The sequence below is a fragment of the Seriola dumerili genome, unplaced genomic scaffold (assembly GCF_002260705.1).
Source record: "Seriola dumerili isolate Sdu_G_001 unplaced genomic scaffold, Sdu_1.0 BDQW01000079.1, whole genome shotgun sequence".
NCBI classification, from domain to species: domain Eukaryota; kingdom Metazoa; phylum Chordata; class Actinopteri; order Carangiformes; family Carangidae; genus Seriola; species Seriola dumerili.
Genome location: NW_019174334.1, coordinates 1,203,964 through 1,348,142, shown reverse-complemented (window position 1 = coordinate 1,348,142; position 144,179 = coordinate 1,203,964). Strand labels below are relative to the sequence as shown.

General features: G+C 41.1%; 3 protein-coding genes across 5 annotated transcripts in view; 1 reads left to right on the top strand and 2 right to left on the bottom strand.

Annotated features, from left to right (window-relative positions):
- The first annotated feature begins 30,589 nt into the window (after positions 1-30,589).
- Positions 30,590-67,006, top strand: sulf1 (sulfatase 1). 3 transcript variants are annotated; one of them, XM_022744222.1, is made up of 20 exons: positions 30,590-30,767; positions 44,442-44,740; positions 45,115-45,354; positions 46,072-46,223; positions 48,795-48,964; positions 51,828-51,978; positions 52,103-52,278; positions 52,473-52,601; positions 53,217-53,273; positions 55,525-55,651; positions 57,890-58,103; positions 58,706-58,952; positions 59,058-59,154; positions 59,281-59,375; positions 59,524-59,595; positions 60,361-60,533; positions 60,719-60,861; positions 61,096-61,219; positions 62,891-62,924; positions 64,607-64,714. In XM_022744222.1, the coding sequence occupies exons 2-20, from the start codon at positions 44,566-44,568 to the stop codon at positions 64,638-64,640; spliced, it is 2,610 nt and encodes an 869-aa protein (XP_022599943.1). In that variant the 5' UTR covers positions 30,590-30,767; positions 44,442-44,565; the 3' UTR covers positions 64,641-64,714. The 3 variants fall into 3 exon arrangements, with proteins under 3 accessions (XP_022599943.1, XP_022599940.1, XP_022599942.1); XM_022744219.1 differs by lacking the exon at positions 62,891-62,924 and having other exon boundaries at positions 64,607-67,006; XM_022744221.1 differs by lacking the exons at positions 30,590-30,767; positions 62,891-62,924 and adding an exon at positions 31,176-31,210 and having other exon boundaries at positions 64,607-67,006.
- A 904-nt stretch (positions 67,007-67,910) lies between these two features.
- slco5a1 (solute carrier organic anion transporter family member 5A1) lies at positions 67,911-119,176 on the bottom strand. The gene is made up of 10 exons (XM_022744218.1): positions 119,135-119,176; positions 116,955-118,435; positions 98,287-98,419; positions 97,973-98,190; positions 92,432-92,596; positions 87,828-88,026; positions 84,783-84,942; positions 84,024-84,265; positions 83,781-83,845; positions 67,911-70,781 (listed from the first exon to the last, which is right to left on the bottom strand). The coding sequence occupies exons 2-10, from the start codon at positions 117,913-117,915 to the stop codon at positions 70,324-70,326; spliced, it is 2,601 nt and encodes an 866-aa protein (XP_022599939.1). The 5' UTR covers positions 117,916-118,435; positions 119,135-119,176; the 3' UTR covers positions 67,911-70,323.
- A 23,635-nt stretch (positions 119,177-142,811) lies between these two features.
- The window catches only part of prdm14 (PR/SET domain 14), a 4,501-nt gene continuing 3,133 nt past the window's right edge, over positions 142,812-144,179 (bottom strand). Inside the window, exons 7-8 of the mRNA XM_022744361.1 lie at positions 143,437-143,656; positions 142,812-142,981 (exon numbers count right to left, since the gene is read on the bottom strand). Of these exons, the coding sequence (XP_022600082.1) occupies positions 142,812-142,981; positions 143,437-143,656 (390 nt within the window). The remainder of the gene's footprint in view (positions 142,982-143,436; positions 143,657-144,179) is intronic.

The following is a 144,179-nucleotide window of genomic DNA, read 5'->3' as shown; positions in this document are numbered from 1 at the left end:
ACTGATCAGATTTATCAGGCTGACGATACCGCTATAAAACCATTTAACATTTAGATGATTAATGGTGACGGCCGAGCTCATGACTTAACACTCAGGTGATGTTATTTCCGTTACTTCCTCTTTGACTGTAATCCTTTGTTTGTTTTTTCGTTTTCTGTCTTGCACGCACACCCTCATACACAAAGGAAATTTATTTGCTGTGTAGGCCCCACATCATCATCATTTTGTGTTTCCTGAACAAAGTAGAATCAAGATACGTGTCTCAATTTTGCCGACTGAATATACCGTTAAAAACAAGATTTAACGAAACAATTTAATGATAATGGAGCTCACACAACCATTTTAATTTGGACAGATTTTAGAACACAGATGCATGTTTTCGTCTCCTCAGTTATGATGGGAAAAGTAAATCTGGCAGGGCATACTGTGCTGCGTTGTTGACCAGTGCCTTGCAACATCTTCTTTATATCAGTATGCTCCGCTCACCTTTGTTGGATATTTCAGGGAAATCCTGACATGGAGAGGCTTTCCTCCCTCGGCTCAACTTGGTTTTCTTTCCCACAGCTCTTAAGATATTTTGGCCATCAGTCCATCTCAGCAGGAGTGCACTGTATATACTGTCGCGTGGGTGAGCTGGTTTGCTTAGATTTGATTGGCACTAGAGGTTGCATTGCAGTCCCGTCTTCATAGCTCTGGTGCTGTACCAGGTTTGGTCTCCCTTAGATTCAGAATGTGATAAAGTGTGTTATCAAATGTTTGGCCTCAAATACCTTCAAGGCCTGTTGCACCTCAAATCTTTTGTGAATGCCTATTTCTTTTCTTTAACTTTGCAGAATATTTCATCTACTACTTTAGTGCAAGCAAGTTTTTTTTTTTTTCCCTCATTCTTTTGATGGACTTTTCACTAATGCTTAAATGTGTCTTTAAAACTGGTGACCTCACTCAACAGGTGCTGGGTCCAGCTTGGCATTTCTAATGTCTTAGGAATTGTTTCCTTGGCGGCCTGTAAATTAACTTCAGTTGTTCCAGCTGTAGTTTTTAGCTTGCTTTACATATTTTGCTCAGCTCCCTTAACCAATATTTACTTTGACCGTTAGATGTTCAGCAACAATTTCCCTTGTGAATAGTGTCTCCTTTTGCATCTATTTATATTCATTACACTCAGCTACGCTTTTACAACAGTATGAATGACAATCACTGTCATTACAGTATCTCAAGTCAAAGCCTTCACTTCCTCTCGCCCGCCCTCTTCTCCACCTCCCACCTTGTTCTCTGTTGCACCTTCCTTACAACCCAAGACTATAAAATGCTAATTTGCCAGTCAGTTGTCTTAGGGTTTTATTTTTGTTAGCTGAAGGCAGACCTGACTAGGCTGGGACAGTTAGAAATAGGTGAGGACCAGCTGCCCTCAGCTCACTGACTTTGTGAGAAAATGGTCATCACAGGACTCTCCTCAGGGCTTTACTGTTCTCTTGCCCCGTGTTCCCGTTGGGAATGAGGCACTGTGCCATTCAGACTCATATTCCAACAGAGCTTCGACTGCTCTGTCTGCCTTGAGGGAATTTATCCCAAAAGCTAGACGTCACCTGGCCATTCTGAAATACTCATTTGGATCAGACTCAATATAGCTCTGTGTTTTAAGGGTCAGACTTTTCTGCATCTTTCTTTATTGCTGTCTGCGCTAAAGGGCATTCTCGGGGGAAAAAAAGACCTCATTTAATAATGTGAGAAACATGCTTGACTTGAAGTTTTGAATACCTTGTTGAATAGCCAGGAATGTTTAAGTGAGTGTGCTTTTATTCTCTGTAAGGTTTGGGCATAAAGATGGATGGCATCCTGTTGGGTTGATTGACTCACTGATGTGTGGCACTTATATACCTTGTCCTAAATGTGTTGTTTGTTTTTTGCCAGTTCAGTATGCACTTGGATTGGATTTATGTCTGTCTGAGCAGTAGGTTAGAAGTTACCCTCAAGGGAATGTGCTAAAATAAACTGTTATGCCCCCATGGATCCTTGGGGAGTGCCTATAAACCCAAATTCCTCTCACAACTGAAATCCCCTTGTCTCTTGTAGTAAAAATGTGAATGGAAATTTTGCAGGACATTCACTGAGCATTCAAGGGTTGTTTTTGTTAGGTGTTGAGTCCATTACGTGTTGTGACAGATCTAGACTGTCTGCTAACGTTGAGGTTGTAGATGGTTATCATACGTATAGATGTTTGAAATCAATACAGAGTTATACTTTCACGTTAGTCCATTCACAATTACAAACTATGTCTTTAGCCCCATGAAACTTTCTAATTAGTCTAAGCTGGTAAAATGATTGAGGTGTCAGTGTGGAAAATACCTCAGAGTGCTTAATAACCTACAAAGCAGCCACAAGTTCACACAGCTGCTGTTTGTGCCATGGTGTATGGAGTTATATGACGTGAACGAGCATCATTTGTAAAATCTTCCAAACTTCTGAGCTTTACGCATGTTTAAGAGAGGAAGGCCAAACATCCAGGTGTAAGTGAATGTGTTTGTGTTATCAACTGCTGGCTGTGTTACTGGAGATAGTGGCTATGTGGAGCGGCTGAGACCTGCTGATAAGATCAGGGGATGCCTGGAGTTATTGGAGTCCCTCTTCCAAGGCTGTCATTTCCTCTTTAACGTGTCCCCATTTAAAGACGTAGTTGAATAACCTTTATTAGCCTGTTAGTTCTCAGCCGAGGCGTCCTTTGCTTCCATGTACTCTCTATTGCTTGTCTGTCTGAAGCTGTGCTGTGGAGACAGGTATTCTGATTCTGCAGTTTGCTGTAAGAAACAGAACAGTCGGCTTCTAATGTGCCTGTTCAGAGGATCCGAGAGTTGAAAGTTTCCCTTGTGATGTTTTGACTGTGATAAGTTTTCCTCCATTCTGACTTAAGATCTGAAAATGTGTTTTATAAATAATACATTTATTTAGGCATTTATCCATTATTTCATAGCTGACTGAATAGATATATTAAAGGTCCCTGGCTGGCGAGTAGGGTGGGTTTGAAGGAATTGATTTATGTTATGTTGTTTTAAACAAAGCATTGCAGTCTTCCTTTTTTTTTCTTCTAAATGTGCCCCTATGTTTACAGAATCTGCAAACAGAAAAATCCTGGAAATGTAGCCAGTCTTTGATGCAAAATGTCTGCTCCTCAGAATTTGATCCTATCAACACCCAATAAACTATGCTGAGGGTGTACACTTAGATAAGCACCAGCATATCATCCTGGTTTTCCTCAATGAACAGCTTTTTCTAACATTGAAATAGGTCCAGAACCTGAGTGCTGTTATAATTCATCAGCAAACTTTGTTTTTACAACTTTATATGAAGATCTCTGGCATTCATCTCCTGGATACAGATTCTTCCCAAAAGGCATATTTTCCTGTGTATGACGAAGAAAAGGAGTTGGACTGTGTTTTAAATTGTCATTGTCAGTAAATCCGAGGGGAGAAATAACTACGGTTAAGGGAGGGGTGTCTCTTACTTATACAATAGAGGCAAATCTGCTTTCCTTTCCTGTTTTTTAAAGCTACATTATGCCTTGGAGCCCACAGAGAAGCTCAATGCAGTAATATCTAGAGAAATTCTCTGGCAAATATGTTCCCTTTGTCTCTGTTCAGAGCATTCACTCTGCATCTGCGCTGCGTTTTTCTGTCAGTTATTATTCTGTTTAACTATTTTGTGTGTAAAATGGCAAAAATAAACATATGCATATCAAAAGTTTCCTGAGCACATTTGATTTAAAGTTTAATACGGCCTATTTTATCTGACATACAATCAATACTAAAGGTTTTCAATTTATAGTCATATGAAACAAACAGATTCTCACACTTGAGAAGAAATAAACAGAACTTCAAATGAAACTGTCAAGTTAATTTTATTTTTATTTTAACATTTAAAGTGTTTCAGCTTTTGTTTTCCACTTAATGAAACACTATGCATCCATAGGAAATCTCTCATTACTGAGTTTTTGAAGCTTAGGTTGATTGTGATTTTTATATGAAATCTTAATCAAAGTAAAATGTGTATATAAACTGATCTTCTTTCAACAAAAAGTGGTGCACAGGAGATGCCTGGCCTTTTCCAATGGTAGCACAGGCATCCCTGTTCCCCAACTATTAAGAATGACCCAGCCCAGTACCATGTGATCAATATGTTTTCCTTTCTTTCAAGTCAGTGATGGTCCTAAATGGGTCCTGCAGCCTTGGCCTGTCTGGCCTTTCTCCCAGCCACACTAATCAGGGACCCTTGTGTATGCTTGTCTGGCTCTTTCACAGCCAGCCTGGGAGCTCCCCTAATTTATGAGTCATTTCCTAAAGAAAACATGCCGCCTCAGCAAGTCCTGATATAAGGATACCTATAGGCGGGACAGTTTAAGTGAGGTTTGATTACTGAGAGGGTGGAGGGGTAGTTTGAAGAGATGGAAAGAGATGGAGTGATGTCTGACAGGAGAAAATAAGGATTTATGAAGCAACTATGACACCAGTCAACATCTGAATGGTGGCAGAAGTGAGAATAAAGGATTAAAGTAGTGCTGACCGATTAATCTTATTTTTATCGTCATCGCGATATGAACATGTGCAATAAACACATCGCAAAAGACTGACTGAAACGATGAATTAGAAAAAATAATTTTATTGACACGCCATGCATGCAGGGTTTTCAAAGTGCAGTGCCTGAGCCAAATGAACCGGAAAAAAATTACAGCATTTTGGTGTCGGGCTGCAGCATCGCACGCACACGCACGCACACGCACGCACACGCACGCACGCACACGCACGCACACGCACGCACACGCATGCACACGCACGCACACACACGCACACACAACAGACAGCACAGAAGCAGAGACCAGTGAGGAGTGAACTTTTTACCAGAGCTGACAACAACTACAGTCAAGGCTCTGTGAGTGTCATCACAACCTTTTTGAAAGAAAAAAAATAAAAGCAGTTGGCGTCCTCCATCACTCCACCTGTTAAACATGTAGAAAAGACACATTTTCAACTTCTCCATCCACTGCGGTTTGTTTTCCATGAGCGTAGCACGCTAGCGTTATGCTAATAGCGAACAAGCTAAAAGGAAAACTTTCCGTGTGTAGACTGCAGCTTCATTTGCCACAAACTTAAGTCAAATTTATAACTACAGCCTGAGACAACAAACAAACCCCCCTTTTTCAGCAGCATTAGTGACCTTTGTCTGTGTTCTCCGTTCAGCTTCGCTTAGCAAAACTGTGTATGCACACCTCAATATTTGTTTTTTTTTTTTTTTTTAACGCAAGTAGTATCGTCATCGCAAAACTGAGCAGTGTCATCTTTCCTCAAATCGTGCAGGCCTAGATTAAAGTAAGTCAGATGGAGAGAGAGAGAGAGAGAGAGAGATGAAAAGGGGAAGATGGGAAGTGATGCACAGCATAGCAAGGGTGGAAATCCAAAGGAAGCGGGATGTATGTCAGTTAAGTGCTTTATACCCTACGCACTAACAAATCTCAACTGGACATATTGCTTTCTTTAGTCTGTCTCTCATTTTGGTTTAACTACTGGTAATTTTAGGAGATCTTCAAAGTTGAATTACTTATAACACTACATGGAATACTGAACAACATTGGCATGGTCGTCCTCTACCTAAGGCAAAAATAGGGTCAGTATCAGAGGAAGCTATGAACTCTTATTACAGCACCTGTGTTTTGAAAAGTGTATTAGGTGGTCTTAAGGGCTCTGTGTTCATCAACACTGCTAACATTGCTATGGGATAAGGTAATCCTTTCATTGGATTACTAAAATGTATGGGCTAATTTTCTTTTTTACAGGGATCATATAGCTGTTGAAATACTGACAGTTCATAGCTGGAGCTCTGCATTCTAGCATTAAGGAAATCATAACCCCATTAATAGTGTTTCTGTTTCTGCAAACCTTGCAAATGTTGCAGTGTAAGAGATTGACACAGGAGAACCCTGGACAAGCAGGAGACCTCCAACATTGATGTGAGCAGGAAGGCTATTAACTTTATGTCAAAGAGAGCAATGTAACTCTTATTTTCCCTTCATGTGACAGGGTGACTCTGCACTTCAAGCCTGTCACTGTTTCTCATTGTCTGTCCAAATCCATGGCAGTCACATGAATTCGTGCCTCTTCACCCGCAGCCTTTTTGTATTCCAAAGGCTACAAAAATAATCATTTCAAATTGAAAACGCCAGCGTCTGTTGTTTTTTTACACAGGAATTATACATGGGATATTTGAGGCCGAGCCATATTAACAGTCAGCAGGGAGAGGGAAATATATTAACAGGTGTGTTCAATTTCCATCTCTTTTATTTATTTGTCAGATTATCATGGTTCTTTTGGTGCAGTCGGGTCCAAATAAATACAGGAACTGCCTGTAATGCCCCGCTGGGTTGTTCTGAATTTGGCCGATTTCTTGGTGGACTCCACCAAATGTTTGCTAGGTTTGTTTAATTTCTGGTTGGCTGGTTTGGGCTCATTATGAAAAGCCCCAGGGTTAAGATCAGCAGATTCTGATGAACTCCAGTTGTGATAAATTGTGGCCAGTTTCAAAGAGTCGACTCTTGTTAACATCACTTAATAATTCAGTTTTTGTGAGGCGGTATGACATAGAGATTATTTTTCAAATCTTCTGTCTGTCATGATTTTAGTTTTCAAGTTGTTCATAATCAGAGAATACAGTATGACTCACTTATTAAAACGTTATGTGCATGGGTAAGTTCACTCTCCTCGTGGTTTGCAGTTACTTGATTTAGCAGAGTTGTTCTAATTTCGCTGTGAACTTACTGGCGTATCACTCCGCAGTGTCAATAATGCAGAGTTCACAGCAGCAGGGATTGTACCATATAAATATTGTATCTTCAGTTTAATGTAGCCATTAATTTTCTTCGCTCGGATTTCTCCAAGCTTTGTGTTCACACAACGCTGTTTCAAATTTGCCTTTGTTTACAATTTGTGTAGATCAAATGACCACTACAACTTATCCACTTAAGGGACTAATCTAGCAAATGAGTCTTGGCAGGCAGTTGGTTTTGGAAAGCCTGTCAGGGGAATATTTATATGAGAGAAATCCATCTTTTGTTGCACATATGACTTGGTGATAATGGTCCGTAGTGCACAAAATTCATCCCCTGCCATCATCAAGGCAAATAGAGCTAAGTCACTGTGTCATCAGCTGTTTATGGACAGGCAGTGGATCCAGATGTTTCTGCAGGGCTTATTAAACAGTGAGCATATTGTCATAAAAGCAGTAAATTCTGAGAGCGGGATCTTTTCAAACGGCAGAGTGGAGTAGTTGAGAGAGGTGCTCCCATCATGCCACTTTGTTCTTCTGTTGCGGTCTTGTTTCAAACTTGGAATAACAGGTGTTTTTCATTGATGTTGTTCTTAACAGTCTTTTAGTTACCGCCTGTCTTCTACTGTCTCCTGCTGGGATTTACTGCCTGAGATTTGTGCCTTCTTAATCTCACCTCTCCACACCAAGGTACTTTAACTGCTTTTTCTTTTACATGGAATAACAGATATATCAATCAAAATAGGGAAAGAATTGAAAGTAAATCTGATTTAAGTGTTTATGTAAGTCAAATCTTGTCTTTTTTTTTATAACCAGATTCCATTACTCTGTAAACTGCACAAATAAGAAATTTTCTTGCATGCCTGTCATTGTTAATTCTGAGATGAACTAACAAGCCCTAGAAAACAGTCATTCATCAGAGCTGGCAGCAGCTGGTAAAGAAGCAAAAGAACAGATCCTTCCCCATCCCCCCCTGCACCTTTTCAGTCACGTCTGTGCCTATGATGTACTTTTTACTCCCAGGATTACCGTCAAGGCTGGCTCCCACTTTTAAAGGCTCAGTTGGAGAACCGCAGCAAAAGTGGTGTTAAAAGTTTGGAAGGCTGCATAAAGACAACAGCGTGTACTTTCTCATAAAGCAACGTGAAGCAGGACAGCCACAAAAGGCCTTCAAGGACATTGCTCCTGCCGTCTCAGAGGTCCACTCAACCCTCTAGAGAGTGAGCTTGCCTCAATTGGCTTCCCATATGGGAATTCTAAACAAAATCTTCTGGTAACAGATAAGGACTAAAGAACACGTTAGCATTTATCTGAAAACATCATTAAAACCTACTTTTTTTTTTTTTCAAAAAGTTACATTATACAGATTTTTTTCTGACACAGGATCTAATGTAGACAATCTCTTGTGCAGTTAAGTCGCTAATGTAGGCTTATATAGCGGCCTGTGTTTGAGGTTAGAGAACATGCAGGCAAGTGGGTCATTGAGTTTATCAAACCGGCACCTCCCATCACAGATGTTTCATTGAATGGCACATGACAGCTTCTGAACACCCCTGTTGCTCCCATAGCCACATATACTCTACTCTTTCTCTCTCTTCGACAAAAACATTAGTTGAAGTAGTTGTTAATGCTTTACTAGTATGTTTGTATACTGAAATTAACAATATTAAATGCTGAGAATGTTACCAATAAAGAATTCTAAATTTTGAATAATCATAGAAGAAAAGCTAAACTGGACCCTCTGGAAATGAAAGCTGCGTTAAGCGATTTTTACCCCAGAAAGATGCAAAGGATAAACTGCGAAAGGCATAAACCATTGACTTACTAAGTTGCAATCAGTGTAACACATTGACAACTATAGTTTTTCTGGCACACATGAGCAGAGCAGCATGAGCATCTCATTGGACACATGTTTCTGAATTGAAGTTCCATATTGATTCACCTTTGAGCTGTGCTCTCAGAAAGACGTCCAAGTACAAAAAAAAACAAAACAAATAGGAGACTATATATTTTGGAGAAGGCTAAGCAGCCAGAGATCATTTGTGTGCAGACTTATTATGGATGATGTAATGATCCAGTTTCCTCAATCTGATAACACTAATAGGTGCAGATTACAGTACAAAGCTGCAACTGGAGTTTTGTAAGTTAAAAATCTGAAAGGCAGGGAGCTTTGTGACATGGAAAAAATAAAGCATTCAGGAATTAAGAAGCTGAATTGTATGAGCCAACACAAAGATGTCCTCAAATGATATACATCTTGTCTAAAACATGCAAAAGAAATCCATAGTATGGATCCCAGCTGGTAAAGAGGACCATTTATTCAACGGCTGGACAACACAGACATTTATCAGAGGAAATGGTTGACATTTTTCAGAAATTTCCAGTTATGCGTAATTAATGACCAACAACCAGATAGTAATTCACACAGAGGAATCCCTGACAAGGAGGGAAAAAGCAAGTTTTGTTTTTATTAACAATACTGGCTTTCTTTATTTCCTTCCATTACTTTCACCGAGACACTTCCAAACCTAGGGGATGGTTTTCACATGGGTGGGAGGGAGGTAGCGCTGGTTTTTTGACATTTAGCCCCTTAGCTGAGGCCCATAGGCCTCTTCTTTTCAGCTGCTGGCAGAACAAGGTTGCTACTTGTCCTAAAATCTCAGCGCCATAAATCAATACACAATCTGGACTTGGAATCACTCTATAAACCAGCAACAGTTTTGATAAATATCCATATTAGAATTACCCGGGGCAAACCATCCTTGCTAGGTGTGCTATGTCAAACCTTTGCCTGTAAAGAACCAAGGCAACAACAAAAAAACTCACTAAAGTATAACAACACTATTTTGGTCTGACCTGCTGTAGTGTAGTCGCTGGGTGGTCATGCATCATTTGTTGTGGATGACTTTCAAAGAAGCAGATGGACGCCAAGTTTATTATTGATTTATTGCTTTTGACAAGCAGCGGTCCTTTGTGAGGAAAAATATGCCTTGTATTTATATTTTGGTGTTGTATGTGCTGGTGGTCCATATCCAACCGCCACTCAGAACTACAACCATGTAACTCCTTTAATTAGAATAATATGGAGGAACCTTCTTTGGAGCATATGATAAAATATAATATAGAGCATTAGAATTTTTGTTCGTGTAGCATTAGAGTTAGATTTGTCATTGGGATGTAGAGCATGAATATTTTAACACCTGGCCTTGCTGTGCCAAACCAGCTTTCATGTTACATTGTATCATAATGAGGGTAAAACATCTTATTGCAGAAAACATTCCCCTGTTATTAAATTCCACCCACGACCTCACTTTGGAGGTCTGAGGTTAGTGGTGTTGTTCTGGGATGGCACAGCATGGGTACAAGAATGGCAGCCATTGCTTGGGGTGTTCGTGTGTCGGTGTTCTGTCATAATGCTGTGATGATGGCTGGCGGCCCCATCGGGTACCACCAAAACCAAAATAGGAGGGGGAGGTTTTTATATTTTCTTGGGTGTTTCAAAATGTCATGTTTTGAACTCTGTTCTGTCTTTGTGCTGTTAAAATAATCTTGTATTGTGTAACAGTCAATGACAGACATGTTTACACTACCCTGTCCTTATTTAAACCCAATAAATGGCATTTGAATCCTCAAATGTGTGAAGTGAAATTCCCGTAGATGCTGTTACTTTTAACGCTTTATTCTAAAAGATTTACGCAGTCATTGCTGATAACACAAAATGCTTCTCACTGCATCACACACATTCTTTTAAACAGTGATGTCATATCTAGAACAGTGTGGGCCCCTGTGCTTCTAATGATGTGGTGGGAATAATGTCTCCTACAGCATCAATGCGGCGATAGGGAGTTTGATTAATGATCTGGAGGAGACACAACTAGCAGATGGTATGCTGATCTCATGTTTTTGGTGAGCTTGTTTGAGCGCAGCAGCTGTGAGGCCTGTGCTTATGGCGACGTGTGGAGCATGGGGCTGTCATTATTACAGGCACTTTATAAGGGAGATGGAGCCCAATCACTTCTGACTGCCTGGAGACAAGTCCATGGCTGTTGCTGGTGGGTTGTCTGCCTCATGTGGGCTGCTGATGGGTGGGCAGATTCTTGAGGAGAGCTCCATTGCTTAGACACAAGAGACCGACAGACAGCCGTGGCGCAAAGGGAAAATATGACGGTGATTTTTTTTTTAAAAGGAGCTATTTTAATGCATTTAGTGTGGTTGTGGCACATTGTGTCAGCTCTGTGTAATCGTTCCTATGTCTTCATATCAGAGGTATTCTCCGACATGCAGAGACACGGTGTATATTTTCTGTATATGATCTTTAAACAAGTGCTTATTGGCTTTGACATTTGCTGTAGGGAAGGGGCCTTTTTTAATGGAGACATGAAAGCCCTGTTTCTAAATGAGAGTCATTTCTATAAATTGATCTATCAGCGTGTGTTGTCTGACAGGACATGGGTCCCGAGGATGGCATCAGGAGCCATTATTGTTTTCTCAGATGGAAACCAGGCCTTCCTCTGGCCCTCTCCTGTGTGCAACACACTGATTAGGACTGCCACCACAGGGACCTAAGGCCGCCTTTTGAGCTTCTCATGGAACTTTCAGAAGGGAGCTGCTGCAGTGGAAATCAACAACAGGACTTCTGAAGAACATCAGCGAGGCAAAGTCAAACTCAGATTGTGTAATGGTTGTCAAATTGGAGGTGAAAGAACTGTAGCCAGTGGATAAGTCCTGATGTGGTTCATTAAAGATGAATCAACCACTGCCGAAATCTCATACATTACATGAATACAGTTAGACAATGTTTGGTTCTCATCCCCCATGGCTGTACAGGGGATAATATCTTGGCAAAATTTCCAGCAGATGCACTTCATTGTTACAGATCAAAGGGTCAGAAAACAACCATAGCAACATCATGCCTACTGTATTTCACATCTGGACCTTGGGATGTTAGTCATGTGTGGCTGTTTGTCATAATTTGGATGGTTCAGCCTTCATTACAAATTCCAGGAATACTATTGTGAAATGCAGTTAATGCGGTTAAAGGCAGATTATTTTTCATAAACCGGGGTTGTTTTACAAATCTAAGGATTTTCCTCCTGCACTTGTACTGACCTCAGAATTGTAACATGAATGGATGAGGTACTGTATTCATTGTACTGTTGGGAAATCTCAATCGTTGGAGTGTTTTACTGAAAAATTTACAGTGGTGTAGGTCGACATCCTTTTCGTATGAAATATGGATTGGGCCTCTTCAAATAGGAAATGAATTAGTGAGAGCCAAATCCTCTTAAATCCTCTTTGGGACCAAATCTCTCCATTATTTTAAAATTAAAACTGATTTTTCTTCATCAACTTATGTCTCCACTTAAAGAGGAATTTCTTTTCGCCAAGATGGCTTGGTTTGTTCAGTGAACTTTGACTGCTGTCCCCTCTAACCGGGTATGAATTGAAAGACTAACCTCACCATGTGAGTGAGAAGAAACTGAACAGATTGAAGGGTTGAAGGGTAGAATATGACAACAATCAGGTGATTTTATATAATATATGAACCCCTTTGGCTTCACAAAGTCTGTGCCAATGAATTCATTTGTCTCTGTCACTGGAGCTGGACAGATTGATGACATTACAGCCACAGCTCTGTGGTTTGTGCGGCTGGGTAGTTGTGTGCCAAAGAAATGGCAGATGTGAATTATCATTTTGAATAGCATCCCCTCTTTAAAAGGCAGTTTAAGTTCTTTTGAGCAACAGTGTAAGCTGATGTGTGTGTGTGTGTGTGTATATATATATATATATATATATATATGCACATCACTGTAAATAAGTGAAAGTGGTGTCTTGGCCAGACCCTGCTGTTCCTCCTCTCCTGAGCTCAGGTTGCAGCTCCCAGATGGTTCCTTAATCTGTAGGTCCCACTCAGGTCAGCTCCAGCAGAGCCAGGTAACACGAGCCAAACTCATAACCCCACCATCCTCCAAAATGCATCCATGAAGACCGAGACAGATGACTTTAATGTCTTCACTTCTTCTGAAAAGCGAGCCACATGGAGCCCTATGAGCTATGATGGAGGGCTAGCCTAACTGAAACCTATTATCTACAAGACCTGCTGCTGTGAGCTAAAATCCCTCTCACTGTGTGCTTTTGATGACGAAGCATCTAACTTGGACCTAGTGGAAAAGAGCTTGAACATGATAGTGGTCAAATTACCTAAGACGTCACCTCATGTGGTGTTAAAACACCTCATCATTTCCCACTCACTCCTAGCAACCTTTATAGCTCTGTCCTGTATAGCGTATTGGCATTTCACATAGTATAGGAGTTGCACCACTTTACAGAGCTGGACCAAACCGCACGGAAATGCTTGTCAAAGCCATGGTAAGAAATTACAGCACACTCCTGTGGGTTTGATCCCCAGCCAGATAAAGAACTGCTTGATGAGATTGGTTACCCCCCCCCCCAACCTTAGAAGAGAATAACCACAGCAGGTCCGGAGCCTCGACTGTGATAAAATGCCTCCCCGTTGGAGTTCTCCCATCTCCTCTTATATGTACAGTGTCTAATAATTTCCATGCGCCGATATCGACTTGACTTGACAGGGTTTGGGTGTGTTACAGCAGCCAAGTTACAGCTGGAAAGCTTTTCCAGGCCAACCTGAAGGGTGTGAATAAGCAGCTGACCCATAATTTCACATTCCAGCTTTAAGTGTTTTGAAATTAGCCCCTTAAATTGAGGGCTTTTGAATCTGTCTTTTGTTCCTTTGATCTCTTCTATCCTATGTCTTATGTACTGAACTATACTACTACTACTACTACTACTACTTCTTTGTGAAATATAGTATAATCTTTTTTTATCAGTTTGACCTTTGTTTGGTTTGGTAGTCATACAATTTTCTATTTTAAGGTGCAAGTTCCTCTGAAAGGTAAATAGAGCTTTATGGATGATTCTAGATGTAGAACAACTAGTATTTTTGCCACTTTACTGCAGTGTATGTACTTTCACAGTAGGCAAAAATAAATGGATCCTTTTCCTCTCTGCCTCCCTGTGGAGACTGTAAAACACCTCTTAAGATAAAATTTTACTGCATGGGGTAACTTCCACCAATACAGAAACCACTTATGCTGGTCGCTGGTTTCGGAACAGGGTCTAGTTGTTCACGAAACTTCAACAGCCTTAGACTTGTGCAGTCGCTTTTTGAGTACCTGCATTCTGTCCATTGTGTGCTGTCTTACAAAATGGAAAAAAAAAACCCAGTCATAAAGGCATTGTGAAGCATATTGAGCTTGATGTTTATAAGAAGGTGCAGACGTTTGTGCTTGTCAACATGTGTTTTCTTTTTTCCACTGACCCTCAAAGGATTCCAGTGATCTTAATGAAACCAATTTTCTTATAAAGACGCCTTTTAGCTTTGGCTCCTTGCATGAAGGCTGTAGGATTTTGGACTCAGTCGCTGTGAGGAGACCTGGCCTTTGAAGTAGCCTCTGGTTATTTTTCTGCTTGACAGATCAGAGCAACTGTGCAGGAATCAAAAGGGAAGTGCCCTGCTGCCCCAGGTAAATGGTAACTCAGGACTGAGCCGGGACATTTTGAAAGCTAATATGGCTACTGCTGAGTTAGGGCCATCTGGACAATTTGCCCTCCATCCAAATTCTCGAAAATGTGATGCTTAATAGAGTGAGATTATTTGCCGTACTTGTGAGCAGACTTATGCCAGAGGTGTGTCAAATGACTCATCAGAAAATACTGGTGCACGCCTCAGAAAGTGTGAAAGACGGACCTGAGTCTGAGACATGGATTGTTGCTGGTGAGGTGTTGACCAAGGCTATCCAGGCATGTCTGACCAATCTCCACTCCTATAGCAGGAATGCAGGGTGGGGGGAAAAAGTTCAGAAAATTCTTGAGACTCTAAAGATCCCACATAGCACCTGGTGGAGTTCATTTTCCCCATGAGAACAGTAGGTATTGAGGGATGAGACACGCTCAATTTAGCTAAGTGAGATGTGCTTCTTCACCAAACAATATCTATTGTCCCTTAACCAGGGCAATGAGTGGGATGAAGACATGGTTTCCACAGCACTTGCATTTCATTTTCCAATGCCCCCTGGAGGTTTCAAAAAAAGCTCTGGGGTTAAGAACAAAATCACTGAAAGCCGTTACACCACAACTGATGCCGAGTCAGGTCTGCTTCTCATTGGAAGGGATTTTGGGTGAGGGATGGGGCTTATCAGGAAAGCTCAGTGTTGCAAACAATCAATGCCACATTGGCCCTCGATCCCACCAAGATTATAGGTGACATGCAGACACACACACAAACTAAACATGGACTTAAATAAAAGAGGAACTGAATTGCCTAAAACTGAAAATAAAATGTCACATTGTCTTTTGCAACTGTAGACAAGTATTATTAGTGATCCTAATCATTTTATGTGTTGTGTAATCTGCCCCCTTGTGTGGCCCACATGTGGCTACATCTTCAGGAGGTTCTGGCAAGCTACTTGACCACAAACTGCATTATCTTTTAATTCATTTCAGCAGCAAGTCCTGCAACAGTTTTTGCATGGAATCTCAGATCAAACAAAACATATTTGCTGAAATATTCAATATTAATCATAAATATTAATAAAGGATTTTTACATTATTTCAAAGACAATCTTTTGACTTCATTCTGTTGAATGAAGTCAAGTGGCTGGTAGTGCTTTAACATTTGCACTTCACACATACAAACTCATCCACTATGTCCCATAAGAGAAAGCTGTGTGCATGAATATTTACATGGATATTAGTTTTCATGAATTGTTCTGGAATAGCTGATGATTCATCAATGCACAGTCAAATATACTGTGTTTTCTATATGTCTGTTTTTTTTCTCCCTCCTCCATGTTTTTTTATTGGTCAGATTTAACGTATTTATTAATGCAGAATCTGGGTGCATAATGTATGTGCTTTTTCTATTGGGAAGAGGGTGGAAGTTTGTTATGTTATCCTAAACAGCGAGCCATCTTTGGCATGAGAGGAAGAGGAAGCATGTTTTACAGTAAATGTTGATTAATGTTTAAGTTACCTTATTGGGGGCTGTCATCGTTGGATTTATAAGGAAATAAGAGACAGAGTATTTGTTTCTTGTTGTTTGGAGCTTTGTGCTTGAAACTATTTTGTTAGTTTTCGATTTTTCATGGTCTTCCACAATACTTCAGAGAAGAATAAAAGAGAATATAGACATAAGTGAGAACCGACCATATTTACAGTAAGAAATCCTTTGTCTGTCCAAGTTCCAAAAATGAAACCTAATTCATTCAAATATACTATAAATTATACTCTGTGTGGTCCCACCACAAATAGGCCCACAAACCATTTTAGTCTATGACCCATGAAAATAATGCTAAGTCCAAAATCACATACAGAAACTATTATACTGCAAATGCTTTGTATAACCATCTGTGAAAAATGATTTCTGTTTCCTGTGGAAATCTTTCCTTTATGCAGTATAAGATGAGAGCATTTAGTACGGCTTAGTGAATCCATTTTTCTGAAATGTGCACAGTACACCTGTGCATCTTTCTTTTTTTTAATAATAAAAAAAATCTGGATTTGGACAAGTCTGACGACTGCAGTCAAGACTGGGTCAAGTCTGGGTACTATATCCCACAAGTCCAAGACAAGTGAGAGACAAGACTGAGACCAAACTGTCACACTACTGTATATGTTACATGAAATGATTTTAAAATGAAAAGAATGTTAAAGATTCATGTTAACGCTAAACATTTCCTGTCTATACCTTGAAGAAATTCGGTATACTCTGTCCAATGCCCAACCTTAAGATCTGGGGAGCCTTTAGTGAACATATTAGGAAGGAGAGAGGTGTCGACATGGGAACTAATGATATCGGGCTGTGGTGTTTTGAGCTCTGATCCGGCATCAGTTCAGCTTTCTGGTCCTTGCCTTGGACCTTCCTTGGCTTTACTTGGTCTTGGTTCCATGGATTTTGTTTCTTACCCTCGCTCCTCTTGCAAACATTTCAATCATTGTATGGACAGACATGCATATGTATTCCTTCTCTATGAGCTGTCAGGTTGTTTTATTTTGGTGTGTGTGTTTTGGAAAAAAAAAAAAGAGAAACTCATTAATGAAATACATATAACATCAATGTTAATTTAATAACCGTATCATTGCCAATCCTCTGCAGAAGGCATTTTTTCAGTGTGCTATATAGATTGGCATGGTGAAGTGTTGTTCTTGTGCAAAGTTGTTTATCTAGACCAGTGGTGGAAATGATTTAGTGTTGTTTTAATACAGCTGCTTGTGGCCCTGTTGGACCCAGGGAAACTGGGAGGTCTCGCAGGACAGGAAAGGAGTTAGAAGAGGATATGGGTAGAAGTTGATTTATCTGCGGTCTGAGCTCAACCTGAGCTTCCCTTTACCCTGAAACCTCTCAACTCCCAAGGATACAGGCACATAACACACCAGCTTGCCAGAGAGACTGATGTGGGAAAGTAGCTTTGGAAAGTTGTTCTTCACTGTTATATCTTCATGATGATTGCTATATTCTAATTATAGGTCAATATTTAAACTCCTTCTGAGTTTCATGTTGGAAGAAAGTGCAGTACATAAACACCAACCAATAATAGAAGTACACATTTTAATAGCATCTATTAAAAAATGGCTATTAAATTTAATAGTGATGCTGCTAAAGATATAAATACACAGAGGCAGGTTATGTAGTAAAATACTCCCATAAATACATGTGCTCATAAATTCCCAAAAAACATTTTTCAGTTTTGCACTCATCCAAATCTTACTGTGTCTCTGTTTTTTCTCCATCATTTCTTGTAGACCATTGTGTTGGCATTGACATATTGGTCTGCCTCTGCTGTCAACATGACAACACCAAGATTGCACCCTGCAACAAGTTGATTAGGCCATGTATCTTTAGAACTACAATGAAAATTATCAGTCTCATCAGCAAACAGTCTTTGCCAAGGACTGTGTGTGAATCTGTGATATGCAATAGATAAGTCTATAGTAAGACCCTTATTTTTTTTAAGAGAAAGACTGCCTTAGGGTTTGGTTCACACAGCAGTGAGGGCTGATATCTGATAACCTTCTCCTATCCAATGGATGGCCAGAACAAACTTGCCAATAATGATTGGTATGCGTTTAAGACTGAGCCCAGAGCTGATGCTGATGTCGGACAGAAAAACTGCTCAGATAGTCTCTGCACCACATTTTCAAAGATTAGGCTTGAACTCTCCCATACTATCTCCTTATTAAAGAGAAACTGCCTGATCTTTTTTTTTTCCATTGATGAGGCCCATTTTAGAGGGGATTAGAGGAACTTTGTGAGGATTGCTGCTGTGTTGTTCTGTTGCTAACATTAAGGGGATGTGGGGCTTTAATACTTCAATATGTTCTGCATTAAGTCTGAGCATGTTTGCCTCCCTCAGGGAGTTAAACGTGTTAGCAGATAGCAAATTTCTCTTCAAGCCCAAGTTTGAGTACCTCTTTGGCCTCACTGTGTGTTTTGTAGGTGGGGGACAAACGGAGGGTGATGTGTTGCTTTTATTAAAAGATTCAGCTCTAACAGTGTTATAATGCTCAGATGTGGAAACTGACGCAAGGCGAAATGAGAGTTTGTTTTGAAACAAAATGAAAAGGCGAGAGGGTGAAAAGCAGTAGCAAAGAGAATTTACCTTTTTAATACATGTTCTTTTGGTTTGGCACAGTTGCCTCTGTGGATTGGAGGTTTGGTTTTCTTTCCTCCTGCTAATAATGTAATGGCCACTTCTGCCTCCCTGTGCACTGTTTCATCTCAGACACACTGCCAGCATAGACATTTTGGTCCTTCTGCTAATAAACAGTGACAGGGGTTGACTCTCCTTTGATAGTGTGTGTGTGTGTGTGTGTGTGTGTGTGTGTGTGTGTGTGTGTGTGTGTTCGTTCCTGTGTTTTTTATTGTGGTCTGGGCAAACCCAACTTGGCTCTGTTTGAACGGGGTAGGATAAAGACTCATACATTTTAATATATTGCCCCCATGTCAAGCAAGAAGGAGCAAACACAATGCCACAGGGGGAAAAGCTATTTGGTAATGAGAATCAGCTTCAGCAGCACTACTTTAAAAAGAGACTGCTGCCATGTATTTTTGTATACAGAACTAGATGTTGGAGACAATAGCGTTGCCAGCTTAGGCATTCAGCCCCCACTTTTTCTATTACTGTGACCAAACAGAACAAATGGACATCTGGAGGGAGGAAGGCTAGCAGATTCTTTTTTCTATAAAACACATTTTTTCGCCTATATACCATGCCAGTTATAAGTATAGATTGTTGAAAACCACCTGTTTAAATGAAGTCTTAAATCCTTTTGCCAGATTAAGAGAAATGATTGAAACTTGACCTGTTGGCCTCTTATCAGTCTTCTCCACTTCAGCAGACAGTGGTGTACCTGACTGCAGTGCTTGCCTCCACTCCATTTGTTCTGAAGAGGAGTCTTTGAGATGAGGGCGATTTTAGTGAGAGTCTGTGACTCGAGTGTCATACCCTTCTAATCCCAGATCTCTCTGACTTCTCCAAGCCAGGTCAAAGGTCATGTGGCCCCCCCACAGAACGGACCGCATACAATGTGTTCGGGGTCAGTTTATTCGAGAGCATGCTTAGGTGGAACAGGACTCTTCCTCCAAGTCTTGTCGCGGAACATTAAGTAATGCCGCAAAGCCGCTACATTGTTGAGGGATTATCACTCCGACTGTGGCCCTTATTTGTTCTATTTATAGTGGTAAATAGTGGCATTTCTGCTCCTTTCCAGATGGCTTTCATGGCTAAGACTTGCATGCCCTTGACAATTGACTCCAAAAGTTTGGCTTGTGTACAGCACACTGGCACTACACACGCACATCTCGGCCAAGGATTCTGTTTGCCTGCTGTATGCCTGTGAGTAATTTGGAGAGTAGTGGCCTTGTCAGTCAAATGCAGTGCGAAAGGACTAAATTTTAAGTGTTTTATATTCTGGGATATATTTATGAAGTCTTAATTGTGGTATTAAAGACATTGAAGTGAAAGCCCTTTGACTTCCTGTTGATCCAGATTTCTACATTTGTGGTGCCAGCAGCCTAGTTTTCTTTGACTTGGATTTAAAGCTTGGTTGTGATTTCTATTTGGCCAGTGATGCGAGAGGACCAACTTGCTGTTTGACATGGAACACCATTGTGTAATGCCATTACAGAAGATGCCAAGAGCATGGGGTTCACATGGCAAACTTGATGTGATGTGGAAAGTGCATAGAGCACGTTTTATAGGCCATTTGTGTTGCACTTTTCGACTCTACATATTTGCGGTTGAGCTGAGTTACTGTTCATCCAAAATGGGGTTCTGACAACTTCCCAAACAGAATGGACTAGCTGATTTATCAATACGTTTGCAATATGTGGCTGTGTCGCACATCTGCTTACAAAAGGCTTATAACAGCCTTGATCTCTTTGGCAGCCTATGATCCCACTTTACCTGTAGCCAAACACCTCAGCCATGTAAAATGGTTGTCTTCCTAATCTACACTTTATATGACAGTTAAGTCTCATGGAGTGGAAATCATTCAGCTAGATAGGCATCATGTTCTCTGTCTCACTCTTTGCTCAGCAGAACAGTTTACAAAACTTTTATGTTTTCAAATAACGCATTATATGGATTACAGACTGACAGAAAGATATAAATAGGCTCCTATAGTTATGACTGTAATGCAAGGAGAATATGAGACGTTTTCCTTATTTTGTTACTGATTGCCTTTTGTTGCTGGCAGCGGTCCGCTACTTATTTTTAACCAAAAGGATCAGATTATAAGAATACTTGTCTTTATTACCCTCTGTAAACCTGTCAGTTTACTGTATATCCCTCATTCTCTTAACATACCTGGATGGGAAAGGACAAGTGCAGAAAACTCTTCCACAGCTGTGTTGTTTTGCATTCCCAAACTATGTTTATCTAAGCTACAGGCTATAATATTTATGACTGTTTTTAATTCAGTCAGCGTACAGTTTTGATTTCACCATCAGCTCAAGTGGTGTACAATATGTGGCAAGGGGTCCATAAAGCCTTCAGCATGTTTTATCCCTTTCTCTCTAACGTGTATGGTTTCAACATGTCTGACACCAAGCTAAATACATTCATCCCCGTATAAAACGATACACTGTTTTGCCAGTTTTTTCAGGAATTCAGATTGAACCCTCATATTGAGTTCAGCTGCAGGATAGTTGAGTTCAATAGCTGAATTAGAAATGTGAGATTTCTAAACATATCTTGTATTGTGTCTGTTATGTCTATTACAACATGTCTGTGGGTTAGTGTTCCATTAGATGTTCTACTATGAAAAATGCAGTGCATCGTTTTTCTTTCTTGCAAAAATACAGTTGCTGATTTATAGGCATAGGAAGCTGGACATGTACATGTTATGATACAAATCCTTCTACCTCCTTAACTTTATCCTACTCGGCACCAGCTTGATCATAAAAGTCTTCAGTCATTTTGTTACGGATGTTCTCTGGATCCTTTGGCCATCTGGACCCGGACAGGAACAGGAAATGAAGAATGAGGAATTAAGAGCGGTTCTTTTTAGGATATGAAGGCTGGAAAAAAAGAAAAAAGCTGAGCACCCCTTTTTACAGTTTGAGTCTGGCCTGGCCTGGCCTGGCCTGGCCTGGCCTGGCCTGGCACTTTCCCTTTTCTACCTTATACCATCCTTACTACTTCCCTCCTTACCTTTTGTCTATGGCTGTGAGATAATTGAGTCATTGTAATATTGTAGTCAAAGCCTTGTTTCTGTCTTTACCTTCTCATCTGAAAATGGTAACTCTTTTGATTGGATCAGATATATAGAGCGAAAGGAAGATCTAAATACACTGGAGAACTTTTTTTTTTTTTTTTTTTTTTTTTTTTTGACTGAAATATTCAGAAGTTGATGCCGGCTTTTTCCATTTTAGCCTCGTCATTGTGGCTGAGATTCCATGCCCCAAGAAGGAAGATAAGCCCTTACTAGGAAGATATTCTGGATTCCTCTACTGTTTTTCTCCCTTGTAATGTCCCTTCCTTTGCTGGAGTGTACTCACTGGAACAATTTCATATCCGTGACTGCTCGGAGAAAAGGAAATTCACTTTAACAAAGATTGACGATGGGGGTTCAGATAGATTATATCATGAGGGCCCTCACCTATATTCAACATGTCACTCTGTCACATACTGTACCTCATGTAGCACCACTTTCATATTTCCTATCCCTTATTTCTCTCCCTTTTCTCATTGTTCTCTTTGTTTGCAATTATTACGCCAGTTATAGAACAGTACACAGAACTGTGGAGAAGCCCCGTCACCTCTCATGCATATTCAAGCACGTGTGCACTCACACTCACACATTGTGAAAGACAGCTTGGCTCTTGGTCAAGGGACCTCCGCTAAAGACTGGTCCTGGACAAGAGAGCTGATCGCCAGCCAAGCAGGACAGTTACAAAGTGGAGCACGGGAGGCCCCCACCATGTTTGCCGAGATCTAAAGCCTCTTTCTCTAAAGCTTTGTTTGCGTTTTGTTCACTGCAGCAGCTGAACAGTACACAGTAAAGCCTTACCCTCTCTCTGTCCATACTCTTTTTGCTTTTCACTTTCTCTGACTCGGCTGCTGTCTGACAGTTGATTCAATTCCTGTGTAGTAAAGGAAATTATGTGCTTAATTGGATTATTGGGAGTTTTCTTCAAATGAGTGCTCACCCACCCACACAGCCCCAGACTCTGAATTCTCCTTTGGTATGGTCTGTCCGGTACATGATTCCAGACTCCACGGTCTACAGGATGAGCATGAAATGGGAACCTGGGAGTGTGTTACAGTTAAATACCATACTAATCATAATGAATATAATGAAATGTTCATGATATTAAGTGGTTTTATTTATACTCACTTGATTACAAAATAGTTTTCAAATCAAGGCAACAATCCTGCCAACAGATTTATATCAGTTGGACGAAAAACTTTGGCACACACACACACACACACATAAAGTAAAACAATGTGAAAATTCAACTTGATATGGGTCATGAAAGCAGGTCTAGCTGTCAGACATCTCTGCTGGCCATCACCTTCAGCGTGCTACTTGGCCCAGATTTATAGAGACACAGCAGTATCCAAACGCACACAGGCATCACTGGAATTTGCACCTGTTGGAGACCTGGCTCCTGTGGTCTTCTCTGCTGAAAGCTGTCCCTCTGGCTCCTTCTGTGAAATGTGCATTCTTTAATAAGCTGGAGGAGAATGGTGTTATGGAAATGTTGAAATAAATCTTAAAAGGAGCAAAGAAGGCAGTGAGTTACAATGTGGAAAGGACGGAGTGGATGATGAGGGAGCTTAAGGAAGGAGAGGGTCCTGCTCTTGTACCTATTCTCATACAAATGATTTCTTATGCTGTGTGGCCTTTCAGTGGGTCATAAACATCCCAGTGGTTGTGCAGTTGTATAGTGGCGAGCCGTTCATGTTACTGATTTTCTCCCAGAGAGAGGAAGCGGAGTCCACGGCATAGATTAAAAGGCCTCTCCTCTCACCCGCGTGCGAATCACAAATCACATAGAGCCGCAGTGCTTCCCTTTGCCCAGGAACCCGACAAACACGCTGTTAAAAACCGCAGCCACATCCCTGTGTTTTCATCTTACTGGGCACAGAAAACATAGTTTGTATACTAATTAAACATAGCATGTGTAGCAAGTTTTCCATGTGGACACCAGTGCTGCTGTGGATGTCTATTCGCATTACAGTTAAGTTGTGTGTTTCATTTTTCGGTATTTTACTTGCTGTTTGCTCTTAGTTTGGTGGTGGCCATTTAGAGCAGAACTGATCATTCACCAGAGCTATTATGTAGTGATGTATCATTAAGCTACTATATGTCAACATGGTATGTATGCTCTAACTTGATCTCCCTTGTTCTTGCCACATTCTGCTGACAAATGAAAATTCTGTCCTTATCGAGGCTCAGGGCGAGTTAAGGCCTCTGAGGGGATAATTGAACGGCCTATCTGCCCCACGCAAATCCTAATTCTCCCTCTCAACAGGCCGCTGGCGGCATGCTTTATGGGATTATTTTCAACCAGGCATTTCGAACGTTGTAGCATACATAGGCCTTCCTTCCCACGTACCGCTGTCCCCCTTTCTCCTTGTTCCTTCCTTTCACCTTCTCGCCTGAGAGGATTAGTAAGTCAGGCTTCCGGAAACGGAGCACCACTCGGTGAGGATGAGACTTCCAAAAGCTCCTCAGAGACAGGAAGGAGCTGGACACTGGCTTTATACAACAATTACTGCTTTCTCTCAATGTCTTTTGGAGGTCAACGTTTCTAGAAGTTAACAAAGAGTTGGCCTGTTTTTTGCAGAGAATATTAGTGTAAACAAACACTTTTGGAGCCGATTTTTCTACTACCCGAGAGACTGAGTGGAGTCTGCGGAGTCAGGGGTATGAAGGGAAATGATTATTTGTTGAATGCATTATTGTTTGGTGGTGTGGAGACTGTTGACTTGTGGCTGCAGAGGAACTTTGCTCGAGGGGTCAATGATATGCTTTACTAATGCCTTTTTCCCTTTATCACGGATAAATCTTTTTTGGAGGCGAAAACACATTCTTTGTCGAGACAAAAATATATCCTTGGCTTATTGACAGTTCCAGCATAAGGGTTCAAATTCAGGTAGGGCTTAATCATATTTTATACTGAACAAGATTAACTCCTTAAACAAATGTTCTGTACAGAATCAAACCCCTTCTTATCGTAGTGTTCCTTCTACATCTCTGAAAGTGTCAAAGAGTCATCTGACATCAAATACGTGCTGTTTCAGTAATCATCTTAAATATGTAAATATCTCAACTGTCAGTCAGTTATCTGATTGGGAATATAGCAACAGTTTTAAAGCTACCAAAGCATTAACAACCGGCAATGTCAGAAAATCAAACCCAGAGGATGAAGAGGCAGAATGACGATTTAGTGAATTTGACAGAGATTCCAACAAAAACATTTTTTTGGTGAGGGAAAAAATGTCCCTGTACTTTTTCAAGTACTAGTCACATGCTAAATGATGACGGCTGTCCTGGAAGAAGAAGTACAAGGAGAAACAAAAGTAGGGCATGATCGCCTGATCCATAATAGTGACTGTGGTCTTATGACTCTTCAACAAATAATGAGCGAGAAATGGGGGGAACTGCCTAGAATACAAAGGCTTAAGATTTTAATTTGCTGTATTTTGAACAGAGAGCGAAGATGACCTGACACATACTATTATACATACTATACTTTTTTTTTCATCTTTTTTATTTTTAGATCTCTGTTATAGAGCTGTCCATCAAGATGTCATAGTACTTTAAAGAATAACCCATTTTTGTGTCACTTCTGCTGCTACAGTATGAAATGCATCAAGGGTCCTCTCCACAAGTGAGGCCCAGAAGATGTGAAGAAGAGTCGAGTCACAATCTTCCATCTGAATTAATTCCAGGAGGAAGAGCTCGTCATTAACCCTTGCTGTCTGCAGATCTGTCCCATTCTTCCAATTTTAAATTTTGAAGAGCAGAATATAATTTAGATGATACCTGGCAGATATGCCCTTTGTAATGTTTCTCTTACGTGTACTGCTCTTGTCCGACAAGACTGACGAAAGGCACCAACACATTTTGTAAATTCAAACCAAAAAACTACAAGTGAATTTCAGTTGTATTGCTGTCTTAAAGGTCCCTGAGGCTTTGCCTGTGGAACCTGGTCACTACACAACTACCATTGTCTTACCTGTCAGAATGTCTTTCATCTTCTTGCTTGAAACCAGGGAGAGCGATCAGTATCTCTCTGCTGTATCTCTCATATCTTCATGGCTTACAGCACTGGTTCCCAGCCATTTGCCCATTTACTGAGCCTTAAGGCCTTCCCAAATCATTTCCGTCATCCTGTGATTCACCAGATCAGGGGAATGATAGGATTGGTTTCTCTCACTATCTGTTCCCAAGAAAATCTTGGAAGGTCCTAATCCCGCTTTAAAATGGCTCCCTGGGTGGTCTATCAGATTTCAACAGGACTTATTCTATTTACTATCATTGATTTGATCATCTCTCTGAACATAAAACATATTGTAAGTTTAGTAGTTTACCTTAAATAAAGTAGGCAACTGAATAAAAGGTCTATTATTACTGTATTCAAGGGAACACAGTATTGAAATAATTGCAAGATGGACTTGGATATAGGGTCCCATTTTTGCCACACAATGTATAAAGGCTTGATCAGTGAGGTTGTCTGTGTGTTTGTTAGTGTGTCTGGCAGCTAGAAAGAGCCAAGGAATCATAGTCTGCACTGACACTTCATTGTTGTTATTTGGAAATCTGGATACACTTACCTTTTCTCATGCCTAGAATTATCCAATGTCTGCTACATTCCTTCTGAACTAGATATGTTGAAGTTAGTAAGTATTTGCACCTGTTTATTATTACCAGTGGTACAACCTGTCATTTGGTATTTTGTATGGAAATCAAACTTAAAATTTGCTTCAGATCAAAAATGATCAGCAGAAGGATTAAGTCAACTGTAGTTTGGGGAAGCTGGAAGAACATGTGTGATTGTGACATAAAGACAGTGCGGCTTATGGAAACAATTGTTTTCAGTGAAGGACAGTCATGTCTGCATCAACTCATGAGGAAATAATAAATGTGCTAACTGCACGGAACAAATGACATTTTGTCAGTTAAAGGACCTATGATTAGATCATGTTAATAAAACACTCTATTATCCTTCATTTTAAGCGGGACTTGCATTTTCACTCTTTACACTGATGGTTGGTGTTCACGACTGACCATGTAAACATCTGCCAGAGAGGTGATAGCACATCTGGCATCTGACTGAAGTCTGTTGGTCGATGTCATTATGAAGAGACCTCTAAATCCTATCATCATCACCTAACACTTGATCTCAGGTTACTCCTTAATGAGTTTGTTATGTGTGAGTGTGTTACCTTTGTCTGCAGCACTGCCATTAAGCTGCTCGACAGTGGGTTTTCAAGAATAGGTGTCAGTCTTGATGTTTATTGTAGCAATGACTGGCAACCTTTTTAAAGTTTAAAAAGAAAAAGCTGAGTGATATAGTATTCTCTGTGTTATTCAGTGTTTTGTTTATTACCTGCAAATTGAATGCCCTACATATACAAAGCATGTTTACATCCACATAAATGACTCACTGTGAATATGAAGATAAGGGTAATAGCTCAGTTAAGCAGTTTAACAAGTAGTGACTTCCACAGTAACTCCAATTTACATGGTTTTGATAACTGAGTTACCAATAAACATGTCATATTTTTGGTAGTTCAATCAAGTTATGGGCAAGTAACCCTATAGTAATTGACATATTCTTACTCATAACATAGTATCTTAATGCTTATGTAGTAAAGGTGTTAACATGACATTTGCAATAATCGGTGTACTGGTTAATTCTGGGTAAAATATAAAACTTTAGTGTTATGTGATTCTGTAGGGATTTGTCAAGTGGCTTTATTCAGGATATTGTCACAGATGGCGCCATTGCATGTCGGCATGCTGCGAGTGTAGTTTTCATGCATGTCAAGTCACATATGTAGAACCAAGGGCACGTACATGGCGCAGCAGGAGGGTGGTGTGAGAAGAGCTCCATCCACATGCATGTTCAGCTGTCACCTAACCACAGAAGCCAATCTCCTCTTTTCCCCACTCTCTCCTACTATTTTTCCTTAAACCATATCCACTCGTCTGACCCCACTGTACTCCCTTCTTTTGCCTTTCATTTCTCCTCTAATCCCTGTACAACCAACTGTACCCTGTACATGTATTTTCCTGCTGTATCCCAGTCATCAGCTGTGCCCCTCTGGCATGAACTTGAGATGACACTGATTCCAACCCCCTGAAGTGTACAGGATCCTGGGAACCAGCAGGACCAAAGCAAATGTAGTAGGAGCTTTAAAGCAAAGGGAAAACATCGCTCTGGTCTTATAAACTCATTCTCACCTGTGTGTACAGGTAGAAAACAGTTTAGTCCTCTCTAATGTGTCCATAAACTTTGCTCCCGGAGTTAGCAGTTAATTAGTTGGTAGTCAATGTATGTCAAAAGGAGATATCCCCCAGCTTCAGCTCTAGCGCTCTATACTAGCACAGAGGCAGGATCACAGCTATGACACCCCTATGTATCTCATTCAGCCATAGAGAATGGGGCTAGTGAACCGAGTAGCCCCCCAACACTGGCCTCTGCCTGCACCTGCAGCCCCAGCTGATGGCTGGAAAGCTGGAAGCAAGAGGGGAGAAGTGAGCTCTGAGGAGGTTTGGATTTAGTTTGAGAATAAATCTTGCATAAGAGACAGGAGTATCACGTCATATGAGGTGTCCAATAAGAGAGGTCTGAAACTGGCCATCTTAAAGCTAATTTCTGTGTTGGCTATCCACCATGATAAGGTTGGTGAAATATTTGTTAAATGAGGGATAGGGAGATGGAGAGTGAATGGGAGTTACCATAGAACTACTGGCCCCCCCGCAGGTCATTCAGTCATTCATAAGATGAGGCCATTTTATAGACCTCCCTCTACCCTTGCTTTTGTTGCTGTTGTGTCCATCAGCGGAAGTGAAAATGGAAAATGGAGATTAAGGGTGGTCATGCAAAATCACACATCAGTCTGTTGGTATAAGGTATATTACCAATTTCTACCTGTTAAAAGTTTGGTTTCTACATGGGCCCTTGTTGGATGTTTTCCTCACAGAAACTCGGCCTGATAACCTTTTCTGTCTGCATGGATTTATGATGTTTACAGATGTGCTCATCTCCTGAAAAAAACAGCCCCTCTGCCCCAGTGGGGCAGCCATCTTTAATCCAGTAAAGAGCACAGGGATTTGGTCGCCCCTGGTCTGCCTGAAGGCCCTTTGGAAACCTCTCGGCCGTGAGAATGGGGGCTGGGGTTGGAGGTGTGGGTTGGGGTTTGTGTAGCCATGCAGGAGGGGCTGGGGACAGTCTTTGTGAATTTAGTTAATCTAATTTGAGCTCTTTCCCCCTAAGGCCCTTTCTCTCCCTCACCACTGCCCCTAACATCAGTCCAAGCTGGGGAAAGTTTCACGTGTCCCTGGTGAAAATAGGCTTTGTTTAGTTTAATCCAATATCCTCATGTAAACCTGAGGGGAATGTAACTGGGAGCATCCACTGAAAAAAGTGACAGTATCTCTCTGCTAAAATGGAAAGCTGATACAAATGGAGTCTCTGAACAATATTACATCATAACATGTTTGAGAATGAACCTAAATACATAAATAATTTCAGGATACCACAAACACTGTCAAACATGGCTCTGTATGAAAAGAGATTGAGGCTTTAAAAATACATAAGTTAAAAAAAAAAATGTCAAGAATTAGTTTCCATTAATAACTGTCTGTAAACCTGTTTGAACTTAATGGAATTTATCAAAGAACAACTTAAAACAGAGGTCTGATGCAGAGGTGTCGAGGCTGCTTATAGAATGTAAATGAACCACTTAGAAGCCTTTCTTTGGTGTTTCACACCTCTGATTAACTCATTGTGATGCTGTCGGATATCAAATGGGTATTAACTCATTAGGTTTTGCCTTTGAAGTTGCTCCTGAATATCATCAAGTTCTCGTAATCCTTTTTTAATGGATCAGCGAGTAGGACAGTGGTTCAACAAAATGATTAATGTGACAGCTTTTCTCACCTAATGTTCCTTGTGTTTTGCATGAATGGTTTGGGAATTAGTTGATTCATTTAGGAAATGCAGCAGTAATGATGTTAATGTTGAAAGGCTGATGGTAAATGGTTCGATGTTTGCTTTATCAATCTGCTTCCATCCAGCTGTAAACCCATACCCCCTCTTATCTTTACTTCTTTTCCTTTTCTTACTCCCTGTAGCGTGCTCTTTCCTTAGCTTTGTAATTTTAGTGTGTTCCCCTCTGCCCTCCCTTTTAACTTAAGGCAATAGGTGGTGAAGGGCAGGAATGCAGCCGTGGGACTGTAAGGATTTATCACACTAAGGTGTGAGGGCTGCTGCCTGTGCTTCTGTGCCTGCAGATGTAACAGTTGAGTGCCAACAGCATTCCCACCACGAAGCCAATACAGAATTTTATTGCTTCTTAAGTTTGATTCTTTAGACCACATACTCTGTGGCTGCAGGGAGAGGAGTGGGAGGAGAGGGGTCAGAGACAGAGGGTGAAGTAGATTCTGTGTGCATATGTGCGTGCATGAGTTTTCAATCTAGGATTTGTGTGAGAATTGTTCAGTAACAATACCTGCAAGGTAACATTAAGCATGAGAATAGTTCAGCTCCATCTTTATCTTTTCTGTGTTTGCTTCTGCCACTTAAACAAGCGCTCGCTCTCTCTCTCTCTCTCTCTCGCTCTTTCGCTCATTCTCTCTCTCTCTCTCTCTCTCTCTCTCTCTCTGTCTCCCCTCCCATTCCTTCTCTTTCCACTCCTCTCACTCTCCCTGTCCCTTCCTCCTACTCTGCCTCTCAGGTTACGATGACTGGGGGTTTTCTTGCTTCCATCCCGTAGTGTGTGTGTGTGTGTGTGTTTGTGTGTGTGTGTGTGTGTGTGTGTGAGACTGCGTGTGTGTCTCCCTCTGCGCTGAGCTGTGTCCTTGTCCCTGCCTCCTGGCAGCAAGGAGCCACCCAGCAGCCGGTTTGTGATTGGGCAGGGGAGTGGGGTTCTTGACACAGTGCGGTGCTGACTGCTCTGGGACGTGTTTCAACAGATGGTCGAGGTTAGAGAGTGTCATCACATTGGAGAGAGGATTAGAAGAGAGAGGTTGTCTTCCAGGAGCCGTGTGGTCCCCCTACTCTTCAACCCCAAAATCCCAGCACCAAGACCCCTCTATGAGCGGAGGGAGACCCGGTGAAGCACTGCGAGGAGAAAACTCAGAGAGGAATCCTAGCCTTGCCTCTCACTCGGCCAGCACTCTGCTCTCCTGCCTTCCAGGTACTTCAAAACTTTCTCACTCCTTTTTTTTTTTTTTTTCTATTTTGTACCTTTTTTTTCCACTGCTTTTGCAGTGTCAGTGTCTGTTAGTTTATTCAGTTAGTAATAAATTTCTGATGCAGCTTACAGTCAGGAGTTGGAGTCTTTAAGTAGGGATTTATAGTGGTGGTGAGCTGTGCTGTTTCTGCACTGAATCTGTGTTGCCTGTACAGCATGTCTGTGTGTGTGCAGGACTTCATAGTTTTCCCCATGAATGACAGGAATTCCCTCCATCGCAAATTCTTCCGTCTCAAGGGATTAGAAGGCAGCACATTCCATTAATGCCATTTTTTCCCCCAATCCATAAGCACTTATCTGTTAATTTGTACTTTTCTGAATTCAGGGTTTTTAAAAGTCAAAAGGCACCCACTGTTGATGAAGAAAACCTTGCTGTCATTGAAAAGGTAGGCTGTATAATGAACTGTGTAATTGGGGGAATCCTATAGGTTAGAATATGGACAAGGGTTAAAAAAAACATTCTCTATTTTATTCCGTTTGTACATCCTGAATGCGTCATTTTCTTGTTTTATCCAAAAACGTGAAGATTAATAGTTTTTCTTGTTAACTTTGTCAGGGAAAAAAGTATTTTTTCTACATTTCTAAAACTCAGTGTGGCATTTAACATTCCCTCACTTCAGCCCAGATAAGTTTTTTCATAAATCTTATTCAGAGTGCACTTCTGGCAGATCGTGTCAGTATACGCTAAATGGATGAGCTGCTGAAGAGCGCTTTCCGGACAAACTGTCAGAGCTAAGCAGCGAGGTAGAGACTCAGGGAATGTACACCTCACTTCAGGTATTTAACTCAAGTCAAGTGAGAAGGGAAACTTGCCAGTGGAGTGGGAATATGATGTATAGTATTTATACCTTGCTCCAGGCACTGTGTGTCTGTACGTGTGTGTGTGTGTGTGTGTGTGTGTGTACGAGGTGTTTGCAAATGGAGATTGTGCAGCTGTGAAAGGCTGTGTGGACAGCAGCCGGGCTGAGAGGAGAGGAGGTTGTATGGGTGAAAGCTGCTGTTGTGTGACTTCGTGTTTACCTTGGTAAACCAGTCGTAGCTACACTTCCTGCTTGTTACTTGAAGCACTGGTGATCTGATGACTGTTGCTTTAAGGCTGGTGGAAATGTTCATACAAAATTTAGTTGCTTAAGCAGATCGATCAGTGAAACGGTTGGAAGGTAAGTGGATAGGTCTTTTTATTTTAGAGACATGCTGGTACAATTTGAACCGTTGTAAAAGCTGTTTAATGAAGTTTTGACTCGAGGATTTCTTCTTTTGTATTGACCAGAAAAAGACTTTGTATCTGAATGTTCTAAAAATCTAAATGCTGTAGCTGAACTTTTCTTTTCTTTCTTTTTTTTTTTTTACTTCTAAGATTTAAATTTTGCTACAGGTAGGCTTGAAAATAGCTGAGTGTGACTATACCTGTAAAAAGTGACTTCCCTCTGTTCTTCAGTCTGTTGAGTCAATGTGACAAAAACTACAGAATTTATCCTTCTGACTTAGCTTTCCTAAATGATAAAATTATACTGTGGTCCTGTTCAAAGCTGATTGCTTTTATCAGTCACAATTAGCATAAAATAGAACAGACTGGCTTATAATCTCAATACAGTGTCAATATGTGTCGCTGACTGATCGAGAGGCTGATCGAGAACCCTAACTTCAGACTTTGGGTATTGACGAGACTGATCCACAAAATCCACCCTTCACTTCAGTTACACCCAGCAGCGTTTAGATTGAATTTCTGATTTCCCTACCCAGAGCGCAGCCAAAGCAGCTTTGGTGCGATTTTAAAATGCAGCGCTGACTGCCAGTTCAGAGGAGAGGGGAGATCCTTTTAAACTGTTTAGCTTCACTGTGCTACAAACAAGAGCATGAGCAGCTGCTGCAAATAATTAGGTTCTGGGGGGGTAGGCGCTTGCCAAGACAAACGTTGTTCCAGTAGCAGCGCTGCCATCATTCGAATCTACTGTGCGTGCGTGTGTGTGTGTGTGTGTGTGTGTGTGTGTGTGTGTGTGTGTGTGTGTGTGCGCGTGTGTGTGTGCGTGTGCGTGCGTGCATGTATGTAAGTTTAAGTAATTCGTTCTTGTGATAAGTATGGTGAGTGACGGAGTGTAAGGGAAAAGAAGAGGTAGTATCTGTGGTTTTTATTATTTGTACAAATGGGAGCTGAAGTGTGTGTGTGTGTTAGTGTGTGTGTGTGTGTGTGTGTCCTTGGGCTGCAATGAATCAGACACTTCCCAGACATCTTGCGTGACTTAATACGTGCCGACTCATGAACAAGGTCCAAGGCATTCATGAATGACACACTAATTGTTAAAGGCAATGAAAAAGGCGCTAATTAAGCATATGTAATAGTTCTAAAAAGTTTTATACCTGTCGGAACTACTGCACTTCATATATGGGAGCAGTGGAGTTTGAAGGCAGTCCTCAGCAGGTATTTTTGCTTTTCCATTCTTTCTTTCTCATTAACTCCAAATAAAAAACCAGCTAGAGGAGTTTTGACATGACTCCGCCATCTCCTCCCCAAATCAGCACCATAATTGTGTCTCAGCTGAGTCACACTGTTATCATGCTGCATTTTACCTTCTCAGCTCAACCCTACAATGACAGCAGTCACATTTATGAATTCTATCATTACAGGGTTGCCTTGGTTGCAGTGAAATTGAAAACTTCGCAATAGTCTTTTCAGTCTCCTATAAGAATAGGAAGACACTTGTGGCCAACAGAAGAGGAGTTGGGATCATGAACATTTGATCAATTTGCACCTAATCATAAAACTGACTGATGATTGAATAAATACTCCGACTGATCATTCAACATCTTTGCTACGGAAGACTCATCTTTCTGTAAACCGCATGACTCTATTACTATAGTTTGTGTGTGTTCTCTTGTGTGCGAGCATGTTAAGAAAAGATTTCCTAAACCATCCTCTCCTCCGGCACTTGTTTATCTCTTCAGCTTAATGATAGTGTACCTCATACTAGCCTGATTGCATAGTAGCGCTGGAGTAGATTGCACAGTCCTATCACTGCAAATGGCCAGTATTTGAACAGTGAGCATTTGGCATGCCTTTATTTATGTGGGAGCTAGAAAGGCTATCTTTAGATGACTCAGCCACTTTCTTTCCGTTCCTTTGTTGTCTGTACCGATCAAATATTGCAACAGAGTTTCAATACACAGGCTTTAAACGACCGTCCTTGACTTGTGAGGACATATCTCCGGGGAAATAATGCCAAGCACATCTGGATGAGCACAGACACACACATCATAGTTCTACTTCGGGGTATTCGGGAGCTCACAATAGCACCCCCATGTGTTTATTCAGCCTCTCATTTAAGCAGTAAAAGGTCAGGGCATGCAAACATCACATCCAGCTCATCATTGGCAGGAATGCCTGATGTGTCTGACTCTGGCATTCATCCACTTTGTCATGAGCCTCTGCCTAAAGATATATATATATATATATAAAAGAGAAACATATATATATATATATATATATATATTGTGTGTGTTTGTATGTATGTATGTTTTGTGAGGAAAAGGTCTTGCAGTGCCGTCAGTAAATGGTTCAGCTGCACAACAGCCAGGACTGACCCCTGACCAGATCCTTGTAATTTTTTGACATGAGAATGAATGGAGTGAGAGAAGATGTGGGATTGCTGTTAGGGGCTAAAACCTCACATTAATGACTAAAGCCTGAGTGAGAGAAAGGATGTTCATGCTTTTTCTGTGACGTCCGGAGCGGCTTTTGTTCAAATGTCACTGCACATAGATGCACCATGGACCTAAGAGGGAGAAAGAGAAAGCTGGGTCAAGACAGACAACAGAGAGGGGGAAGTGGAAGCAGAAGAGGCCAAGATAAGAGAAAGGGAGGTGTGAACATGTGATAAAGAGGGGAGGAAAGTAAGAGTTTGAAGTGGAGGGAAAAGATCCAGTGATCTTGTCGTGATCAGAGGCTTGATCTTGTGCACATGTTCTTGGTTGTCACCCACACGTGTGCACATTTGAAACACATGGACACAAACATAATCTTCTTGTGGCACAGGCATGTACAAAAGAGAAACATAGAAAAAACGTGTACATACACACACATTATCCACAAGCTTACCCCCTCCGTCCTCCACCCCCCAGAGAGCTGCACTGTCCCTGCTTTGTCATCTCTCTTGTCCAATAATCCCTTCCCCAGGGAGAAGCAATCTGTTTTAGATTTGAAAGAGAAAGGGCCCTGCCTGTATCACGTACAATTAAGCAGCCGTCAGAATGCGTCGGCGTAAGTTTGGAGGGAGAAGTGCTGCCACTGGGGGGTTGTCCCTTTCATCCACCGCCTTTCCAGAATGGAGATAATGGGGTGGGAGGGTTGGAGGAATGGGAATGGATGGGGAAGGGGGGGGGGGCAGAAGGAATGAATACGTTTCCTCACCCCTCCATCCCGCTCCACAGCTCGACTAATAGAAGCCAGCATGCGTTTGTTTCAGCTCTTCTGCCCCCTTTCTTTCCTTCTCCCCTGGAGCGGGCAAACACATTCAGCCTCTGCCAGCACTCCCCTCCTCTGCCCGTGTGCATCTATGTGTGTATGTGTGCGCACGCACAAGTGGATATATGTGTGGACTTGGCCATGTGCTGCTGGTAGCCTCTGGTCCTGTTTGCCCTTACTCGAACAGCCCGACTTTGCCATTTGGATGCTGGATCTTTGAACAGTTGTGGTATTAAAGGTTGAGTAACTTTGTTTATGCTGACAAGGTCCATCATTGCATGACGTGCATTATCTTTGCTTTGCTTTTCTTGAATTGCCCACGGCAAGTTCAGCTGAGTTTGGTTGGTGTCTCTTGAACATGTTGGGATGATGTATTGACTGCATTCCTTCAACTCTGAGTGTCAAGGAATGGAAGCACTCAGAGGGGTAAGCTCCCCGTTTTATGCTTTGTAAGCTAAAGAGTTTTTCAGTAGATATGGTATTTTAGGTATTTTATGATGCACTAAGATTTGTAATTTTTACCACATGGGAACAAAGTTAATGAAATTACAAATGACGTTACTGCATGCTTTGGAAAGCCACACACTGAGCCAGAGGCAATGGAAAGGAGAGCTCCCCTGTGTACAAATTACAGGTTATGCGTCTGTCTGTGTTCAAGTCCGACTGATTCTTACTCTGACTGTTTGACTCAATGACTAATGCACACACACATGGAGTATATGATATCCAAATACACACACACACACACACACACACACACACACACACACACATATGTGCCCACAGGCATGGACAGAGGGGAGTGCTGAGCAGGCACAGGTGCAATCGGACGAATACGTTTTTATGAGTGGTATCATGTTGGTGTGTCACAGCCATGGAGAAGTTTGTTTATGGCGTCCAGGGTCACGCAGACAGGTTCTCATGGTCTATGTTTGTCTACGGTTCCCAGAGAATATGCCTACACATGCTCCACATTTTAGGGGTGTTTAGTTTCATGCGAGAGCAGCAGCACTACACTTAACTGGCATTTGCTGACTGAGCTACTAACATCTCACCCTCAGGATTCCATTTTTTTTATTTATTTTTTTTGTTTAAGGATTGCCTCTTGGAACGGAGTTGGTTTGTTCTCACATTAAGTAATTAGGCAAACTTCTACTAAATGTTGAATGTTCATTGACATTTCATAGACTTATATCAGCGGTAGGTGCCTTTACGGATCAGTAGACAACACTGTTTCCATAAGATAAAAAAATCTTCAGGCCAGTGGACTAGTGGCTAAAAGGAATGAACGGCTTTTCAGTCTGACCTTTGCAGCAATATCCTGGCAGTGTTATCAGAACTCTAAATCACCCAATAGACTAGCTCTTCAGCTCAACCTAAACGGCTATTGCCAACAATAAATTCATAATTGTGTATACTATGTTTATTGGCTTAGTTAACACTTTATGGTCATATTCATTGACCAAAAAAATGTTGTGTTTTTTTTTTGTCTGATTTCATGTTTATTTCTGGTGCATATAGGTGTCAAATTTTCTGTCTGGTTAGAATTATTTCACATCATATTTCAAGGCTTTCTATTCCATCAAACACAGTTCTTGTTTTTTTTTCCCCTTTTTTTTTTCCTGTGAAAACTTTTCTGTCTGTAATTGAAATTGACATGATTTTCTTCAGACTGTTTGAGTGAAAAGAACTCTATTTTCATTCTAAGCATGGACCCGTAAAAACACAAAGATGGAACGAAGTAGAGGGCAGTTTGCTATATATAACATTTTTCTCTCTTTTAGTAAATTTAGTTGACACTCTTTTTTTCTTTTGTTAATTTGTAACCTGTGTGCATAGAGCGAGAAGCCCATTCCTCCCTAATTACTTGTTTCTACTCAATAACACACGTCTTTTTTTTTTCTTCCTTTTTCAATGTCCACATTATACAAGAGAGAATTCAAGTCACACTTCTGAAGTCAGTAGTCAGTGAACTTTACAGGGCTATTGAACTTGGTAACCTGCCGGAAAAAAACCCTTAAGACTTCTTTCTTTCTTTCTTTCTTTCTTTCTTTCTTTCTTTCTTTCTTTCTTTCTTTCTTTCTTTCTTTCTTTCTTTCTTTCCTCTCTTTCTTTCTTTCTTTCCTCTCTTTCTCTTTCTTTCTGTGCCACCATGCTGATGATTTCATGGAAAAGAAGTCAATCTCCTTATTCTTGACAAAATTACCTCAGTGGAAACCCATTGAAGCAATTTGCCATAGCTCTCTTTTGTGGTAAAAGGAATAATTTATCTGGGGTATATTTGACGCGTCAAAGAGACAAGAAAGCCACCCATGAGTGAGCAATACATTCTGCTCGCTCCGACTTTCTCTGGAGCTCTCGCAGCCTGATAGAGTGTTTCTGATGGGAGTGTGGGTTTTGACAAGAAAGTGGCTGGAGGAATATGAATGCACTGTATTTTATTCATCTAAGGTCGTCTATTGCTAATGGTTTCCATTCATGGCTTAGAATAGATTTAACAAGAAAGTGCTCGCTTTAGGCTCATATCATATAACTTTGGCTGCAGATCCTCTGATTGTGATTCCATGTTTTCATATCACACTCTAAATCAGAGTTTGTTCACCCCCCCCCCACCCCCTTCACTCTCTCACCCATCTCCTCACCCTCTTGAATGGTAAATCTGCTTTTCCACTTGTAAAATTGAACCTCACTTGAAAAGCAAGTCTGCTGGAACCAGCAGTACACACCTTAGGAAAGATATAGAAGAACATTATGGCTCAGGTATTTTGATGTGCATCAGGGCCCTGAATATAATGATAATAAGTATACATGAGTGATACCAGTTATGTTGACTGACACTGAGCCCCATTTGTCACATGAGATTTTTTTTCATGTATACGGAGCTCATCAAAGGGTGCCCATAGTTCAGGATATGAACATTTAAATACACCCCACCTTCAGGACAGGAACGCACATGCACACACCCATATACAAATAAATACAGGCCCATTTCTGAAATTACCCTGTGTGTTTTTTAATCACTTCCCTCTTGGGGTGCTCAAAACCCCCTCATGATTTCCAACAGACCACCTGGTTGCCCACAGACCATTCCCACTTTGAAGTCTATTGGACCAGGATTCATTTAATTATACATTAAGATGCATCCATAATATTGATGGGGTGGCCTGGCAGCCTTGGCACTACAAAGGGTCTCTTACCAGGTCCGAGAGAAACATGAGGGGTTTGACTAATAGCCGTGAATGCACCCACTCCAGGTTCACATTTCACTGAATTGAGGCCATTCTTCCTCATTAAAGTGGCCTGCGTTGTTCCCTAAACACACCACATACCAATGGATGGGAATCATTTCTAGCTATAACATCTGAAGTTTTATAGTTGTGACATGGACGAAACGAAGATTCTGCGTGTGCCTATCAAGGTAGAAAGCGGTGTAGCTGTAAACATGTCGGAACAAAGAGCCAGTGATCTCTCCTCACTGCCTCGCACTTTGGTTTTCTCGCTGGAATTTTGTCATAGAACCTACACCAATTTGGGCATTTTGGTCAAACAAATCAGTGGAGTTAAGAGTCTGAAAACACCAAGGTTTGAGCCTGTTCCCAGTGCGTACCCACAGCCAAGTGAGTGCACTGGGACAGAGCTCTCCTTCAGTGAGCCCAGCGTGGCTGACGGGTGGGTCTTGGTGGGTACAATGTGCTGCCCTTGGCCTGCCGGGGACAGCGGGCCCTGACACAGGCCCTCCTCAGTGTAAAAGGCCCTCGTCAGTCCTCATGGCAGCAGACCAGCCGAATTCCCTCGGATTATAGAAATATTTGGACAAACCTCAGTATTAATCTAAGACCTCGCCATAATCATTTTTTCCCCTCTGAAATGGAGAGCAGTCAGCCTACACTGAAAATTGTCACTGGTCTGAAGCAAAAAGGGATCTAACACTGTTGTTCGCCATCTTTATCTCTTCTGAATTGTTTCTCAGGTCAGTTTGCAACTTAACATGTACTATATTGTAATTTTTATTTCCTGCTTTCCACAATGCTCTCATGGTAGACATTTGAGTTATGAGTGCCAATTTTACCCAAAGGCTTATACCTTTATTGCAAGTCATGCAGGCTATGGTCACAGAACAGCCTACAGAATTCAAAGTATGCCTTCAGACTTTAATTCCCCACTCTTTGTAATTATTCCTCTGTGACTTGGCTGCCGTAGAGATGGACTGGGCAAATAGAGAGGGAGCGAGAGAGAGAATGGACAGAAATAAGAGGGGATTGGAGGTACTTTGAAATGGCCATTGTCCTTAATAGCAGGGCCCTTTTATGAATGAGTGATTTACTTTAGTGGGGCATGGCATCTGGTTTGGGTTTGACTTGCATCTTGTTTTGGGAAAGTGAACCCCCTCACCTCCAGACGCACCATGTTAACTTGAACAAGATCCAAAGTCTGTGGGTAGACGCACGTTAGTGGACAAATACGTTGCTTTAAGGGATGCATGGATTCATTGGCGTGTTTTTTTTTTTTTTTTTTTTTTTTTTTTTTTTTACAGAAGAATTCTCTAATGTAACTTCTCAAAACTCTGCTGTCTTGCAGTGACAGCTGATAAATGTACAGACTGCCACTGCTGACTGAACAGAAACCAAGAAAGATGCAGCCCGTTTCCCATTGATAAAAATGAATGTGCAGGCTTTTACAAGACTTTTGTTACCTTCATACCTCTGTACTGAACCCCCTCCACTCAATGTTTTCTTCCTTCAGAGTTTCCCCTCTTAACCCCTGTGTGTGGGTAGCCTCAGGTTGCTGAGGTTAGGTTAAACAAGCCACCATCAAAGCCATATTACCACTCGGGTCAGAGGAGGGTCAGGGTGCAGCAGGGTGTGTGGTTTGAGGCCCTAACTGGAGGGCACAACTGCCAGCCAGCCGAATAGTACTGCCCTGGATGGTTACACAAGCAGCAAATCTATTATGTTCAGCTTTACTCGGTGCACAAAGCACAGCTGTCTGTGTAGCCATACCAAATCACTGAGCAATGCTGCTTGTGCCAAAGGAGAGTAAGTGAAAGAGCTGTTTTCTGCAAGTAAAGTAGGAAAAAACCTTTACTATCATGAAAGTAAAGATTAGTGGGGTGTTGAGGTGTGCTAAAAGTCCCTAGTGTTGATGGCCATTAATCTGAAAATTGCACATCTTTTATGTATCTGGCAGCTGTGTGACTGAAAACTACATAGTAGCCTTTTTGTTCTCGTCCTTTGAACCCCTGGGCATTTTACGTTCCTCCGATCCATCCCCAATATTCCTCCCCCAGCTTAACCATGATGAGTACAGTAAAGGCTCATTTAAAGGGTCATTAGTGCTAATCCTCCAAAACAATGAGGAAGGAGAAACAATGCACTCCCTAGTCCTCTGACTCTGTCCAGGAATAAAGACCTCTTGTCTGCTCCACAGATGTATAGAAGAGGCCTGTTCTACTTATATCACGCTAGATGACATAAAGAAATGAGTCATTCAAAATTAAGTGTTTATGAAAATGACATGAAACATTATTCTCACAGAGGGTTCTCAAGGGTTTCTTGAAATTGGCAACATGCATTTAAACTCAGATCTTGGAGGCAAGAAAGAAGCAGTGGCAATAACAGACGAGATATTCAGAAGCCAAGGATATAATAACTTTCAGATTTCAGCATATTCACTCGTACTGTTTTTGTGTATTTATAGTGTATTAGTTGTTAGTTTTGAACACATCCAGTCATGTTTAGAGCTGAATGTACTGACTGGGTACCTTCCCTACTGCCTCTTATCCTTAAGTGTGCCTGAAGGCAAGAGCTACAGATAACATTTTGTTAAGTGTGTGTACAAAACAAAGCACTCAGAAGTGACTGTGTTTGAACACAAAGAACTAATTCAGTTAATCTTATGCAGTTAATCCAGATAACTAGCAATGTATTCATACTGTCCAGTCTGGACAGTTTGATTACTTTCCAACTTTCACATCTGGAGCAGATAGTTTTTAATATACAGATTAATAGAATATATATATATATATATATAGTATTTACCACTAATATTCCCATTACAGGAGGTTTCAGTAATACTCAATGTATACATTTTGCATAAATTTTTTATCTCCTCTTGTTGAAGAGTGGTAATATTATTTATGTTTATGTATTTTTAGTGTTTGTATGAGTGTGTGCATACACACTCAATGCAGGTGGGAAGGCTTCAGATCAACACAGACCATAGAAGACATTCTGTTGCACTCATTAACCTCGCTGTAACTGTAGTTAAGCTTTAAAAACAAAGTATGCAAGGAGGAAACACCTATTAACTATTCAGAATTATCAATTTGGTTATATGTAAAGTCACAGTCCACGTGAGCAGGAAAACTTGCCACACATGCCATCGGCCTTAATACAGCCAACCAACTGCCATCAGTTCATCTCTGCTCTGCAAATGGCAGCTGCTTATCTCTACACACTGGTCTTGTCGGTTAGCTTGGCATTTCCTTTAGCAACTTTATGTCCCATATGTCATATTAACAGTCAGGGGCCTATGGATGCTATATAAATAAAAAAGCGTGGCGTGTCCTTTGATGAGGGGTCACTTTGAGACAGGCAGCTGTCAAATGATCCAGGGGTACCTCTGGCAGATACACAGCTTCTAGAAAAGCTTTTGCTCATGAGTGAACTTCAGATGACCTAGTGAGGAAAGTGGATCAGGTGAAATTAAGTTAGGATGAGAGGTAACTCAAAGGACAAGGGGAGTTCTCGCTCTTATTCCTTGCAGCAGCTGTGTCGTTTTGCCTGCGTAAGATCACTCTGCGTCTCATTGGTCATTATGTGTGGCACTTTATTAGCCCTACCGTCGCAGTCCCTTCAGACAGTGTAGCTATTGATACCACAATAGCTAACCACATCAACTCCACAGCATTTTTAGCTGATTCCACAATGAACCTACTTGTCTGTTTTCTCACTTCTCCGAGTCGCATGAAGGGGCTATTGCTGGGAACCATTGGCATGTAAAATTGAATTTGCACTGGGTGCTAACATTACACTATCTGGCTGACTGGCTTACAGTTGATTTCAGGTCTTCCACAGCTTGACAGAAATAGAGACTTGAGTTTTTTCTAGATATGGGCTCTGTCTATTGTTCCTGGGAAGAGTTCCCATTTATGTAGGAGGACTTGGAACCTCTCAGCAGGAGAATGTGTTTTTGTGGGAGAGAGACTTGTGTGTGTGTGAGTGTCTTATGATTTTTTTTTTCGTGTCACCATATGTTTGTACAGTAGTTTGTGTTGTGTGTGTAATTCACTGTGAGGTTCTGTGCACTCTGCCACCCTGCGCTGGAGGGGTGTTTGTCCAAACGGCGCCAATGTTTGCACAGGGCTGTCACGATGACTGGGCTGGCTGGCCCGGACACTGCTCGTCTGAAATGCAGGACAGACCAAAGTGCTCTTAAAGCTCCGTCTGAAGCTCTGCTTATCACAGGCAGGATCTAACAAGAGAGAGCAGATACGAGATGTAGAGCAAGGCCAAGAACAAGGCTTTCCTCACCTATTCACCCAAATTTTTTGTTTGGAAGATCTGTATTCATGAAGCCTCAGCTATAGGTCAACATAGTGCTTTAATGACAAAAATGATTTGCATTTTACCCTTTTAAAAAATTTTATTCACCAATCCAGAGTGTCCTCCATTATATGTCAGACACCATAAGTGATCAATTATTTTAGTTTCTAGTCTTTTCCAGCTTGGACTGGCCCTTTAGTGGAAATGAGGGTAAGGGGGGAGGCGCTCAGTGGGGTTTGACCAGGCTCAGGTGTTGTAGACCTGCCATTTGCTTGCAGGCCATTAACTCAGAATAGAGAGCAGTATGGTGCCACTCAGTGGGATTGCTGTCCATAAGGCACATTTTCACAGGCAATGATGGAGTACTCATTATTACAGCGTCATGGTTCATCTCATAGCCACAAGCCATATAACCACATATATTATTTTTTACAGAAAGTTACCTGCTAATTTAAATCGTCTTTGCATTTTTTGAATTAACCCGTGACCTCAATCTTGCAGTGTGGATTTATGGATTCATATTTGAAATCTGATTTAAACAAGTGTGATCTCTCTTCGTGACAGCATGATGCTCAAACATCTAGGTTTTTCTGGAGTTGGGGTGAGTTTATTAATTTTCTACTAGTCCCTGGCATTTAGGCAAAGAGTATGTAGACTTTTTTATGGCCACCCATGACATTGTAAGTGAGCAAGAGGCTCCAAAGTGCCGTGATGACTCGGTGGTAATCTGTGATTGGCGACAGTGGCACTGGGGTTAATGTAGCGGAACCCTCTCTCCGCCTCCCGTGCCCCCTAACCCCCTAACTCCCTCCCCCCTAGTGTGGTCCCATCCTCCCCACCGGCCCTCCGTCACGCTTGACTCACTGGGGGGTGACTTTTGAGTGACAGGTGGAAGGTGGATCACGATTGGCTTACACAGGAGAGCGGCTGTGGGTGTTTGAGTGCAGTCAGCCAATGGCACAGTCTCAGCACACTTAGGTGAACAACAGCTCTCCAGTGGAGATGGAGAGTTTCCGTGCGTGAGTGTGTGTTATCTGACACAGAAGGAGAGAGTGAAAAACACAAGAAAAAAAGTACAAGGATATTGTGAGAAAAGACCAAATAAAATAAGACTCATGGGATTCTCAGAGGTGAGATGTGTGTTTCTAGATCTTCACTGCTCTTTTGTTGTTAAAATGTTTTTGTGGGTTGCCGTGATCTAGTTGTTTTTTTTGGTTTTTTTTTTTCCAGTTCTGGTCAGGAGAGGTGATGTTGAGGGAATTTGTTTTTAGGAGAGAGGACTGATGAGGTTTCAGTCAGCACGCAACATGTGTTGGAACTGTTGGATAAATTGTCCTTGGTAGGCTCGAGGGCTAAAGCGTGAAAGAATCTTTTCTGGCCTCTCTGTTTATGGATAAACTGTTGTGTTTGAGCATGATTTGTGACCAGATGCAGACAATTAATCTGAAGTAAATATGCTGAAATCTTCCTACAAGGAATCTAGGCTTTTTCTCCATGAGAGCAAAACACAATTCTCTCTTCTACTGCTTTAAAATTTTCTACTTTTATTTCTCTTTTTCCCCATGCCCCTTTTTGTAATGGCTCCATGTGTTTTCTCCTTCTGTCTCCTCACAGTCGACCACGGCTGCGAGAGCTGCCCGGGTGTGAGTGAGTGGCCTGGCTGGACCTCTTCTCCCTCCCTTCATCTCTCCATTAATCCTCCCATCCACCCATCCCGTCTCCTGTCGTCTCAGACACCATGCTGATTCAGTGGCTGGCCTGGTTGGCCCTGCTGTCCCTGGACTGGGCTCCAGGCAGCTGGGCTTTCACCACCACCAGGGCTCAGGGCCTGAGGGGTCGCATCCAGAGAGACCGCAGAAACATCCGGCCTAACATCATTCTCATCATGACTGACGACCAGGATGTTGAGTTGGGTAAGACTGGCACACATCCTGGTCTTCCTGGAATTATATGGGCCCTTTTTACTTTTCATTTTGGTCCTATTTTTTCCTTACTTAAACAAATCTTTGTTGCACTGTTTCTCACATGAATTTCTGTGACTTATTTTTCCCTGTTTTTCTCTCTATGCTGTCTTAATTAATTTCTTTGTCTTTGTGGGTATTTGCATCAGGATATATGTGGTCTTCTTCCACACATGAAATATTAAATAGAGACCATAAGCCACAGCTGAATGGCCATCTGGCCTATTAACTGCTGAATTACAATTATTTTACCACCAAGGTTAGGTCATTTAAATAGACTGAATTGTGTTTGTCACTTACGCTGATCTTCCTACCTTACCCTCCAGGTTCTCTGCAGGTGATGAATAAAACCCGTAAAATCATGGAGGATGGAGGCACTTCTTTCACCAATGCCTTCGTCACCACACCCATGTGCTGCCCGTCACGGTCCTCAATGTTGACGGGCAAGTACGTGCACAACCACAACACCTACACCAACAATGAGAACTGCTCCTCCCCTTCCTGGCAAGTTCAGCACGAGCCACGTTCATTCGCTGTCTACCTCAACAACACTGGCTACAGGACAGGTTGGTCCACACACACACACACACACACACACACACACACACACACACACACACACACATATTAAAGGCCTTCTGTATGTTCAACAAAGACCTCTTAATGTAATGCTGATGGTGTGTCTCATTATTTTTCTTTATAGAAAAGTGGAATTTTTCCGGTAATGATGGTTCACCTGTACTGTGTACCATTTCACTTAAGGCCAAGATACTGTCGGTCACTACCAGCTCAAATCTCCTCCTGGCCCTTCTGTATTCACATTAATAAGCTAGACTCCACCGCCTTGCCTGCCTGCCTGGCTGTCTGCTGTGAGAAATGCAAACACAGTGTGCGTGCCAGGTCGGTGTAGTGTCTCCTCAGACAGTATCTGTGTGAGTGATGGGCAGGCGTTGGACTGGGCAGCTCAGTGGGGTCCTGTGGGCTGCAGCATGGCCTGTGGTTTTCGAGCTGATGCGTTAGTCTGCAATTAGCCCTCTCTGGGACAGGCTGGCGTCCTGCCCAGCCTATCCGAGAATGCAGTGCACTGAAGCCAGGGAAAAAGAGACAAGCAAAAAGTTGTGCGTCACACATGCACGCACACAGATAAAGTCACACAGATGCACAGAATTAAGAATTTCATAGGAATAAGCAAACAAAACATGTATTGATGGCCTAAGACTGCGTATAAAAAGAATATCCGCATATTGAAAGTTAAACCTCCTTTATCTCCTTCTCTTCTGCAGCCTTCTTCGGCAAGTACCTCAACGAGTACAATGGCAGCTACATCCCACCTGGGTGGCGCGAATGGGTCGGATTGATCAAAAATTCCCGCTTCTATAATTACACTGTCTGTCGGAACGGTTACAAGGAGAAACATGGTGCCGATTATTCCAAGGTATGTGTTCCCATAATTTCTAAAAAGGGACCATTAACTCAATCACTCATTTGTTTCCTCTTTATGATCCAATATAAAGACTTCTCCTGACAAATTGCAGGTTCCACTCACTTATAACTACAGACAGTGAAACACTTCACTTATCACAGTGCTGTGATTCAGGCTGGCAGGAATCCTCATTCGAGAATTAGAGGGAATGAGTTGCCTTGACTTGACGTGGCGTCTCCTCTTTGTGCAGCATCCCTTTATTATGACGCGCCTCACCTCAACATTTAGACCCTGTAAAATTGAAGCATCTTCATGAGAAGCCAATGTTGCCTGTGATAAATGCCACCCTGCACTTGTTTTTGTCTCCCCGTCTGTCTGCCCGTTTTGTCTTCTTTTTGTCTCACTATGAAGTGTTGCAGAATGTTTTTGTGTCATAACACCATAATAAAAAATGAGGAGAAATTTCACTTTACCACTCTGGATACGAACACTGTGGTTACACTGTCTTTTTGTGGCTCTGCTTGGCACCGGTCATCAATCTTCCCTAGATGTTTTTATAAGAGCTGTCAGCTTGTTTTCACAGCTCCATGCCAATATCATCCCAGGTAGCGTAGTCCTGGGGACATGAGGAATCCATGAGGAGGGTTTATAGATTGGATACTTGTCAAGTTTCAAGATGGCCTGCCTGAAAGATGGGCAAACAAATGTTTATACTGCTATTCCTCTGCCAACTTGGACTGAGGTGTAAAGTTACCCACAAGCTGAGGCCAAGGTGTTTACATGACATGGGCTTGGTCAGCAGATTGTGGTTTCAAACCAAATGGACACATTATTTGCTATTTATTGCCAAAACCCATCAACCTGCTACCGCTAGGTCAACCTCAACTCCTCGTTTTAGATTCACACAGGGTGAGAGGGTCACGGTGTTCCACACGGACTGCAGCTGGCACATGGAGTCATTGTGATTAGATGAGGCAGTATACCCAGTGATTTCATCCAATTAGATCCCATCTGACTTTCCATCTGCAGGATGAGTTCATTGAGGTTAAGGCCTTTGTTGAAGACCTTTTGTGTGAGGTTTAGTTTGAGAATATGATCCATATACTTTTTTTCTTCAAATTCCATGACGGGAGACAACTGTCATAGAGACACACCTGCAAGCCAGGTGTAATGTGTTTCTAGTGATCGGAGATCACGCACCGTGAAATTAATCTTGTAAAGTCAAAGACACAACACCCTGCAGCATTGACAGTCAAGTCATATAGGTTGTAATAAAACTTAAGATTTAAGAATCTCAATTTAAATGGATGAATGTCATTGTGAAATTAAACCATGTGTGAATGAGCTTGAATTATGTGACACTTACCACTAATCATCTCCAAACGGTTCTGGGAAAAGTGATACTCCTCACCTCCCTGACCATTTTATAGCTGCTGGCCAGGCATTCCCCATGACACTGTCACTTCCTTCTGACCTGCCAGAGCCCTTAGCAGCAGTGGCTCAGATTTTGGAGAGCTGGCAACGCGAAGAAAACAAGTATGGCAATGCTTTGCCTTGTGCACGCAATCACCAGCCTCCGTGGGCATGTGCAGCTGCCAGGCCATTAAAGCTGGCCTGGCTATAAAGCCTATTAATAGAGACAGGATGAATCAGCCAAACCCACTTCTGACATTTCAGGGAAATCACCCTTTACCCTTTCATTCTCAACCTGGCACTCCCTTCCGTATGTTGTATGCTAGGCAACAACAGAGGCATAGCAAAACTGCAGGTAGAATGGTTAATCTACTGTTGGGAACTTGGCAAATGCTGTTGTGATTTTAGTTCAGGGTGTGATCTACCGTACATTTCAAAAGCAGACTCCACCACGCCTGGAATGAACGTTTTTGATAAAGTGTCACGCCTGTTGATTGTTTGATGTGACAGTTTTACATTTCCTGAGTCAAAGCTCTACATTCATTCAGTTGTCCTCTCCTTGCTCATGACTTTTTGAAGTCTTTCTGAAAAACAGAGCACTCAGGATCTTGGGGACCTTGTGTCTTTTTTGAGAAGGAAAGTAAAGAAGACATGTTAAAAGAAAAGGGGACAAAATAAAAATGAAGCTAAACAGGAGAAAGAGAATGGATAGCCTGGAGAGGAGCAGAGGGTGGGAGCTGTCATAACAACATACCATTTGAGAGCGCCAGGCTCCTCTCACCATCAAGTGGTGTCACATTCAATAGTGCAGAGATTCATTGATGAGGCAACAGCCCATGTACTGTATACACATACACACACAGACTCCAGCACGCACACTCGCATTTACGCACACACCGGCAGGCTGCCAGCTGTTGACTCGACAGATTGGTACTGTAGTGTACTCAATGGCCCCAGTTCATATCCCCACTGGCCCCTCTCCATGTATTTGAAAATGACTGGACGAGGGAAAGCAACATGTCATGGTGATTGGACTGCGAATGAGTTTTATCAAAGCTCGTGTTGTTTTGCATTTTTCCCCAGTTCCACCTTCACTTTTAGCCTCCTCTTGCTGTGAGTTTAGCCCTGTATAGCACTTATTAAAAGCCTTGGTTTTGCTATTCTTTCCAGGACTATTTCACAGATCTGATCACCAACGACAGCATCAACTTTTTCCGCATGTCCAAGAAGATATATCCTCACCGTCCTGTGATGATGGTCATCAGTCACGCTGCCCCTCATGGCCCAGAAGACTCAGCACCTCAGTACGCTGAGCACTTCCCGAATGCTTCTCAGCACATGTAAGTTACATTCAGGCTCACATTATTACACCCACTTCAACACACACACACACACACACACACCACAGGGTTCCTACATAGGACTTTATAAAGAAGATTTAGGGTCCATATTTAGAGATGATATACGCAGATATTCTGAGAGCTCTCATCTGCTGCTTTATGGAATTTTTCTTGTTAACATCCAATTACAGTTTTTATGATTTGGTGTACCAAGCATTATTGCAGTACGTACGCCCCTCAATCGCCGATGATGACAGGCTGCTGAGAAGCTGCTGGGGCCGACGACTCGGCAAGTGTGAAATCAAAATGATTTATCATCCAAGAATAGCTGGGGGACATACCATGGGGAAGATCAGGGATGGCTTTTTTTTTTTACACAGAGTACTGCACTCATGCCAAGCCAACATTGGCCTCCCACAACTTTCATCACTGATTTGAGGCAGCATTGCAATACACTAGGTCGTTCCATGGCAACATGCCCTGCCGTCTCTTGGTAGGCCCTCCAACAGGCTCCCAGGGTGCTCTACTCCACTGGGTGGGGGTGGCGTTAAAGGGGTTCAAGGCTGCTTTCCCAGTACTCGGTGTGTTTCCCACTTCCTTCCACTCGCTTTTTATCCCACTTAACATTCCCCTGTGTCTGTTTGCTCTTACCTCTCTGTCGCTGTATCTGTATATCTCTGTTTCTGTCTGTCTCTTTATCTCTCCCTCTGTGTCTCCTAGTGTCCTCTCTCTTTTTCTCATTCTTGCTCACTCTGCCCACCCCTCCATCCCCTCCTGTGTAATTCGCAAAGGACTTCCTGACCCTGTCCATATCAATCAGTAGTTTTTCCCCACAGCTCCTGGGACGAGAAGAATGCATTGTGTGCTTTGGAACACCCTTCGTGACATTATTAATTTATTTTTAGCCCGAGCCTCCGGGTGAAGGGGGTGGAGCTGGGGCCCGGTGGTGACTAAAAGAGGGTTGCCCCAGTGATCGTGTGTAGGTGCAGCATGTGTGGAATATGTGGTGTGGTTGCTGTGGTAGCACAGGTGGTTGGCATGGGTGGTGTGTGTTTGTTTTTGGTGTTTGTTGACAACACACATCCATAACAGATGTGGTAAAGATTTCCCACAGGCAGATGTTGCGTAGCAAATTCTTTTACACATGTGATTGTTATGTTTTAGACATTGTTCCATATTAAGTTTGAGTTGGTTCTACTAATGGAAAGATATGACTGCAATTTTATTTAGTCAGACACTTTTTATCTTTGCAGCAGATGCCATATACAGCTAATGTGTAATACACAGACTTGGGAAGAGACTGCGTGGCAGTAAAGGAGGAGCCGCCTCATAAATCAAATGAGCGTCTGTGCTTTTGACAGCAACAATAGCAGGGGAGGGTTTGATGTTAATGTCATTAACATTCCTCACTGTAGGTGTTTTTACTGTGTCTCTTAGATGTAAGCCAAGCCCCTGACTTATTTTAAACACTATAGATGTGGTGTGGTTTCTCAGTGGCATGTCTTTCTATAGTAGGGAGTAAATGGAAGTTATTCTGGTTGTAGCTCAACAAGTTACAAGTCAGAATGTCACTAATCCTCATGCAGGATGTGTCTATGTTAAGTTTTGTAAGGTCAGTAGGCATTCTGGAGTGAAGAGTAGACCCTGCGCTTGTGTAATACAGGGCTAATACCACAAAACAATGACCTACATGTGACAGGTGGCAGGTGTGACCTCTCCTATGGACTGGCTTCATTCCACTGACCTCTGCATTCCTGGTTCCCTTGTGCCCAGGGCCCCATACCTTGGTGGCCCATTGCCCAGAGACAGGTCCCTTTGTGGGGCTTATTAGACCGCCTGGCTAGGTGGGTGAAGAGTTCACCCTTCTCACAAAGCGAGCCTGAGGAAACGAGGGCAGAAGGCAGCTCACTCAATCAGAGCAAAACAGCTCCCATAGCAGGTCTTCATTAAGTAAGTCTTGATACTTTGTCCAGCAGCAGATTATTCAGGGGTAGAACCTGTTCCTTTATAGTTTGATAGTCACTTATAGTTGAAGGGAAATTATTGGTTATTTCTAAATAACTTTCCCAACATGACTGACTACAAAGCTGACTTAGATTCTGGGGCTTTTTACATATATACTTACAGTATATTACGTAGTCATTTGCTTTGACCTGTAAAAGCTTTGCTGGCCACAGAGTTACCTTCATACAGTAGTCTATAGTATACCTCTCTCGTTTGCTTTACAACTAAAGCCACAGACAGGTGAACAGCTTCTCTCAGCTGTAACTCCACAAACAAAACTGCTTCTCCCTCCCTTTTGCTGTTTATCCCCTCTTGTTATTCCCACATTTTAAATGACCATGACTTATTGAGTTTTTGGTCCAGTAGTTGTTGCAAACTTGACTTTGGGGCCTATTATTTTCTTAAGCATGTGCCAACCCTCAAATGACTTGTCTGTGCCAAGTGTGCAGTGGAGCAAGGAGACTCTCGTCTCTGTGTGAGGGGAGAGATGGTCGGAGAGAGGTGTGGAAAAACAGCGAAGGTACTGGCTGCTGACTATTAAGACATTTCCTTCAACAAATAGAGTAGCTATTGATGCGTGTCAGATGCAATACACAACTGTGGCACCTGTTTTTGAGCAGTAGTTTGTGAAAAGTAGTAGACAGGTGTTTTTTGGTGTCGTAAATGAGCTCTTCATAGCTGTTACGTGTTCTGATAACCCGCAGTTGGACAGATGTCCATAAAAGTTGTTCCTACTTCAATGTGCTTCCATTGGGCTCATAGAATAACATGTATATTCCGCCAAACCTTCAGTGAACACGTTTTTTTTTTTTTTTTTTAACATGCCTGTGTCTTCTCTCCCTCCTTTGTGCTCCACTAGCACCCCCAGCTACAACTATGCCCCAAATATGGACAAACACTGGATCATGCAGTACACAGGCCCCATGAGGCCCATCCACATGGAGTTCACCAACTTTCTCCACCGGAAAAGGCTGCAGACACTCATGTCTGTAGATGACTCAGTGCAGAAGGTAAGTTCTTCGTGTAATTACTTATTGACTGTTTTTAGGATTTCTTTATCTGTTGCTTTGTGGCATGCAGTAAATATTTGTGTAGTCCACTATGTATCTTCTCATTGTCACATACTTTAACCAGGTTTTTGATATGCTGGAGGAAACTGGAGAGCTGGACAACACGTACATTATCTATACAGCAGACCATGGCTACCACATCGGTCAGTTTGGTTTGGTCAAGGGCAAGTCAATGCCTTATGACTTTGACATCCGTGTGCCGTTCTTCCTAAGAGGACCCAATGTGGAGCCGGGGGCAGTGTAAGTGGCACTAACAACTAAAATCATTATTAGAGTTTATCCACATTGTAAAAGGTCAAGAATATACTGGACTGGGTGTATCTTTGTGTTCTTTCTCTCAGGTCTTGAAATTGTATCTTTATTTGTTCTGGTTACTAACACTTTGTATGTATTTCAGAAGATTAAGTGAACTAATGTTGCATGTACTTCCTCAGAAACCCTCATCTGGTGCTGAACATTGACCTAGCTCCCACGATTCTCCACATTGCTGGGCTGGACACCCCTCCAGACATGGATGGAAAGTCCATCCTTAAGCTGCTGGAACAGGACAGGACTGGCAATAGGTCTGTATGGATCTGTCATGCCATGCTGTAATGGATATTATGCACAGTAATTGCACGGTGTGCATGATATGTGCAACAGTTCTGTTCATTGGCCATTTTTTAGGCAAATGCAAATTTCCATAGCCGACATGATTGCTTTCACTCCAGCTGCGCACAAAGTGGGTTCAGGGCAATTTGGCGGATTTTCCTTGGCTGAGGGACTTTGGCTGAGATTCATTGAGGTTCATCTTATGAAGTTTCCCGTAGATTTTGTATGCAAGTTGAATCATTTGTTTCTCCAGCAAATCCACTGTATAAACTTTGTCCAATGTGCATGCAGCATTTTTATTCTTTACTCTAGGCATTAAAAAGGGACCGGCTGTTATTTATCTGCATGAAAGAGAAAAAAATCAGATCAGTCTCATCGGAAAACATTTCCAGGGAAACAGAAAGAACCAGGGCAATCCATTTAATGCTCAAAGACCATTTACACCATTCTCTTGAACCCACAAGGTCTTGAGCTTGCTGTGATCAACTTCCATAATGTTGGCTAGCTGCATGCCCGACATACTGTAGCTGATGGCGAGTGCATAGGCCATATGAATTCTATAAACTTTCTACGTTTTGTTTTCCCAGATTCAAACCCAACCGGAAACCCAAAGTCTGGAGGGACACATTCCTGGTGGAGCGAGGGTAAACTAGAGTTCTTTATTCCCTTTCCACACCACAGGCACATCCATGTCATTGCAGAGCATTGTGTGTCACACAAACCTGACAAAACATTTCAATGAACCCAAAATGTGCAAAGCTCAATGTGCGTGGCCTCTTCCAGCAGCACAGCCGCTTTTCCCACTTATTCGTTATCTGACAGACATTTCCTGACCACAGCCAGCTTGGAAGGCAGTGACGGTGGAAGAGGTTGAAATACTCTTAAGTTGTTTGGTAAAGCCATAAGCGGCCGGCAAATTATGACAGTCCATGCAAGAGGTGCTGACACATGTGTAACCAGGTCTTTTGCTCATTTGCAAGAAAAATAAGCAGAGTCTTTGTCCTCTGAAGGGGCCTTTCATATATTGAGCACATGATCGGGGTCCTAAACCTGACTTAGCCTGCTGTTCGTGCACTGGAGACAGACGGAAGATACATTTCACTAACATGGTAGAGCTAGACACACGCAAAATAAACAAAGGCCAGCCAGGCTCAGGATGATGTTACCTGAGGAATGGCTGGAAGGCTCACACTCAATTCACTCACAGGACATGTCACCAGCCCTCCCAGTGTGGAATGCAGCAGCCACGCTACAGCCAACACTTGACTGTTTCCCCCAGACTGTTTTGTGTGTAGTTCACGCGATCACGTAGAGTGAATTCTCTCTCACAAAGCCTGTCAGTTCTTTATTTAACTTCTCTTCTGTCACCAGATATATGTTGCAGAAAATGATACCTCCAATCTGACAGGCTGCTTTTGTTCACTTAACATGTTAAGCTGTGCTAATGCCAGGGGTACACTGACAGAAACCTGACAACTTGGAGAGAAATAATCCCATCCAGTTTGTCTTCGCATGACACAGGTGCCCAAGAAAAAAAAAAAAAAAAAGGTTCAAATGAAATAAATAAGTAAAAAGACACAGAGGCCTTGATAGGAAGAAGAATGAGGAGACAACAGTAACACTGGTTGAGACCAGATTGCGCTGGCAGCATGTGTAATGATACTGTATATTATAATATGTCACAATCTGCCATACAGCTGCTGCTTTTCCCCACTATCATTTCCTCACAATTCCTATTTTCTTCCAAATCGCTGTCGTGGCCCTCCCATCTTTCTGCTTATTTGCTCATTTGCCAGCAACTGCGTCAACATCTGCAGACACGTATCCAAGAGTACAGAAGAAAGGAGCCAGATAGCTCTGCTGCCACACATGCAGATCAGTCTCCCACTGGTGTTTGTTTGTGTGACAGAAGAACTAGCTGGTCCATGGACCGCTGTGTATGAAATGAAGAGTGTGACCTTTGACCTGTCGGGGCTTTAGCTCTTTTAATCCGTTCCGCCATTAATCCACACTGTTTATAAGGGCTGTCTGCTCGCGCGCTTGTTTCTAAATGCTGAGATTAGCCTCCACAGACCTTTCGCTCTGTTACTTAGACACAGATGTAGCAACACACACACAGTAGCTAATGGTTTTTTTGTGCGGATCATGTGATGTCCTCTGATTTAATGTACTTCCATTACCTCACAGTACTGTACCTCTGAGCCAGTTAAATGCTGACTGACAGCTTGGACTGACTGTTGTTTGAGAATCTAATCATTTTCGTAACGCAGCCATCAGGGACTGACATTGACAGCAACTGTTAGCTCTTTAATCACCCATGGCTAAAGGCTAGAGACTACAGCCAGGCCAGTGTGTGAACATTGGCTGTTCTGCCCTGGAACAGTGTGGCAGACAAGAATCGGACAAGACAACGGCCCCACTCTTGGAGGGGACAGGTTGTTCTTTGCTCCGTTGTAGCCGTCATTCTGTCTGTGGGTCATGAGCAGCCAGGCGATGTTGGCAGAGAGTTGGGGGTACAGCAGGGGATAGGGGGGTTGGCATGGCGTTCGCAGAGACTCGGCCAGTCCTTGCGGTGGTGGCAGAGGAGAATGAGGCAGGGCAGTTGAACGTGATGCCAAGCCGAGGTCAAACAGCTTGGAGCTGAGCGCTGGTGTGAGGCTGAGCTGAGCTCCATGCCCAAAAGCTCTGGCATACACAGATACATAACTTATCCATTCACTGGCTGTGACCATGAGAAGCACACCGGCCTGTGACAAAAAGTAAAAAAACAGGAAACACTCTTTAATAGGTTAAAACCTGAATTTATCTTCAGTTCAGTAATACTTTCAGCCTATCATCTCCCTGAATAAGTCTTGTTTGTTGTTGACGATTTCCTCTTCGTTCTGTGTCGTGCAGAAAGATCCTGAGGAAGAAGGATGACTCAGTGAGCACTCAGCACACCAACAGCCTGCCTAAGTACAAGAAGGTCAAAGAGACTTGCCAGCAGGCTGAATTCCAGACACCCTGTGAACAGCCTGGACAGGTAAAACAAACACACCCACGTGCACACAGGAGGACTTATTTCTGCAGACCTTTGTGAACAGATATAAGTTCCCATGATATATCCACTGAGGAAAGTTGATTCAGTTCTCTCCTAACAGTAATGAGTACCACTCTTGATATGACCTCCACTCTGCCTGTTGAACTACTCCGCAGAGCCCCAAATGAAATAGTCATTTACAGTACATCATTTGGTCTGTAATTGGACCCTTTTGCACTGTTCTGTGGTGCATTCATTTGTTGGTACTTCCCTTTCATCTGTGCCCATTAATTTTCTGGCAGACCAACATCCAAGTGGTATAGTACATGGCCTTGGAACAGACCGGCCAGAACAATACAAATTGTTACAAGTTTCAGGTAGCGTGAAATGACGGGCAGAGTTTCTGAGGGGCTTACTAATGCAACCCAGATCCATTTTATGGTCACATAAATGTGTGTTTGTAACAATCAGTTATTAAAGACAGCAATGGAGCAATTCTAGTTGAGCTCAGCAGTGTGTGCTGTTTCGTGTGGATACATGTGAGAGTGTGGGTACAGTATTTCCTCTTCTTGTAGCTGTAATCATTTACAGTGCACATGATAATATGTTGCTGCATAGCATGAGGGATGAAATTTGGTCATAAAAGGCCCGTCTGGCATAATTTAACACGGCCTCCCAGTGAGCAGCCTTAAAGTCGGTGGAGTGTTTCTTACACAGTTGCAGTTGGAAATGGTGAATAAACACAGGAGACAAGTGCTTGATCCCCCTCTTCATTTTTATTAAATGAATCTTATACAAACTCTTCTTCTGTTGCTGACAAACATACCAGCGAAATGAAAAGTTTCAATCAACATTTTATCAACTGTATTTTTATACCCTCATGTCAACTCGCCTCCCTGTCACAGAAGAAACTGAAGCGGTGCAGTGAAGTAGTTAAAGGGGTCGTCGACAAGGACATGAAACCTCAGTCTTGAAGCTGATTTAACTTGGAGTGCAAGATGTTTTTGTGTTGTTTTTTTCTTCTGTTTTGAATATGACCACATGGTCTTGGATCAGACAGTCCGGACTTTTTTTTTTTTTCTTTTCTTTTTTTTTTTTAAAGCACAGCCTCTGTTCTGTTTTTGTTACAAACTTTTTGCCATCCTTCGGGATCGATAATGTGATAACGGTATGGGTTTTGTTGTGGGTACACCACATTTACTCACCAGGGACATGCAGCAGCCTCTGTTACTGGATGTTTTTTGGGGGGGTACATGACGGTGTGAGTGACTTGTGGTTGTTTGGGTCTTCCACTTACCACTAGCGTTTCAGCTTGCGTGGTCATCCATGTCTGCTCCTAACTAACCACTCCTCTCCTCCTCCTCAGTGTCCCATCCGTCTGTGCTGTCCTGCCACTGCAGTGGTACTGTTGTGCTGTAAAAGCACTTGCAGGGGGAGGGAGGGAGGGAGGGAGAAGAATAAAGAAAGACAGAGATTGCTTTCATCCCTGAGTGACAACACATCTCTCTCTCCCTCACATCTTGTCTACTCGCATCTTGTCTAATGCAGACTTAACAAGCTCTTCTCCCTTATATGAGCCTTCCGAAAGAAACCTGATTTGCCTCATGGCCCTTTTCGACCCTCCTCATTCCCGCATTCACCGCTGATCATCTGTGCTGCGCTCTGCAGAAGTGTCTCCTCCATTTATACAAGACCGAAGCAGCGGCACCACTCACAGCAATCAGCCTCAACTTTCTTTTCCTGCTGGGAATGGGTGTTTAGAGAGACAGAGGATGTAGGCGAGTGCGTTGATATGTATTTACACAATTTCGCTGGTGACGCACTTGGCATAGACAAACTCAGTGTGAGAGTGATAGGAGTTTCCACTTTGTTTTCTAGACACCAGACAGACCCAATTCATCTCATGTGGTCATTTTGGTTTATCTTTCCCGCTGCTTTTGGATGCCATTCTTTCCCACAGGCTGAGATTTGCCTGATACGTCTGTCAGAAGCATGTGTTGCTCAAGGAGTTTTCTAAAATCACCACAAAACCAGAGGCTTTGTCGTGAAATATGAGATTTCATTTTTCATATAATTAACATCTATAGCACATATTAGCTATGCCAAAAAAAATGTTAGTAGTAACATATGGGAAATTCTGACAAGGATTCCTATCAAGGACACTTTTAATGGTTGAGAATGTACAGAGAAAATAATTTAAAAAGGAATAATCTTAACGCCCTGTTTGGTTTTTGCTTGCAGAAATGGCACTGTGTGGAGGAGATTACAGGGAAGTGGAGGATACAGAAGTGTAAAGGTGGCTCAAAAGAGGGCTCCAGGAAAAGGGCCCGCAGCCTGAAGCCTCGTAGCAGTTATGACAACAGAGAGAGAGGCTGTAACTGTGGGGACGCTCTCCTCAAACCCTCCAGAGCAGAACGCCGCTCCCACCGACAGTTCTCTTCCTCATCTGGCCAGCGTAAGTACATGTGGATAAAGGATACAAATATCTGTTGAAATCATGGTCAGTGTGTTCTTTCTTAATCAAATATTGTAAAAGAATATTCAATTCACTGAAGTGACATAGGGTTGGATACATAGGTGTGATGGATCATTTCAGTTCAAGGGTAGAGCATGTGGCATGGGACAGACTGCTTCAGCTTTTTCTGAACTTTTAACATTGTATTGATGTCTTGTGTCCAAATACCAGCTGGAGAAAAATAAGTCTGTTAAGGCTTAAGACTCCCTGTAATGGATTATTTATACTCTAAAGGGAGACAGATGCACGGAAAAAGCAAACATCTTACAAGTCCTGGAATTTGTTCTGTGGATGTTGCCTTGGATATCTGTCTTGGAATTGTAGTTTGATGCCCTCTAGTGTACCTTGGAAAAGGTGCAACTGAAGAATGAGGTCTGAGGTCCAGAGATTATATAGGAGAAGCAGTCAGAGTTGGAGATTGGGGGTTTAGTTGTCATTAATCAAATTATACACTAAATTAATAAAAATGTGAGCATAAAAACAAGTCTTGACTCAAGTTTCTTTTGTTTTTGTTTTGTTTTTTGTTTTATTTTTTATTATAGGTTATCGGCCACGTTTTGTCCATACCCGGCCTGCCAGGTCTCTGTCTGTGGAGTTTGAAGGTCAGATATACGACATTGACCTCCAAGCAGATGATCAGTCGGCTGTCCGTCGCCGTGTCATCTCAAAGCGTCATTACAACCAAGAGGGCGCAGAGTTTGACTTAGGAACAGATGATGGTTCAGAGGAAATGCTGGCAGATGATACAAATGCTGTGGGATACCCCAACTCGGTCAAAGTTACCCACAAGTAAGAAATTGATCTCCCTTAAAATCTAAAGTCATGTATACTGTATGTCTGTCAAAAGGGAGGTGTGTAATGGTTTTTTCTTTTTTTTTTTTGCATCTGTTTTAGGTGTTATATTTTGATGAACGATAGTGTCCATTGTGAAAGAGAAATCTACCAGTCCTCCAGAGCCTGGAAAGACCACAAGAGCTATGTGGACCAGGAGGTGAGTAAACAAAGCTTAGGGTGTGATTTTCAAAGCAGTTGTCTGGGTTACTCAATTTGTCAGATGTCAAGGATTTGTCATAATAGATAATATGCTGTATTTCTTGATTATTTTTTTTCCCCCCAGATCGAAGCACTTCAAGACAAAATCAAAAACCTCCGGGAAGTAAGAGGCCACCTAAAGAGGACACGTCCAGAAGAGTGTGACTGTGGAAAGAGGAGGTCAGTCATTTGTATCTCCCTTCAAAAATACTCTCTCTTCTGTCTTTAATGTCATTTCCATACAGTTCCAGGCTAAACCCTATTGGAGTGCACAGAGAAAAAGTTTTGTTCTACAATCCTTAGTCTGTGTCTCTGTTTATAAAACCAGCTATTATAGCAAAGGAGACAGAAACAAGGCAGAGAGATTGAAGAACAGGAATGATCAGCTCCATCCGTTTAAGTGAGTTTCTCTTCCCTTTAATTGTGGCTTTGCCTCATTTAGTGTCACTCCCTTTCTTACAAATGAATACCGACCATGAAATCTGTAACTAAGCGTGTAAATATTGTGTATTATGATGTTGGATGTCTGCATGATCCTTGCATGTCAGGTCTAAAAATTTTAACGACCTCACTAAAGCTCACAACCATTAAATGACCTTGTAGATCCCAGATGACCAGTCCAGCATGTGTGTGTGTACTGTGATGTGTTGTGACCCTGAAACACACACAGGTTTCTGAAGGAGGCATGTCATCTAGAAATCTTCATCGAGTGTTTGGGTGTCTGAATGGAGTTTAAATGACAAAGCAGATGTACGGCCAGGGACCTTTTTGTGTGTGCGTGTCTGGAAGTGATTGAGTAGCATGGAAAGATAGAATGACTCAACAAAGGGGAAATCAGTCAGTCCCTCAAACACAGTGATCAACTTGCACCAGGAAACATTGGGAACAGATTATGCCAATACAAAGCAGCTGTTTTTCTTTGCAGTGCCTGTTGTGTGTTCAGGCAGGGAGGAAGAGGGGACAGTGGCTAGAATGACATCCCAAAGAAAATTGGACATAGTAAGAGCTTAAACATGAAAGTAAACAGACTGTCATATCCTGGCATCGCTGATGCCTTCTGGAAGTCCCCTCCAGATCCTCCGCCGCTGTGGTTAGGGAGGGTAGCGGGCTGATGTCATCTTTTCATCCCACTGTTTTGTAATTCTCTCACGTGTCTGTCTGACAGGGAGGCTGCGCAGGAAATAGACGGGAAGGCCCAGTTGTATAATGAGATCCGGAGAAGGAAGAAGGAAAGGAAGGAGAAGAAGCGGCAGAGGAAGGGAGACGACTGCAGCCTGCCCGGCCTCACTTGCTTCACGCATAACAATGACCACTGGCAGACCGCTCCTTTCTGGACATGTATGTATATTAACTTCAAGCTCCTCGGAATACAATACAGTTACATATAAGAAGTACCGGTTTTAATCTAGAAGAACTATATCTACATTGTTAGTAGGACAAACGGTGCTTTGATGGGGTAGAGTTAGAGACATTCAGACATTACGAGCTGCAGTAAGACTGACTGACTCTTCATTACTGTCTAGTGGGTGGATTCTGCGCATGCACCAGCTCCAACAACAACACCTACTGGTGCCTGAGAACCATCAACGAGACTCACAACACGCTGTTCTGTGAGTTTTCCACTGGCTTCCTGGAGTACTTTGACCTCAATAATGACCCCTACCAGGTGGGTGAACATCTGTCTACTGTCATTCAGCTGCGTTTCCCGTCTGTGTCTGTCTGCTCTCTCTCCCTCTCGTGAGGCGTTTTCATTGGCTCCTGCATTATAAAACTCAGCCCATAAAAGTGCCTCCTTAGTCATTTTGATGGTTTTTATGTGTGGAACAGCAATATGTTTTTTTTTTTTTTTTTTCCAAACATAACATCATGACACTAAAACAAGATTGTGTTAAATCTTCAGCTGACCAACGCAGTGTATTCGGTGGACCGGGAGGTGCTGAACATGCTCCATGCTCAGCTCATGGAGATGAGAAGTTGTCAAGGGTACAAGCAATGTAACCCTCGACCTAAAGGCTTGGATACAGGTAAAACACTCAATTTCAGTCTGTTTATTGCTCCTCCCTTATTCCCCTAAAATATACAATGAGATTGTTGGACCTCCGGACTGATGCACTGGGTTTAGTGGTAGTTGTTATGATGATTGAAACAGATTCTACACACAGAAGAATTAGAGTAAAGTTGAAAGGTGAACCAGTTCATTTGTGTAATAGATAATTAAATTTGAATTTGTTTGAGTTGATACAACACTCGATGATGGAATAGTGATCTGAGGGATTGTAGGGTGATAGTAATATTTCTTTGTAGGATTTCAGTCTAATCTTCTGCTGTATTTTAGATCTGTTTCAGTCTCAGTGGTGTGTGTGTGTGTGTGTGTGTGTGTGTTTGCACATATCTGCATGCTGCATGTGTTTGGGAACATAATGTTATGAACTGAAATTTCAGGTGGAGGTCAAGAAATCATCACTCAGTTTTGTTTGGCCTTTTGTTGATGTTTGATGTGTTCCTCATGATGACACAAACACACACACACACACACACACACACACACACACACACACACACACACAGTCATGCACATACTCTGATCCCTCTTTCTTAGCCCAGGACCTTCCACTCTGCTGGAATATTTTCCCCCTTTACACACACAGAGCCGTGGCGTTTTGAATTATAGTATAGCACAGTCGCAAGAAGGCCGTGTTACAGTTGTGTGCCCTGGCCATCTTCCCCTTTGTGACTCACTGAGTGTTAGAGATATTATTTGGAGGATGCTGTCATCATGGCAGTTGAGGCTGTCATTTTATTTGAGCCTGTCATGCATCACTGTTATAATCAGCCACACTATTTTTTTACATTTTTTATTTTTATTTTTTTTACTACCACCACATGGTCCAAACATCCTTACAGAGCAGACATCTCAGTGATGGAGGTGGTTAATAAGTAATGTCATGATGACCTAAGCCCGTAAGGCCGAGCTGTAGCGTTCGTGTGTGGCATGAACTGGCTGCTTTGTTTATGTCCTGAGGATAAAAACTTTATGTCTGTAATTACCAGCTGGAGAGTGGAGCACTGGAGCGGCCAAGCTGCTCTGAGAAAAACTGATTGTGTTTCAGTGCTGGCATGCCGGACTTGTCAAAACCAAGCCAACACATGTCACATAGCAGCCGAAAATCTCTGACTTGCACTGGCTGCCCTTGCTCCGGTATGATGCCAGCTCTGAGAACCAATGAAATTGCTGTTGTGGTTACATCAAGTGATGTTTTTGTTGGAGAAATAGATTATTAAAATTTAACTATGGGGTGAAATGGATCTAGCAGTTACTCGCATCTATTTGTGGAGTGTGATCTAACCCTCATTATCACCTGACTGGATAACCTTGTGTATTTTGCTTTGAAGGGGGAAACCCAGTTGAACTCCCCACCTCACAAGCCACTTTATTCTGATCACTCCTCGTCTCTCCATTCAGCTCAAATCACATGACCTTTCAAACTTTTTCCCCCCTGTTTTCCTCCAGTCGAATCCCAACTGTTCTGTTCTCCTCACTCCACCTTCCTGATCATCCAATAATTGCATTTCTCCATAGGGAGTAGCAGCTGTGCATGAAGAAAGTCTTCAGTGTGAATGATCTATTTTATTTCCCTCCCACATCTCTTTGAATCAAAGCATTAACAATCGATTGCTTCTATTTTTCCGATCAGGAGGTAAAGATGGAGGAAGCTATGAGCCACACAGGTATCCACCAATTTTTGTTTATCTTCAGTGGCTTTTTCTTTAACACCTGCATGGGCCGAATTGCCTCATTCCCACTAATACATCCATCCATCCATGGAGTGCCAGCGCTTGATCTGATCTAAGGCTGCATGCTGGGGACACGCTACAAAATCATAACAGAAGTTTTGTTGTTTTTTTTGTTTTTTTTTATTATTATTTTTTATTTAAGCAGCTTCATTTGTCGTCACCTCTGTGCACACAATCTGCCTTCACCTTTATCTGCTGTGTGATGTCAGCCTGCAGCTATTTGAACATGTAATCAGCGGTTAAGATATTCTGTGCCACATATTTTCACACCTTTTGCTTGAGAGTGCCAACATTTCTAGCAGTTGCCCACATTTAAATATGGACTCAAAGTAGCTATCCTTAATGTAGCATGGCTAAATTAAATGAAAAACGAAGCCATCATGAAGGGAGGTGCTGAATATGTGCTTCTACTTGAGGACCTACTCAAGCATCAAGTGCACGTGAATGACAATGCATGATACTGTATCATCCCCGCTCATGCATCACATTCTACATGAGGAGGAGGAGTTTGACACTTTGGGAAATAAGATAATAAGCAAATTCCCCAAAATGTTGAACTATTCCTTTTTAATATCACCCTCCATGCCATGTCAGCCATACCCACAAATAAGCAGTCATCATCACATTAGCGTTCCAGTGTAACATGACATTCAGAATATCTCTCATACATGCTCATGGCCATTAGCTAGTGGTAGAGTGGACACTTGAGTTGCTGTGACCTCTCTGTCCTCCCACTGACCTCTGCCCTTTTGACCTGTGTTTCTTGGCACCTGCTAACCAGGCAACAGCAGCATCGAAAGTGGTCAAAGAGGAGACCAAGCCTCTCCTTCCTGTGAGTTCCTGAGCCTTGTCAAACCATCTCCATCCTCAAGCTGCAGTAGATACGAGAAAGCAGATCTCTCTGACCAGAAAGTGGCACTGATACTTCTTTTCCTCGGTTTCTAACTTGCAGACATCAGTCTGAGCCAGACACTGATTTAGCCTTTCGATTTTCTTTTATTTGCTTCTATTTCTGATAGCATTTTTAATTTATTTTATCTTTTTTTTTTTTTTTCTGGGGATACACCATTCATCAGCAAGCTCATCTTCTTATTTTTTGCTCCTGAGCCTCTTGTTTTGTTGTTCACCTTTTTGTTTCCTCTGCTGTTAAGTTCTTTTATTCCAGGTCGCCTGACTTTGCATTTCAATCCAGTCCAGGCCTTTCATTAACTGTACCATTACATTTTTCTTGTGCAGCTTAGTGTGTTAGTCTGTTATGACGGATTATTGAATATTTTTCTTTTCAGTCTGTCTTTTTCATGTGAATTTCTAAGGCAGCATGTGTTTGCACTACTCATGGCTTGAGCTTAATGTGGACGCTGTGTTTATCTAATGCCGCTTGAAAGAGTGTGCGCGTGCTGTGTGTGTTGTGTGTGTGTGTGCTTGCGTGCGTGCGTGCGTGCGTGCTGTGTGTGTGGTGTGTGTGTGTGTGTGTGTTGCTTGGGGTCTCATACCCCATGGAGCTGGCTGCTTTAGTGAGAGGCGGAAGTTGGGCATTACTGCATGCTAAACTTTGAAAAGAGCCCTCTGTTCTCTCTGCTCCAAATCCTTACTGTCTGTTTCTTTCTGTTTGGCAGCACACAGCCAATATGGGACGGACGACAGGGTTAAGCTACCCAACTTGACAGACGAGGAGGTGAACTGGCAGGGACTGGAGGATCTGTATAGCATAAACGAAAGCCTTTATGAATGTAGGCCCGACTACAGCCCCAGCCCAGACAACTGGGCCAACTTCCAGAAGGATGTAGATAATATGTTTGCACTGCGACACGTTTTTAAGAATTTCAACCGAACCCATAAGCTTGACGACTCCACCCTGCCAGAGCTGGGCTCCGGGGCCGGGGGTGGAGGCCTTGAAGAGGGCAGCGGAGAAGAGTTGGCCTCAGCCAGCGACGTCTGGCCGAGCCTGGCCACAGAGGCCCGCCTCACCACCCCCGCCCCCAGCAAAACGCCATCAGCACCACCCACACCCAGGCCCATACTGGAAAGGAAACTAGATTCTGTTGTAAACGACCTTCCTGAGAGGCTTATAGACAGACCTGGGGTGTCTGTTATGTCAGTGTCACCAGAGATGGTATCATCATCAGGTCCAAGGACAGACAAGGTTGTCTTCCAGAGCGATATGTGGGCGCAGCAGCTGGAGGAGATGGAAGGAGAGATGTTTAGCGGGAACGGACTGACGGAGCTGGAGACAAGACACGACAGCCAGCTGGACCCTGGCCTGGGCCACGGAGAGGCAACTGGCCCTCAGGGTCTTGGCCTGGGCCTGGACCCTGAAGAAGAAGAGGACATTTTCCAGGCCCAAGGCTACCTCCCTTTCTCCCCACAGACACTCAGGCCCAAGGTGCAGGCCAGCACCACCGGGAGCCCCCCCACCACACAGACTAGCACCCCACAGAGTGTCGGGGTGGTACTACAGGTGCTGCCTCAGTCGGCGCTGCCCCTCACCTTGGACTACGAGGGCAGCGGCTCTCTGCCTCAACCCTCCAATCAGACCCTCTGAGGCAGACGCACGCGCTGGCCAGCCAGCGAATGAGCTGCTTGTCGCCACAGAGACGGTGATTGGGAGATGAGCTTGCCAAGAGCAATGGCGAGTGATGCCATCTCAGTCAGTCAGAGTTGTATAATGAGTATTAAAATTATTGTTTATTTTTTTACAGGTGCCTACGTTTATTAGTAAACAGTGTTATGTTTTTTTTTTTTTTGTTTTTTTCAAATATATATTTAGAAAAGAAAAAGCCTTAATGCAGCTAAACAGAAGTGTTGGGAGTAAAAATGATTAATTCCATACAGATAACACCATTGATGTTTTTAATGTTTTTATGAAAAACAAGTGTGAGTGGTGAAACCATTTCAAGATGTGAATGGATGGTTAGCATTAGTCAGCTTTAGGTACGCGCCAGTCTTTAAAGAATCTATTTATCTTAAACCTGCCCTATTACAGGATACTCCATCAGAACAGTGACCACTCACCAATTAGATAATGAAAAAACTGACCCCGAAATGCACTTTTGAACTCTTCCACATGATGACCCTCACCCTGCACTGCTTGTTGTGCTGAAATTTTTTATGTCAAAACTAAGACGAGAGCTGGATTGTCGCTTCAGAAAAAGTTACAGATTCATCATAACATCTGTTTCACAGAGAACATTTATTTTTTAGATATTTTAAACTTTTCTGTATGGGAATATTTTTAGCCTTTTCTTCATATGGCAATAGTAGGATCACAAAGTTTAGACAATCATGGGACAGTGTACCAGTGAGTTTAGTATACATTTCTAACTGACAGCTTTACATCATCTCAATTATCCAGCTGAAGCAAACGCATCTGATACTCTTAGCAGGCAAGAAAGAAATTCTTACAACTGGCATTTATTTTTCTTGCCAGGGCACTATTCACTGATTAGTTGCACCAATGCACCAGCTCTGACTTTTTGCAGAGTTGCACGTTTTGTTGCCATTCACAGCGTTTCATTTTTAACCTAAGTAAAATTATCCTTACTAATCACGAGCAAATGCTTACACAAAATCACCAGGGGTGAGAAAATGTTCACTGTGTAACTTTTGTGTTTTTGGAAATGTCACCAATTAATCTTGTGCTGTATGACGTAGTGCTTTGATAATCCAGAGTATAGTGTTGCACATGGCCAATTCATTTTTGAATGTAACTGTATAGTCCCTTAAAACTGGTTCTATGACAGCACAATGTGCCACAGCTTTGTCTTTGACAGTATAGTCAGTAAAATACTCAGCAAGCATTGCATAAAGCTAAGAATTACAAGGCCATTGAGAGCAGAATGTTTTAAGCTTTCTGCCAGTGGTTCATCTCAAAGAAACCAAGATGTACCTTCTGGTTGGAAACAGGTTCTGCAAAAAACCTGATGCTCTCCTTTTCTTTCTTGACAGTGTGTGTAGATGTGTTAGAACAACTCTGGTTTCAGGAAAGCCATGAAGCTGTTAAGAAATAAACCCTTTCAACCTTCCCAGTGATGTTTGAGCCTCAAGTGTTGTCCCACCACATAAACTGATCTTAACAATAATTCAATCAGACGAGGTGAGTTTTTTTTTTTCTGTTTTTAATGACAAATATCAAGTATTCAAGGCATTTGTAAACCAAGTGTTCACAAACATCAATTAGACTTCTGCTCCTGAGGAACACAAGGCAATAAGAGCTCGACTTTCAGAATACAGCTTCTGTTCTGTCCGGGAAATTCACTCAGTTCAAATACTGATGAAAGGACAATGTGTTAAAGCAAATTTTACAGTCAACCTGAAGTCGTCTGTGTCAGTAGTCGTCGTCCAGGCAATTTGAACAGCAGGACGCTGAATTCAAAGTAGCGTGTACAGTACAGTAAAATCGAGTCAAACATCCTTGCATTTACTGTGTCTAACGATCTGTGTTTCATTGCTGGATGATTCTCTACCCTTCTCTGCAAAGAGGTTGAGTTCACCTCCTTGTTGGAGGGAGAATTCTGACCTGTAACTTGGTCATTAAATCACTGTAATGCATGGCCTTCAGCAACTTATTGCTTTCTTAGAATTAACACAAACTTTGATTTTTATTTGTTCAATTTTTTTAAACTAATATACTTAAAAAAAGTTCATAAGGCATTTTCCCAGAATTTTTTCAGTGAATGGAATAAATGTTTAACTGTAAGATGACTCAGCAAAGATCACTTCTGGCTTTCCATTAGCAGAGGATCTGATCAATAATCCTGCACTGGTATTCCTTTTTAGAGAGCGAGATAAATACGGAGCACAGAGGGAAGAGTAGAGAATCATTACAGATGGAGAGAAGGACATTCTGGGGAGAAAAACTTCAACTTTTAAATTCACTCAGTTGTGTCGTCCTCTTGACAGAAAAAATACATTGCAATAACCGAACTCCCCCCCCCCCGATGGTATAATCTGAACTCAACCCTTCCCATGTGAATAACACTGTTCAGGCACCGTCAGACAAATCCACTGTTTTTTTTTTTTGTTTTTTTGTAGCTTTAAGTTTTATTTATTTTTAACTACAATGTCATGGGTTAGTTTATAAATATGCTTCTAACTATTGTGTGAGCTCTATAATACGCTTCATTTGCTTTGTCAATATTTACATGATGATCACTTATGAATATGTAATTTGAGGTACTAAGTCACAATAATACTAAAATTAGTCACTGCCAATACCCACATGATAATCTTTACCTGGCAGAATACCATGAAACTTGGCCAAAAATGTTAACTTTTAAAATGTATTCACTGCATCTGCACTGGATTCACCACTTCTATGCAAACGTTTAACAGCTAAAATGAATTCATACTGATTACAATATAAACTACAGTTACTTTATTAGACTTATATCCTCCCTTACAAAAGAAAAAAAAAATACCACCTAAAAATAATTTTTAAAAAACGTGCCATAGATTTGACTTTGCGTATGCACTTGATATATCTAATACAAACTCTCTCACTTCTGTATCAACTCTGTCTCTCCCATTTGAAAGGAAAGCAAATCCATAATAATTTAGATATAACATGAACCCAAGGTAAAAGGAAATTCTATTTATCTAACAGTTTTGGCTCATTCAAAAAGTTTCAATATGCCTCTGCTCAGACCCATAAATCTGATCCATGCCACATCACCACCAAACCTGTGGATTTCTTTTTTTTTTTTTTTAATTTGATGTGGTCACGTAGCGTGCAGAGTACATGTGAAAGAAAGCAGTTCATCTTTTGCTCAGGTATATCTTTGGGATACTGGAGTGCTTAATTCAGTGCAGTGATTAAGTTTAATAATTAACCTTTTAAACCAAGGATATCATAGTACAGTAGGTCTGACCAACAGCAACATTCACTGGCCTTCACACAATCATCTCTCTGTCCACTAGAGGGCCCCAAACACCCAGGAACTGAATTATCAATGTCAGATTCCTCTCACTGATAAAAGGGGGTTCCTTGTTTAACATGCTTGCTGTACTACTTTTTTTTATTATTTTTTTTTAAAAGCCTAGACTACTAGATAACTACTATGTACATCTGATGACCATTAGAATGGAGAAGCCATTACGACACAAAGCCAAAATGATGCATGTTTTTATCCGTTATTTGTTGCAATAGATTAGCTACAAATAATTTTATTTTGAAAGAGTTACATTTTGGGGTCAAATTTGTTATTAAAACAGCAGCTTTGCCACATTTCTATTTTTTATTTTTTATTTTTTTTTTTAATTCTCCTTTCCAGTTTTGTCGTACATTCACATCTTTAGGACATACAGTAGCTTCAGCACATGGTCAGAGATGAGACAGCGTTCTTGTTACTTTCTCCTGTTTGCCATTTGGTTAATTATTACAGAATGTAATAATAAAGTAGTGTTACGTGTAATGAAATATAGATATCTTGCTCACTGACGAGACTCGTCATAAAAGTCATTATACACTGTACCATTGATGCTTGTCGGCTTTAAGCTACATGGTTACCTTGCCAAGGTGAAAAACTTTGACCACCCGGTGTAATGACTCGAGATCAGTGACCACTGTGCCCAAACACAAAAGCTGAGGGCAACAAAGCAGAATATTGTCGCTCAACTAAGAGGACAGTGACTGGCTTTTCGGTAGCTAGCATTTACCCTGGTAGCTAGCTTTGTATACTGGACTGGCCGAGACAGCCTGAGAGGCACTGTTACGAAAAAGGAAGAGAAAAACAACACGTGTTAACCAGACAGACCATGAATGGCTCAAATACAAGAGAGGGGGCCAATATGTTCACAGCTCAGACTGTAAGGAAGAATGGGATCCTGAATGAGCCGACAATATGGTGGGATGTGTGAATTGAGCGGAAAAAGAGGTACAGATGTAGAATATAGGGGGAAGCTGTACAGTACTGAGAAGGGAGGAGCTGTACAGAGGATCTTGCATAGTACAGGTATGTCAGTTGTGCTTTAGACACCGTGTTGATCATGACTCATCTGTCTGTACAGAGATTATAATGCCCTGCCCTTTAACAGTAGCACCATGTGATGTCTTTACATCTGATCCTTGAAGTGGAGACGTGACCTTCTGTGTGTGGCTGCAGCTGATGATACGCTCGGAGTGAAAGTACATCTGTCAGTTTCCTGTGATCATAAACAACAATGAGCAGCCCTTTAAGTATGGTGGGCGTATACTTGCGTCTCTGCCTGTCAGTCTGACAGCAGCATTGGAGCCCCGCCTGGTGTCTGATTGGTGTGAAGCAGACACTGTGGTGCAGAGACACAAACAGGAAGGCACATGTCTCAGTGAACCCTCAGAGGGAGGCTTGGCATGCTCTCAGACATGGGCAGAGCCTCTGTGGTGGTGTGGCAAAAGGATAGGCGGGGTTATTGCTTTGAGTGCGTTGCCGGGGCAACTGAGGCTGCTGTGGCCGCGGTTGAGCAGCAGGGCGGCCGGCGGATCGGGCCGAGGCGGGATGAACACCGGGCAGGATCGGGTGCGGGCATGGCTCTTCTGGCCCCCGGCGTGGCAGATGAGCTCGCTGACCGTGCCCAGCGGAGGCAGGTGCTGGCGCCAGCGCTCGGCCCGCTCCTCCTTGTGCTTGATCGAGTACCAGGTGAGGAAGATGAAGATGAAGCCGACAAACTTGAGGCTAGCGGCCAGGCCGAAGTAGACGAAACGAAACGAGGTGACGTCGTACTCCCAGCAGGAGCCGTGCACGCCGCAGTCCTGCTGCCACAGCATGCAGGTGGTGTCAATCACAGCACCAAAGTAGATGGGTGTGGGGATGTAGGCTGAAGGGGAAGAGAGAAGGTGTGATTAAAAAAAAAAGTAAACTCGGATGAACAAGTCCTTCCCTGTGTCCCAGTTCCAGACTGCAACAACAGGACTGGAAAACTTAAAAATTTCAAAGTTCTGGTTATTTCAAAGGAGTTGAACTTTGATATTTTTATCAAATTTTTATCAAGTGTTTGAACTTTTGAACATACTTGAAATTAAGCGAGTATGGAGGCAGATTTCATGTATGGTGAGGCATAAAGAGGCATACTATTGGTAAAGTGTAAAAATGTCATAGTATATTAAGGCATAAAAGCATAGTATGATGAGGCTTGAAAAGTCACAGTGTAGTAAGAAATAAAAAGGCATAGCATGGTATGGCATGAAAAAGAATATCATTAAAACGTCATGGTCTAATAAGGCACAAAAATGTCAAGTAAATATAGTATAGTAATACATAAGAACACTATAGTACAGTAGAGCAAAAAAATATCAAAAGCCGTCATGTATAGTATGGCATAAAAATATAAAAACGTCATAGTATAGTATGTCATAAAACGTTATAGTATAGGATGGCATAAAATTTCATAGTATGATAAGGCATAAAAATATCAAACAACGTCATGGTGTAGTATGGCATAAAAATATCATAAAAACGTCATAGTATGTCATAAAAACGTCATAGTATAGTAAGGCATAAAAATGTCAAACGTTATAGAATAGTATGGCATAAAAATATCATATAGACATAGTATAGTATGGCATAAAAATATGAAAAAGTCATTGTTGTATGTAATAAAACGTCATAGTACAGGATGACATAAAAATATAAAACCTCATAGTATAGTATAGAATAAAAATGTTAAAAAGTCATAGTATGTCAAAACATGTCATAGTATACTATGGCATAAAAATATCAAATAAACATCATAGTATAGTATGTCAAAAAACATCATACTATAGTATGGCATATAACGTCCTTGTATATTATGTCATAGAAAGTCATAGTATAGTATGGCATAAAATATAAAACGTCATAGTATAGTATAGCATAAAAATGTTAAAACGTCATAGTATGTCAAAACATGTCATAGTATACTATGGCATAAAAATATCATAAAACGTCATAGTATAGTATGGCATAAAAATGTCAAAAAAAGTCATAGTCTAGTTTGGCATAAAAGTCACAGTATAGTATGGCATAAAAATGTCAAAAAAAGTCATAGTCTAGTTTGGCATAAAAGTCACAGTATAGTATGGCATAAAAATGTCAAAAAAAGTCATAGTCTAGTTTGGCATAAAAGTCACAGTATAGTATGGCATAAAAATGTCAAAAAAAGTCATAGTATAGTTTGGCATAAAAGTCACAGTATAGTATGGCATAAAAATATAAAAACGTTATAGTATGGCATAAAAAAAATCACAGTACAGTATGGCATAAAAATATCATAAAACGTCATAGTATATTAAGGCATAAAAATTTCAAAAAGTGGCAGTATAATATGGCATAAAAATGTCAATGATTTATCATAAAAATGTCAAAGAGCGTCATAGTATAGTATGGCATAAAAATGTCAATGGTTTATCATAAAAATGTAAAAGAGCGTCATAGTATAGTATGGCATAAAAATATAAAACTGTCATAGTATATCATTAAACGTCATAGTATGGTATGTCATAAAACATCATAGTATATAGTATGGCATAAAAATATAAAACGTCATGGTATAGTATGGCATAAAAATGTCAAAGCATGTCATAGTATAGTATGGCATAAAAATGTCAGTAGTATGTCATGAAACGTCATACTATAGTGTGGCATAAAGATGTTAAAAAACATCATAGTATAGTATGTCATAAAAGGTCATAGTATAGTATGGCATAAAAATATCATGAAAACGTCATAGTATAGTATGTAATAAAAATATGAAAATGCTACAGTATAGTATGTCATAAAACGCCACAGTATAGCATGGCATAAAAATGTCAAAAAACGTCATATTATAACATGACATAAAAATATAAAAATGTCATATTATATGTCATAAAAAGTCACAGTATAGTTTGGCAGAAAAATATCATAAAACGTCATAGTATAGTATGGCATATAAATGTCAAAAAACGTCATAGTATAGTATGGAATATAAATTTAAAAACGCTAAAGTATAGTATGTCATATAAATGTCAAAAAACGTCATAGTATAGTATGGCATATAAATTTAAAAACGCTAAAGTATAGTATGTAATAAAATGTTACAGTATAGTATGGCATAAAAAATGTCAAAAAACATCGTAGTATAGTATGGCAGAAAAATATCATAAAACGTCATAGTATAGTATGGCATAAAAATGTCAAAAAACGTCATAGTATAGTATGGCATATAAATTTAAAAACGCTAAAGTATAGTATGTCATATAAATGTCAAAAAACGTCATAGGATAGTATGGCATATAAATTTAAAAACGCTAAAGTATAGTATGTCATATAAATGTCAAAAAACGTCATAGGATAGTATGGCATATAAATTTAAAAACGCTAAAGTATAGTATGTCATATAAATGTCAAAAAACGTCATAGGATAGTATGGCATATAAATTTAAAAACGCTAAAGTATAGTATGTCATATAAATGTCAAAAAACGTCATAGGATAGTATGGCATATAAATTTAAAAACGCTAAAGTATAGTATGTCATATAAATGTCAAAAAACGTCATAGGATAGTATGGCATATAAATTTAAAAACGCTAAAGTATAGTATGTCATATAAATGTCAAAAAACGTCATAGGATAGTATGGCATATAAATTTAAAAACGCTAAAGTATAGTATGTCATATAAATGTCAAAAAACGTCATAGGATAGTATGGCATATAAATTTAAAAACGCTAAAGTATAGTATGTCATATAAATGTCAAAAAACGTCATAGGATAGTATGGCATATAAATTTAAAAACGCTAAAGTATAGTATGTCATATAAATGTCAAAAAACGTCATAGGATAGTATGGCATATAAATTTAAAAACGCTAAAGTATAGTATGTCATATAAATGTCAAAAAACGTCATAGGATAGTATGGCATATAAATTTAAAAACGCTAAAGTATAGTATGTCATATAAATGTCAAAAAACGTCATAGGATAGTATGGCATATAAATTTAAAAACGCTAAAGTATAGTATGTCATATAAATGTCAAAAAACGTCATAGGATAGTATGGCATATAAATTTAAAAACGCTAAAGTATAGTATGTCATATAAATGTCAAAAAACGTCATAGGATAGTATGGCATATAAATTTAAAAACGCTAAAGTATAGTATGTCATATAAATGTCAAAAAACGTCATAGGATAGTATGGCATATAAATTTAAAAACGCTAAAGTATAGTATGTCATATAAATGTCAAAAAACGTCATAGGATAGTATGGCATATAAATTTAAAAACGCTAAAGTATAGTATGTCATATAAATGTCAAAAAACGTCATAGGATAGTATGGCATATAAATTTAAAAACGCTAAAGTATAGTATGTCATATAAATGTCAAAAAACGTCATAGGATAGTATGGCATATAAATTTAAAAACGCTAAAGTATAGTATGTCATATAAATGTCAAAAAACGTCATAGGATAGTATGGCATATAAATTTAAAAACGCTAAAGTATAGTATGTCATATAAATGTCAAAAAACGTCATAGGATAGTATGGCATATAAATTTAAAAACGCTAAAGTATAGTATGTCATATAAATGTCAAAAAACGTCATAGGATAGTATGGCATATAAATTTAAAAACGCTAAAGTATAGTATGTCATATAAATGTCAAAAAACGTCATAGGATAGTATGGCATATAAATTTAAAAACGCTAAAGTATAGTATGTCATATAAATGTCAAAAAACGTCATAGGATAGTATGGCATATAAATTTAAAAACGCTAAAGTATAGTATGTCATATAAATGTCAAAAAACGTCATAGGATAGTATGGCATATAAATTTAAAAACGCTAAAGTATAGTATGTCATATAAATGTCAAAAAACGTCATAGGATAGTATGGCATATAAATTTAAAAACGCTAAAGTATAGTATGTCATATAAATGTCAAAAAACGTCATAGGATAGTATGGCATATAAATTTAAAAACGCTAAAGTATAGTATGTCATATAAATGTCAAAAAACGTCATAGGATAGTATGGCATATAAATTTAAAAACGCTAAAGTATAGTATGTCATATAAATGTCAAAAAACGTCATAGGATAGTATGGCATATAAATTTAAAAACGCTAAAGTATAGTATGTCATATAAATGTCAAAAAACGTCATAGGATAGTATGGCATATAAATTTAAAAACGCTAAAGTATAGTATGTCATATAAATGTCAAAAAACGTCATAGGATAGTATGGCATATAAATTTAAAAACGCTAAAGTATAGTATGTCATATAAATGTCAAAAAACGTCATAGGATAGTATGGCATATAAATTTAAAAACGCTAAAGTATAGTATGTCATATAAATGTCAAAAAACGTCATAGGATAGTATGGCATATAAATTTAAAAACGCTAAAGTATAGTATGTCATATAAATGTCAAAAAACGTCATAGGATAGTATGGCATATAAATTTAAAAACGCTAAAGTATAGTATGTCATATAAATGTCAAAAAACGTCATAGGATAGTATGGCATATAAATTTAAAAACGCTAAAGTATAGTATGTCATATAAATGTCAAAAAACGTCATAGGATAGTATGGCATATAAATTTAAAAACGCTAAAGTATAGTATGTCATATAAATGTCAAAAAACGTCATAGGATAGTATGGCATATAAATTTAAAAACGCTAAAGTATAGTATGTCATATAAATGTCAAAAAACGTCATAGGATAGTATGGCATATAAATTTAAAAACGCTAAAGTATAGTATGTCATATAAATGTCAAAAAACGTCATAGGATAGTATGGCATATAAATTTAAAAACGCTAAAGTATAGTATGTCATATAAATGTCAAAAAACGTCATAGGATAGTATGGCATATAAATTTAAAAACGCTAAAGTATAGTATGTCATATAAATGTCAAAAAACGTCATAGGATAGTATGGCATATAAATTTAAAAACGCTAAAGTATAGTATGTCATATAAATGTCAAAAAACGTCATAGGATAGTATGGCATATAAATTTAAAAACGCTAAAGTATAGTATGTCATATAAATGTCAAAAAACGTCATAGGATAGTATGGCATATAAATTTAAAAACGCTAAAGTATAGTATGTCATATAAATGTCAAAAAACGTCATAGGATAGTATGGCATATAAATTTAAAAACGCTAAAGTATAGTATGTAATAAAATGTTACAGTATAGTATGGCATAAAAAATGTCAAAAAACATCGTAGTATAGTATGGTAGAAAAATATCATAAAACGTCATAGTATAGTATGGCATAAAAATGTCAAAAAACGTCATAGTATAATATGGCATAAAAAGTCATAGTATAGTATAGCAGAAAAATATAAAACGTCATAGTGTAGTATGGCATAAAAATATTAAAAATGTCATAGTATAGTATGTCATAAAATGTCAAAAACGTCATAGTATAGTATGGCATAAAAATATAAAAATGCCATAGTATAGTATGTCATAAAAATGTCAAAAAACGTCATAGTATAGTATGGCATAAAAATGTCAAAAAACATCATAGTATAATATGGCATAAAAATATAAAAACGTTATAGTATAGTATGGCATAAAAAAAATCACAGTATAATATGGCATAAAAATGTCAAAAAACACCATAGTATAGTCTGGCATAAAAATATCATAAAACATCATAGTATAATATGGCATAAAAAGTGATAGTATAGTATGGCATATAAATATAAAAACGCTATAGTATAGTATGTCATAAAACGCCATAGTACAGTGTGTCATAAAATGTCAAAAAACATCATAGTATAGTATGGCATAAAAATGTCAAAAAACGTCACAGTATAGTATGTAATAAAATGTCATAGTGCAGTAAGGGAATAAAATGTCAAAAATCATCATAGTATAGTATGGCATATAAATTTAAAAACGCTAAAGTATAGTATGGCATAAAAATGTCAAAAAACATCATAGTACAGTATGGCATATAAATGTCAAAAAACGTCATAGTATAGTATGGCATATAAATGTCAAAAAACGTCACAGTATAGTATGGTATAAAAATGTCAAAAAACATCATAGTATAGTATGGCATAAAAATATAAAAAAACACCATAGTATAATATGGCATAAAAATATCATAAAATGTCATAGTATAGTATGTCATAAAATGTCAAAAAACGTCATAGTATAGTATGGCATAAAAATGTCAAAAAACATCATAGTATAGTATGGCATAAAAATATAAAAACGTTATAGTATAGTATGGCATAAAAAAATCACAGTATAATATGGCATAAAAATATCATAAAAAGTCACAGTATAGTATGGCAGAAAAATATCATAAAACGTCTAAGTATAGTATGACATAAAAATATAAAAATGTCATAGTATAGTATGTCATAAAATGTCAAAAAACGTCATAGTATAGTATGGCATATAAATGTCAAAAAACATCATCGTATAGTATGGCATATAAATATGAAAACACTATAGTATAGTATGTCATAAAATGTCAAAAAACGTCATAGTATAGTATGGCATATAAATGTCAAAAAACATCATCGTATAGTATGGCATATAAATATGAAAACACTATAGTATAGTATGTCATAAAATGTCAAAAAACGTCATAGTATAGTATGGCATATAAATGTCAAAAAACATCATCGTATAGTATGGCATATAAATATGAAAACACTATAGTATAGTATGTCATAAAATGTCAAAAAACGTCATAGTATAGTATGGCATATAAATGTCAAAAAACATCATCGTATAGTATGGCATATAAATATGAAAACACTATAGTATAGTATGTCATAAAATGTCAAAAAACGTCATAGTATAGTATGGCATATAAATGTCAAAAAACATCATCGTATAGTATGGCATATAAATATGAAAACACTATAGTATAGTATGTCATAAAATGTCAAAAAACGTCATAGTATAGTATGGCATATAAATGTCAAAAAACATCATCGTATAGTATGGCATATAAATATGAAAACACTATAGTATAGTATGTCATAAAATGTCAAAAAACGTCATAGTATAGTATGGCATATAAATGTCAAAAAACATCATCGTATAGTATGGCATATAAATATGAAAACACTATAGTATAGTATGTCATAAAATGTCAAAAAACGTCATAGTATAGTATGGCATATAAATGTCAAAAAACATCATCGTATAGTATGGCATATAAATATGAAAACACTATAGTATAGTATGTCATAAAATGTCAAAAAACGTCATAGTATAGTATGGCATATAAATGTCAAAAAACATCATCGTATAGTATGGCATATAAATATGAAAACACTATAGTATAGTATGTCATAAAATGTCAAAAAACGTCATAGTATAGTATGGCATATAAATGTCAAAAAACATCATCGTATAGTATGGCATATAAATATGAAAACACTATAGTATAGTATGTCATAAAATGTCAAAAAACGTCATAGTATAGTATGGCATATAAATGTCAAAAAACATCATCGTATAGTATGGCATATAAATATGAAAACACTATAGTATAGTATGTCATAAAATGTCAAAAAACGTCATAGTATAGTATGGCATATAAATGTCAAAAAACATCATCGTATAGTATGGCATATAAATATGAAAACACTATAGTATAGTATGTCATAAAATGTCAAAAAACGTCATAGTATAGTATGGCATATAAATGTCAAAAAACATCATCGTATAGTATGGCATATAAATATGAAAACACTATAGTATAGTATGTCATAAAATGTCAAAAAACGTCATAGTATAGTATGGCATATAAATGTCAAAAAACATCATCGTATAGTATGGCATATAAATATGAAAACACTATAGTATAGTATGTCATAAAATGTCAAAAAACGTCATAGTATAGTATGGCATATAAATGTCAAAAAACATCATCGTATAGTATGGCATATAAATATGAAAACACTATAGTATAGTATGTCATAAAATGTCAAAAAACGTCATAGTATAGTATGGCATATAAATGTCAAAAAACATCATCGTATAGTATGGCATATAAATATGAAAACACTATAGTATAGTATGTCATAAAATGTCAAAAAACGTCATAGTATAATATGGCATAAAAATATCAGAAAAAGTCACAGTATAGTATGGCAGAAAAATATCATAAAACGTCAATGTCAAAAAACATCATAGTATAGTATGGCATATAAATATGAAAACACTATAGTATAGTATGTCATAAAACGGCATAGTATAGCGTGTCATAAAATGTCAAAAAACAACATAGAATAGTATGGCATAAAAATGTCAAAAAACATCATAGTATAGTATGGCATAAAAATATAAAAACGTTATAGTATAGTATGGCATAAAAAAATCACAGTATAGTATGGCATAAAAATATCATAAAACGTCATAGTATAGTATGTAATAAAATGTCATAGTGCAGTAAGGGATAAAAATGTCAATATAAAAAATGTCATAGTATAGTATGGCATAAAAATGTCAAAAATCATCATAGTATAGTATGTTATGAAAACTCATAGTATAGTAAGTAATAAAAATGTAAAAAAAAACGTCATAATGAATCTGAGTAAGTTCAGTCAGGAAGACTTTCTATATTCTCCCTCTCTGACCCCCATTCCTTGTAATCAGCTGATTTCAGGTGCTCGGGAAACAATCAGATCGCGCCACAATCTCAACCAGCCGATCAGGTTGTCCCTGTCACACTTTCAAATCTGCTCTCTTCTCTCCTGTTGTCAACTGTCATTTCAGTGTGGTTGCTGCGACCCTCCTCCACCCCTTTCACCTCCAGTCTTCATATCCAGGCGACTTGCTGTTACCTCCTCCACTTTATCCGACTCCGGTCTTCATAACCAGTCAGGCTGACCTCATCATCACTCTCATCACATCCAGATCTCCAGCTTCTCCTCTTCCTGTCATCAAGACCACCACCAGTGTCTAGACCCCGGGGGGTTATCTGTACTTCACACAACCTCACCCCGTTATCACATATGATAACATCGCTATGGGGTCTAATCCCTCACTTTTCCTCTTGTCTTGTCTTGTTTTGTAAATGGCAATAAAATGTATTTGTTAATCAAATGAGTCTTTCCTGATTGAAGTATATTATGTCATAAAAATGTCAAAAAAACTCATAGTATAATAAGGCATGAAAATGTAAAGAAAACGTGATAATATAGTTGATAAATGTCAAAAAAAACATCTTAATATAGTAAGGCATAAAAATGTCAAAAAAACTCATAGTATAATAAGGCATGAAAATGTAAAGAAAACGTGATAATATAGCTGATAAATGTCAAAAAAACATCATAATATCGTAAGGCATAAAAGGTTAGAAAAAAAAAAAGTCATAGTATAGCATCGCATAAAAATGTCATATAAATGTCATACTACATGTCATAGAAAGTCACAGTATAGTATGGCATAAAACGTCACAGTATGGTATGGCATAAAAATATCAAAAAAAGTCATAGTATAGCATGGCATAAAAATGTCATATAACTACAGTATAGTATGTCATAAAACGCCATAGTTATAGTATGGCATAAAAATGTCAAAAAACATCATAGTATAGTATGGCATTAAACGTCCTTGTATAGTATGGCATAAAAACTCACAGTATGGTATGGCATTAAAATATCATAAAATGTCATGGTATAGTATGGCATGAAAATATAAAAATGTCATAGTATAGTATGTAATATAATGTCACTGTATAGTATGGCATAAAATGTCAAAAAACGTCATATTATAGTATGGCATAAAAATGTCAAAAAACGTCATAGTATAGTATGGCATATAAATTCAAAAACGCTAAAGTATAGTATGTCATAAAACACCATAGTATAGTATGGAATAAAAATGTCAAAAAACATCATAGAATGGTATGGCATATAAATGTCAAAAAACATCATAGTATAGTATGGCATAAAGCGTCCTTGTATAGTATGGCATAAAAAGTCACAGTATAGTATGGCATTAAAATATCATAAAACGTCATGGTATAGTATGGCATAAAAATGCTATAGTATAGTATGGCATCAAACGTCCTTGTATAGTATGGCATAAAAANAAAAAAAATTAATAGTATAGTATGGCATAAAAAAAATCACAATATAATATGGCATAAAAATATCATAAAACGCCATAGTATAGTATGACATAAAAATATAAAAATGTTATAGTATAGTGTGTCATAAAATGTCAAAAAACATCATAGTATAGTATGGCATAAAAAGTCACAGTATAGTATGGCATTAAAATATCATAAAACGTCATGGTATAGTATGGCATAAAAATGCTATAGTATAGTATGGCATCAAACATCCTTGTATAGTATGGCATAAAAATGTCAAAAAACGTCATAGTATAGTATGGCATAAAAATATAAAAACGCCATAGTATAGTATGACATAAAAATATAAAAATGTTATAGTATAGTGTGTCATAAAATGTCAAAAAACATCATAGTATAGTATGGCATAAAAATATAAAAACGTTATAGTATAGTATGGCATAAAAAAAATCACAGTATAGTATGGGATAAAAATGTCACAAAACATCATAGTATAGTATGGCATAAAACGTCCTTGTATAGGATGTCATAAAAATGTCATAGTATAGCATGTCATAAAACGTTATATTATAGTATGTCATAAAATGTCATAGTATAGTATGACATAAAAATGTCAAAAAACACCATAGTATAGTATGGCATAAAAATGTCAAAAAAGTCATAGTATAGTATGGCATAAAAATGTCACAAAACATCATAGTATAGTATGGCATAAAACGTCCTTGTATAGGATGTCATAAAAATGTCATAGTATAGCATGTCATAAAACGTTATATTATAGTATGTCATAAAATGTCATAGTATAGTATGACATAAAAATGTCATAAAACGCCATAGTATAGTATGGCATAAAAATGTCACAAAACATCATAGTATAGTATGGCATAAAAATATAAAAACGTCATAGTATAGTATGGCATAGAAAGCCAATGTATAGTATGGCATAAAAATATCATAAAACATCATAGTATAGTATGGCATAAAAATATAAAAACGTCATAGTATAGTATGGCATAAAACGTCCTTGTATAGCATGGCATTAAAATATCATAAAACCTCATAGTATAATATGGCATAAAAATATAAAAACGTCATAGTATAGTATGTCATAGAATGTCAAAAAACGTCATAATATAGTATGGCATAAAAAGTCACAGTACAGTATGGCAAAAAAATATAAAAACGTCATAGTATAAGGCTTAAAATGTCAAAAAAACGTCATAGTTCAATAAGACATAAAAATGTCAAACGTTATAGCATAGTAAGGCATAAAAATATAAAAAAAAGTCATATTATAGAACGGCATAAAATGTAAAAAAGACGTCAGTATAGTAACGCATAAAAATATAAAAACGTTAAAGTATAGTATGGGCATAAAATGTCATGGTACAGTATGTCATTAAAAATTTCAAAAAGGCTCATAGTATCATATGTCATAAAAAGTCATAGTATAGTACAAAAATGTCATAAAACATCATGTATAGTATGGCATAAAAATGTAATAGTATGGTAAAGAATAAAAAGTCATAATATGGTCAGGCATGAAATGTCATGGTAAAGTAAGGCATAAAAAGTCATAGTATAGTAAGGCATTAGAGTTGCAAATTAACCCAATGTGCAAGTCTTTGGATTGTGGGGGCAAGCCGGTTGTAGAATTGTGGGAATCAAGAAAACTTGTATTAAATCTTTAGAAAAAACTATTTGCTTTTAGTTTGTCAGACATCCCACATGTTGAATTATTTCCTATTAGTACAAAACAGTAAAGTACTTTATTAGCTCTAAAAGAGTATGGTATATAATACATATTATATACAGCTAGTATGCAGTGTGGAACTGGGACACAGAGGTTGAATGTACTACAGCACCACCACTTGGTGGCACCATTTAGTTTCATGCAGATCAAAAGCAGGTCTTATTTCCTCATGTGAATGGCATCAGACAAAATATTAGAAACACCTTTCAAAATAATTAATCCAATACAAAGCCACTCTAAACTACAACCTCACAAATTAAATGACTTTAGTGCTGAATCAGCACCTCTTAATCAGTATTCACAAATACAGATCATAATGTAATACAGAGATGTAAAAAGTACTGAATGGATGTTGTATAGTATTGCATCAGACTGTATACTGTAGGTGTATATAATAGATAACTGCAGATGTGTGATTGTTCCTGAGTGATGCTGTTGTTAACTATATAACCACACAAATACAGACTCCCTCCTGCCATCCATACACAAATCCTACAGTAGTTTCTGACAAGTGATGGGACAGCTTTATGTTCACACAGCCATACCAAGCAAATGAGCAGCATGTTAGGGCAGTGATAATGACCCCGAGCACTTCTCTGCACTTATCTACACAGAAGTTTCACTGAGGCCAACTACAATGCTGCATTCCTACTCTCTCTAAAATTGGAGGGTGTTAGTAAGGACAAGACAGAGAATGAAGGCAGTGGAAAACAGATACAAGAGTGGATTGCACACCAGCTGAAAAAAAACTATAAAAATCAGATGAAAGACGTGACTTACTGCACATTTTGTGCCAAATCCTTGAACTGTTCAGGTAGCTATTGACTGTCCTATTGTATATACATTACTTTCACTAAACCCTTTGGTCATAAAGAGCAGATGTTAAAGGTTAAGAGGGTTTCAGAAAATTCAGATAACAAGGGATTTTAGGAATTTTATAACTGATTGGCAAGATTGAAAAACACACAGAAGGTGGTTCTAATATTAGTGTAAATGTTCAGGAACTTACCAAGAGTTCGTAGCAAGACAAACTGCATCCCAAGAGCAAAAGGCCTCTCTTGCTCATCAACAGACCTGAAGAAAGACAAACATAGCATATAATGATAGAAATTTGCAGCTACAAAGATGTGAGGCAAAGACTTGAAACCAACAGATACAAAAAACAGACAGCCCTTTAGGAAGAGAGTTGGGAGGATAATTAAGGATAATTAAAACTTCTCTCTGCCAGTGTATGATAAAGGTGGCCCCTTACCTGAGTGTGACGATGATGGCGGAGGGCTGGGCACAGGCGGTGATGAGCGTGACAATGAAGAGGAAGATGAGGAAAGGGATGAGCGTGTTGCAGGTGCGGTCGCATTTCCCCGACACAGCATAACCGTTCTCGTTCAGGTAGGTTTTAACGATGACCAGCTGGAGCTGGTTGACCTGGCCGCCGGAGGATGGAGTGATGACCTGCCTGCTCTGCACGCAGCCGCAGTCAGTGTAGTTCCTTATCTGTGGTCAAAAACAACCTGAGTGACTGGTCTACTCACTCTAACCACTGTGAGGCTAATTCCATTCAAATACTACAGATGTGGTAGCTACAATGAAAGTCAAATGAAAAGTCAGACACACACACACACACAGACACACACAGACACACACAGACACACACAGACACACACAGACACACACAGACAGACTGGGTGGCACCAGTGATCTGGACAAAGAATCTACACATTTTCTTTCCTTGTGTTGTTATAAATTCCTGTCCGACATTGTTGTGGAGTCTGACACTTCCTGTACTTTGAGAGCTATGGGAGGAGAATGTACAGAGAACGGGTCTTTCTGTTTCCTTTATGGTTTGTGCGTCCTTCAGCAAAGTTCTCCGAAATCATTTTCATCAGTCATCTTTTGTTGTATCTGATGTAAAAATGGCTTTGTTTGTGCAATTATTTATTTGACAGGAAAACAAAAGGAGCTGTGAGTGGTGGAAGTAGATTAAAATGTGTGAGAGTGTGTGTGCACTCACCCCAGTGCTGTCGTTGCCCACAGTGCTGCACCCGGCCAGGCAGGGGTTGAAATAGGTGATGCCGTCAGAGCCGCAGACCGGAGCGTATTCATGGATCCTGCAGCCACAGTTCACGTTGCAACTGCCCGTCAGGTTCCTGTGGGTCATCGTCAGGGTCGGGCTGCACGGACAAGAAACAGCAATCAATTATATACCAGACTCCACTATAACGAAACTGAATTTTAAGCTTGGATCCATGCCATGCACATGTACTCTTCTGTTGAAATAATCTATTGTACAGGCCACTGATCTCATATATATTTTCATTTCATGCTTCTTTGTAACTCTTGTTTTTCATAGCCTTTCAAAATCTATTGGATAATATCAAAATGTATTGAGAAGGATGTTTTTTTCGTTTTAATTTACACTTTTGCCCTTGCTGATATAACATCTCTGCGAAAATACATCTCCAGAGGCAGCGACGTGGCCATTTTGCATTTATTAATTTTCAAAATATTAATATATCTATCCATCTTTTTCAAGTGTGGCCATGCTGGGGTAGCAGCACACTATTCCAGTAAAATTGAAAACAAATTTATGTCACTATGTGTCGCATTTTAGACTAAATTTCCCATAAAACCCAAAGCTCCCTGCTGCAAAGAGGATAATACTTCTCGTAGCCACTTCCCTTGCTGACATGGCCAGACTGCCAATCTTCTCTGCACTGTTTACTATAGTCTTGGTGTCTCATTATTAACCTGCTGCACATAATCCTTTTAATTAGCTTTAATCTAGCCACCGCCCCCCCCCCACGAGTTTGTGTTGTGTGTGATGATAGAAGAACAGAGACGAGGGGACGGGGAAGTGACACCTCCAGTGGTTCGACAGCCAGTGTGGGAAGACTGGCTCTAAGCAAAACACAACCCTGGCTTCGCCTATACCAGGAGCAGTGAAGCGAATCCTGGGTTTTCTTTGGGAGGCTTCACCCTGAGCCCTGCGGAACAGCCGGGGACAGGCCCTAACAACACAACAGCCTGGGGTGACACTGATGGGATCATTCTCTGGCAAAGTTTCTCATTTAATAATGTTTTTTTAGGTGATTATTTGCATTATATAATTGTTTTCAAAGAAATCAGTATTACAACAAAAAAAACAGCCAAATAGAAAAAACGAATTCTTTTCTGCTCTTTCTTAAATCAGTGGACCATCATTTTTCACAGGACCGTAAAGTAATACCCATCCTCGTTTTTATATTGGTTGTCACAGGGGAAGCACATTTGGGCTTGTCCTGACATAACAGTGTCACATTCCAGACACTGTGAGTGTGTGTGTGTGTGTGTGTGTGTGTGTGTGTGTGTGTGTGTGTGTGTGTGTGGGAGAGACTGTGTATTTGCATGCTGCCTTGCTGGAGTTCACTGCAGGCTCACTGCGCTGATTGCACATGTCCTTTTCTAGACTAAACCTCGGCCCTCGCTGAACCCTCCAGATGTTGTTTCCCTGTGTGCAGGCTGCGTAAAAACACAGAGCCAAGAGAGTGAGAGGCTTAATGTGGTTTAGCACTGCAGACACTGAACAGTGGAAGAAAAAAAAATCGGAGTTGTGAAGGTTAATAAGCACGAAGGTCTTATTTTGTAATAGGGGAAGCAAAAGTGTGTTGTGAGACCACTACACAGCAGCTTTTAGTCAATATATGCTTTTTGCAGATATTCAAGAATAATACACAACTTGATGATCATGTCGCTGAAAGGGTTTGGTGTTGGTCACGTCCCCAGATTGTCTCCAGCCTGTCAGCGGGGGAGAGCCACGTCTAGACTACAGTGAAAGTACAGACAAGTGACACAAAGGGTGGGTTTGGGCTAAACATTCCTCATGTGGGTGCTAGCACTGACTAGTGACCAATGCTGTTCATAATGAGGAGCCCCACAGGCTCACACGGTCTTGTTGACCCCTCTATAAACACCAGCTCTAACAAAGACTACAGTTATTAATGGGTCAGCTATGGGACTTTAAAGGGCACACTGACTATTTGGCAAATAATCGCTTTGATTAACTTTGTTATGTGAAAAGTAAATTTCACAGAGGTTTAGCACTTTCACCCTTGAGTGTTCAGTGTTTGGTGAGCTTCTGAGATGATGCTGATGGTTTGCCCATACAGAATGCAGAAGCTACAAGGTCATCATCAAAGTATTTTTTATACATGTAATACTCATGACCAACTCTTAGCAAATTCAACTTCTGAATGTTTCATTGAAATTTTGGAAAAAAAAATAATAATTTTGGTCAGTTCAAAGCGCACAATAAGATGAGAGGGGATATTATTACAATCAATGAGTAAAACGTTTGTCATCAGTTTTGCAGGGTCTTCTGCATCACCCAGGGTCACAGGGTGCGTCGTGCCTCTGTGCGTCTGTCTGTACGAGTGTGTTCATAAGTGTGTGTGTGTGTGTGTGTGTACGTGCCAACAGACGTCCGCTCCATATTTCTGTCCGCGGGGCTGACACATCGGATGACCGTTTGTTAACTCCGCAGCCTGGCTGCTGATGTGGTGTCGAGCGGCGGCTTCAGAAATAGAGGTGGCAGAGTGATTCACCGGAGCCACGAGAGCAGATGCCAGTGTTGCTAATTAATCATTCGCACCCCAACACAACAGCAGCAACACATAAGGATGACGGGAGCGGTGACAGCATCCCAGACCCACACCCTCCTCCACTGTGTGTGTGAGTGTGTGTGAGATTGTGTTTCAGATACAACTTCAAATGCAGTTGCAAGGTCTTTTTTTGTAAATAAGCAGTTTTGAAACAAATGTTTACCTGGCTCCCAAGTACATAACAGGTAGTCATGCAAAAGGAGCTGACAAAGCAAAAAAAACATGTCCAATATGCTCTGGCTCTTGCCCCAAACGGATACAGTGGGAAAACCTTTCCAACTTTAATGACTTTGCAGTAGCATCTTCTTCGATGATGTTTAGATTTGAATGAGAATGGAAACCAGGGGATGACTGTGTCCATGTTAGAGTAGTTTTAACCTTATCTCTTTGCGTATATCTATCGGTGAATATGTCCTTACCCAGTGGTGTAAGGTATGTTGATGCCTCCCAGATTGATGCTCTCGCAGCCCACTATGAAGAGCGTGGAGAAGCAGAGCAGAGACACCCCGCTGCAGATCATGGCCAGCTTGGCCGACTCTCTGGCACCGAGCTTCAGCTTCTTGATAATGTAGCCCCCCAACACGATGCCCACCCCGGCGCTGGGGACAATAATTACACCTGAGAGAGAGAGAGAGAGAGAGAGAGAGAGAGAGAAGGAGAGAGGGTGAGATGGAGGAAAAACTTGCAGATGTGCTACAAACAGCACAGAAATAGAGCAGCTAAAAGAATGCTAACAGTGAATTAATTACTGTAAAGCATAACTGAAGTGCAATAACCATCTGGTCTACAGTACATGAACATGTCATGCTTTTATATGAAAGATCGTATTGTGTCTTGTTGGAAAAAGAAACCGTACCCGAGTGTGATTTCCCTCATTAAACTGAGAATAAATACCTTCAAACAAAAAAAGAAAAAAGGAACCACCAGAATGGGCATTGCTGTATCAGTGTGACTATGCTGGAGGCTATCAGTGAATCTTTTCAGGCCGCAGCAGCGCAGAGCACGTGCTGTCAGTCCACTGGAGCTAGTCTAATTGACAGCATGAAGACAGGCAAAGCTGGCTGCTGGCAGGATGGACCTGGTGATAAGTGTCATCATGCAGGAGTTAAGGCCCAGGGGAGGCTGCACATGGCTCCCCGAGCCCAGCCACAGGCACGTACAGCCGGGAAACGAGCGAGATGAGGTCAGTCAGTGGGGGTGGAGGGTCGTCAAAGACAGAGGATCAACAGAGAAGTGATCCAAGTACACAGAAATGTCATCTGGCTTCTCCCTCTCTGTATGTACGTGTGTGTGTGTGTTTGTGTGTAACACAGATCAAGAGAAAGGCAGAGAGAGGGCAAGAGACAGAGATAGAGTGTGTCCCTTTGAACACACTCAGTGAGACCAAGCAACAGACAGCTGTAGCATATTATCCTGTAAGTGCATGTTTCTGTGCTAAAACCATGTGCTGCCTGCAGGATTAAACATATACACAGCCAAACCAGAAATCATATCAATGTGACATAAGATACACACACACACACACACACACACACACACACACACACACACACACACACACACACACACACACACACACACACACACACACACACACACACAATTACATTGCGTTAACTGCTACACGAATGATATACACATTTTATCTGGATTAATAGCTGGCATTAATATGTTTTTTTTTCATAGTGATCTGATAAGTGTGAGCGTGTGCATGTCAATGGTAATGTATTATAGAGCTCCTACAGCGAATGACTATCAAGACAAACTTCTGTGCGGCTTACGATTGTCAACTGCAGCTTGTGCAGCAGAGACAGAAGAAAACAACAAAGAAATAAGAGGAAAAAAAAAAGAAAGGAAAGTGACTTGTTGAAAGGAACAGTGGCTGAGATAAGGAGAGTCACCAAAGTTAAAAAAAAAAAAAAAGTCAGAAACAGAGAGAGCACTAACAGCAGCAGAATGGGGGAAACTGCAGCTGAGGGAGGCGTGTGATATGTTACAGTGCTATTTCTGTAGCAACATCTAATGGGCATGTAGCAGTGGCAGCTCTTTAAACAGGCATGCCACAGACTCAACAAGGTGGCAATTTGTGAGATTTCTATTTATTTTATTTTGACACCTTTGGTGCTACATTGCTGTGTTGTTTTTTGTGGTTCACTCCCTAGCTATGATGCATTTTTCTTTATACATACACTCCTCTTTGGACTTGTCAGCTTGTCAGTGGCTATTGCTGCTAATTCTAGATACCTAATTACTCTGTTTATTGCTAGCAAAGCACTGTTGGTGAGAAGGTTAAAAATGCATTGCTTCCTGTGTAGCCGAGAACTTTTCTTGTAAAAGAACAGAGTCAACATTAAGAGTCAGTCTATTAGTCTATTATGTAAATGATTTAGTTGTTAAAATACCCCAAGTTGTTATAGCGAGACTTTGTCACTTTTGCTGAACAGTGGCCACAGTGACTATGAGTGAGAGTAGGCATAGCATTTACCTAAAATGCTAGACTAATGTAATAGAACAACATTAACTTGTGATATATAGCTATACCAAAGTTTGCTAACATTAGCTAGCATTAGCAACCATAAGCCACTGTACAAACCACGTACAGACCATGTAAGGCTATACCAGCAAAACCACTGAGTCCACTGACTAGAGAAGTGTGAAGAAGTGTTTCATTGCTTATGAATTCAAATTTTTTTGTTCGGAAGAGGAGGAATGAGTTATTTCTTCTTTCAAAAGCTACATCTCACTTTAACTTCTCACTTCTGTCCATCTGGTGAATCTAAGTGCAGTATTTACCCTTCCTTTAGCCATGTTATGTTTCCCACTAACTCCCCTTCTTTTCTTTTTTTTTTTAATGAGCAAATTAAACATTTATTGTAAATTTTCATTTAGCTGAATACCAAATATCTAAAATGTTGTAGAATTGCTTAAAGTTAAATCTAAATGAAATGGATACTAGAATTATATTTGAGGGGAAAAAATGCTATCAAACCCAACCCTTTTCAAACCCTTTTACTAGAGAATATCAAAACAGTATTTATGTGGAAAAAAATCATTACTTAACACATGCACAGGTCTCATCTTTCTGTCATTCTTAAAAAAACACCCTCACAATCATCAGGGAAATGTCACATTTGGTCAGTCCATCTGGAAGCACTGTGCTCTCATCACCAGGAGTGCCCTCTCTTCCTCCTCTCCAACCATCATCACATCCCAGGCAGCTTGGCATCATTTGGGTTACCATGGCAACCGCACCACCCGTTTGCCCTTACCCTTGTATCCTGGCAACAGGCAGATGAGATGAGGCAATGGCATTGTGTATGTGGGGGTGTGTTTATGTATGCGTGTCTTGAAACGACCATACGTCAGCCATCACAATACTTGGACACGGACACATACACACACACACACACACACACACACACTCACACACTTTTGCCCTCAAAGCCACAATTGAGTTTTCAATCACTCCTTGCTTTAATAATCCTGATACCAGATTAGTTGTGTATTAGCACCACTAGCTCAGACATGACTAAAGGATTAGACTGGTTCTTTGTACACCCTACATATGTGGTGCACAAATTACAGCCAGAGCAGAAGGACGCGTGTGTGCGCCTCTGTGTGCGCGTGACCACATCATGATGAACGTGTCTCCTGCAGTCAACAGAGACTTGTGTGTTACACTCAGGGGATGTAATGGAATCTTATCACTGAATCAAAGTCTGCAAGACTCCATGACTCATAGCGCTGCCCTCCAACTGTGAATCAGTGTGTGCATGTGGAAAGGTGAGAACAAATGTGATCTTAAACTGGTACAGACAAATGGTGCATATAGTACATGCTGATGTGTCATTTATCTTCCTGTCAGGGATCAGGTCACATTGAATAAACAAAGAAAAAAAAAAACAAAAAAACTTTAAAATAGACCAAATTGCATTGCATTGTTCTCATTTTTACATTACTTTACAGGTTTTCAATTTATCTCACAATAATAACATATTTTCCATGCTGTAACCATGGTAATACATTATAATGAACTCTTTGCTGAGGACAGTTTTGCCTGATTTATCTGACATTTCAGACCTTTTCAGGGACACTTCAGTGATCCCATGATAAAGCAACTAAACACACAATGTCCTCTACTGGGTTTGCTGATTTTAAATCACATCATGTGTCTAACATTTATTCCTCATGGATGTAGTGACTTGGCACAGCTTACAGAAATAGCTTCATGGATTGTTGCAATGCTCTTACCACATTTGATGAAACAATTACTTAATTAATAATAACAATTATTATTATTAGTTGCTTGAAAATTAGTTGCCAACAATTTTGATGATGGCTAAATCATTCATCCAGGAAAAATGCCAAAGACTTGCTGGTTCCAGCTTCTGAAACATGAGAATTTGCTGCTTTTCTCTATTTTATGTGATTGTAAAGTGAATATAACTGGGCTTTGGAGAGTTTGTTAGAAAACCCAAGCACTTTGAGGACATCACCTTTGGCGCTTGGCAAATGTAATGGGCTTTTTTTTTTTTTTTTTTTACCATTTTCTGATAATTTTCAAAATGAAACAATTCCAAAAATAATAGAAACACCAATAAATTTTGTTAGTTGCATCCCTCGCTATTTTCATTTCATTCGTCTTGACTCTCTCTTTTACAGGCAGATATATATATATATATATATATAACATACATATAGATACATACACACACACACACACACACACACACACATATATTTATTGCTCAAAGCATGCTGTAAAAAGTCCCCCATCACAGGCTCCCACACATCCTTGTTGGTGGCCCACAGGGGACAGTGACTGCACTGACTCACAAGAAAAGTCAAAACATGTCTGACTGTGCTGTTCAATGATGTTGAAGATTCATACCACACAGCTGTGGATGGGTGAAGTGTTTCATACCTGAGTCTTGATGATATGATATGATATGATAATGCAGTGGTAGCACCATGCCCAAAGGAAAAAAAAAAAAAAAAAAAGGCGTAATAACGAGAGACTTACCGGTGTATATGCTGGCGTTGGAGGCTGGGATACCAAACTGGGACTCAATAAATTTGGGAATGAAGGTGATGAAGGCGGTGACGATGGCACACTCTGCCGTGTAGGACAGACTGACAAACAGGAAGGTCATGTTGCTGAGGATCCTCAGCGCTGCCTTGGGGAGGTCTGGGGAGGGATACAAGACAAGACAGATCTCTTCATTACTGCCGTGCTGTAATTAACACACAATCAGTCTCTTAATTTGGCTCTCACTCACTCCCACACAAACTGAACTCCATGGAATCATCTGAAGAAGAATCATTACTGGAAAACTGTAATTAAGAGAAGACAGAAAAAGCTACATCTGTAACCCAAATAAACATTATATAATAATAACCTTTGGTAATAACAGAGCAAAGTTAACACCATCTCTAAATGTCTCTGAAACACACACATAAATACACACACACACTCACATTCAAACACGCACTCAACCATGCCTCATTACATCTGGATAAGTATCCTTGTTTCACGCAAGACTTCAGAAGCAAACAACAATACATAAACACACACATGCTCTGTGATTTCTCTGAAAAACACTTTCAGGTTATTAATGAAACACAATCTAAACATCAACACTGGCTTTTTAAACATCTGTCTGTGCCTGTTGTCGTAGCATGAAATCCTATAAAGCTTCAAGAAAGTCATACCAAGCTATCGGCACGTTTGCTGTACAATGCAAGCCTGTGGATCATGTGTGTCAGCACTGCGAGCGCAAAACAAATCAAGCTCTGCAAATCTAGCTTGAATGCCGTCATCCTTGGTTCATCATAACAAGGGCATACATGCCCTTTATCTCTTCTTGAGGACATTGTCCATATGATTTGGTCGCCATGACGCAGAATACCCTCTCATCCTGTCACTCAAGAGTCAGATGATCAAACTGTAAGTACATTACTGTTACTAGGCAGATTCAAATTGCTTCATGTCGCTCTTCTGCGCTGTCTCGGTGAGCAAATGATCCCTGAGATACAACTCGTATGTCACTGTCTCTTCATCAGAGCAAATGCAGCTGAAGGGGATTCACGATCTTACTCGCAGGCTCATCAGCAGGGCAGATGCTTGCTGTCATGGCAACTCCGACATGGGCCTCCCAGTTGAACTAGTATCTCCCAAAGAATGACATCACCCTGTTTTACATTAACCGCTAACAATAAGCTATATTATTATTAAAAAAAGATGCTCAAAATAAAAAATTCCTTTTTGCGTTTTGACCTTGTGTCCGCGGGTGAAACCCGAGGACTTGTATGCCATCAATGTGCTATGTCAAAAATGCATTTCTGCATATTTTATATCAGAATCCCAACCATCTATCAACATCCATCCTTTCTATAAACTATCGACATCTCATCATGCTCTGGGGCGTGTATACACAACTCCATCCCATAAAATGTAATCTGGGGGAGAGACTGGCTCACCCAGTTATATAAAAACTGCAGGTTTGCCAAGATAATTATTACCACAGCTGCAGAAACATCATCGGTTGGGGTGTGTTACCTGCAAAACTACAACACCCATCGCTGGCATTGTTCTTCCAAATCATTTTGAGGCTATTAGAACGGTCTTCTTGATTTTTTTTTTTTTTTTTTTTAATGGGCCTGGTCCTGTGCGTGAGAAAAGTTTTCCTTCAATGTCTTTCAGTGCTCTCAGGGTCACTGATGCATACCAGCTCCTCCATCTCAACAAGGCTGGGGTATAAGACTTCAGGAGCAGTGTGACAGAATGGGGATCTCTGCAATCCACAGGGATCTCAGACTCAAGCCGCAGCTTTTCCTACATGAGGAGGAACGAGTTCATGTAGTTTGGGAACTGATTACTGTAGGATGTCCTGAGGAAGATCCAGGACGTACTGTAGGGACTTCTTCTCCAAACTAGCCTTGAGCTGGAGCCAAGTGCTTTTAAAGTGAATGTGTGGTTTGTTCTTTTGCCCCGCTTACACCCATGACCATAATCCCAATGACAAAAAAGTATGAGACTGAAATATACAATTACTCGTACGGCCTGAAAACAATTTAAATAAAAGGCCACAAATAAAAAGATTCATATTTTCAGTTTACAGAAAGATGTTTCATTGCAAACAGCAAGAGACAGGAAATCAAAGAGATTTTCTCTTTGCTTTTCTTTTTTTATTGTGAAAATACAAAAGGGCAGGAAAGGTCTTGCCATCAAAAATAATTATCAGCAACTTAAAAGAAGCGACGTCACTTATGTGCACGCAAAGCTTCTTTATTCAAATTAGTTTGAACTTTGAGGGCTGTTTCAAGTCAGAAAAACTTTGCATTGAGTAACCTTGACCTTCACTATCTGCGGGATGGAATATAGTGGAGGACAGGAACCAAAGGCAACACTTATCAGAGCCTTTCAAACTAAAATAGCAGAATCGGGTTTTTATATTCTATCATGAAAATCTTACTCTTCAACCCCAGTCTTTGTTCATTTATCTGCAGTCCCTTTTCTCTCACTGTCTCTGGTCTTTCATAGGCCACGCACAAAAGTCAAAAAACGACTCTTTACAACATTTGGCTGGGGAAAGCTCATCTAACTGAGCACAGCTGGTATCTCTAAATTTGTACTGTTCGCGTGTGGAGTGTTTAAAGCCCTTGGCTGAGGGCAAATTTTATTACTTACAGTCATAAGGCCATCATGGGGGCTTCTTCCGTCTCATGTGCCTCACACACACACACAGATCCCACAGAGCAAAGAAAGAACAAAAGAAAAGGGAGGAAGTATGTGAAGTGGATTATTATCGCCTTTTACTGGGGGAAGGTTATTATGAAGCTGGCCAGCCTAACTGGGTGGCACGCTGCCTTGACTTGGGGATAGCTGTCTCAGTACTAATTCAACTAATCTTGTTGTAGGTGGGGAAATGTTAGCATCTGTCAGTGTTATCCCAGATCAAAAGGTAGGAACTGAATAGTGATGCTAATTATTTCATTCCTGGGGAGCTGGGCTATAATCTTGTCTTGAGGGGGGGGACAGATGGCGAGGTCGTGTTGACGTCTACAGCAGCTGCTCTCTCAATCAGACAGACCACTGGCTCGCAATAGAATTTTTTGGGTTTTTTTTTTTTTTTTGTGAGAAACCTATTTGATGACTTGGTTGAATTGTTTCAACCATCTGCTTGTCAAAACGTCTCTCTGTTAGCATCATAATAGTATGTTATTTGTAATGTGTGAATGCACCGTGGATCATACAAGTGGCGTTTCAACCCATGAAGCTAGAGCGATGCAAGTTTTTATGAATCTGTAATTGGAGTATTTAAATATGTATAAAATGAATCGCTTTCAGTCAATTTAAGATGGAATATAATTAATGGATTTGGAACCTATTCATTCATATTTATCAGCATCTCAATACAGAAAATTCGCCTGATGATTTGGTGCAGTAGCTGTAATTAACTCCTCTAAATGAGGAGATTAGTCAATGAATTGATAAGTTGACTGACAGAAAATGAATCACCGCCTATTTTAATAATCAATTGTTTAAGTCATGTGTCTGGTTCTAGCTTCTCCAATGTAAGGATTTGCTGCTGGACTAAAATCTGTGCAGGGAACTCATTGGTATCACCACATAGTGACTGTTGTGGTACTTAAAACTGAGTCAGTGGCCCGTTGTAACTGAAAAAGTCTCACTACCAACTTGAACACAGATGTCTGACATTGACTGAGCCTGATGAAGAAACTGCATTTAATGTGGATCGGTCACACACATACACATACACACACACGCCTGATACCCAATCTGCTAACGCTGGTATCAGCACTGATACTGATCTAGTGTATCAGATCGGTGCATCCCTTCCTTAAGATGTACTTGGGATGGGCCTTTTGCGATCATGAAAATAATCATTAGCTACAGCCTGTGTTCTGTGTCAAACGCTTTTTGTGTCAGTTTGTTACCATCTATCAAGAACTTCAGTATGAACATTCGATTCAGAAGAAGTAATTTGAGTCAAATTTCATTTGCAATTAATCTATGAAACTTCTTTGTCCTGCTTCAGGATTAACTATTGATTAAAATTACTGATTTTAAATGCTGTCAGGTAAGTAATCAGCAATTTAAATATGATTGGAACATAGAGTATGTGGCTGCAGGTATTCATCTACACTAGCTAAAACTCAATGAAATGCAAAGTTCTAGAAATGCTAATAAATGCCTTCACACAGCAGTGGACCAAGGTCTGGAACATTCAATAATCAGAAGTGCGCCTGTCTGACGTGTGTTACTGAAAAAATATTCAGGGTTGGCATTTTTCCAGTGTTTGCTTGCGATCTGAAGGACAACAAAAAAAATAAAAAAATAAAAAACATGGTGAAAACTTTCAATGGAGCATATCTTTCATAGAAAGTGCTGAATTTGTGCTATAAACACACACACACCTCAATAGAAGGACACGCACAGCACTAAAATACATTACAGATCCAAACACTGAGGAGGCCGAGTCTGCGAAATTGGCCACGGTTTGCACAACAGCCAAAAATGTCCTGCTGGGACAATTCAAACAGCAGGAGAGATAGCAGTGGTCTGAAGAAGCTATAATGCAGTCACGGTTATATTATGTTAGCGAGATGAAATCCTGTCTGGGCTGCCGTGAGCTATGCACATAAGCAGTAGTTTATGATTATGCATCCATTTAAATACACGTTGTAATTCATGATAGTTATTTCGCCAATGATGAAGACTGTGAGAGCAGTCTTCATGTATGCTACTATTTTGCTCTGCTGCTCAATCTGTCTACTCCTGTGTGTGGAAACGTGACTGAGTTCCCCTGAGAGCTCATTTAAGAGAGAGAAGGAGAGAGGGAGAGAGTGAGAGAGAGAAGAGAGAGAGATAACTGTCTGAGAGAAAAAATGAGACAAGAGGAAGCTGGGAAACACTGGAGCAGGATTCAGCTTATCCAGGGGGCTTTCCCGCAGAAAAGTAGGAGATTCCTGGTAAATCTGGCTCATTAAAAACATTTTATTGATGCACAGGGGTGCAGAAGTAACGGTTTAACTAAAAACCTATAATAAAGACCACCTCCTGTTTTCATGACTCCTTACTTTTAGTACTTTTAGGCGGTAGTTAAGGTCAGAGCTGGGAATGGGTTCAAATGTAAAGGCATACTGTCCTTCCTTTAAAATCAAGGTTGTAAATCTAAACACAAAGTCTTCAACTGACAGCAATCATGTGTGATCTTTAGCCGTGTTTACTATTCATTTACTCGAGCAAACAGAACCCACTGTGCGGTGAAACTGCCCATGTTTACAGTGAATTACTTGCTTCGTTAGGCAACTGTGTGGACAACCTCATCCATCATCAATCAATAACATCTTTAAAGGAGATCTCAATGGAGCTTCCACTATTAGATAAAATGACTAATCCCAGCCATTGATTGGATTGTGGGCAATTTGTACATCAATAGCTCTTCATGTTCCTAGTTCCTTCGTGTAAGGTATGGGTATGTGTAACACCTAAGAGGTCAGAGGTGGAAAAGGAAGACCGATATCATCTCTTCCTCACCTTTGATGTCCTTCCCAAAGCCCATGGAGGAGGAGACGTTCTGGCCTTTGCTACTGGACTTTTCCTTCATCACATCATCATCGCTGGACACGTCACCCGGCGAACTGATCTTTTTCTTCTTCCTCTTTTTGTGGCGGGGAGGCAGCTTTTTGGGGAAGGCAAACATGGGAAAGATCACCAGCAGCATGGCTATGGCACACAAGAGAAAGCCACTCCACCTGAAGGGAAGAAAGAACAGATGGGTTGTAAAGGAAAGGTACATAGAGACATATGTGAACAGGCAGTCATACGGATGCACACGGACGCATATTTACCAGTTGCCAACAAAGCGAGGGTCACTCTGGTCTATGTTCACTACAGTTTTGGGGTCGACGTAGAAGCCGATGAGGACGCCACCCAGCAGGTAGCCAGCTGCAGGTCCCAGGGCTCCCATCACATACATGATGGCTAAAAAACAAAAACAAAATCAGTCAGAAACTTCAATCGAAAACCTGCATGTTTTTCCACTTTCCTCATTAATGCTCTTGATGACCTGATGTTACCTGTGACTGTTTAAAATCAGACCTGTGGGAGCTTTACATAACCCCTGATGGCATTGTCCACCAATTCAGAGCCCCCTGCACAGTGGGAACTCACCACCAGCCCTGAGGTCATTTCTCACATCTTTTCAAGAGTCTGTAATAACCGACCTGAAAGCTCCAGAGGTCTCTCATTGACCTGAGGGCGCGCCTGCAGCGCTCCCGCACCAGCAAACCTTAGAGCGAGCGGGGGCGAAACATTAACCCACGGGGGGTGGGGTGGGGGGGGGCGGTGGTTCTCAGACCGTCACCGAGGTGAGCCAATCACACTCTGTCACTTTGCCACAGGAAGGGAAAAGAAAAAAAAACTCATTAAAGTTAGATAACCTTTGAGTTGGACAAGTGGAAAAATCTCCTGCGGACATCCAGCAGAGACGTGAGTCAAAGCCATTTACCAGCCGTAATCAGGGGGCAAACTTTCTATAATTACACCTGGAACATTGCCGCTAGCTGTGAGGGTGTGTGTGCATGCATGAATGTGTGTGACAGACGGGAGGGACTGGCTCTTTATGATGGTTGAGTGTTTGTGAGTGAGTGTGTGTGTGTGTGTGTGTGTGTGTGTGTGTGTGTGTGTGTGTGTGTGTGTGTGTGTGTGTGTGTGTGCATGTGCATAAGCAATAAAATGTTTCTATGAATGACAAAATTCTCACCCACAAGTAGACTTTGTTATATTTTCATTTCAGTGGCAAAGTAGCTCCTGTTCTTCCATTTATGTCTCTCAATTGTTACTTTCTTGGATTGCTGGCACTGCACTCCATCAGCAGTGTGTGCACACATATGCACATTGTGTTTGTGCTGGTGTTTGTGGGAGAGTCCGTGTTCAGCAGGCGAGGTAGCAGGTGTGCTGTGTGTCCAGACCAACACTCACAATGTCTAATCTCTCCCCTGAGACCAGAGGAACACCTCCCTCCTGGCAGATTACATAATGCGCACACACACACACACACAGACACACACATAGACACACACACACACTTCTCCTCTATCAACAAAGTTTGTTTTTCTCAGAATGGGAGCTCAAAAGCCATTTCATCTCAGTCTGTTTCACCAAATGTTGCAGCTGCCACGCCAACATTTGCATATAACATTCTTACATCCCTAGTGGCTCCCATCTTTTACCACCCTCATTTTCATCCCAACATCCAACGCGGAGCACAAATACACATGTTCACAACTATAGTGAGATTCCAACAATATCCTAGAGCCCATATCCTTATCTAGACTTAATTAAATCATGGCTTTCTTGAATAGAACTATTGGGAAAAAGGGAGAGAGAGGAAAATATTGCTTTAAGAACAAAAGGCCCTTCAGCAAATCCTCTTATCAGCCTAATGCAGACACACACACACTCACACAAATGTACACACATGAACACAAAAATGCAATGGTCAATTCCCTGGACTCCAAATACTGGTCAGTCTTCTGAGAGTTTTTTTGCACACACACACACACACAGTATGTGCACATGCACGGCGTATACATTTGAAAACGTATATAAAACATGGATCAACGTGTGTGTGTGTGTGTGTGTGTGCGTTGCGTGTTCACCTGAGGGCCTATAGCAGTTTCATTCCTACAAAGCTAAACGAATCACTAAGATAAGCAGAGGTCTGTCACTCTTTCACTCCTTTCTCTCCCCATATCATATTTCATCTTTTTTAACTCCTTTCACTCTGATATTTTCTCATATCCTGCTCGTTGGAGAGTCAATTCACTGCAGCAGTCAAACCGTTACACAGTGTAGCAGGATATTACCACCGAGAGACAATAAACAATTAATTATACTTGGCAAGGACGGCAAGAGGTCCTATCTTATTATCTCCATCTTGAAATTAAAAACGTCTCATATAACTGAAGCTAACGAATCACACTTTTGTCCTACACGGCAAAATAATTTCCATCTATATAGCACAGAACATGGTCTGCAATATAAAGGCCGGCTATGATGCCGACTAGACCTTGACGACTGAGTTTTTATGATGAGTCTCAATCTCCTGCCTCCTGATTCAGCTTCAGAATTCTGTTGCAAATGTAAATCTGGACAAATCTAAATATGATCCTATAGTTTTGAGCTGGTTAATAAAGGAAATCTGAATAGCCTTGACCATAGAGTATGAATAGGATTATACGCCAGAATTGAACTAAACAACCATTTAAAAATGGGCATTCTTGCAGTGGAGGGCCACATAAAGAAAAGCCTATCAATGAATCAGTGTCATCATCTCACCCCGCAGACCGCTGACCATTCCTGTGCCTCAAATATAACACATTGTCATTTAAACACTCTGTGGCTTGAGCCAGTTACAGCAGGTGCACCCAGCCATTCGTTTTGTCAGGCAGAGGTTGAACACCAAGTATGGTCCTTTGGTTGCCCTCCATCCTCCCCCTTTGTCGGGCACCCAGGCAGGGACGGCCATATTTTATCCCCCTTGGGTGATTGTGTAAGCGTCTGTCTTGCCACTCCATCCATCACATTAACAGTGTTCTGCCCGACTGGAGGACGTGGGGGTGGGGGTGGGGTCATAAACTGTACCTGACTCGTTGCCCTACCCTGCCCGCTTGGCACCGAGCCGGGATAGTTTAGGATCAGTCGGGTGAGATGAAGGGATTGGAGGGCCGCGGCCGGGCTGAAGGGCGGCCAGGGCAGAGCCATCGGATTGAGGAATATGCTGGCACAGCAGCGGCGCTCCATCACACACAAACACACATGCTGCGATGGCAGACGTCAGTGGAGCATTGGGGGGGTGGGGGTGGGGGGGGGGCGCATGCCAATGAGGAACGCATGGCGCGCCACAGGCTCACTTTACTCAATTACGAAATAGACCTTCACCAGCAGCACGTGAAGGACAGTACATTATTGTCTTCATGACTTTCTACACGTGTGGAGGTAATGGATGAGCAGCTCTCCATAGCAGTTATTGGCTTTTCACCGTTCTGTTCTATGTTAAGTCAGCAGCTAAACTATCTACGTGGTCACTCAGCCTGACTTTCAATATGTTGTGGTGATTTTGTGCTGACTTTGTTCTATACATTGGAGCGCACATTATTATGCATGAATAGATACAAATTGAGGATGAAGTCACAAAGCGCGCAAGTTAACATGTCACAAACAGAATCCAATATCAGCAGAAAGATACTGATGAGGTTTGAGAAAAATGTTTATCGCAAGAGAATTGAAAAGAACTCATCAACGCGTCAATTACAACTCAGTGACTTCAACGTCAACCCAGGTCAGCCCCTCTCTGCATTTAAAGTACACACATGAACTCGTCCGTGCATGCACATTGGAAACAAGGAGGAGAAGATGCAAGGGCATCAAGGGTATGAGTGAAGGAGGGATAAGGTTAGGCAGTTTTGCAGCGCATCATTGACCCCAATTTAATGTTCAAGCTCCAGCGTTGGTGATGAATGGAAGAGGCGGTGTCAGGCAGCAGAAGGAGAGATTTACTCGACAATAATCCAGAAAGAGAAAAGGCAATAAAGCGGGATACGGAAAGAAATAAAAACTGATAAACTGAGAGGAAAGTGGCGGCAGAGAGAGCAAGAAAGAGAGAGAGACAGGAGACAAAAAAAAAAAAACAGATGGGATAGAGAAGAAACCGAATAACATCTCAGAGGGGACGCGAGGGTGAGGAGTGATGGAACATAAAGAAACAGAGGGAGAGGAGTCGGGCTGCAGTCTGTGGCGACTGATCCTGCCGTGTAACCGAGTGATAAAGCTTGCTCAGCAACATCCCTCTCATATCTAACCTTCAGGGACCAGCGCTGCTCTGTTGTCTCCACTCTGCCTCCTCCACACTCTGCGAGAGCTCTGCTCCTCCTGACTCTCTGTATTCATGAGCTGCACTGACTCATTCAGAGCTCGCCGGAATGAATGAGGGTGAAACAGAAAGAAGAGACAGAAAGAGGAGAATGGCAGTAAAAAGCATGAGAGGTGTGAATTAGATGTATGATTACAAGAAGGTAAATGCCCAGGTGGCTGCTGATGCTTTTGAATGGATGAAATTATCTACACAGCAGAGATATTGTATTGTTAATGGCATATTATGTAACTTTGCCCATCCTTTGTAGGGCTGTAATTAATTACTTTTTATTTGTGATTAATTTCATTACTTTTTTTTTTTGATTGAATGATGTAGTACATAATGAAATGTATTTATGTAAATGTGTTTATATGAAATATAAACCAGAGAAAAGCTGCTATTTAAAAGCAATTTTGCTCAATAAATTACTTTGAAAATTTATCAACACTTTCTGGTGATTGATCAACTATTTAAGTCGAGTTGCTGTTTAATTGACTATTCATGTCAGCTTTATAGTTGACAAGTATTCATTACAGATGATGATATTTTACACCTTCACACTAAGTTTTTTTAATCCTCAATGAAAGCAGAGAATTCTCTGAATATACGGCACCCAGCTGTTCCCATAGTCGCCTTGGCTGTGAATGGAATTTCAGGCATAACAATAAAATGGCGTCTGCTGTGCCGCCACCACCACCACCACCACCACCACCACCCCCAACCTCTCCTGACCTTCCGTTCCCCCCACCCCTCTGCGAGCAGCAGAAAATGAAGGAGGAGAGCGCCGAGCAACCGGACCTGATGAGAAAGCACATTGCACCTAATGAAGCAGCTCTCCGGTGGCCAAACTAATTACCACAGATTAATGATTTGATTTAATTACGTGGACAAAATAAAAGGACAGGATTTTCGCTGGCTTGTCAGAACACTGCGGGGTTAAGAGGTCGAGGCTACAATTCACGCGACAGAGGAATCAGTCAGTGTCAGTCTGCCCTTTGATCATATCTGCAACTCCACACAATCTGATTGCACGCACGACGTACATAGTGTGTTTAAGTTTATGTGCAGTAAATCTCACTTGTTATGGAATCTGTTTCCCTCTTGTCACTATCCTCCCATAAAACTCTGCAGAGGTATGAGCCTGGCTCTGTAATCCTTCTCCGCTCTGTGGCTGAAAACTTAGTTTCAATGAATTATGTAGCCCTCTTCCTGGCCATTAGCCCACAAAGCTCAGTCAGCCTCCAAACAAGTCTGGGAATGGATGGCAGGCAGCAACACGACGACCTTGGATTTGTATTCACTGCATTACGCTGGAGCCGTCTAATCTCAAAAAGATGCGATCACATTGTCTTCTCAGCATTACTCAAGAGCCGTGTCATGTTGATTTATGTAGCGTTGTGCATCACACATTACCTATTCACTCTGACCCGGGATAATAATCGATTTCCACATCGGCGGTATGACAGAGAAAATCTAAATGAGCTATAATCCTGCTTTATTTAATAACATCCACTTTATATGATATATCAGCACACACTTCAGAGTTCTGATTTGCTGCGCTGTACAGTCCAGCCCAACGCCTGAAGCTATTTGGGAAGTGTAGCTGCAGGTGACAGCTGTATGACAGATGATCTATGCGGCTGCTGCCGTTAGACAGAGGACAACAGAGAGGGACACCGCTCCATGTATTCCACTGTTATTGGGATCAATTCAGTCATGTGACACCCCTCACTCCGAGAGACAAGAGGAGGAAAAAGACAATGAAATAGGGGAACGACGGCATTGTCATAGCAACTTGCTGACAAAGCAGTGTCTTCTTACAAGTCCTAACCTTACAGTTTTACCCAGAGGGCATGCACAGAGACTATGGCCTCACACACACACACACACACACACACACACATACACAGACGCACACACACAGAGTAAGGGCAGTGAGACAAACTGCATCAACATGCATGCATACACAAAAACAAGAATGCAACATTGCGCGTCAAAAGGCTTGTTTTCTCGAAATCCATTCGCTTTGTGTTGACGATCTCTTTCGTCATGCATCATGTTTTGAGTCCCAAAACTAATACAATGTTACAGCAACTACTTCCTAGAGCGCAATTCCAAGTGCAAATTCTCATTCAAAGCCTTAGGACAGGGCTCGTCTTTGCATGATTGTGCATGTCCCTGCATTCAGCATCAGGTGAAGAATGCATAAAAAAGGTCTGTATGGGTACTTGTACAAGTTCTTCCTACAGAAAAAGAACGGTGAGGGAGGAAATGAGATGGAAATCAAGAGAGGATGAGGAGGGAAAGTCGAGGTAGGTGGTAGGAAATGAAAGAGAATGAAGTGTGATAGAAAAAGAAAAGCTGCTGCAGTTTCCATTAAGTAAAAGACATAAACCACTTAACTCACCGAATGTAGTTCGGTCAGATAGTTGCACATAGATGGATACACACACATACACACAGTACAGAGGCCTGTTTTGGGGGTGATTAGATTAGGGGGACTGATGTAGAATTATAATCCAGATCCCTTTGACCAGCCACTGGCACATTAAATCACATGAAAGTACATTTGAACAGCCACACCAGCACATACTGTACGAAAACAGACAGACTGAACACACGCACTGTCGGAAGCCAGACACAGTCACGCAGCTCCACTGTGCTAGAAACAGATCATAAAGACGTTGTTCTGCCATGTATGTAAGACAGCAGACATTGCTTGTGTGATAATATAGAGATAGAGGTTTTCTAGCGTTACACTAGTCAGTTTGGTGCTTACATTCTGTTCAGGCACCCAAACAGAGCGCAGCCTCAGCAGGTCTGTGCACACACCGATCGGAGACTGATCGGTGTGTATCCGTGAACTATTTTGAAATAGTTCATCCTGAAGCATCAGTAATGTGATTTAAAACTTGTTTTGTAGTTCCGGTTACTTTCAATGACTTCGTGGAGTGACTAAGTCAAAAAACAAACAAAACAAACAAAAAAAACTGTACACTTGCAAATAATGTGAACTTAATTCACTACAAAGAAATCCTTTTTCTTTCCTATTCTGGAAAATATGTTTTCCTTAAACTGCAAAGCTTAAAACTGGAACAAAACCAGAGCATCAACTCTTGAATAAGATGTGGACTATTCTGTTAAAATAATTCATTTTTAACTTGCTGAATTACTGCAATGCTTTACAGCAAGACCATTTAATCAGAAGTAACAATTGTGGGTTTATGCTGAAGCCGGTGAACCACAATATCAACCCAAAACTTTAGCCACCATGAGCTACTGGCTATACCAGACCGAGAACCGCTACAGCAGTAAAGACTCTGACTGTATTGAACTGAGCAGTGGTGCCTTTTATTGCATATAAATTCAACTTTTTATTTGAAAAAGGGTTGAATGTGCAAGTTCCTCATTAAAATGTTACAAACGATCACTTTAATCCCATTTTAGAACCAACCCTATACTTAAGTAATAGTAGATTTAGGGGTGGTTCACTAAAACAAGAGCTTTAAGTTCCACCATCTCTAGGACAAAATAACACACATGCTCGCTGTCATCAAGACAGCTAACAGAAGTTTTAAAAAAATAATAATAATTATAATCAATTTTGTCTAATTAACACGCAAATGTATGCAGCAAGGCGTAAATCTAATCAGATGATCCACTTCCTATGGGGTGCCTGTGGTGTAAATATGAAGTTTCTACTATGTATCATTCTCATTGTGTTCAAGAATATGTCTACAGAGTCACAGAGTCACTGAGTTCAGCATAATGTCCTGCATACCGTGGCGGCCGGACATAAAAATTGATTATATTTGATCACTAAAGCTTTGTGAGGGCTTGGACATAAAATCCTGAGGCATTTATTTCACTGCTGGAAGAGCAGACTGCTCTAAAAAGTAGGGGCATATTATGGATTATTTTAACGACAGGTCATTATTTCTTCAAATGAGCACATTGGCCGAAAAGATGAGAATCTAATCTATCAATATATAGTACGTTTTCATATTCATGTAACATTTAATAGAAGTATCAGTCTTGAACGTTGTACACGGTGCTGGCATCCCACAGGAAGAAGAGTGGGTGGTACAAAGCTAAGTATGAACTTCAAGTACAGTAAAGTGCAGGATGTGGTGAATATTTTAATGGATTAAGTACTGCAAAGAACTTTGATCCTGTTGTGTAGTTTAGTACCGACTGGTACAGCCAATAGTCTAGAGTTTAATCAAGCGCAATTGACTCCTAAGAACCTAAAAGCCTTTCTGATTCAGAAATCAACATTCAGGCCACCCATCAGGCTTTTACAAGACTTTCCCTCCAGGCGTTACTGATCTAAGCCCCTTAAGAAAAAGACATGACTAGTCACAAGGGGCGTAAAGGAGTTGATCGGCATGCCTTTCCCACCACCCGCCCACCCCCTCTTATGTTCTTCTTCTGTGCAGTAAATTCTGACCCAGACACCTTTTGTCTCATCCAGATGCGGGTGGCGATGTGGTGTGTGATTAATGTGGTGAGAGACACAATAAGAGCAGGTGAAGATGCAGATCATAAATCTATTGCACATGCTCCAGTGGAGTGATAAGAATCCCGTCACTCTTTTTGAAGGAAAACTAACAAACGCAAACTGTGCTCTCCGTCATATTTAGTACTAAAAACACCTAAACTCCTCACTGCAGGACAGACAAGCCCAGATATTTGTCACCCGAACAGCACACTGTGATCAATTTTGCATGCAAGCTGCCAGGCTCTCCATGCAGGGGTTCCCCAAGCTCACTTTGCTAAATCAAATATTTAGAAAATGAGAGGAAAGACAATGGAGGGGTTTTTCTCTATTTTTAGTTGCTCCCACGCTGCAGGAGAGGGGGGGAAGGGGGGGGGGGGGGGTTGTGGTACAGTAGTCAGCCAGCCAGTGAGGCAACTCTTCCATCAGCCATTTGACATAAGGCATAACAAAAGCAACACTGCGTAAAGATATGCATGAAGGATATTATTAACTGTTCTAAGCAGACATAGCTCAACCAGAGACCTATGAGACCTCCCATCAGCTTCCAGTTTCTAGCTTGCGAGGCTTTTCCTGCGGGACGCGATTCGGCCGCATCCTTCGCATTACAACTTTTGTGCGCGTCAGACGGGGTCACGGGTCCTAACTCTGACACCCGAATGACCGTTTTCTGCTGATTCCGTTGCTGGCCTCAGGCATCTGGGCCTGCACCGACAGCAGGGGAGCCGCTAATCTGCTGCTGCTGACGTCTACCAGAATCCACTCAAGGGGAACGAAGGCTGGGGAAGAGTACGGCTGCATGAAGAAATCTGAAAGGCAAAATCTACTAAATCCCGAAACCATTGTGATTTACGTTGAGTGAAACTGTTTTGTTTCGTTTTTTTTGTTGGTGACTTTTTTTTTGTACATATTTGTATTCAATTTTATTCTATTGCTTCAGAATGCATGGGCCCCGTTATACTTACTTGCAAGTCTAGTATTTTATTGTTTTGTCTTCCGACTTTTATGATGTCGATGCTGTTGAGATCACCATTGGAATAAAAGTTGCAGTTTTCTGACCACCTCCCTACGATACCACTATAACAGAGACTACATGCATCTGTCACTGACTGATAAGGTAGCATGCTCAACCAGGGCTAGTTATTGTTCTCAGTAAAAAAGTCCATTGTGAGGCGCACCTGATAAAGCCTGCGGCAAACAACGCTGTACGTAGCTGTTTTTATTTAATAAACATGAACTACTGAAGGCTGTTGATGCGAGTGAGCGATGATTCACTTGATTTCAGTGTCACGCGAAAGGTATTTCTGCTTTGCATGTAGCAGCCCTATTTTTAATGGTAGTCTAGAGTTTGTTTGCTTTTGTTGTTTTGTTTTTTTTTGAGACACGTTCTCACCTTCTATGCCATTGTTTGCGTTATTTATTAAACAGCTGGAAATCTCTCTCACTCTTTCTTCTTCTTCCCTTTTACATCGCTTCACTTTCTAATATCTCTCAGAAGTCTTTCCCCCACTGCAGCATTTAGTCAATCCTTTTTTCTCTCAATTGAATTGTCTAATCCATCATCTTTTGGGGATTTTCCTCCTAATCCATCTTTCTTTGTGACTTTTACTCCCATTACCTTTTACATAATTTGAACAAATACACCATTTCTATCGCGTACCGAGCTAACTGCCTGTGATGGATGACTGAAAAGGGCCATTTCTTACTATTTCTGGCAACCAAAGCCCCACTGGAGGTAAAACAGCTTAAAGTGCAGGTCAGTGTGTACCTTGGAAATGTACAGAAAATGTCACACAAGCAAGGCAACAACAAGGGACAGAGAATCCACTGTTGAGCTTGACATTCCCCCCCCCCCACTTTCTGGCCGCGCTGTTAAGTCAACAACCTTAACCGGTTAAGGTTTAAAAAGGCCTTTCTGGGTGAAAATGCACCATGTTGTGGCTTTAGAGCTTTGTCAAACAGGATGAGTTATTGTAGAGAGGAAGACTGGGCGCTTACCTCGGTCAGTTTACAAAAACATATGCGGTTATTATGCCTACACACGCCTCGTTCTCAACTTCTGCTTTAAGGTGTACACAATCCAGCCAATCTGATCCCCAAAACGCACCAGCAGTGTGCTCTCAAATGTCAAACACACAAGTCTGTTTCCACTCTGTGCGTTTGTCTATGTGTACATATTGTTGCAGCATCTGAGAGGGTGGCAGATGATCTTTCAGCTGATTAGTGGCCATGTATGAGGCATCTGGAGTGGGGGTATAACCGCAAGGCATCCTTTATCATATTTACCTCTGCTCTTCATGCCTGTATGTGTATTTTACAAATTACTGTCCTGTGTAAGCTTCATTTCCTTGGCAACAATAAGAAAAAATTGGATTTACTGGTATCTTGAAGGATAAAAGGCTAAAAGAATATATATTCCTCAGATCTTATGTGATCTTAACCATGAATCTGGAACATTTTGAATTCTGTTCATGTGAATATGATCATTGTGGCAGAACACACGATAATAGCACAGTCCTGCTTTCGTTTTACACACCGCTTGGTGTTAATGCAGGTAAGAACAGGCAAGAAAAGGACTCAACACACTCTTCTGCAGCGGTGGTGCCTCCTACACACTGTGACAGGGAGTGTATGAAGCCATTCTCCACGTTGATGGGTCAGACTTCTCTCTACACACAAGCACAGATGTTCAAATGCCGCTGCACGCTTGCAGGAAAACCAAGTGCACCGTTTTGCAACACAAAGCTCCACCTCCTGCAAACTCTTGCGCTCACAACCCCCAAAAACCTAAACCCACCCACCCCCAACTCCCAAGGTGCACACACACACACATATATGCACACACCCCCACTGGTGCAAGCACCCTGCAAACTCAACAGCTGCTCTTCCCCATTCACACCATAGATCATCCACCAACAACTAGGCGCCCAAAATGTAAAATGCACAGGAACAAAAGCCTGAAAGAATTAGCATTAGACTAGGAGGCTTTGAAAAGTACCTGTATCCAGCTATTAAAAGAATCCTACTGTGTGCTTTTTAAGAAACTATTAGACAGCGCTTTCTCCCCAACTTCCTACTATGAGCAAACATTCGCTAACATCTGCGGATGACTCTTTGTCCAAACACTGTCTCTCCGGTGAGCTATATCGCAGTTAGATGTTAGCCCATTAGCCTGCGTTATATAATGCAGAAACCAGCTTAACGCTACATTTAGTGGCGTAACAGAGCCTGGCAGAGCCGCTGCGACAGACAGATGAATGTGCACGGTGGAATTCTCCACGCTCTGTGTACGCCTGTCAGGCAGCATTTTTTTTTTTTTGGTTTTAGCGCTTTTTTTTTTTTTCAGCACGTCCATGTGCATGTGTGTTTGCATGTGCATGTGTGTTTGCGCACGCAGCAGTGATCCCACAGGGTGAGGTCAGGAAACGTTTAGTGCCATCCATCTCCCGAAGAGTGAGGTCCTGTCCCTCCAGGAGGCTCAACACAGATGGGTCTGCTATGTTCAGCCGGCACAGTAGAGCAACAGCTGAAGGTCAGGAGGGGACAAACACCAATTTAAAAAAAAAAAAAAAAAAAAAAAAAAAAGGAAAAAAGAGACATCCAGTGTATTAAAACATTAGTGAATGAAGTACATACTATAAAAGAAATGCTCAAATTTTTTCCCCCATTGTGAGCAAATGTTTGGATGCCCATATGGTGAAGAGATTAGTGAACATTATCCTCATATTTGAACAATACCACAGCTTTTTTTTTTCTTTTTTTTTTTTTTTAATACTCCACATGTTCTTACACTTATGTAAATGCCATTAACACTTCTCCCTCCAGCAGCCCTGTCTCTCTCAGTCTCCATCTTTGCAGCACAGGGGTCAAGGAGAACAATAGCTGGTCCAGTACTCTGAAGGCATAAAACTAGAATGGAGGATTTTTTTTTCTTTTTTTTTTTTCTTCATCTTTGAAGCAAAACAACACTCCTAAAGGCTGAATCAACATGGTGGGCAGACTAAGCAAAGGAGATAAAAAGCCCCAGAGGGAGAGAAGGGAATGTAATTCAGCTTGAGGTAGATGTACAGGCTGTCTCTGTTCAGTATATGCAACTATTTGATCAACTGAAAGTTGACGCAGGTCGGATACGTCGAAGCCCAAGACATCTCAGTCAACAGTTAGTCTTTTTGGGGAATGCAGTGCCCGAAAGCAACAGTACCCTCTGCCCCGATAGCCATCACGGGACGTACTGCAACCCTGGCAACAGATAAACATCTGGTCATTACCGAGAACAACTTATTTCCTGAATGGACACAACATGCAAAAGGAAGGGGATGTTTTTCCTGTCACAGTGCCGATTAACTTAATCAGAGAAAAGTAATCAGGGAGGCTGCAGGTTTTGGAGCGCTTTCAGCCAGCAGAGATAAAAAGGTAAAAGGACAACTCAAGTGAAGAGGGCTCTTCTTTTTTTTCCCCTTTCAGAGATGTGGCAGGTCAGGGGAGATATAAGCTATGTTAAAAGCTATCCATCCAGACAGAAAATGAAGTGAGAGAAGAAAAAAAAAAAAATAGGATGCTAATTGCAAGTTAAGACGTCACATTAAAATGTGAATCGGGTTCATTTGTGAATGAAGCACTGTAACTGACAGATGCTGTTTAGGTGGTCATGTAATCCTGAGATGTTCAGTAACTAGGATTCATGGCGATTCACGGGTGGGGCAGGGAAATGTCTGAGCTCTTTGCAGTTACTATACAACATCTGGTCAAACACATAAACCAGCCCGCAGTAAAAATCAATCACTCCGAAAATGTGAATTACATATTTTTTCCACGATAAAAAAAAATATGAGAAATAGCAACACTCTGCAGCAGTTTCTATGCTGTGACAATTAAACCACTTCAAAGCTATTTTTAGGCCATTATTTAATTTCAACCTGAGCCCTAAAAAGCCAGGGATCAAGGAGGATTTGGTGAAACAACATGGACCAAAGAGCCAGCAAGAACAAAGAAAAAAATGTCCATTTATTTCCCCGCACAGCTGAAAACAAAAGGTTTCTCATGGTTCCTGCTATCACAAAAAAAAAAAAAAAAAAAGCTCTTGAGGCATTTCCCCAGGAACCTTCCCACACTATCAAAACAACCCGGCCACAACACTGAAAAATAGCCACTAGTCATCGGCCGGAGAGGTTGAGCAACGACTACACTATAGCTGCTGTGCCTAAGGCCCCTGCCTCTAGAAACAAACTCCCACACCTCTCCGTCTTATTCCATTGCTCCTACTCTTCCCGCAGACAGATTTAAGAGAAGATTATCTGTAAGGAATGCAGGTTGGTGTAGAGAACGAGAGCGGTGAAAAATTTTAAAAGCACAGACAGAGTCATCAGTGACACAGGCTCCGCCACAGAGGGGTGAGCGCTTCACAGGGGAGTCGTAGTAGTAGTAGTCAGAGCTGGCAGCCCCTGCAGTCTGCAGCTAAAAAGGCTGCCTGCTGCTGAGTAACCCTGAGGGCCTGCGTGGCCAACAGGACCGTGTGGGGGTGGGGGGGGGGTGCGATATTTAAAACCTCTGTGAGCACAAGTCAAGGGGACAGTGATGAAACAGGAACAGCCTTCTTTCTATATGAGTGCCAGCCTCTGACGGGGCCAGACGTGTACCCTAACCAGTCCCTGAAATGCGATCGTTCAGCCTGGAGGGGGCAGACAGAGAAGGAGCGGGGAAAGAGGGGGGGGGGGGGGGGTGGGGGGGGGGGGGGTCTCTGGGGACTTGTGTGTTTGAGCCTGTGTGTGCTCAATCTGCATTTGCTTTGGCTGCTGCTGAGCAGAACAGGACACGCCATTTAATGAAATTGACTGAGTGAGCGCAGAGGGGGTGGTGCCAGGGCCTTGGCTGATGTGAATCACAAAAAAATAAAAATCAGTGAGGTTTGACTGTAAAGTAACTGTTCACTCCTAATTTTTCTCCTCTAATCTGGAGCGACCACACATTGCACACACACGTACACACAGACACACTACAGGAGAGAGACTGAGAGCAACTGTTCTTTCTAAATTTGTCAGAGAGAGCAGAGAACACACCCCTTGTGCTTATGCGAGCATGTGAGTGTGTGTCCGTGTGTATCAGAGAGCGCAGAAGAAGACCAGTGTTCAGGCTGTCTCCCTGCGGGTGTTAAAGCTCTGCTCTTCCTAAACTGGGCACCACCTCTTTTTCTCCTCCTTAGTAAAAATACACAGTCCTCTACAGTCCCAGTGTGTCGAGCGGGGGGCTACGTCAGAAGGCCTCGGGTTTTCATGAGTATCTAAGAAAACATTAATAATGCACAAGCACCAATAACACACACTGTCATCTGCGTTGGAAAGTAGTTAATGCAGAGGCAGGGAGACAGTGTTGGCCAGGAGGAATTAATTAACCTTATCCTGCATGTAGAGAGGGCGGCATCTTTGCATACAAACAGACTGCAAAGTCTAGACAATAAAAAGGTTATAAAGGAACAACAGTGCATAAACAAAGGGCTATAATAACAGAGGAAATTTCAGGTGTATTTTTAGTGCGAGCTGCGTTTATACGCCGCCTCTGAAAGGTAATGTGGACACGCAGACAGCAATCTAATCAGACCTGACTGCTCCATTCATTCCACATCAATAACCGCTTCTCAGCATCATTAGCTTGTAAATCACAGGGGCGATCAGTGGAAAAAAAAAAAAAAAAAAAAAAAAAAAAAAAAAAACAGAAAACAACTGCCCCCTCCTCATAACCGGAGGTCACAGCCATTGTCAAAAGTTTGGAGAGGATCTTCAAATTAATGAGGAGAATCTAGATTATTGATCATTTAGATCTGTGGGTCATTGTGTGGCCAAAATAAGATGGAGATTGTGACAGATTGCTGGAGATTAAAGATATTCGTGAAAGACGGAGTCAACAACAAAACCAGAACATAAGACAGGCAGTGTTTCAAATAAGTTTGTCTTCAGTTTATCTTTTACTATTTATAGGGCTGAAACCTCTATCTAATGCGACAAGCCACCTTCACGCAAGATGGAGTGGCTGCTCAGAAAAGGGCATAGACAAATGTTCACCATAGTAACACCAAGAAATGTATATTGTAAATCTGTCAGAGCAGAAAAGAGAGACAAGGGGGAAGGAGGTGGATGTGCACAGGGTGCCTACACTCCGAGACATGGGCTTCCATTTCTTACGTAGAGAACCACGATAAAGCAAAAAAAAAAAAAAATCCTTCATAAAAACAAAAAGATCTGCAAAGCCAAGTGACCTATACACCAATTTCACCATTGCTCACAAACTATAGCACAAGAGGTAAAGTTCAGATGCTCATTACATTACCATAGTGACGTGGGGCCAGAGTTGGGAATTGGGGTGACGGGACAGAGGGAATGCCCTACTGTGTATGTGCATGCGTAGACAAAAGATCTTGACATACTGACAAAAAAACAAACAAAAAAAACACATACACACTAACACACACACACACACACACACACACACACACTGTTCCTCCCTCTCCAAGGACACCAGAAGTACCCCTCAGTGTAAATTGCACTGTCCTACAAAAGCGAGCAACTCCTCCCCTCTGAGCCAGAGCAAATTGAGATGGGGGTTTACATTAATGGGTTTGGAGGGGGTGAAAAACCACCGCAAGGTAAGTGTGGGGGAAGCCTCCTGAAGGTATGGGTATCTGCACAAAATTATGTTGAGAACACGAGGAAATGGATTTTAGGGTTTCTGGGTGAGCAGGTTTAACAGTGCTGGCTCTCATTCTTCCTTGTTTGTAGATTTCTTTTTAATCATATATTTGTGTGTATTTCTTAAGATTGTCAAAGAACAAATATTTTTGAGTGAACTGAAGGATTCCCTCATTGTTTTAAATTCTCATAGCCTGCGGGTTCCATTCAAACAAACACGAAAGCAAAATGATAAATGGCGAGCAACGACCACCTGGACTCCTTGACCTGAGGTTCATTCCTGAGAATGTCAAAAATGTACCTAAAACACCTGAATAATGAAACTGGAGCTCCGTTACCATGGTTATTTTGAGTGAATATCAGAAACGCAAATCAAGGAAAGTTATCCCCCACTTGTCTGCTCACTCTGACATGTCTGAACATGTCTCTGTTTTCCCAAACAATGCATTGCTGGAAGGAAACAGATTATCCCTCAGTGAATTCTCTGAAAATAGCCATCAAGGTCACTGGAGCAAGTGCTCTTGATGGATATCTGTAAGGAGGGGAGGGACTCGGTGAGCCTCACGAACCCTTATGCATTTTGCTCTGGAGTACCTTGCCAAGGTGAGGGCAGAGCAAGTTGCTGTTTGAGGTTGTTTTTCCTCCTTGTTTTCCTGGCTGGTTCAATAGCTATGCTGCATTGGCTCCCCGTGACGCAGGGATCTGATCAATACTGGGTCTCGAGGGCAGCGGAGCAGCCGGCGAGAGGACTCGACAGCAAATATGCTCCATAGGCTGTGCAATGTTGTGATGAAGGGATGGTGTCAGCACTGTGGCTAATGCTGTGCAGCCATCTCAGTGTTGTTTTTTTTTTTTTTTTTTTGTACAACTGAGTGCAAGCATTCCTCCTCACACAGATGTACACAGATAAAGATTGGCCGACATGCACATCCAAGATGCACCTATGCAAATGACGCACACTGAAATAATTAGTCCGCCACAATACAATTTAAGTCATTTATCAAGCTAAAACACAAACATTAAATGGTTCTAGCATCTGATATGAGAGGATTATGTCAACGTTGAATTGAATACTTTGGGGTTTTGCACTGTTGGTCAGACAAAAGAAGCCGTTTGAATATAAAACCTAAGCTCAGTATTGTAACTTGTGATGCTTTTACTATTTTTTAAATTTTCTAGATTGAATATGTAATGGATTAATCGAAAGAAAGAAATCAATCATAGATAGATCAAATGGATAATAACCATTTGGTGGAGCCCTATGCAAAAGGTCAGTGGGACAGTGACCATCTGTGTGAGATACTGCACCAGATTGAGGGGTGCCCCATGTCCCAATAACCCAACTAAAGTGTGAAGGCAGACAGAGGGGATTACTTCTGCAATCATGATCTACTCCAGGAGCTATGCAGAGTATGTGATATTTATATACATGCAATAATTCATTCATCCATTCAGGGCACAACCATTAATGCCAGCGGAGCCCGATCATGCCAGATAAATTACATGATACCTGAAATGTTGAGGAGATGTCTGAGCGATTAAAGGAGGAATGCAGCTTTACAGGAGTGTAGAAAACAATCTGCTAACACTTAAACACAGCAGAACCTTGTCTTTTTTCTGGCTAAACATGAGAGCATGTTGCTTTACTGCTGCCAGCCGTCTGTGCACGCACACACACACACACACTCCTCAGGACACAGCAGTATTTTGCGCATGCACACACACACACACAGAGATACACAATACTGGACTATTAATCATAAGCAACCTAGTTCTGCTTCTCGCCCCACACTCCTCTCTCATGTGCTTGTGGCCCAAGGTTGACGTTGCAGTCTCTGTATTTACCTCAGTGTGGTGCAGAGGTTGCATGCTGGTGAGATTAAATCAAAAAGGACAGAGAGCTGGGGGTGGGTGAGTGCATTGTTGAGCCCTGCGGGTATACATACATGCACATGCACTTCCTAGTAAACATCAGCAACACCAAACCAGTCAAAAGCTGTCCTCTCAATTTATCAAAATGCAAAAATCCAATCCATTTTGAATGGAAATGAAATCAGCTCATTCATAAATGTATAATTGGACAACTGATGCTAACTGTGTTAGAGACCACTAACTCTAACTCAAGAGCTCTGCATCCTTCCAGTCACACACCACACTTGCATAGTTTGCACTGCGGAGCAAGACTAGTGGAAGTCTAAAAAGCAGACGGGTGTCTGTATTTATTCAAATAAATTCAGCAAATCTGGCGTATGTAGAACCACCTAATTACTTTGTCCTCTAACGGAATTTCTATAACTTTTTTGTAAATGTCAGTCATAAGCAAGGAAAATATAAATGTATTACAGGATGGAATTGACTTATTCTCTCTGACACACCATTAATCTAGCCTCCTGCTCAGCTGCTGCTACATTCAGGTTGGCTTACCCAGGTAGAGAGATGCATTTTCTTTCTTCACATTGTCATCCAGGTAGGTGGGCCCCAGGGTGTAGATTGGCGTTGACCCCATGCCCACAAGTATCTGGGCACAAATGAACAGAGCCACATACAGGTTGTGCTCATTGCCCTCCTGGTCGCGAGGGCACGATGAAACGTCGAGCAGGTCACGCCCACTGTTGTTGCCACTCTGACAGAGGCCTTCGTGACCCGCTGATGAGTTCATCTCCTGGATCTGGTAGGGTGGTGAGATGAAGTGGGGCAGGGAAAACAACGCCGCCCCAACAGCGATGACCACACCACCCACAGCCAGCCAGCGCGGCCTCTGACCTCTGCCACCGAAGTAGGAGATGAAGACCACCACCAGCAAGCTGCCGATGTCGAAACAGCTGACCAACAGGCCGGACTCTGAGCTGCGGAGACTGTAACGCTTCTCAATGGTGGTGATGACGCTGCTCAGGTAGCCCGAAACCATCAGGGACTGAATGAAGGTCAGGTAGCACATGCAGAACAGGAAGCAGCGCGAGTCCCTCAGGATGACCCGCACATACTTCCTGGCTGGGATGTGGATAAGGCGGGTAAGAGAGAAACCAAGTTTTTTGCCTCCAGAGCCAGCCCCCCTGTGGCCCTCCACAGGCAGAGAGCTGCTGAGCCCCACCATGCTTGAGACAGAGGGGGAGAAGTCTGTCCTGGAGGAGGGGGACTCTGCTTGGCTCGAGTCTGGGGTTTTAGGCTGGAGCTCGCTGCTCTCGTCTACGGCCACACAGGTGTGGTTAGTGTTGACCAGCCGAGGCTCCGCCGCCTTCCGATCCGGTTGACAGGGTCCATTCAGGATGGGTAAGCTTTTGGACTTGAAGCAGTTCTCTGGGTCCATGTACTGGTCCTGGAGCTCACGGATCTCCAGAGACTCAGACAGGTCACTCCCCGTTTCATCATTGTCCGACGAAGTCATGGCGCAGCTGGACTTTCAGGGTTCCTTCGGCTCCTGGCTGTGCTGACAAGTCAGTCGGTAACTAGTGCCACATGAGGACACGGTGGAGCTGCTGCAGGGCTGGATGCTTGAGTAAAAACTCTGCCCTGCCAGTAAGGACTTGGGCGGACTGAACCCCTCTAGTTATGTGCATGTTTTATTCCACATCTCTATTTACAGCAGCGCTGTTCTGTCACAAAAAGCCTGTATCTCAGCACAACATCAGGGCCAAAATATCCTTGAAAGCCACTAAACAATGACAGTGGTAGAGAACATCAACTTCTTTAGCTAAACACTTAAGAATATTGGCTATGGACTGATTTGTTTACAGTAAATAGCCTATAAGGTTATAAAACATGTAAATAATAAAAAAGGAGTTGTCTTTACAGTGATCCCATAATTTAGGATCCCATGTTGATGTTGATTTTATGGCTCTTTGTTAGATAGCAACCTTGATTCAGTGGGTTTTTTTGTTTCCTTTGTCCCATAGCTGTGCAGCATCCTAGAAATAAGATAAAAACATGAAATGAAAACATTAGCAAATATTAAAAAAAGGTTGTCACTTTCAAATATATAAGTTGTATATCTACAATATCTAAGGCTTTTTTTTTTCACTTCTGGCATTCTGGTAAATATGTCCACACTGGATTAAACTGGTCCCTTCATATCGCTAAATTGCTAGACACTAGAAAAATAGTCCATCAAAAAACATCAAATAATCAACACGAACAAACCCTGAACTGAGCTCCGTCAGGTTCTCATCTATAAATGTGGAACCAGTAGCGTTTGCAGCCTGTTTGCAAATGTCTGAGTATTGTGGAATGTCTTTTGTTTTGATCTGATTTTATGTGGAGTTCTTTTTGTTTGTCGTTGTTTTCTTCCTATGGACCACCCCACGAGCTATGTCCTTAATAAATGAATGAAAAACAACTGTATGGGTGTCACGCTGTCGCAGCGCTTATGGCAAAATAACACCCAGCTTTCCTTTGTCAAAACGAGAAATATACCAAGAGAACAAAAGACCACGCTGTCCACAAACGTCTCAGTTATTACTTTGAAAAGAAATGAAAACCCCGATTCAACACGAGACATTTCTGAAATTAAGCAACAACAAGTCTCGGGCCTCGAATACAACGACAAGTAATAATATTTGACATAACTTCTAGGAAAGGCTGGAGGTGTAGAAGGCTGTAATACTCACACAGGACAGAGGGAGGTAGCCTGTTGTTCTCGCGGAGCGGCCACTCACTGAATGAAATCTGTTAGATGTGGATGGCTGCTGGTGCTTGTGGGCAAGTGATGCCTTAAATGACTGTCGGATATTGTGAAATTCGGAGTCCAGAGCATCGAGAAAGTGAAAAAAAAATGGAAATGCGTCCAATTTTGAATACGTCAACTCACGAGACTATAAAAAAAAATGAAAACGTGAAAAAGTGATGATTACTCGATTTAATTTAGCAGAAAAATATGTTCGTTAACGATATTACCGATAAAAACCCAAATATCCATATCTCAATGTAGAACTGCGATACTTGTTCTGAAATGTAAAAACAATCAACATTCACATCTTTTGGTCTTATTTGTCGTTACTTTTCACGAGACACACAACTATACGACAAGTTTTGTTTACAACATTCAAGCTACGAGGTAAAACCCAATTAGGAGACGGCAACTTGAACGCAGCAAATCGTGAATTGTTTTTCTCATCAGCCACATTGGGACTTGTAGTTTCTTTCGTGAGCCAAACGTGCGTTCACGTTCCTGTTTAATTATATGGAAAACGGAGTTTGAGTTACAACGATTCTATGAGACTTGAGCCACACTGAACACTTCTGCAAACGTTACTGCGTTAATATCTTCATTCAGCTCATTTCAATTACAATGACTGTAGGACTTCATATACCAACATGCTCAACAGCCCATATGGTGGCTTGTTTAGACCGCTACGTCATCTAGACAGCTGGGACCGTTGCTGACCCAGCAGTGATTGACTGGTCACAGGCTCATATAGACAATGGGCTCTGTGCCCGGCAGTCCTCTGACGCAATAAATCGTAAAAAAAAATGTAATGGAGTCAGTTTATTTCTTTAGAGAATACTAGGCTACCTCTCAGTATATAATAAAAAGTGCTTCAATCGAAACAGCACACTGAAGGTGGCAAAACCAAATGATGTCACCTCCCCCACCTGTGATGGAGAAATAGTTAAATGCAGTTTTTAACATTCTAATGACATATATTCATGTTATAGGATATAATCAACACGATCGTAAATTATATATTGACTCATCTTATAAGGAGGAAAAATACCAATTTAATGATCAGCATTGTGCTTGATGTTGATTCTTTTTTTTCTAATGATCATTGGAACACCTCTGAGTATGTTTATAGGGTAAAAAGAATACTGTAAAATGTAAATGAAAAAGTATTAATTTCATATTTGTCATTTGCACGTCTCAATAAATATTTTATTTTTTAGGTGGTAAAATTCGACCGAATTAAGTCTTCAAGGAAAATATCTTTTTTTAGAGAGAGGGTTGACTCCCAGTGCCTGTCAAAGGGATGGATGACTTTCCCCAAGGTCATTAATTCATTTCCTGGACTAGGGAGGCCGGTGATCAATCCTGCTCCTGCTCCTCCTCCTCTCATTCTGATCCTCTTTGGTTCCTCCTCGGAGGAATAGCATTTGACAGACGCTTAAATGTCAAATGTCTGCTTCACCAACCCAAATGGGTATGTGCATGAGCATACTATTTTTGTGATGTATTCAAACACTAAAACCAAACTTTTTTTATCCTAAAGTGACACACGAGATTATCCTTTTTCCCATAGTGTACAGGCTTATGCAGGCTACTGTCTCCTTGGCGTCTAAGAGACAATGACTGTCTCTCAACAGTCAACCAACAGGGATCAATGACAGGCCATCATGGTCCATCGTAAAGGTCTCTGTCTCTTCTGTTCAAGGATTTTTCATCTCTGTCTCCGGCTATCAGCACTGCAGGCTGATCAATATCACATACCACCATGAATGCATAACGGCATAAAGGGATATGTGGAATTACTTAACAGACAACAGCACTGAATCATTGCAGTACTATTGTTGTATTTCTGCAGGTATAGCTAAAGTAGGGAGTCTGTCACAGAGGTGAAACTCTTCTTTATTTTGTGAAAGTTGTTCCCGTTCGTGAAAATAGTTTGAAATGCTTAGAGTTTAGGTGTTTAGGCATGGTGCATTTGCAGTTCAAGGACCCCATTAAATACTTCACAATGTGTAGAAAGATGTTTTTATTTTTTATTTTCTTTCTTTCAAAGAGCCAATTCCAGGTCAGAAAAACCACAAAAATCAAAGATCTGAGAATTTTGTGTCACTGGTAAGAGCATGTGATTCCAGTCAGTCATAAGGCATCACTGAGTGATAAGGGTTGAAACAACACACAGACTTCAGTTTTCCCTGGAGATGTCTCATTTTTGTTCAAACCCAAAGTTATATCAGAATAATTTGTAACTCAAATAAATTTTCAACAAGTAGTGAGTTTGAAAATCAAATCAAATCAAATCACAATATGCAGGCACTTGGAAATGGCCCCCTATTCATTAGTTGACCTGCGAGGCAACAAGTGCTTCAGTAGGTGACATTATGTGTAGAAATATAGATTCCTTAGTATGGATTTCCTTTGCACAATTGCAAACTCAATTTGCACACATAATCCATATTATATCTTAGTGACTGTTGCTGGGAAGGTCTGGTTTTCGCACCCGATCAGGGTCACCATATGGAAAGTGGTGTTGATAGAGATTGAGTGACTTCCTCAAGGACACTACAGTAGGACAGATTCCTGAGCCCGGCTTTTCAAATTAAAGGACAAACCCCACACCTCGCCACTCATGCTCCAACATAACGCTGTTGCTCTAATCGTTTGTAATCAAGTAGAAGGAGCTGAAGAAATTTAAGCTGAATAAGCATATGAATAAGCAAAGCATTGTATATATATATATATTCCTTTCCCACGGCAGATTTTTTTTTTTTTTGCCGGCCAAATGTCACGGATTTGGAGAAGATAGGGAAGTTATACTATTAGCCCACAGACATTTAGTTAGCCCATGACCTTTCTTAAAACAGAGAGAGAGAGAGAACGTGGAGACTTCACGGATGACAGGAACAGCCTTTTCCAAAGGTTAATATGTTCATGCCTTCTCAGAAATAGTTTCCGCGGAGCTCTGTCCAGTTCGGCATCAGAGTGAATTGGGACAATAGATGCTGAACAAGAGGGCCTGCATTTTTAAAAGGGGGACTGCTACAAAGCTTTCCTTCATATCTAAATGTTCACACACTCATTGCCAGTTGTTATTGTTATATTGCATTTCTCATATACCAAGCAATAAAACACACAACAGCTTGTTAGAACCACTGTAAAACAGTTTATTACTCATAAGGGGTCGGAAATCAAACCTACTTAAAATATCAATATTGTATGGCAATATTCCAACGGGTGTTACACAGAAACTGGTCATTCCCTGTTGAACTGGCAGTGCAGCCAGTGATAACTCATTATGGTGATAAAATCCTCCACTGTGTCCATTTAAATATGCTGTAATGTAAAGTGTTGCAGAGAGAAAATTCAATCAAAGAGTAAACTCAAACTAACGGCAGAGTAGGAGGCCGTGGATGTAATGCTCTTTGTAATATTTATGACGTGATGGAGCCTGTGGTGAACTGAACTCTGATTCCGCAAAGAGAGAGAGAAATACAACACCACCCTCTACTGCACAGACTCATACGGTGGAGCCAGGACCTGCAGTGTGGTTGTATTTTTTACTCATGACCAACAGATGGTGCTTTATCCTCAAGAGTCAAGAGCTTGTTGGGGCTCATCAGGTGCAGGTTGGTGAGATTGCTGAATTAAAAACACAAATTTTGCAGGTTACATCAAAGATAGCACCTACAGTGTTCATTATATGATTCCAAGCAAAGACAAAATCTACCTTACTTTATTTTCCTTTTTACTTAGTCTCATCTTTTTTTTTTTTTTTAATGGGTCACTGATTTTAGATGTGAAGATTTAGTTTAATTGTCATGTAATTCAGCCCATGGAAACTGTCTTCCGTGGCTGTGCAGCTCACCAGCTTTTCACAGATTGGGTTTAAGACTTTTATTTATATTTTTTTTAACAGAAACCTACTGTTACAAGCTGCTGCGGGAAAGGAGTTGGATTGATGTGAGTGCACTGTAACAAAAGATGCTTTCTCTGTCTCTGCTGCATTCATTTTGACCATTCTTTTCAAAATATGTCTCACACGTACCTGAGTTTTGTGAATTCAGTAATGCAGCGCTCCTTTAAATTCATTGGCTTTTATTTTTTTACAAGTAGAAAAAGCTTTTGGACTGCTTTGATACATTTTTTAATTTTTGAATTTATTTAATGAATTTATAAAAGCTTGACTAGTGAAACTGGCTATACTCTGAGATATTTTTTCCATTATGGGACTTTATAATTATTTCAACCGTGTGATATTCTGTGTTTGGCTTTAATACAGACTCAGTCTTTACAATGTCTGGTCAAATTGCTTGTTAACAAGATATGCGGTTGTGAGATCACCTCCTGTCAAATAGTGAGTGATGACATCATCATCATCAATCATCATCATCATCATCATCTTGCCAGTCTGGTCCGACACCTCCCATGGCCTATGGGTCCCCCCCCCCCCCCCCCCCTTCTCCATCCCACACTCTTCCTGTTAACCATCCCAACTTTATTGACATTACAGGAATCACTAATGAAACACCGTCTGTTTCTCAGCTCTCTGCGTCTGCCCGTGGAGCTATTAAAGGGGAATCACGCGCAAACATTTATGCATGTTCATAAGTATACTGTACACTCCCATCCCCCACAGTTCACATCCACACACAGCAGCCTTTTTCCTGTATGTAGCCTTGGCTATCACGTCCACCCAGTGAGATACGGGAACATGCAATAACGCCAGACATTGAGGTGTGTGCATCTGTAACTGGAAGTCGGGGGGTGCTGAATTTCCAGGACCTCTGAGAAAATGTGACACCCTGCCTCATGAAAAAACAAAACAAAAAAAAAAACAAACAATGAATCCTAACTCCTCAGTGGGCTCTTTATCCTAAGACCCCGCTGACTCGTTGCTGTTTTGTTGCATCACTGAAAAGATGCAAAGGAAACAATCCAGTTGTCTCCGACTGTTGCACGGCTTCATCAGCTAATGGCTTTACAACAGCACTCAAAGATATAGGAGGACTCTATGCTTGAACTATAACTCTCTGTCGTACTGTTTTACCACATTCTGCTTCCAGGAAAGGCATTCTTTTAAATTAGCCGTCCTCTTTTTGCTGCTTTCTAAGGTCAGTATTCTTCTGTTGTGGACTGGTTTGTAGTCAGGACTACTCCCCAAATTAGTTTACCCATTCGGAGGGGCTTGCAACTGGAAACTTTGCAACCCAGAGAGCGACTAATGCATATGAATAAGGAAAGCAGATCAGGACAGAAGGGTGGTGTAGTAATTGTGTTAAAAAGTGCAAGGGCTCCAAAATAAAGACCCCTAGTATAAGCCTGCAGAGGCCCCCTTACTGTGCAGAGCAATCCCAGCAGATTGGGCCCCATGCTTATGCAAAAGTCCTCACCCCTCCTCTCCTCTAGACCCATCACCCTCAACCACAAGCTTGATTGGTAGGCCAGGTCACCCAATGAGTGGACCTCTACACAAGTCCCTCCATGACAAAGGCTGGCTGAATGTCCCTTTCCTAATAAATCATGAGGACATTAACAAATATGTGCCTTGCTAAGAAAAGAGCACAGCAGCTTCTTTCCCTGTAGGGATCTTTAACACTGATAACACATGGCTTTGATTAACAAGACCAACCTGAGATTTCTTCCCTGCTGAGGGGAGCATTAAAAAAACATTTGACAGATTTCTTTTTCATTAGATCTGATTATGAAGTTCTGCTGACGCTGCTAATCTTTATACCAAGAAAATCTTAAATAGTCATTGAAAGTTAAAAGTGGTACGGATTTAAATTCAGTTTGGAGTATATTAAACATACTGGCAGTCAGTTGCGCATAAATCTCACTTTAATTCAATACATATAATTAAACTAAATGTAAATGGATGACTGGTGTGCATGTGAGTGGATATGTTATTGCGTTACTATTTATAAGCTGCTTTGCTATCAATTTTGCACTGAACAGCAAATGGAAACTCATCACAATACACAAGTTATCATACAATAATCAATAATCAGAGATACTTTCAAGAACCAAATCACCATTTCAATAACGATTACAAATCTACTGTTCTCATAAAAACACAATGTTGCAGTAATTAATGCACCAGACACATCGACCACACGTGGCGGTGAACTTTTAACGTGGCAAAATTTGAATTAAAGCGATGCAGAGCATGCAAGCAAATAATCTCAACACGTGCTGTTTAACAGCACCTGATGGGTGAAGGTGGGGGGAGCGGGCTGCTGCTGTGAGTTGGAAAAAGCAGTTCAGCTACATACTCAGCATGCCTGTCCTTCCAGAAGCTCAGGAGAGACCCTCAGTTTACTGTAAACAGGGGGCTGTTTCAAGCCCACCTCAATTCCCCTAACACATATGGAAATGGGCCATACCTTCAGGGCTTTGTCCTCCTCCAAGAACATCCACACAGCTCTCACAATGTTAAAGGAGGGACTGCCAAACATTTCATATTCATGGGACACAATTACCTCCATATGAATGGAATAATTGCTCTTTAGAGGCTTAAGCTACTAAGTGAAGTATGTGTGCATTTTTCAAGCCCTTGGGCTAAGGTGATCACCGTCAGCCACCTGAGCAGAGGGTCTGCTCTATCATCTGTTAGAGGGAAGGAAGGTTTGCCTGCTGTGCCAGCAGCTGCATCTGTGATTGCTGTACCTGCGCTTATAGCTGCTCAGATTGCTTATCTGATTGCTTATCAGCTGAAAAGAAATGCTAAGCTGTAAACGGATCATTTCTTCTGTTTGTTTTTATTTTGAAAAGGAAGCAAAGTTGTCAAAGATAGCAGTGAAAGAATTGGATTTCTCTTACTGACTGATAATGAACAAGCCACAGATACTTATAGGATGCAAATCTTTGAAAATACTCAGCTGAACTAATGCACATTTGTTGTTTTGTTTCTTTTTGAGAATTAAAATATGTTTGTTTGTTTGGTACATTGTTGAAAGTTTTTTTTTTTTTTTAATATAACAGCATCAGATGATGACAACTGCCCCTTACATCTGAAACTAAATGTAATTTTTTTAGGGACAACTAATGAAAAAATATGTGTTACTCATTGAAAATCAATCAGTTGTGGTGACTGTCAACTGCTTTTCCTCTGAACAGGTTGAGTCCTATAAATCTAAAGGGAAATCCCTTCCTATTGTTGCCACACCACCCTGACACACATCAGCTCCCCTGCTCTCCAGAAGCCAGAGGTACTTGAGCGTGTGCCTTCTTAACCCCTGAAGAGGATCCTTCTGCCCGGCTCATCCCACTAATTACCTTCTAGCCATACTGTAAATGGGCCACTCCTGATAATCAGCCTAAGCTGGAAGGAAGGCTGCATAGAGGAGCAGACAGAGGGAGGCATGGGAAGGATAGGGGTTGAAAGGAATAGGGGCATTTCAATGAAACTGATTAACTGAGGCCAAAAGCCTTAGTTTGACAACTAAGTTTTGATGACATCATCAGTGATGCATACGGCGACTTAAGATCAATCCCCAACTGAGCAGCTGATTAACTTCTAATCTTCAAGGTGTTTCTGCTCGCAGAGTTGGGAGACTCTGCGAGCAGAAACCACTTTTACGTGCCCGCAAAAGCTCTCTCCGAAGAGAGACACGGTTTGAACTCCAGAGACTCTTGCACTAACGATGTAAAGTGGAAGCAGCTTAACAGAAGTTGAGAGTGCGTGGCGCTGCGGTTCGCCAAATCTTAATATGGAACACATTGCGTGGGGTTTACGTGTGTGCTGTGAAATGTAAGAAAAAGCATTCGAAGAGACATGGAGGATAAACACAAACAGGCCTTTCCTCATTGTGGTATATGGGTTGTTTTTTTGTTTTTTTTTTAAGATGATTTGTTTTTGATTTCCTTCTTGGTGAACTGATGAAAGTCTCTTGTTTTAATAGATTACAGCCATGCATTCTGAATAATAATAATAATAATACTACAACTGTAAATTAGTTTTTTTGGGATATGTCTGATGATAGATCCATCCCATAGAGCTCTGTTGTGATACAAAAACTACAAAAACTCCTTGTGACATGTTTCTTGATGAGGATGAACATGGGCACTGTCGTTTATTGTGAGTCAATCCCATATACAGAGCGATTCCTGCTGCTGTAAATGATGCACCAAATCAGCAGCTGAAAATAGCCCCCAACAAATACAAACTTTGCTCCTCTTGGTGTGATGTTTGCTGAGCAATGATGACAAAAAAAATAAAGGTAACACAAAAGCTGCAGGTCTCTCTTCCCTTGTTCTTCATCCCTCTTCTGGACCCTCCGAGCGGCCCCCCACACACACTCTTACAGTAATCAGGTTCTTGAGACACAGCTGCTAATAGAGCAATGCCTTCTGCCCCCGATCCACACGTCAGCACACACACACACACACACACACACACTCACACAATGCGGCGGCGTTTGCACTGTAATTACTGCAACACTGTCTTTGTCTGGACTATAATCCGAAGGATCCATTGTTGGTCATACGTGCCTGCTCCTTCATTATTACCGATACTCACCCTCCTCCTCGCCCCCCCAAACCACCACCCCAACCCCACGAAAAGACTGTCTCTCTTTCACCCCCTCCGCCCCACACACAACAGAAGTGTGCTTACGCCTCAAAGGGACTAAAGAAGAGGCACAATTAGCCCCCTGACAGTAAGCTCCGGCGTGGGCCAGGAAGCATGCCACACAAAGGGACAAACTTTTATATGACACTTTAATGCAAACACTGGAGTGTGCTGCCTCGTGCCTCAGTGTTTAGAGCCTGGCAATTAGAGCCTGGCCGCTCTCATCACAGGCCTTTGTGGCCGAGAAACAAGCGGTCATTCATTTCATTTATTAGTTACCCATTAATTGGGGAGGCACAGTGTTGCCAATGAGGGAGATGGTGTTACACGGGGTGGATGAAAAAAAAAAAGAAATAATCAGTGGGCCGAGCCTTTAATTGAATCCCACCTAGTCATTCAGAGATTGCTCTGTCAATGATTATAAGGGGGATCAATACAGCGAGGGGCAACTGCAACTGAGATGGGACGAGCACCCGGTGATTTTTGACTGTAAACTGCTTTCGAGGGGAAAACCTTTGAGAGCACTCACGGCTCTGCCAGAAGATAAAGTGAGAGAGAGTGAGTTTCCGTTTGCAAACTCCCACCCCCTTGCTGCAAAACCTCTTACACAATCTTGCACGCACAAAAAAAAAAAAAAAAAAAAATCACACATCTCGTTCTGATCTTGTTTGTGCTGCTAATCTGTGTCGGATCACTTCAACAGGTCTCCGCTGCTGCTCTGCATCTGCACTGCAGGACCCACATTAATGATCGGCCGGCTTGAATAAACCCTCTGTGGTTGTTCTCTATCGATCAGGTGATCTGACTATCAGATAAGCTAACAGATCTATGAAGGACTCGTGCTGTAATTGAGTTGCTCCCAGGGAGTGTGTGTATGTGTGTGTGTGTGTGTGCCTGTGTTCCTGTTTAAACACATGTTTAGGATTATCAGCACCCTTTAGGCACGTAGTGTTGCTTTTTTTTTTTTAATATGTGTGTTTCACATTGGTGACCCAAATGGGAGATGTGCTCCCTGTTCTAATTATGAGTTGTAAAGCAGGTTGTGATTGCGGTTGTTGGTTTGAGTCCCAGAGGGGGATCAGTATTCAGCCTGTCCACTGCGCTGTGTGATTAGAGGGACTGGAGAGGGGAGGAGGGTAAAGTTTAGATTGAGATGTTGGACAAATTAATGCAAAGACATCAGCAAATAAATCCTTTTATATGTGTGAGATTCTGTCATTTCATTTTATTGGACTGGAGTTCATGCATCTTGTTCTTCATCTGTTAAACAATCTGTTAAACATATTAGTAAAATTTTCAAATTAAAAGTATTTTACTGAGTTGCATAAAACAAAAACCATTTTGTGATAATGTCACCATAAAAGACACAGTGGGATATACCATTCCTTGGAAATGCAAGAGAAACTATACAAAGAAGACACAGATCCTTGACTAACATAACCAGGATTTTAAAAAAAGAAAAAAAAGAAGAAAAAAAGAAGCCAAAACAAGAAAATGGTGTAAAGTTGAAAGTATATTACTGATATATAAATACAAATTATGTTGAGGTTTGCGGTCACAATTTTGAATGAAACACGCTGACATGAACACCATTAGTGTGTATAGACTTCAGAAGGGATCCTAAATAAGTTAAACAAGTAGTAATAGTGTCATAAACTCTATTTATGTGTGTGTGTGTGTGTGTGTGGGGGTATGTGCGTGTCTGTATTCCCACTTGTGTGTGTGCGAGTGTGTGTGCATGGGACGTTTCCTCTGTGGCCCTTCCATGCTTCCGTGGCCACCTGTGATGCTAATGTTACCTGTCAGCTCCCTCTCCACAGAGGCCATACCAGTGGCATACACTGACTAACTAACACACACACACACACACACACACACACACACACACACACACACACACACACACACACACACACACACCACAATCACCTCTCTGCTCAGAGCGATCCAGCAGGAGATGGGTTACAAGACAACAACAGTCACAATTAATGTGACATTCAGTCTGGGAGTTGCCTTCATTAAGTGTGTGTGTGTGTTTTTTTTTCCACAGGAGTTGAAGGGACAGTCTAATGGTCAGGTTTAAGGCTAATAGGGCACAGGGGGATAGGAGCACCTGAGTGAAACACATGGACTGCAGCAGGGATAACACACAAAAGAGAATAAAGAGGCATTATAGTGACTGTTACAGAAGCAGAAGCCTTTTTATGTTGATAAGGTAAAGGGGGCAGGAGACATGGAAAAAAGGAAACGGAAGCGTCACTCCACAGAGTTTCTCACTTTCCTTTAGAAGTATCCAACAATGAAGATATTTCTGGGTTTTCTCTACTCAGGCTTTTTCATTTCTTCAGTAGAAAGTAGTGCCAAATAAAACATTTCGCAGATCCAGACTGAATGGGATATTATTTTTGGAACGGGATGCTGCTGTTGAATTTATAAAATAGTCTAATCACAACAAAGGATATTCACCTCCCATTGGGACGGTAGCAAATATCTCAGTGACATGGGAAAATGGGAAATTACTGTATTTTTTTTTTCCTTGTAACTTTGGTGAACTGGCCCTTTAAACTTCAGTAAAGAGAAAAGCACTGACTGAGACAAATCTGAAACTTTCACTGAAGAATTTCTGCATTATTTTAATTTGCACAAGTAAAGAGAAATGTATCCTGTCACTCATTCAAATAATTAAAGGATGAGTTCACTTTTTTTTTCTGTCTTAAAACAATACACATGCCCAAATGTGCATTAAATAGTTTTTGGTCTCCTGTCCATACTGGCTGTATGGACTACTCTCTTGATGTTAATAGTTTATGGACAAAACACACACACCTCATTCTGTTGAAAAACGAATGGGAAAAATCTAACATGAGGCTTCAGCAGCCCAACTTAGCAAAATCAAGCCGACATGTTTCAGAGATAGTATTTTTAATATCAAATTAGATGTTTTTGTGCTAAAAAAAAAAAAAGACTGCGACTGATTTTTGCACTGATTTTTTTTCCCCCTCATTTGCGATATTGGAATCACATTAAGAATGGATCTCTTAATAACCAGTATGAAATGAGGAACAATCACAATGAATAACTATGACTGTACATTCAGTATGGGTGTGTGAGACAGACGGGAAAAAATGTGAACCTGTCCTGTCCTCTCAAACACCCTCCAAAGCAGGATGTCTCTCATGAGTGACCCTGACCTTACAGGGCAGCTCCGCTTTGCATAACTCCCACACATTTACCCTCGTGGCAACAACAAGAATCCACATCTCAGCCTCTCAAATCAGGGCCTGTAGGCACATTAGAGTTTCCCCAGCTTTTCTCCTCCTCCTCCTCCTCTGCTGCTCCAGACAGGACGGATGGCTTTTGTTTGAAGAGGAGCGTCATCACTCACAGCTGCTCCTGTAAATCTGACCGGCTTCAGCCATCCACCAAGTAAACCAAAATGAGCTCATCCTTTTTGGCCCCACGCGCTCACAGCTCTGTTACAGCGGTGAAACATTGAGGATAATGATGATGATGATGATGATGCTGATTATTGGTGATTTCCTCTCCTGCGTGTGTCATCAAAGGGGGAGGAGGGGGGTTGTTGTTCTTTGTCCCTTTGCCTGCTCAAGGCGGGGATGAATTGTCTGTCCTCAGGTCACTGTTTGGATCACCTGGCTGATTGTATTTCAGCTGTTGATTAACTAAGGCGAGATTTATGTGAGAGCTATATACGGCAAAAAAAAAGAAAAAGAAGAAAGAGTGATGACTCCGACCGTGTCGTTCCTCAGCCACTGTCCATATAAACTGCTGCTTTATAAATGGAGCACTGAAGTTCTCTATCTCTTTCCAAGGCAGACTCTATAGACCCCTGCTCCTCTCCTCTCTCCTCATCTCCATGTTCCCTCTTCCCTTAATTACTGTGTTCATGCTTGACGGGCACTGATGACTTGATTAAGCCTGCTGCGTGCAGTTCCAGTCTCTACCCTGCTGATGAATGAGTCCAAAGCTTATTAACTTACTCATTCTGATCAATAAGGTGCTGGGCCTGAACACTGCAAGGACAGAGAGAGGAAACTGCTGTGCTGCTGCCCTTCCACGCTGGCAGCTGGGATGAAATCAACACACATGATTAGCGTGTGTAACCAATCCTGCTGCTGTGTGGAGAGAGGCGCACAGGTAGATTGATTTTCTGGACGACTCTCACTTGCAGAAGCTTAAGAGCCCCCCCCCCCCCCCGACTTTCGTGATAAGATTGCAGCTTTTGCGAACTTATTCAATTCCTTCGGTTGGAAAATATGTGAACTTTTTGAATGGAAGCTCCCCAAATATTGAGCAAGAGAAAGCTTTACTTGCACACAGATTTTATATTTTTATCCCTACATTAATCCTTGAGTTAATGTTATAAACATATATATTTTTTGAAATACTAAAAGCTGTTTATTTTGGCCAACAGGATTCACACACACTACACAAACTGAACCGCCAACTTGTTTCAAAGCTGAAAACCATGTCATTTAGTAATACTCAAACCACTCTTTATATCACCCGCAGAGAATACCACATACATTAGCCAATCTCCCACGATTCATTTGTACTCAGGAGGCCTTCTCACAGCATCCAGGCGGGAGCGGTTGAACAAGGGGCACATCTAAACCCTATTCCCCTGAGGACGCCTCTCAGCTCCACCAGGGCCTTTAGAAAGAAGAGGCTCATCATTGAAGCTAATGTGGCCTCCAATGGAAGCAGCCAGCATGCGTGTAGCCTATACAGTTGTGTGAAGAGATATTGTTTGAAGGTGACATCTTAACTGCTAATCCTTGGAATAGGAGATTATGAGTGAGAAAGGAGCCATGTGTCTGTCTGCAGCCTGGTGCCACAGAAAAAAAACAAAACAAAAAAAAAAACACACTTTCCTCTCTTCACATTCTGATATTGATCATTTTTTTCTGCTGCCAATTGAGTCATTTTAGGTAAGAGGTGCCAGTATTGATGTATTGTGGTCAGTGATACAGACAGCAAGCACACACACACAAACACAGGCACACACAAGAGGGCTGAAAGGTGTTTGATTCATTTTTCATGTCAAGAAAACAGATGCTTCCTGTTGCAGAGAAGATGCAGATCACACGATACCTCCCCACACACCCTCATGTCTGAGAACTATCTCTGGTTTTGTCGGGGTCCTTAATGAACAGGACTTTGTAATGTAAGCCTTTAACTGTTAGCAGGCCCCGGCTAGGCTAAACAAGAGTCGGTGCAGGATAGCCTGTACTGACCTCCGTCTCCCCTTTGCGGGCTGCTGCTGTGTTTGCAGCATGTGTGAGAGTGTGAGCAAGGGAAGGTCTTCTGGGAAGAGCCCTTTAAGATGATGTGTGCACCATTACTGTGACTGCAGGTCGTCTCCATTTCAGAGACATTGATCTGCTGCTGGAGCGTGCAGAGCAGTGTGGCAGCAGAGCAGAGCTGGAACCCGAGAGAAGGACCAGAGGTGGATGTAAAAATGTTGTCCGGAGAGTTACAAATCTTAAATTGTAAGCTGTTGTCAGCTTTTCTCCTAGAAAGTCAAAGGAAATCAACTTTCAGCTCAACTTTGTGTTTTTTTCTCTTTTCTTTTTCTATATTTAAGAATATTTTATGGGTAAACTAATTCTGTCATTTGCTGATGTCATAAGCATCATCATAACTTGTTCAGATCTCAACATTAACGCCACATACAGTAGCAAAACACAATTGGTGGAAATCTAGTTATTTTATTGCAGGAATTCATTGTTGTTGTACTTGCAGTGATGAAAAATGTACTCAACATGTTGCTTTATATTGTTATGAAGTTAGTTGTTGTGATGTAGATGTTCGGAGAAACTCTTGGCTTCTTAGACAAAGGATAAACACCGGAAATTAGTTGGAGTAATTGGCGAAAAGAGGGTTTTGCTGCTTTTAGAATGGATATTTAAAAGAATTATGTGTTTACAGAATAATGTGTTTTTTTTTTTTAAAAAAATCAATAAAGAAGCTAAGGAGGAGGAGGAGTTTTATACCCGGAATCTAGACAGTCATCAGGCACCATATCCCCACTAGAAAATAAATCCTGAAGTGAAGAAAATTCTTGCAGAGCTTTGCAGTTTTCTTCTGATGAATGTACATTATCAGAGATATAGACTGACTCCACTGTATCCTGACTCGGAGCCATCCTCTGTGACTTCTATTACCTCAGTCAATAAGAGCATTGTCAATAATGTAGTCTGGGATGTATAGTTTGTATTAAGTAAGGCTTTGTGTTTTTATAGCGCATAAAACACTCTGGTCTATTTTACCAAACAGTATTTATGGAGTTGCATTATGTCATAATTGAAATGGATAATGCTAATGCTTTGATAACGATTGACTACAAAAAGCAGCTATGATTGCCACCACTAATTAATTGGTCTGGTGTTACCAGATGAATCAATGACCATCAGAAGATTGTCTGTGGCCGAGATGAATCTCATGTGTTGGAGATTGTTAAAAAAGCATAAACAGATCAATGGAGCTCCACTTTATAGGCTTGGATATGGCTTAGATATCTGTCCTGCTTGATGCTGGATTGTGTGTGTGGGGCCGATGGTCCGCCTGGTAACCAGAGCCGTAACACAAGCCCATTTAGCATATGGCCTTTTTTTTTTTTTTTTTACCACGGAGAGGTAAACACAGTGGGGAGGCCAGGAGAGTAGTAAAACACACTGCTCAGGCCAGATCTCCCTGTGGACCCACACAGGGTGGACACACACAGAGGACACAGTGTAGAGTCCCAATGACAAGCTGAGGTCATTCTGCTCGACACAGGAAGCTCGAACATTTCTTTGTGTCTTTCCTTTAATTCTGTTTCTTTTGTCTGACTTGTGTGCCGCCTGTGGTTTGTTGAAAAAAGGTAAATTATGCACCTGTACTCAACTTCTATCATCAATTGTCCTTTCCTCTCACCCTGTTTGACCTCATTTTTGGGTGGTGGGGGTGGGGGTGGGGGGTCACAGGGCATTTAAAGCTGTCACAACACTAAAGGATGTTGATATCAACTGTCAAACCTTCAACCCTAATGGGGCTTTTTTTTTTTAAAAGTGACAATCTTAACAGATCAATGCAGCCCCTATTGGAATCAGATTACAAAGACTGTCAATGGCCACACGTGAAGGAGAGGAGAAACAAGAAGGGGGAACAACATGAAACTGGAAGCATATGACAAAGTCAGACTGAACTGCCCCCAGAAGACGTGCGCATACCAACACAACCACAATGCCGGCTGCTGAGATAGTGGATGTCTTTTTGGTAACGGTTCTGCAGCCATCCTTTGACTGGCTCAGGAAAACTTATCAGTAGTGAGGCTTCTCCAACAAACTGCTGAATGGGCGCAAAAAGACCGGTGGTGGCGGGCGGGGTGTTAAGAAGTTAGATGCCGGGAAGCAGCACTAAGGTGGCGCTAGGCTAGAGAGAAGCCATAAAGGCCTGTTAGGGTACATTAGGTGGAGGAGAGGGTCATAAGGCTTCATGAATGTTTCAGCAGGACGAGGGGCATTTGTCTTCCAGCTCTACTGTCAAAAAGCCATCATGACTCAGAGTTGGGGGTGGGGTTGTGCGGGGTGTGGGGGGGTGGGGGGTGGCTGCGGCTCCAGGCCCAAGATACTCTGAGGCATTTTTTCCTGTGGCAGAGCACGCATACACAATCCCAGACATGGACCACGGCGCGCACACGGCATGACACACCTCACAGAAGTATACACACACACACACACATACACTCTTAGCTGTGGTAGTGCACTCAGTGCCCATTTCATCCTTCACCGTTTTCATCTCCATCACTGTCAAACACACTCGCTGTTGAATCACTGCCTCTTGTCTGTTGGACGAGCAGCTTTAAGACCTCTCAGCTTCACGCTCGCTAATGCTTGGCACCATCGCAGAGCATCAGGTGCTTAAACAGTCATTCAAGCCTTGAGGTAGGCTAGTGGCTAAACATCCACAGCCCGGGGCCTGTCAGGGTCTTCTCCCCTTTGACCCTGCAGACCATTGGGAGCTGCCTGGGGTCACGGTCAATTGTTCCTTGAACAATAGAAGTGTAGCTGTGATAGCAACATTAACTATATAACCTGCTTGGTGAATTGATGTTCTAAAAGGCAGTGGAAGGAAAGACTAAACCCTGGAAGAGGAGGATATTGAACCTGACATCAGCGTTAACGTCCTCAAATGCATCTGGTGTTCTGCATGAATCATGAAGTTGCAGGCCTCTTCCTTGTGGCTTTATAAATGCCAAATGCCAAGTCCCAAGACAAGGCTGAAGAGTATGTGAATGTGTGTGTGTGAGCCTGCTCAGCTGCATTAAAGTCACAGACAAACCCATCAAAGCAAGATATATTTCAACCAAATCCGAATTAAATAAAATGAAGAAGTGGTGACTGAAAACATGAAATGCTGCAAAGTCCTAATGTGTGAGAGTCTGGAAGTAGGGCCTGAAAGCAGACGTGTATTGGTGCATATATGCAGATATATGGCCTGTGGCCTACTCACCTCTGGGCAAGGGGCTTCTCCATATACTTACCAGAAAACAGCTACCGACACCTGCCCATGCACATCTTTCAGACTACAGGCAGCCATGTTCAATCAGCACCAAGTTTGGCGAGAAGCAACCCGCCAGTAACAACGACATGACTACAAATATGAAACGAACAGGTGAAAACAGCTTGAGAACGATGACACTGATGACATAAAATACCACGTCGGAAAAGGTTGACCACAACCAAAAAAATAAATAAATACAACAAGCCACGATTTCAGGTTTGCACGGGCTACAGCTTTAAAAGTACCACCCAATTTTCATCCTTTACTGCCCCACCCACTCACAAAATTCCTTCAGCTGTGGTGTTGTTTCGCCGAATCAGACTACAAGGTAAAAGGGCGGCGGCATTACAGTGATTAGAGAGGGCAAGGTGGGGCGCAGGAGGTGATGAGAGGAGGAGGGAACTAACTGGCTGATAAAGCAGTTGTCCTCCCTTGTCTCTGTGCTGTTAGCTTTGTTAAATGTGACTGACAGTTATCGATGAGTATTTTAGCTTACCTGCCCCCCCTCTGTCCATCACGGCGTGTGTGTGTGTGCGTACATGAACAGCTATGTGCAGATTTTTGCGCCTCAGCTCCTTTGCATGCATGCGATACAATCTGCCCGTGCATGTGAGAGAGCGTGGACATGTGTGTGAGGGCTCGGTTTGCGGGGTACACCCGCCGCGTGGCTCACTCTCACGGGTGACCCAAGGCGGAATCAATCATCAGCACGTCCTGTGTGGCTGGTGACTGTGCATTCTCCATGATGAGGAGATGAAGGGAGCGAGGTAGGCGAGGAAGTGCTCATTAGCTAATCCACTTCAAGAGGTTTCAAATCTAACCACTTCCATCACTCTCTTCATAACACGCTTAAAAGCATATAGTAGGTTATTGGCTAAGATTCTTTCTGACTGGTTTTTGTCTTTTGTACGGTCTTAAACAAACTCTGTACCCCCCCCACTCCCACCCAATCCCCCGACCCCTCTCCGACAGTAACAGAGAGAAGGCAAACATCTCTAGCTGACAGGATAGTGAAGGGTCGATGGCTGCCATACATGAGCGCTGCCCTCTAAGTGTTCATCTAAATGGACAGCTTAGTTAGGATTAGTTGAACTAACAGCAAACATCTTAAGAGGCAGGGAGGTCATCTTGTCTGTGCATGGATGCGCATGTGGCCGCAGTACAGTGTCCATATGTTTTTAAATCCTTCCCTCAGGGACAACACATGCAGTCCTGTTTTTTGTTGCCAGTAGAAAGTACACATTCTCTGGCTTTTTTTTTTTAACATTTAAATCCCCCTGCTCTTGTCTCTGAAAACCCCAAACTATGAAATCTCAATTGCAGCTGCTCGCAGAAAAATTGTATAGGAGAAATGGAAGTGAGATGTCTCAGTGTAGAGATTTCGGTGGATTCATGCAGCAGGCAGCACCGGTACGCGTCTTTCTTTTGGTCAATAGTGTCACAGCGGCATGTGGTCCCGCTGTCCTAAAGTATCAGTTTAAGACGTCCCCGGGCCTTTCAACACCACTACCCCACCGAGTGAAACATTCGCCTGAGAATAGACCCAGGCACAACAGGGGCAGGCAAACAACACGAGGCAACTGTCACATGGGAATTACATGCTCACGGTCTATCACTTTCTGCATTTCTGCTTTTGTTGTTGTTGGAAAGAGGAAACCGAGCCATTATTTCATCCAATTTATGATACGCGCACAAACACATGGCCGGAGAGGGAGAAAAGAAATGATGCAGACACAGAAGTGTGTGAGAGAGTGTGTGTGTGTTGGGAGGGTGGTGGTGGGTGGGGGGATGAGTACTGTAACAGTAGCTCCTCTCCTCGCTACCCTATTGCTAGCTTCATCACCCACAGGAATAACAGTTGGGTACATACAATGGCCTTGCGCATAAAGACACACAAATAGCACGCTGAGAACTATTGTAAAGCGCGACACATGGGGAGAAGAACCCTGTAACACTTTCTAACATCCCGAATGACAATGCCGCATGTCAGCCGACAAGCATTTTTACTCCTTTCAGCATAGTTGCATATGAATTGGCCCAAAAGAAGAGTCCTGCAGTCCATCAGGGGTTAAATAGTTCAAACAGGAGCAAGGAAATAATGTGTTATAGTTCTCTTACAAGCAGAAGTAGATAGATAGATAGATAGATAGATAGATAGATAGATAGATAGATAGATAGATAGATAGATAGATAGATAGATAGATAAGACTTACAGTAGATTTTGTGATGGGTTGCTTTAGGAGTTGATGGGAGTTATGAAAGAGTGTGTATGTGTGTGTGTGTGTGTGTGTGTGTTGGGGGGCAGTAGGCCAAAATATGCTGCCCCATGGGACCACAGTGGAACCTCACACCAGCCCCCACAGAAAAGGATAAGGCCATCTGCCCTCCTCATGCATCAATCCCACCTAGAACACACACACACAACCACACACAACCACACACAACCACACGTACACACACACACACACACAAACACTGAGTGCTGGGCGGCAATATGGAGAGGCTTTGCAGACAGTGTTTGATCTGCCTTTTATCCAGTCAGTAGCATGCAGGCTGCTGAGCCTCTCTCTGTGTCTCCTGCTGCACTGTCCACCGTCCCGGTGGAAATCACCGGGCGATAATAACAGCTCCAACCTGAGGCATGAATGGCAGGACGCAAGCTGATCCAACTCAAGTCCTGACAGAGGGAACAGGAAGGGGTTGCACAGTTCAGAGGACCCACTGGAACTAAATCACTTAACTCCAATGTTTTCTTTAAAGACAGAGGTCACACCGATATCATGCTATTATGACTGAAGCAAAGAAAAACTAAAAATCTAAAATAAAGCTGCAACAAAGCGGAGCCAGATGAAAAATATTGATAATCAGTATCAGAAAAAAGTCTGCTTCAAAAACTAACTGCATCTTTTGTCAGAGAACTTAAACCTATTAAAACTGCACATGAAATCTGAAATAAAATCTAAAGGAAACAAGACGAGTAAATTTTATTTGTACAGGAAGTTAAATACAATTAGACATAAAATGCTAGACTGGAAATAGAGTTACAGTGCAGTAATGAGTTAGTTGAGTTCTTTTATAGTAGAGTACAGAAATGAATCAGTCAAAGGCAGAGAAGGGTGTGATAGCAGAGTTTTGGCTAACCTCGGGGTGCATTTAAGATCATATGTAGTTACTATTATAACAAGAAAATGGTGGAGAAAACAACATCCCACTTATGCAAAAGGATGGTCTTGCATAGGGAAGGTATCAGGTGAAAGGTAAAAGGTAAAAGCTTTCATCACTACTGGGGCCAGGAAAGACTTTCAAAGCCCATTTAAAACGAATAAACTGCATAGTTTTCAATTATGTTGTTTTTTTCTAAATTAAAGACACTAAAAGCTGCTTCTTTGGATGGTTTCTGGTAGAACAAGAAAACAAATGAGAGACACTCAAGACACAAGTCAACTAAACCAGAATGACCCACAAAGATTATACTGTATGTGTTTTAGGGTATGGGCAGGAAATGGCAATCAGGTTGAATGCAGAAGAAGGGAAGATGACTACATAATGAAAACAACATAAAAGCAAAAAGTAAGCAGTAAGTTTCAGAAATCTCTTTCATCTTCATCATCACTGAGTTTTCTTGTGGTTTGAGGCAGACAGTGGCACAGATTGACAAAGAGCTGGTGTGGTTATAGTTTATGAGCCCACTCAGATGAGAGTCTGAGGCCGGACTTAAACAGGAGCTGGCCTCAACATCAGCCAGACTACAACACACACACACACACACACACACACACACTACACTACACTACACTGACAGCTATTAGGCAATCAATAGAAGCTAATACATCAGAGCATTTGACCACTCAGCTCCACTAGCTTAGCAGACTGAGAAGAAGAGAAGAGAAGAGAGGAGAAGCATTTTTCAAACATGAAGCTCACAGCTGGCCTCAGATGTCAGAATTACCCTGCAACAGCAATCTCCTCTTTATATCAATAAACATTATAAATTAAACACAGCACTAAATTCAGATGTGTGCCCATTTATGAGATGGATTTGAGTGTTCATCGTGCATTGTTTTGGAGAGCGTTATGGCCCTTTGCTTCAACCTCGGAAAGAATTAACCTCAGAAAACCTAGGCCGTAAAAGTCCACCACTCGTATCATTAATATCACATTAATACAGAGATTAATCTGATGGATAGTCCTCCAGAGGCGCTGTTAACTTGCTGGGATGTTAAGTGTGAAATCAATCCGTATAAACAACCTAGATACAAATCCTTCCATGCTGGAGTGTCGAGTCCTAAATAAGCCAATCAGAGAGGTGCTAGTAAAATCAGTCTTCTAGCAAGGCTCGCTAACAATCTCAGTATTTCAGCTCTGGCAGCTCATTCTCCTTTTTCTCCTTCTGTCTTTCTTTTTGTCTTTGTCTCTTGTCCCATCCTTCTCTCCTCCACCCCTCTGCTCCTGGAGAACCACAAAGGGGAGTATCCTCCCTTTTCACAGCAGGCCACTTCATGGAGGCTCGGGGGTTGTATACGTGGGAGGGGCAGGTCCAGTGAAGGTTGATCTACACTTGTTCAAGCATCCATATTTTGGCTATTTAAAGGGAGAGGGAGGCTGTTAAACATTCAGTGAGGAGGTGACCCCTGACCCTGAAGTCTGCTGTCCATCCGTTATAGAAAATAAACACAGTGGCTGGACAGAGTGCTACTGACTTTACTGCCCTTCTCCCTGCACACAGCCAATAAAGAAAAGCATAGTCTCAGCTCTAGCTCTGTATCACTAGGATCTGATGGCAAAACAAGATGTTAAAAATGTACAGTACGTGCAGGCTGAACAATCAGTTTTTATCTTTTATTCATTATTTTCAAAAATTACATTTTCAATCACCTTTTCGCTTTATTTCCCTTCTCCCACTGTTTGAATGGGTGTTGCAGCACTAAACACGGTTGGAGCGTTGCTATGTCTGACTACATGTTGTCATTGTGAAGTATGTTGACCCAGAGGTTAAAGGTGACATAACAGAGCACCAAAACAAAGGCTGGACACTGTGTCATCTGTCAGACCCCATGCTGCTGCCACCAACGTGGTATCAATTGAGGCTTTCCTTAAATTAACCCAGACACATTGACACATACACAACCTGATCCATCCATCCATCCATCCATCCATCCATCCATCTATCTATCTATCTATCTATCTATCTATCTATCTATCTATCTATCTATCTATCTATCTATCTATCTATCTGATCTCAGGAGAACATGGGGGCCAGTTGGTGACAGTGTGAGGGCAGATGTCCGTCACGGCGATCTCCTTTGTGCTTGGAGCAATAGACCACCTTACTGCTGCAAGCTATTGTCATTCATTTGGTCCAGTGGGGTTTGTTCATTTTTACTTTGAGCATGCAGCCTCCAATTCATCACATGGCTAATACACAGCAGACAGTGGGGACATATGCACCGACTGATGTGCTGAGTGGACTGGTGCACAGGTGAAATATGCACAACAGCCCATGCCAACAACACACACAAACATGCACACACACCATGATGCAAGTGTCCAAATGTACCATATATTAACATTGATACCATCCATGGGGTATAATTAGAATAATTTAACAACTTTGTATTCTCTTTACAATGTGGACATTATTATTCCACTTGCACAGAGAAAACACAACCAAATAAATATCTGAACTGATGAAAAATACAACCTAACCTCAACAAACGTTTGCACTATATTATTATATAGTATCATGGTCACCAATTTATTCGTTCTCAATTGTGATTTTAAAGGTAAAACTGCTCAATTCAGACAAGCAATCTTGTTTCCATGCGCTGATTTTTTTTTATTTGTTAATCATGAAAAAGCGAACGATCATAGAGAACAATGACACTTTCGATTGCTTTTTCAGCCTTACATTACAGTAAAAAATATTATCATACATTATAAATTAAGAGAGCGTATAACATTTATTTTATACACAAATAGGCTCGAATCTACAACGATAAAAAATAGCTTTGCTTTTCAAGCTTAATTAATGCGTGAAAACCCAACGTGTAATAATAATAATAATAATAATAATAATAATAATAATAATAATAAAAAAAATAAAAAAATGTTGTTATTATTATGTAATCACACTGAGCTCACAAAACCATTGCAGAGTGAAAGCTTTAAGCCACAAAACAACACACAACATATTTTAACATATAAATAGATTTAGACACATTTTTGCCAACAATTTAAATAATGAAGAGCCTATTTATATAGGCCTGTTATAGAACATTTCTGTCTTAAGCAGCATTTAATCAAAGAAAAACTACGAGCTCCTACCTCATCGTGGGCCTTATTTATTTATTTCTCATGGTATTACCACAATCCTGTATAGATTTAGTTTTCTTGTGATACTTATATCATCTAAAATCCTCCAAAATATTACACGATTGGAGTGGTTCTCTTTGTCAGGATTTTATCAGGAGTATAGTTTAGCTCAGATAGACTAGTTCCAGGGCCGATATTCCTGATTTGAAAGGGTTAACCCGGTGTAAGGAAAGTTTTGTCCGGCTTTTGTCTGTAATGTTGGATTGTCCTTCACTGGAATCACAGAGTCCGCCTGTAATCCGGTCCCCGGAGAAGACTGAAGAACTGTGCTGTCCAACATTTGTATACCTGCAGAAACAGAAAAAAGCGCAATAAATAAACTGTTTTCAAAGCAGAATAGTGCCGCATATACACGTTTTCGAATTGATGGGCTAAAGACAAACACCTGCTTGTAAGTTACATACGAAAAAAACAGCATCGTAGCCTGCAAACAACTGAATTTTTGTTTGCCATTGGCACGTCTGCCACTACAGTAAAAGACAAAATTTCCACAGAACGAATTTGTTACAAATTAACCTTAATATAGGATAATATTAGTCTCAAACGTATCTAGCCTAACGTTTTGTTTAAATTACTTTCATTATTTATTTTGCATTTTTTATATGTTTCTTATATAACCTTAAATAACCAACTTCGATATCAAATCCACAAAATAAAAAAGAGGAAAAAGAGACTTGAGGTGTCTGCCTTTAATGCTAGAAGAGGGATAGGCCTGTTGGGCCTATAACGAAATCATTTCTTACTTTTGTGACTTTTCATGTGGTATTTAAGCTCCTGCTCCTCTTGAAAAGTTGCTCCGCACAGGTCGCAGGTGTATGGCTTGTCTTTGGCGTGGGTCCGCCGGACGTGGCTGTCATGGGCAGCGTGGGAGGCAAAAGCCTTCCCGCAGTGCTTGCACTTGAAGGGCCGCTCCCCGGAGTGCTGGCGGATGTGTGTGCGCAGAATACTGGAGGCAGTGAAGGCCTGGAAAAGAGAAAATTAAAACCCTCGGTGAATAGCCTACAATATTTTCACTGTTCTTTTTTTTTGTTAAATTCACAGTTTTTCGAAGGCTATCGATAATGACGACAAGACAGACTGTTTTCGACAGGACAGACTGTTTTTTTTAAAGACCAGAAAGCAGATAAAGGGATTTAACCGCAGTTTATATAATAGGACCTTTTTTTGACAAGCTAGCTACTCTAAAGCACAACTGTATGCTATTGTCTGTCTGTTTAATATGGCTAATAATAAATAGCTTTATAACAAGACTCACTTTATCAGCAGCATTTTACGATTTAATACCCTCATGTAAAGATTATTTGCAATTTAAAAAAGGACATTTTGAGGAATTTTTGTTTTCTTTTTCGCATTTTTATCAAAGGCTTCCTAGCTAGCAACCATAAAGTGACTGTACACCGCTGGTCTCGTGGCATTGCTTGAAGTGTCCCAGAAAAGGAGAAAGGGGATTAGGTTAAACAAAACGTTCTTCGGGTGCATTAAAAAA

Coding starts and splice junctions, on each gene's coding strand:
- sulf1 (XM_022744219.1), top strand. CDS start 44,566: ATGCTGATTCAGTGGCTGGCCTGGTTGGCCCTGCTGTCCCTGGACTGG. Junction 45,355..46,071: donor CAACACTGGCTACAGGACAG/GTTGGTCCACAC, acceptor TCTCTTCTGCAG/CCTTCTTCGGCAAGTACCTC. Junction 51,979..52,102: donor TAGATGACTCAGTGCAGAAG/GTAAGTTCTTCG, acceptor TACTTTAACCAG/GTTTTTGATATGCTGGAGGA.
- slco5a1 (XM_022744218.1), bottom strand. CDS start 117,915: ATGACTTCGTCGGACAATGATGAAACGGGGAGTGACCTGTCTGAGTCT. Junction 84,266..84,782: donor TGGGCAACGACAGCACTGGG/GTGAGTGCACAC, acceptor TTTTGACCACAG/ATAAGGAACTACACTGACTG. Junction 83,846..84,023: donor GCCATCATCGTCACACTCAG/GTAAGGGGCCAC, acceptor GTCTTTCTTCAG/GTCTGTTGATGAGCAAGAGA.